The following is a 121,107-nucleotide window of genomic DNA, read 5'->3' as shown; positions in this document are numbered from 1 at the left end:
GTTTGTTCTGACTCATTGTCAATCTCATAATCCAGAGACGTGTGGATGGCTGAGCAGGACTCATGCTGAAAGGGAGTTTGCCATTAGGAGCCCATAACAACACAGAAAACAATACTGAACATGAAACACTCTGAATGATACTCCAAACCAACACAGCGTGTTTATTCATTCATTTCATCTTTTCATTCTTGAGAATGGGCCACAAACTGAGCAGTGGGGTTCGCAGACAGACACATACACAGTGTTTTGACCTTGGACTAGAAATTGTGTGAAAGCATGGAATGAAATGAAAACCCACTATGGCATAAAATGATATGTAGTCTCTGAGGTGAAATGATTGCAGAGATAACAGAATGTATTTCCAATGTTTCAAAATAATGTTTCATAAATCTTATGGATGAACGTTCATTTGTGTGTCAATATTTTGTCATATTGTTCCAACCACTATTTAAAGAATCAATCAGAGGTCTGTGTACAGTAGATGAACTATACACAGTGCAAAACTGTTATTTACAGACTTCCACTCTTCCACAAGATTAGTCTCTGCAATATCCAGGGAGGGAGTCTGAATCATTATGTAATCCTGTCACGTATTTATGAACGCAATGATGGTTTCGAGCAGCACTGGGAGTTTGTGTATGTGTGTGACTAGAATGTCATAGCTCAATGCCATAGCAACACACCATCCACCAGGAGAAATGTTTAACTGAGTCCAATAATGTGACTGAAATATTCTTTCTCCGAGGAAATATTTTCTCTCTAATTGTATCTCTTCTTATACGCTTGCGTGATCACTTCCATGCATGGACTGACCAACTCTTTGAAAGTGCAAATGTGTATAAAGCACAATGTTACATACAGTAGGCCCACCACACATCGCAATTTTGAAAGCGCTCATTAAAATATACCTCAAAGGTTTTTGATCCTATTTATGGGCCCTTTGCTGCAATCAGTTTTTCAGGAGACCATTTATTCTTTTGAGCAGCAAAACAGCATGATGAAGACTTTAATTAATGTGCTGTAGGCAGACTGGCCCCTGACAGCTCAGTTTATTACAACATCAATGTGATTACTGTTTAGCACTAGTAGTAGTGGTAAAAGTAGCTCAGTCTAAGCACACAAAAATTAATTCAAATAATCCTGCTTTTTTTCAACCCACATAATGTAGAGGTCTAAAAATAATTTGACCAAACCATTCATTGCAATGCAAAGTCAAAGTGCTGAATACAGTATGTGAACCAAAATCAAATGACAGTAGTTGCATGCCCAAAGCTCTTATCCATAGATAAATTGAGGGCACTTGGCAGTGAGCACCGCAGGAGATCTTCCTCTGGAGCATTCTGACGCTGAAACATCACAAACACATTTAAAAGCCTAAATAATAGAAAGAGTTGAGGAACAGGACTGGAGTGGCTCTTTCTCCATCTTCAGGCCTTCTTAATAAAGCCATTTGCAGAAATAAACAATCAGAGGTGTTTTACAAACACTTGAATCCAAACTTCATCAAATATGACATTCTGCTGTAAAGCAGCTCCACAGAAGATAATAGTGTCATTATTCAGCTCAATTCAGTTCAGTGTTGATTCAATTCAGTTCAATAACTGTATAAACTGTTTATTTCAGCTAAAAGCAACAGACAATAGTGTTGTTATTCAGCTCGAGTCAGTTCAATGTTGATTTAATTCATTTCAGTCAATTATAAAACAAAGTCGAATCAGCTACAGAGCAGCTCTGCAGAAAACAGGTTTTGTTGGTGTAATAAATTTAGGTTGATTCAGTGATATTAAATAATATTGTTGACTTGAATAAAATCAGTTAATTTAGATGTTGACAACTGAGCCAGATGTAATATTTTAATGTTATTTTTTCAGTGTTTTTTAAATTTTTTCTGAAAATTTGATTTGACACCATCACATTTTAAGTGGTTAATCAAATTGTTTTGTACAAGAGACATGAGGCTTAGTAAGGGATTCATAAATTAACATCTAGTATTTTTCTAATAAATTAAGCGAAGTTTAAACAATGATTTGAAAAAAGAATAAACCACATTGTTTCATTTGCCTCCTTATATGGTCATCCTGAGCTCAGTATGGAAGAATGTACTAAGCAGTGAAGAGGAATATCAGTATATCAGATGATGCTTACTTTACCACACATTTCCCCCCTAACAAATCAGCTACATGTAGGCACCATTTAGTGTTGCAACACATTTTAAACATAAACTAAACCCTTTGTAAACTAATTTCCCATTTTACAGTGTAACTGTGCCGCTGTCACTGTGCCATGGCATGTTTACACATCTAGAAGAGGGATTTATCACAGTTTCGTTTCACCATGTTACAACCCCACGTCATGTGTTTACAAAAAAGGCCCACGGCTGCCAGCCCGTGCTCTTAAAAGGTAACCATGATAAACAATCTTAGGTTTCCCACCGCGTTCGGGCCATGACCAGACCTTTTAAGACTGGAGCACTGGTGCTGTGTTTACTTGGAGGAGAAGGGCAAAGGGAACCACATGGAGAGTGACAACTACACATCCAAATAGCAACCTGAGATGCAAGGCTGCACATCAGGAGAGAAAAAAAACGTGATGGTCTGTGTCTATGTGTGGACACAGCTGTCTCTAGAAGCACAAATACGAGGAGTGTTTGTCCAGCAAACTGTGAGGTGCCATATGGTCATAAGGAGCACAACAGAGCAGAAAAATACCTTTGTTTATCAGGTTTTCTTTTTAGAAAGGAAATTATATATGCCGGTTGAATACTCATTATAAAAACTTGTAGTAGCTACATGAGAACAGAATATTTATTGATAAATGTTTGTGCACTTAAAAAAACTTCAATTTTGACTTTTGGCAGATTTTTACAAAAACAGATTTAAAGATTGTAAAACTTATATCTATTCTACAACACAGGCATACATCTGAACAAAAATGCCATGTTGAGTGAAAGACACAGGAGAAGAAAGTGAGACATCATACATCAATATCTGCCTATGTATTTATAAAGGCCCATTCACACCAAAAGCAATAACAATGACTATAACGATTAGCGTCCACACCAATGAACCTTAACAATCTGTTTAATATAATATGCAATTTTGTTGTGTGCTGCTTTAAAGGGGTGGTTCATTATGATTTCACTTTTTTAACTTTAGTTAGTGTGTAATGTTGCTTTTAGAGCACAAACAATATCTGCTAAGTTACGATGTTCAAATTTCAAAGCAAAGGGAGATATTTCCTTTTAAAGAATTCTCTGTTTAAGGACTACACCAAACGGCTGGTAGGGACTACAGCGAGCTTCTTCCGGGGTTGGTGACATCACTAACCCTAAAATTTGCATAAACCCTGCCCCCGAGAACATGCAACAAAGGAATGAGGTCATGTTATTGCAATACAGTATGTAGCGAATCTGTACAGGTATTTAATTAATTTATGGGTGAAATATATGAATATAATAAATCATAAAGCTTTATGATTGATTATAATACATATACCGACCCGAGAGGGAATTATACATATATTGTGAATTAATTACAACGAATTATAATCAATCACATATATGATTAGTTCTGGTTTGATAATAATTTAGAGAAACTATTAGTTTGTCCAGCAAACCGTTAGCTCCTCATAACCGATTATAAAAGGAAGGTTTTTCTCTGGCCACGAGAAAGACTTCCTATTCTAGCATCAATGCGTAAAGCAAGGATACTGGATCGAAACGTTAAAGTGACCTGGGTTTGTTGCATGAGCAAAAAAAACAATCGAGCATGAATATAATGTATTTAATATATGAAACTACGGATACAGAGACTATACTACTAAACATACACAAACAATACACATATATAGAAAGCGAAAGTAAAGTCAAGAAAACAGAGGTGATCAAAGGAATGGCAACTTACTAACAGTTAAAACCTTTGAGAGCCAGCAAGGAAACTCAGCTTACACATCGAGCTTAAAACGCTTTGGAAAGAATGGTTCTATACTTGCATAGGTTCAGGTGCTGTGGTCGTTTCGTGTTTCTGCAGGAGTTTCGGTGCGTGCGGCTGAAGCGATTGGTCCTTTTCCGAGAAGGTGTTCTTCGGCGGGATTTTCAAACAAGGGTTTAACTTAAGAGTAAGATAACCGGAAAATAAAGAAAAAGAGTCCGTCTCCTAGGCGATGAAGAGAGAAGACTTAGGGCGACGGATGAAGAGGGTTTGACAAAGAAACTTGTTGCCAAAAGATGGTCGTCCCGAAGAGAGGGGGCGCGTGATGGAAGCGCGGTCGCCGAGACGTCCGGGAGAGACGTGTGTTAAATGGCGAGAGACAATCGAGAGACAATTGAGAGATGCGTGTCGTTGTGTTTTAAGGACAACAGGCCAGAACGCCTCCTGGGATACATCAGCCAATGATGAGGGTGCGATTTTGGCGGGCAAACTCTTTCTTTGTCTCCATTTATGACCTAATTTGCATGGTTTATGAAGTGTCCGATCTGAGTACATTTTCTTCAAAGTACCATTAAAAATAGAAAAATGCATTTTACAGTCATGTGACATACATTTTCAATTAGAGCATAACGAAAGCTTTACAATGAGACCAAACTTGTCAGATGGCAAAGACATAAAAGGTGAGATACAGTTTATACTTGAGTTTTATCGTTTAGAAGAAAACTGATACAACTACAGTCATAGCTAAGCTTATATACTAGGGATAAATACATGCACCTTTAAATACAGCGACGGGTACATATTGGCACAGTCATATTTGGAGGATAAATGTACATTCACAATCTCCATGCGTGTTTGTGAGTGTCTGTATGTGTGTGTGTATTGGGGTTGTGGCCAGTGTCTGTGACCATATCACCTTTAGTCCCACCAGGGTGACTCTTTGAAGTCTCTGGAGCTGGTGAGAATATGTTCTGTTTTTCTTTACTGGGGTAACAAAGGTGCCAATGGGGCAATTGGTCCCGGACTTGCCGGAGCCGATTCGTGATTAACATGCACAGTTCAGGAGGCTAAAAGCATTCTGAAGATTCTAAAGTTGATTGACTCCGCCGGATCTATCCAGACGCTACAAGTACATAACACAAATGCAATAGCATGTCATAAAAGCAAGATGCCAAGATAAGTTATAAACTAGAGCTGCACGATTAATTGTAAAAAGATTGTGATCTCGATTCAAGCACCCAAGCGATCCTACTTTATTAATGACAACTATTCTTCCGCGTCTATTAAACCTTTGACAAAATCATACCGGAACGTTCAAATCTGTGTTTCTTGCTGCCAGAGCCAAAGAGAACCGTTTTGAATCACACATTACTTATTTCTGTGTTACAAATATTAACATTATCACAGAAGTACTGAGACATAAGTGTTAAGTTAGTATTTACCGATGTCTACGATAGCGCAATAGAGCAAACTACCTTTTAAAACGAAGTTGGCACGTCAAATAACGGTTGTATCAATCTAAATTCCACTAGGTGGCGACAAGTGACTGTTAAAAAATGTATTTGTCATTGAATCGTTCATTCAAAAGATTCGTTCAAAAACACTGATTCATCCAGCAATGAAACAAGTATTTATTAATGAGTCATTGAATTCATTCAAAACCATTTTTTAAATAATTCATTCAAACATTTTCCAGCAATTAAAGTCAGCAATTTATATTTTGTCAGAACCTAGTAAATTACATGATATTTTGTTTGGTTGTATATTCAGAATCGTGGGAGAATCGTGATCTCTATTTGAAACCAAAAAATCGTGATTCTCATTTTATCCCGAATCGTGCAGCTCTATAACCGTAATTAAACTAAACTATACCTGTTCTATCTTTATGCAGCATATATTCTCTGATTAGGCATCTTACAACAATCGCCCACATGAGCAATTTAGATTATCATGACAGAATATGCTAATCAAGGACTTTAAGATATCCCACATCAGCTACATAAATTAAGCAGCTAACCATTTAGAAACGTCCTGTTGCATTCTACATGTTGTCACTTCTTCTTGAGTCTCTTCATCATTGTCCGACTCCGGTTTGAACATAAAAGGCTAAACAGTTTCTGACATTTTCAGTGAGTCTTCATGAGGTAATCGGCGCTGCTAACACTATGTGCTAACCAAGCGACAACCTCCCCGTTTCTCGTGAAGCCAATACGGAAGTGACTTAAACTGCTATTCATCGACTGGCCGCTAGGGACAGGCTGCAAAAGAGAGCAGAATCTCACTGACCCACATGTTAGGCCAAGTTTACAGAAGAAAAAAAAAAAAAAACGTTTACAGCCTGGATCAAATTATGGTTTTGGTCTATACTGCTAATTTTGCCCTTCATGACAACTCTTAGGGGGGTGAATTTTTTTATAACTCATCCGTTTAAATTATATTAAGCCTTAAAGTTCTGCATAATTAAGGGCGTGGTCACTTGAATGACAGGTAGATTGCCGCTGCTGTCTGTGAGCCGTAACCTCAGCTAATTCCAGCCACTGAATTTGGCATCTCTGCCGTGTTTGTGCTTTTTTTCCGGGATTATTTTATACAATTATAAAATAATATGGCTTGCTGCGTTAATGGTCGAGACTCGAGACAGATGTGCGTCTGTGTAGATGTGCGCATGCGGAAGATAAACAGAACACACGTTGGATCGTAGCATTGGCTTAAAGTTTTGTTTGTGAGATTTACTACAATGACAATAGCGGGAGAATATTAAACTCCAACAGCAATGCTTGGATATTACAACTAAAACTGCTACACTATTTTGAAAAATTATAGTTTGCATAATTTCTTGAAGAACGATGATAGAGAGCAGATCATTCAGAAGAAATGTGATGCAAACAATGGATAATATATCAATATTTCATGGATTTAAAACTTTTGTGGACAAAAAGTACTGTTTTTTGTTTTTCAATGGACACTCATGGACATTTTTACCCAAGTGCCACTTGGATTCATCTCGCGATCGCTATTTCATTATAAAGGTATTAAGTCCCGTTTGTTTTTTCATGCTGTTATTTGCACACCCGACACAAATTCATTACTGATGCTGGAGCAGCTATATCGTAAAAAAGACACCGTATATTGAGAGTAATCCTTTATAACTTTCTAATGATATAACTTGTTATCTTTATTAATATTTTAGATAGTATCTAAGATAGATAGATAGCTCCTTTGCCTGCTAACATGATCATGTCGAGCTAGGCGGCGTAGCTTCAGCAACCAGGCAAGTTAGTTCCAACCACGTCCCGCCTCTTTGCCCATTTTCAGTTATCCGGGAGTGACGCGCTGCTAAGATGGCAGCGGCCTCATTATCGCTTCAAAAATGCTCTTCAAATGCTCTTATTGCTCTTCTTTTTTTTAGTCTATGGTGCTAACACAAGCTCTTGAAACTCCGCCCTCTGCTTAGGAGCAGCAGCTTATTTGCATTTAAAGGGACACACAAAAATGGAGCGTTTTTGCTCACCCTCAAAAAGTGACAAATTTAACATGCTATAAAAAAATTATCTGTGCGGTATTTTGAGCTAAAACTTCACATACACACTCTGGGGACATCAGAGACTTATTTTACATCTTGTAAAAATGGCATTGTATCAAGGTATTTGCCAGTTGGAGCAAACTTTTCTGGAAAGTTCGTTTTAGAAAGTTCGCTTTTGGAAATCCAGAAATGAACATTTGTTCGAAAATGATGTCACACCAGTTTATTCTTTGAATTAGCTTGAAGTATATTGGGGCCTTAACTCGGTCAAGTTCTGAGGACTAAGTTTTGCACAGTTCAAGTTTATAGGTTCATTCATCTATGATAGGTTCAACCAATGATAAAGCAACCAAGAGGAATCCTTTAGAACAGTGGTCTGGGGACTGACCACTTTGCACATTTTGTATGGCTCTCTTTATCTGATACACTCAGTTGAGTTCACAGAGCTCTCTCCTGATGAGCCAATGATCTGAATCAAGGGTGTTAAATAAAGGAGACAAACAAAAGTCTGACTGGAGTAGAGAACCACTGTTTTAGAAGCTGTGGACAAATTGCTCTGCATCTAGTAAGGACATTGATATTCTAGTCAGTGTCCTCCTATGTATCCTCAATCTGCCCAGGCTGGATTCTCTTTATCTCTTTTGGAATTACCATTTATAAATGGCAAGCCTGCTGGGAGCATGTTACCACTGATGAATTCAGTCAATTTAAAAGCAGCAGAAGTGCTGGTGTGTATGTTGTGTAGTGGCCTGCAGTCAAGTAAGGTCAAAATTTGGTTGGTATATCTCCACAGTAAAATTTAATTGCCGATTGTTGCAAAAAAAATTCTGTTGAATTTGCTAAAGTGGCAGAGCAATTCCTTTTACAGAAGCTTGAGTTGAAAAATGTGTCAAACTAATTGCTAATCGCTACAATAATAATCTGCTACAATGGTTATTTTGATGATTTAATACTTTCAGGCAAATGCACAAATACAAAAACATTTTAATTTAATTAACAACAATATATTCTTTTTATGTCATATTCAGCTAAATAAATGAGCTGATTTCTTTGTTCACAGTTGATGATCATTGATGGTTGATGGTTATTTTAAAGCTGACGATTACTTCATTTTATACCATACAGGTCTGTTGAATGCTTGATTATGAATGGTTAACACATTCTAAGGTGTGCAATTATTTTTCAGTAAACGCATGGCTATGAAGTATTTAGAGGTCTGTCAACCACATTACAGTTTCATATATCACTTCGCCAAATTATTTCAATTATTTTAAAGATCCTTATAGCCTAAAACAGCAAAAGAACTGAAAATTACAAAAGACACTGACCAAGCAAACAAATATGACAGTCACAATTTATATTAGGTGTCTTTAACTACTGTACTTATATCCAAAAATAAGTACAATGTACTTATTGTGTTGATGTATTAAAAAACACTTGTGCTGCTATTGAGGTGGGATACCGATAAGTTTAGGGACAGGTTTGGTGGTATGGGTAGGTTTAAGGGTGGGTTAAAAGGGAAGGTAAGGGTCAACAGTGTAGCTGTAATTACAGAAACTACTTACAGATGTAATTAGACACAGGTAATTATAAGTATATAAGTACAATGTAAAAACATATATGCACATATGTGCATTGTATTAAATGATTCATTTAAATGTACATAGTAGTTAAAGACACCAGTGCTTGAGGTGGAAGTGCCGGTACTCCCTATGCCCAGTTCCAAACTGATTCCTGAAGGGGGGGGGATGTAGTGGGCTTCCCTACATGCAACATGTTGAAAGTGCCGGTACGCAAGGAAAACTGGTGGTACGCTTAAGGTAAAAATAGAGAAGTGTACCGGCCCATTTCAAGCACTGAAAGACACCTAATATAAAGTGGGGCTAATATGTGTCAGGGTTATGTTTTGTTTGGCCTTTGTGTTTTTGGGATTTCTGTTTTTTGTATTAGTTTTCCTTTTACCCAGTTTTCCCGTTTGTCTCATTGGTTCATCTCATTCACCTGTCCCAATTAGCTTGTTAGCTCCTATGTTTGCACTATGTATTTAAGTTCTGAGTTTCAGTATGTCCCTTGTCCTGTATTGTTAATGTTTAGGTTACGAGGTTGTGTTTCTCCATTTTATTCTCCTGTTTCTTGTTGTAACAAGGTTAGTGTTCAGGGAAGAAGGAGGTGGGAACCGGTGAACGTTCAATGTAACATTAATAATACTCAAAATAAACAAACAAAAAATGAAAGTAAAAAACGGCAGCCCCTCACGGACGACTGCCGTACACACATAAACAAAACATAACGTAAAGTCCAGGCCTGGTCCTCTCTTGTGCTTCACTGTCTTCGCTCCTCCTTTTATACTTCCGAGCTCTTCCTTGATACGAGACCTTGATCAATCATGCCACCAGCCTTGCGCTGTTCTCACGGCCCTCAGTCTCGTCCTGCTTGCCACATACCCCCTCGCCCCTCACAGGCCAGGGGTACCCATGAGACTGTGCTCTACTCCCCCTCCCCCTCCAGGGGAACTCTTCACGGGCACCTGGGGGTAAGGACAGATGGGGTGAGAGAAAAGGAGATGGAAGCATCAAAGCGACAGAGACTAGAGAGGAGAGAGAGAAAAAAATTCTTGGTCTGGTTCCCAAAACGCACTGCCAATCAGGTCCTCCACCAGCTGGTTGAACTCCTCTGCGATGCCTGGCGGCAGCGCTGGACAGCCTTCGGTGGACGGCTCGACACTCCGAGTTTGTCCGTCCCCCCGGCAACTCACTCCAGCCCGCCACCTCGAGCATCCATGGCGGCAGACTCTGTTCAGCCATGCTCGATGTCACCGTGGATTCAGCGGCGAGGGCTCTGACAGAGCGTTCCTCCTCCTCCCGGGTTGTGGCACCAATGTAACACAGTTCGTTTATAAGGAAAGAAGGAGGTGGGAACCAGCGAACGTTCAACGTAACTTTAATATTCAAATTAAACAAACACAAAACAAAAGTAAAGGCGACAGCCCCTCACGGACGACTGCCGCACACAAACAAACGTAACTTAAATATTCCAGGCCTGGCCCTCTCTCGTCCTTCACTGTCGTCGCTCCTCCTTTTATACTTCCGAGCTCCTCCGTGAGATACAAGACCGGTGTGGCACGCAGGTGACACTCATTAGCACTCATGCCTCCGGCCTTGTCCCTCATCTCTTCCTGCCTGCCACACTTGTGTTAGAAGATATCATTAAAATCTATTTAGTTTATTCCTCATCGTGAGCTTCTCTACAACCACAAACCGTGACAATATGACTAACAATAAGATAAAAATTACTAACTATTTTTGTTTTCCCAACAAATGACCTTTTATCCATGAAAACCTCCTGCTTTCTCCTGCTGTCTCTCTGCATGCACACACAAAGTACAGATCTCAGAATTTACAGCTTCTATAAAATAGGACAAGCACACATTCAAAATATGCCAAATATGTTAAAGAGACTATAAATAAAATGCCGGAAAACCAGATTGCTTTAACTGTTGTGTTGCTGACATACACTGTATTCCATTTTATTACATCCTATCTCTCCATCTCTCGCACCAGTATTATTTATAGCTTTATATTTCATTGACAAAAACCATTCAGGCTTCGTTGGTGCTCCAAGGCATCTTTCAGCAACATGATTTTTTCCCATCATCCCCCTTTTCTGTTTGACACAAACCAGCAAGCAGTTTACAACTCACAACTCAAATAAACTGCAGCCATTTAAAAAGTCTCTTCCTCTTAATAAGAACATCTACATTTGTTGTAGCACACAGCTGGTCAATTTAAAACTTTCAAAGTTTCAACTGTGCAAACTACACTGACATAAGCAATTCTTTTGAACCTGACAGCTAGTACCTACCTCCTTTAGACATAAATCTACTGCTGAATTTAGAAAAAAGGGTTTGGCTTGATTATTTTTCAAGTGTTTCCCTGAAAGAACATGGAAGCTAGCCTTGACCCAGACCTAAGGTCAGTGGAGCTTTTGTAACAGGTTATTCTGTACACATTATTTTTTCCAGGCTCTCTTATTAGGTTATCAGATATGCTGTTTATAAAGGAGACCGAAAAGTCATATCTTCTACAGTAAAAAAAAAAAAAAACCTCATGGTACCACTAATAAACAGTACACATATGTAAAAGTTTTATTGTGACAGGGAGAGGCTGGTGTGAGGCTGTAGATTTAGGTATTGCGTAACCACAGTGATTTTTTTTCTTTATCTTGGTGTAGTCGATGGGCACAGCTGCCAGAGTAAGTAGATGGCGTAAGTGGGTTTCCTCCACAGTGCCTTAGGCCACTGATGCTCTTCTGTATATGCACTCTACTCTCCGCATGAAAATGATTACAGAGCAGCAATACAGTCATCCTCTATACACTTTAATATGAATGAGAGGCAAGATTGATGGAAGATTCTGGGTTCAATACAAAAGTTAAGCTCAATCAACAGCATTTGCAGCAAAATGTTGAGTATACCATGAAAAATCATTTTGAATCCTTGCAGTTTACGGTGAGGTACTTAATGCTTTTAAAAATGCTGTAGCTGTTCTCATCATTTTATAATTGTTTTGGAGTTTATGGTGTAAAATATATAACCTGTAACTTTTCAGGTCAGTATTAATATCTGCATGATCTAGTCTATAGTTGTCCTGGCCATATGAAATGTAAGAGTTGAAAGAATGTTCCAATGTTCCACTGAGAATGTTCCAAATTAGTAATGTTAATGGTGTATTAATATAAGTCATTATGAAGTATTACCAACACATACAGTTTATGGAAGTGATATAAACAGTTCCTGTCCAAACACAGCTGATGGGAGCGGTGTGATTAATATCTCAGACAATTCCTTGGCAAAAAACGCCAGAAGGATAAAAAAGGAAAAGAAAAAAGATTGTGATGGAGAAATAGATGCACTGGTGTCATACAAAGGTCAGAATCTTTATGTATATCCTTTTATAAGACATTTGTGGTGCTTGCAAGTTGTTGAAGATACAAAAGCAACATGGACCACTGGCTGGAAAGACTGAATCACATTACTTTTTTTGTGTGACAAATAAACATAGTATGCTTACTAAAACAAAAATGTTTACTAATATGACTGACATTAACAAACACACACACACACACACACACATTATATATATATATATATATATATATATATATATATATATTTATTTATTTATTTATTTATTTTTTCTCTCCAGGACAGGAACATTTTATGATGACTACCTCCCCCTGGTGGGTATATATGATATTATATTTTCAGAAATATATATTCGGCAATTGGTCCTGCAATGACAAAGGGGAAACCAGCCAGACTAAATAAATAAAAATGCTTTGGAAATATTTGTGTAAATATGGAATTTATACACTTTATACATGGACTATGCACCTATTACAAAAGATGCAAACAGGCTACTGATGCTCAAGAAGGCAACAGACAACATTAAGCACCAAGAGGATGTAAAGTTTTGAACAGGATGATGTGTAAAATGTTTTTATTTTCACCATATATATATAAATGCTGTATAAGAAATGTAGCTACATGTTCAAGACAATAACAATTCAATTTTAAATTCACTTTAACACAAATGTAGCCATATGAATTTTCAAATATTTCCAAAAATGAATATTTCAAAACACGGGAAGTTAGTTTATGCTGAAATTGTGTGTGCTGCCTGTTTTCCTAGCCATGGATTTTCACAGATATAAACTCTGTGTGATCCAAAGGTTTTAGATCAGGCACTGTCTTCAACTGAAGCTGGTCAGTTTTGATATGGAAGCACATTTCCGCCACATAAGAAAAATAAATCACACTTTGGTTAATTATGACATAAAAAGTCAAAATTATGACATAAAAATGGGAAATTTTGAGATAGGCCTACTAAGTAATAATTATAAGATAAAAGTCGAAATTATGACATAGGCCTACTCAGTCATAGGCCTAATTATGACATACTAATTCATAATTATGACAAAGTCATAATTATGGGATTTAAAAAAAAATATTATATATAAAGTCAAATTATAACATACTAAATCTAAGTTATAATTATAATTACGTAAGGTCTTTTTGATTATGTCATAATTTCAACTTTTTGTGTCATACTTTTTTTTTTTTTAGTCAGAATTTTTAATTTTTATGTTATGATGTTAGCATGATTTTTTTCTTCTTATGTGACTTAAATGGCCTTCCATAGGTTTTGCAATCCAAAAACCGCGACAGGTTCATTCAAATTGGATGAACTGGTAAAGCTTGGGGCATTCAATGTAAAAACGGTTTGCCATAGTTTTTTTTTTTTTTTTTTTTGCCATAGTATTTGCTACAGGAAGCAACGTCACCACACGCCCTCGTTTAAGGTAAGCCTTCGTCGTAGTAGGTTTCGTAAATTCTCATATGGTAGTTGCTTTGGTAACTCGCGTAAACAAATAGCGTCCATGATGAGCTGAACAACGCTTGCTACCTCTCATTTGTTTTGAAACTACGGAAGGTTTTAATTGTTTGAACGGTCGATTGTTAAATGCTATATCTAAAATGAGTATGTTTGTTTGTTTATTAACAAATGATTGCAATTAAACAGTCTGTTCGATAAGATGGATGACGAGCCTTTTTCTACAACGCTTGCTTACACGAAAAGCCCTAAAACATCCAGAAGAACAACTTTTCAGGTAACGTATAAGCGTCTAATCATTAGTGTACTTTTAAGTGAAATCTTTATTTAGATTGTCAGACACAACTACCTCTGTCTGAAAGCCTAGTGAGCTGCCTAGTTTCGAAACGAATTACGTTCGTAACCGCATAAACGCTCTCTAATGTAAGTATTGATGTCTATGACACGTGCATGTTGTTGAATTTCAGGATGAGCTAAAGAAAGCTGTGTCTACTAGAGCCAATAAGCATAGTTACTCTGATGACTTTGACGATTATGATGAAGAAGATGGTAAAATTGATTATGATGATGATGATGGTAGGTACAATGTCATGCTTATCTAAAACGTCTTAATAATTCAGTTTCAGTTTTAATGTTGTTCTTTGCCTTGAAATACTTGAATTGTTTCAGCAGACATGCTGAACAAACTCCTTACAAGACAAAAACAGAAAAAGGAGAGATTTAAAGCTGGGAAGACAAAAGGCAAAATCAATGATTTCAAGCTTTCAGATGATGAAGAAGAAAATGTCAAACCCAAAAAAGTATCTTTCATGAAAACCAAAAGAACCAGCTCACCTGTGCATTTTGAAGAGCTAAACTCCATGGGGAGTGCAGATGACCAGCATAGTTCTGTCCATTCCACCCAATCCAGGAATACTTCTCAAAGTCCAAGCAATTCTTACACTCCAGAGAAAAATCAACTGCCAGATTCCCCTTTTTCCTCTCTTTCTGACAAGTTTCAACCAGAATCTACTTTACCCCAGAAGGATGAACAGTTAAAATCAGTAATGAGGTTGAGGAACCAAACAGAATCTGTGGTGAGGAAGAGCCTTTCAGAAACACCACTGCCACTAAACTCTGAAAATAGCCAATGGGAATCTTCCGTCCCCCTTACATCAGAAGGCTCACAGTGGGACAGTCCAGTACCATTGCCTTCAGAAAAAGATGAGGACAACCAAAGGATTGGTGAAGATGGTGACGTACCCATTCCTCAACCCAGGGAGAGAAGTGTTAAACCAAAACTCTCTACAGGTCAGAGCTACAGTCTTTGCATGTGTGTTGTTTAAGATCTGTGGTATTTTGCAAGACCAATTATTACTACTGTTTATTATAATGCTGTTTTGGTGCTCAATTATAAATAATGGTTCTTATTACTTTTTGATGAATAGAAAGGATGAATAGAAAGTTCAATATAACAGCACTTATTGGAAATAGAAATCTTGGTAACACTTCATTATGGGGAACAATTATAACTTTTAACTAGTTGCATATTAGCCTGCATTTTGGCTGTTTATTAGTACTTATATAGCACATATTAATGTCTTATTCTACATTACCATATTCTACATCCCTTAATCCTACCCAATACTTGAACTTAACCACTACAACAACTACCTTACTAACTTTTAAATGCAGTAAATTAGGAGTTTATTGAGGAAATAGTCATAGTTAATAGTGAATATGTGTTCCCCATACTAAAGTGTTACAGAAATCTTTGTAACTTTATAAATGTCTTCTTTACTGTCACTTTTAAACAGTTTAATGTGTCCTTGCTGAATAAAAGTAATAAGAAATGTTTCATAAGCACCAAATCAGCATATTATAATTTCTTATGATAAGGATCATGTGACACTACAGACTGGAGTTAAGGCTGCTGAAAATCCAGCTTTGCTATCACAGGGATAGATTACATTTTAAAATATATTCTAATACAAAATATCTATTTTAAATTGTAATGATATTTCATAATATTAATGTTTTTACTGTATTTTCATCAAATAAATGGTTGTCTTTCTCAAGACATGTCCCCCAGACCCAAGCCCAGACAGAGGACAGCAAATATGTGTGACACTGGTCAGTTAGAAGAGGAACCGCAAGCAGAAACCCCTGCCTTCAGCAGAACAGCCACATCCTCCATGTCTATACCCTTTTCCAACAGATCCTCTTCTGAGAAGACAAATGAAAGTTTTCAGGTAAAAAGTTTAAATGATAGAAAGAAAAAAGTGAAATAGCAGAAACCAATTTAAACGCTGTAATTACTAAAATCCCTGCTTAGAGATGTTAAATTTTTGAATGAGTGGAGCCATATGTAGAGTCTGTTAACGGTAGTTAATATCTCACAACAGAAACAAGCTGATCAGGTTTAAATCCAGATTCAAGCAAATGTTTTTACAGATCCTTGTTTTATTTTTTAACCCCACTAATGCGTTAAAAAACGGTATACGCGTTTTGCATTCAAGGGTCTGTTTGGACCCGGTGGAACGTAAGCTTATAAAACAGTCAAAGTTTAATGTTTTTCAACTAAAACCTATTGTATCTAATCAGTAACTTCTCATTAATGAGTGAATACACAAAAGTATTAAAGTTTTGAATGTTACCATGTTTTTACCATGCTATTTCTTCATTTACCCCCTTTTTATTAATAAAAAAAAAATTGAGAAATTCTTTGAGATTTAAATTTAAGAACTATACAGCAAAAACCGGTGTGATGCAAGAAAAGATATTTTTATCAATATTTATGATACTTTTTATTTGAATATGTCATTAGATTAAATTTATAAGAACATATAATATGAGAATTACCATTGACTTCAATGGATTTAATGAAATTTATTTGAAACTTATAACTCATGACTGCTCAAAACAGTCTAAATTTATGAAACTTACATGTTGATATTGACATTGATATTACTCTGAAATGTTTCAATCAAAATATATTCATTTTACTTGAATAAACTATTACTTTCATATGAAAAAATGATAAACAGCCTGAATCTGCTTTTCATGCTGCAATGATTCATCAATGAAGAAAACACATGCAAATAGAAAAAACACCAGCAAATAAAGAAAACATCTTCATCAGTTTGACAACACATGCGCTGCAAAAGTCCACAACACATGCAACTAGAGAAACGCGTCCACAATACATGCAAATAGAGAAACGCGCTGCAAAAGTCCACAACACCAACAAAAGTTTACATTCTAATGCATTTAAGTGCAACTATATTGATAGTTATAGCGAACATTTTTTCTATTCTTATCGAATAAGACGTACCGTCGATAAATATCGATACCGTTTTATCGCCCAGGCCTATAATAGATGTAAAAAAAATAATATAAATAAATAATAATAATAAAAGAAACTCAGCATAATTTCATGTATAAAGCCACAGTTCAGTTTCGGATCAAAATGGACCAAAAAACAAATGCAAAAGGTGTAAAAAATGTAGTTTTAATGGTTATATTTCTTACAAAGAAAGAAAAAATAAATAAATGGTGTTAACACACTTACAAAATGTAATCGTCGTACTAAAAAAAAAAAAATTGTAAAAATAAATAAATAAATAAAATTATGTACCTCTTCCCAGTCCTGTCAAGATGGACCAGAATGCAATAGCAGGGTTAACCCTATTTTTACTGCAGGGTCCAGATGAACACCAGGCCATGTCAGAAAAGTCCAAAACACAGTCTTTTTCAACAGAAGAGCAAGTGTCTGAGGCTCCAGCTACTGCAGACAGTGGTATGTGTGGGAATGAATTTAGACTGTTTTAATGTTCAGACTTTCACTGTTGTAATGATAGTATATTTTGGTATTGTTAATCTGTGACCTAACATCTAATATTTTAAAGTAAATTATAGTGAAGTATTATTAATAATTTTAAATAAATATGTAATTTTCATTCTAGTTGCCTCAGAAGAGAGCAAAGAGAGAAACCACTCAACATCATTTGAAGAAAAGCATGTAAGTCCAATTAAGAGTGAAATAGATCTTGTTCTTATCGATTACTCTGAAAGGTTGCTTTCCGAAAATGGCATCTCTGTCAGCAGTGTAATAAGAAACAGCTTTTTTTATACGTTACTGAAGGATGCAGAGCCCAACATATTAAGGTCAATTAAATGCCTTGTCAAAATTTAAATGCTAATGTAATTCTTAATTAAATCTGTCTTCTCACTTTTCCAATCAGGAGATTTTCCAGGATGACCTTGACCACATGTCAACCACACAAAGCCGAATGTCTAGAAAATCCACAGAAAGGTTAGTGGATTTCTCTAATACTTGCAGTGATGGGCATGTGGTAGACTTCTGAAATAAGGAGGCAAAGTCTCTTCTTTTTTAAAAGTGTAAATTCATGTTCTATTTGATGTTAACACTGCATCTGGAGCACCATTTCACAGCACACTTAATAAGGATAGTTCACAAAAAAAAAAAAAAAAAGGAATATTCTGTCAGCCTTTACTCACCCTCATGTCATTCCAAACCCTTATGACCTTCATTCCAGAGATGGACACTCGAGTTAGTGACTCGGACTCGAGTCGCATTTTGACTCAGACTCGACTTGAAATGACTTCAGTCTTGACTCGACTCGACACAAAAGACTCGTGAATATTTTAAAAACAATTTAAGTCTTTTACCCTTAACTACTGATATAATAAATAAAGAATTTTTAATGTGTTTGAATGGTTTTATAATATCTGCGTCACATTTATTTCCCTATGTGTCGTGGTAGATCGGACTCTTGTCATAGAATTTGATTACGTATGTCCGTGTATTGCACGTAAACCGAGATCGTATTATTATAGGGAGATAAGAGGGTCCGCCAATGCGCACCGCCCGTACCGCCAGTTAGCATTAGCCGTTACGCTTTTTTGGCTAAAGGTTGCAGGCATGCCTTCCAGTGGCTTTGGCGTAAACTTCGAAATGTCATAAAAGTCCCATGAAACATGACGGGAGCCACCGTGCCATATGTTCTTTCGTTTGGGTTTATTAACATGTCAGATCGGCTAGATGCACAGAATGTGGGAAAACAATTAAAGACACCAGAACAACATCATTGAGACATCGCATCCACAAAGGTTAGTCACATTAACTCACACAGCTAGTTATTATACTGTGGTGTAGTTGCATGGCTCGTTTGGATTGCCAGCCTGTTAAAATATGAACAAAAAAAAATAAACTATCCTTTAAACCTAGCACTACATTTTATCAATATTTTCGTATTATATGCAGCTTTTACTTTTTTTAATGTGCATAAGAGAGAGATAGAAAGAGATGTTAATCCATTTATTACTTAAAGCTCATATTTTAATTTATCGCAATCAGCATGTGTACAGTTTTCTATTGACATTCTTAAACATTCCAAGGTTTATGTTTTCTGATAAAGACTGTCATCAATAACAACGAAGCTGTATAACAAACTGCTGTATAACAAGCCACGACTCACTGGCACTATCTTGCGTCCACTTAGCGGCTGTATTGAAAATGACTACTCGTGTTGCCAGGACGATTGTTTTGTACATTGTAATGGATTATAAAGTAACAAGCTGGATGTACATTATCCAGGCTTACATCATAGGACCCTAATTTAAAAAAAAAAAAACAGATGATAGAAAGATCATAATATATTGTCTATATAATACAACTAGGATAAAAATAGGATTTGAGTATGAGATTTTTTTTTTCTTTCTTTTTTTTTTCTTCGAGACTTGACTCGGACTCGTGACAAAAGACTCCAGACTTGACTCAGACTCCAGTGATAAAGACTTCAGACTCGACTCGGACTCCAGCTTAAAGACTTCAGACTTGACTCGGACTCCAGATAAAAGACTCGTGAACATCTCTGCTTCATTCATCTTTGAGATTTCTGAGATTTCTAAATGCATAGTGGAAAGTAATCCATATGAATAGAGAGAGAAATTTAACCTCTAAGGCAGTCAACAAGAAACCACTACTGTAATATTTATACACTGCTCAAAAAAATTAAAGGAACACTTTGAAAACACATCAGATCTCAATAGGGAAAAATATCATGCTGGATATCTATACTGATATGGACTGGGTAATGTGTTAGGAATGAAAGGATGCCTCATCGTTTGATGGAAATGAAAATTATCAACCTACAGAGGACTGAATTCAAAGACACCCCGAAAATCAAGGTGAAAAAATTATGCAGCAGGCTAGTCCATTTTGTTGAAATTTCATTGCAGCAACTCAAAACGGTACTCAGTACTTTGTATGGCCCCCACGTGCTTGTATGCATGCCTGACAACTTCGAGGCATGCTCCTAATAAGATAACGGATGGTGTCCTGGGGTATTTCCTCCCAGATCTGGACCGTGGCATCACTGAGCTCCTGGACACTCTGAGGTGCAACCTGGCGGCATCAGATGGACCGAAACATAATGTCCCAGAGGTGTTCTATTGGATTTAGGTCAGGAGAGTGTGGGGGCCATTAAATGGTATCAATTCTTTCATCCTCCAGGAACTGCCTGCATACTCTGCCACATGAGGCCGGCCATTGTCGTGCACCAGGAGGAACCCAGGACCCACTGCACCAGGGTAGGGTCTGACAATGGGTCCAAGGATTTCATCCCGATACCTAATGGCTGTCAGGGTACCATTGTCTAGCCTGTAGAGGTCTGTACGTGCCTCCATGGATTTGCCTCCACAGACCATCACTGACCCACCACCAAACCGGTCATGCTGAACGATGTTACAGGCAGCATAACGTTCTCCACGGCGTCTCCAGATCCTTTCACGTCTGTCACATGTGCTCAGGGTGAACCTGCTCTCATCTGAAAAGCATAGGGCGCCAGTGGCGGACCTGCCAATTCTGGTGTTCAATGGCAAATGCCAATCGAGCTCCATGGTCCCGGGCAGTGAGCACAGGTCCCACTAGAGGAAGTTGGGCCCTCAGGCCACCCTCATGAAGTCTGTTTCTGATTGTTTGGTCAGAGACATTCACACCGGTGGCCTGCTGGAGGTCATTTTGTAGGGCTCTGGCAGTGCTCATCCTGTTCCTCCTTGCACAAAGGAGCAGATACCAGTCCTGCTGATAGGTTAAGGACCTTCTACGGCCCTGTCCAGCTCTCCTAGAGTAACTGCCTGTCTCCTGGAATCTCCTCCATGTTCTTGAGACTGTGCTGGGAGACACAGCAAACCTTCTGGCAATGGCACGTATTGATGTGTCATCCTGGAGGAGTTGGACTGCCTGTGCAACCTCTGTAGGGTCCAGGTATCGCCTCATGCTACCAGTAGTGACACTGACCATAGCCAAATGCAAAACTAGTGAAAAACAGTCAGAAGAGATTAGTAGGGGGAAAAAAAATGTCAGTGGCCTCCACCTGTAAAACCATTCCTGTTTTGGGGGTCGTCTCATTGTTGCCCATCTAGTGCACCTGTTGTTAATTTGATTAACACCAAAGCAGCTGAAACTGATTAACAACCCCCTCTGCTACTTAACTGACCAGATCAATATCTCAGGAGTTTAACTGACTTGATGCTATTCTCTGATTAAAAAGTGTTCCTTTTATTATTATTTTTTGAGCAGTGTATTATCATTTACATTAACATACTTTAATGATAGTCTCACCAAGTTTTAAACACTTCTGCTAATTATTTTTTCATGGTAATTTTTTCCACCTTGCTTCCTTTTATTCATATCTGTCTCATATATATATATATATATATATATATATATATATATATATATATATATATATGAGGAATAAATTACACCTTAAGAGTGCTAAAGAGTGTTATTTAAATGCACCAAACATTGAAAACTCAAAGAAGAATATCTTTCGGACATTAGACCTTCAAGCTCCCAGTCATGCAGTTCCAGAAAGTCCAAAAGCTCATATATAGAGTCCAAATACCTTGGAACATTGAAGATTTTGGATCAGAGGACACAGGTTCCAGAGGCAGCAGATTCACTAAGAGCTGCTGTGTACCAGGTTAGACTAATCATTTACTAAAAACATAATAATTAAGTTACATCTAGAGACTGACATGATTTTTTTATTAAAAACTTTTTTAATGCATCTAAAATGTTTTTTTTTTTTTGTTTTTTTTTTTTTTTTTTTTATCTTAACAGGAATGGCTAAAAAAGAAAGAAGAAACTTTAAAAATAGCAAGAAAAGCAAAAAAGCAGGAAGAGAAATTGAAAGAGGAGAAAATGCAAGAGGTAATTAACATAAACCAACGCTGCATCCGAAATCGACTACTTCCCTACTATATATGTGAAAAACTGTACGCCAAAAAAGTAGTATGTCCAAATTCATAGTATTCAACAAAAAATTACCCGGATGACCTATTACTTCTGCCGAGATTCTGAAGTGTGCATTCGATAGACACTTTACTATCCCACAAGGCCACAGAAGAGGATTTATGAAAGTCAGTGAAGCGACGCAGCTGACGCTGGTAGGTCACGTGACCGTAACAACATGGCGGATTTTGTACGTCTGAATTTCATTCATACTACCCATATTCGTACTATATAGAGCGTACTTTTTTTAACCATTTCGAAGTAAGTTTAAATTCAAACGTAGTACCTAGTCAGACAGTATGCGACTTCGGATGCACCGCAAAGATTTAATACACATTTCTTCTGCAATAAATTAATTGAATTCTTTAGTCAACATAGTCCTGTTGTGATTTATTTATTGTCATTTCCCTTTGAGGAAAAGCTTGCTAAAATTGCAGATGCAAAGGCCTCTTATGATGCCTGGAAAGAGAAAAAAGCTGAAATCATCAGAAAGAAAGTCAAAGAAAATCAGGAGGCAATCAACCAACAACAAATGGAAATGGATAAAAAACAAGAAAAAAAGGAAACAGCAAAACAGGTCAGTATTTTTCATTAATAATTATAAAAAAAAATGGTTTATTAGAAATATTGTAAACCTTTTACTGTATTAAAAAGATATAAGAGATTTGAAAAGTACACTCCACATAAAGTCCAAGGTGGCACTGATCTGCCCCAACTGACGGTTGTTCAACCCAGTCAAAGTTGTTAGAATATACTAATGGTTTGAGAATTTTGTCACACGCAAAATAATCATAGCTCAAATATATGAAATGCACCATATTTCTCTTGTATAGTTTACTGTATGTGTGTGAATGTGGTTTGCTGTAGTGGCCAAACTGCACAGAAGCCTTGTGAACCCTTTGCTAAAAGTCTTGAGAAAGGGACCCCTGTGAAGGTATTCAGTTACTCAGTTTCATTTGGAGTGTCCCTTCAAGTAAAATTCCCTTGCCACCATGCCTGTCAAGGACATCATAACAGTGCCTTTGGCTTCAAGGCATTTTAGATCCAGCATTTTAGCCCCTTTCAGAACTGTCATGTCCTTGTCATGTCTGATTTATTTATTTATTTATTTTCTGATGTCTGGACTGTCTGCAGTAGTTTCGGATCTGCAGGCTTTACTCTTGAAAGTTGACATATCTTGCCGTGTGACGTAGTGTACTTATCTTAGACTAAATAAATTTTGCTAATTGTTTTATAAGTGCTTACAGCTTTTGTGACTTCATATTAATTGGGAGACTGTGGAATATTTGTACTTTTAAAAAGCCATTTGCCACAGTACATGACTAAAAATGATGGTGATTAAATAAAGGTGATTAAAAATTAAAAGAGAGAGAGAAATAATACCCAGCAGAACCTATAATATACTGATAGATACAATATATACTACGAAATGCAGTTTTAGAACAATCATTCACATAAAGATATCACAATCTAATTTACAAAAGCAGGTTTTTGAGAAGTGGAAAGAGGAGCATGACAGTATCCTTAAAGACAGGATAAAGGAAAAGAAGCAGACTGAGAGAAAAGAGAAACTACAGCAGGTCAGAGAAAAAGAGGAAAGAAAGAAGGACTGCACCTCTGCTTTCACTGAATGGTAAGAAAGACACAATATATTAATGGTAAGAAAGATACATATATTACCCTAATTTATTCCTTTTATTTTGTTAAATAGCTCACATTTGAAGTTACTCAAGCAATTATGTATTGATTAAGATGTAAATGTGCTCTTTGTGAAGCCTCCGGTTACAGATCGACATTAATGACTGTGCCGTTATGAAGAACATGACTTTCAGTTAATTACTAATTACATAGGAGTTACCGAAAGAAGGATGTCATTGAAGAGAAGGTAAGGGCAGAACGCAGGAAGGAGAAAATAAAGGAAGTGGAGGAGAAATATGAAAAGGAGGAAAAAGAAAAAATGGCCTTGGAGATGTACGACAAATGGCTGGTATGTTACAGTAAATTTATTTACAAACAATTTCCCAATCACACGTATCATTTTGCACTGTAAAAACAGTTTTGTAGAAAATACATTTCCATGGCATTGCTGTTTATTATTTGTTAAAAAGTTGCTCTTAAACTCTTCTTCATTGTCAGTTGCCATTCAATTTTTTTTCATTATGGTAAATGATATTTGTGTGAAAAGGGCAGATCAGTTATATTTCTACAAAGTGGGGTTTAGTGCATGGCGTCCTCATTTGTCACGCCATGCACTAAAGCTTCTTACGTATAAACACATTTAAACAGATGCTTTGAGACTGAGACATACATGTTTTAATCTGTATTGAAAATACATTCATTTTAATTAGCAAACCGTAAACACAAGCTTTTCACTGTTTTGATTGACGTAGAATTTATATGGTCCTGGTCCTTTTATTACAGAGAAGAAAAGAGTTTCAACAAAAAAGAGAGAGAAATGAAAAGAGGATACAGGCTATTCTTCAGGATGAGCCCCCTCCACCCTGGAGCCCACCTAATAAAACCATCCCATTTGGAAAATGAGCTTTATTTAATTTTGTTTTTAACCCCCTTTTTTTTCCTTTTTTTTTTTTTTGACATTTGATATAATTATTTCAGGAATAATTGAAACAAATACTACATTACATTTTCATCAAGATGTCTTTAAATTAGAAAATATACATTTGATCATAAACATGGCAAGATAAGAGCGATAAATATGAGATACATAGAGATAAATATGTGCTGTTTATATATAATGGCATTATAGGTTGATCAAAGCCTTATACTTATTTACAAGAAATGTGTTTTTTAAAATTATGTGTTCAATTTATGTTCTTTTATGGAATTTTTTTTACTTGTTGACAAAAACATTCACAGTTTGGATCTTTTCATTGTTTGTTCTGATGATAATCTTTATTGTATTATTTATCTTATAAAACATATCTTGAAATTCTACATCTGTGCCTTGTATTACTTCTCTTAAACTCCAGTTAATCAGCCTTCTGAGCCTAAGTTGCAGGCACTGTACAGTCAAACCAAAAATTATTTAGACATTTTTGATATATTTTTACTAGTGGGTGCAGGACGCTATAGTTCATTTATGTAAGTGAGGATAGCAAAATAAAGTAAACTGTGACATTTTATACCCAAAAATTCTTCATACAGTGGACTACCAGTAAAAGAGATAAAAAAATTTGGAACCAAAAATTACTCAGACACTTTGACCTGACCATGTTTTGCTTAAAGGATTAGTCCACTTTCAAATAAAATTTTCCTGATAATTTACTCACCACCATGTCATCCAAGATGTCCATGTCCTTCTTTCTTCAGTCAAAAAGAAATTAACTGTTGAAGGTCAAAATTACAGTTTCAGCGCAGCTTTAAAGGGCTTTAAACGATACCAGACGAGGAATAAGGGCCTTATCTAGCAAAATGATCTGTCATTTTCGAAAAAAATGTAAATGTATATGCTTTATATAAACAAATGATCGCCTTCCAAGTGGTTCCGCCAAAACCGCATTTCGTATTCTTCAAAAAGCTTATGCTGTATGTCCTACGCCTTCCCTATTCAACTTACGGAACGAACGCAGCGCCAGTTCCATTTTTACTGTAACTAGAATAGGGAAGGCGCACAGTGGAGTCCACTGAAGTCCACTATAAGGAGAATAATCCTGGAATGTTTTCATCAAAAACCTTAATTTCTTTTCGACTGAACAAAGAAGGACATGGACATCTTGGATGACGTGGGGGTGAGTAAATTATCAGGAAAATTTTATTTGAAAGTGAACTAATCCTTTAAGTGTTATCTGACTGATGCAATTAGGAGATCCAAGGTCAGATGATTAAATTGATTTTATTTCTTAATAAAATATAATCAGAAAATAAATGATAGACATATTGATTTTGAATGATAAAGATTAATAAATTTAATAAATGAAAATTACCATAACAGAATAATACAAACAATTATCAATCGACTTCCAATATCTCTGAAATATTGAAGTACAAAATACAAGTATTATCAAAGAAAAGTGTTAGTAATAATCTTAATCAGATTTTAGTAAAATCTTAAATCCAAATATAATGTTACTCAAAGTTTAAGTATAAATCTCTAAGTCTGAGTGAAATGATCTTGCCTAATGAAGAATAAAGTTTGACGAGATCTCGTTGATATGCAAAGAGCAGAAATTGAGTCACTATCGAGAAGATATCAGATGGTGAATGAATATACAGGGGAAAAGGGGTTCTCCTAAAAAAAAAAAAAAAAACAGACATAAACAAGTTCCTCTTTTGGTCTTCACAAACATCATTAAACCACAGGAACTATTAAAGCAATCAAAAATAATACAGTTGTCTCAGCATTTTGCAGGTTCAAATTACAGTCTGACAGGGGGATTAGAAGGACAAAACGAGGTATCAGATCCTCTTTTTGTGGAAATCAGATCTACATCCTTGAAGACAAAGACCTATTATAATGTCCCTTGGCTTTTGTTCAAACTACGCACATCTACTTTTGTAGACATGACCTTTTAAAAGATATTTGTACTTTAACACCCTAGCATATGCCAAAGGAAACTTTCAGAAAGTGTGTATGTGTGCAGCAGCTTTTAAGAAAACATACTAGTCAGCAATGTAACCTTAAAAGGCCTTTCATGAGAGAATACAGTGTACATTGGCCATAAAAATCATAAAAACATATAACAATAAATGATTACAATATTACTAATTAAATGATTAATTATGGGCAAGAAAGACATTTTCATTTTCAATCTTCACTCAAAAATATATTATTTCTATAAAAATATAATTAAAGGGTTAGTTCACCCAAAAATTCCAAAGATGAATGAAGGCCTTACAGGTGTGGAACGACATGAGGGTGAGTAATATTTTCATTTTTGGGTGAACTAACCCTTTAAGATGTTAAAACATAAACATTAATCTTCTCTTCGCCCACATCACTGACATAAGTAAGATTAATGTTTTCTGACACAGTTTAACTGTGAGATCTTGTCATATTTTATTACCATTTTTTTTAACTAGTGAATAAACTGTATTAATGATTGAAATGTTCAAGGTGTCTGAATAAATTTTGGTTTGACTGTATACTTTGCTGAAGTGATTTCTTCAAAGGTAGTCAAAGTCTGTGATCTTCATAAATGGTGCTTTAACGTTTCAATAAATCATGAGTTTACCTAGGAACAAACCATCTGCACCTTTTGCCCTACCAATCAATGTCCTGCGATAGTAGAAAGTATAGTATAATAACCTTTATTTACCCCGAGGGGAAATTGTGTTGCCTGTGGCATCAAAGACCTTAACACTAAAGCAATGGAAATTTGGCATCCACAGTTAAATAGGGAAGGTGAGTAGGACCTTAAAGCTTCTGTGCCTGGAATCTTTTGCGGTATAGTGTCTTTGATGTTAGTTTACTGTGGAATATGGGCAAATCAGCAAAGAATGACTAAGAGATGGCACTACTGGTAATGCACATGCCTAAGCTTTGAGGCTAAAAGCCATCTGCTTGAAATAAAATCCCTAATGCAATGATGTATGTAGATAAACAGTTTTGTGCAGAGACAGGGATTCAATTGTGAATTGTAGATATAATAGAAGTGGCTTTTGGGACATTCAAAGACGGGCAGGACAGTAATTGACAGGATCAATACTCAGACCCTCTTATTCTATTTTTATGTTGTTGCTCAGTGAGTATTGATTGGTCTGTTCCTGTCAGTTGATTGATCTTTCATGGGCCAGTGGCTATCAGAATTAGGAATACTGATCTTGATGGAGTACATTCCATTTGTCATTGCACATGATCCTTGTCCAATATGGAACATGAATCTCCATAAGAGACAAGCTGAGACAACATCCCACCAGCCAGACTTGTTCATGTTAAATTAACTTAAGACATAATTTTGAGAATATTTGTTTTTTAATGAGTATTCGGTTTTTAGAAGGGAACACTCTTAGAATCAAAATGGTGTAGTATTTCATTGATTGTGATCCTAGAGTCTTATTGTGAACAATGTGCAGTATTAGAGGCCATGTAACCTAATTACCTGCAAGACATGGGGTGTCTGAAACAGAAAGCAGCTGGCTTGCTGCCTCGCTGCCCAACGAATTTGTTGATTCACACACAGCATTTTTGTATAAACCTTTTATACTTTTGTTAAACTTGTTTTAGACCAGCTTTCAAGGCACCAATATATTAAATTCAAGTAAGTTGTAGAGACAACCAAGCAAATACTTTATGACTACGGTAATTATTTCTCTATAGAAATTATATCATATATTGAAGAAAAAAAAAAAAGAAAGAAAGAAAGAAACAAAAAAATTGACTTACCTACTGCACTGTGAGAAATTATTTTTATACTTTTGATGATCTGTCAAATCACATGCACAAGATTGTGAGTTATAGACAGGATCAAATGCAAATATTTGATTCCAACTTGCCCTGATGTCTTCCTACTGCTGCCTTTTTAATGCTTTGGGAGCCATTTTACGTAAAATCACGTTTATTTTCACAGGAAACAAACAGAAAAACTACAATATTCTTAACATGAGATCCCTGTGTCACTGACTTTTTACAGATCAAATGCTAATTCCAAATATAACCAAATACATAATACATTTTAACAACAAAATACAACATTCCAAACTAAGTGAGTGTTTAGTCACAAATTCACCACAATTGTCTCATATATAAAATATCAGGCAATTTGTAGAGTGTTCAGTCTTAGATTTACGTACAGTCCTTCTTTACAGTAGACTTTTTGATTATTTGTCCTTATTATGTTCACATTTTGTGTTTTGAAATCTCGAAAGCAAATGGACATCACAGCAGAGTGTTTTCTTCTTTAAAGACAACACTGATTGTGTTTTGCTTACTGCGTGTACATTTCTCACTTACTGCCTCACTGCTACAAACTCTTCTTATTCCGTTGTTTAACCTTCCACACTTGAACACGGCCACAAAAGATCTTCTATAGTTCCTGTTCATCCAGCCATAAAGGATGGGATTGGCAAAGGTGGAGCACATGGCCACAATATGGAAAGCTGTATAGAGCAATTTGAAGTCTTTCATTTCCAGTACACTGCTATCAATATCCACAGCCAGCTGGAAGGCGTGAAAGGGCAGCCAGCTAACGGTGAAGACTACCACTACAGCCACCAGCATTTTCGTCGTCTTCTGTCGCCGTTGATGACGGTCGCTACGGCCACCGCCGGGGCTGACGTGATTTCTTAGCTTGTGCCAGATTCGAGTGTACGCAAAAGAAATGATAGACAGTGGCAGCCCGTACTGCAGGAAAAACATGGCGATGCTGTAAATTGTCCCATCTGTGCTACTTCCAGGCCACTTCTCTGCGCAACCCTGAATTGTCTGCTCAGGCGATAGGTCAAAAGTCACATATTCACGGAAGATAGCTAGAGGGCTGGCAAGGATCGCGCTTGCCACCCATGTGATCACAATCACGACTATACACATGTCTTTGGACATCTTGGTTTCCATGTGGTAGACAATGCTACGGTACCTGTCCAGCGCTATAACGTTGAGCGTGATGGTCGAAACGTGGACTGCTAAGCCTTGTGCGTATGGCAGCAGGTAGCACATCACCTGTCCGAATTTCCATTCTCCATAGAGAGTGTACATCAAAGTAAAAGGTAGACACAATGTGTTGACCAACAAGTCTGCTACAGCCAAGTTGACAATGAAATAGTTAGTAACTGTGTGTAAATTTCGAAACTTGTACACGACATATATGACCAAAGAGTTCCCGGTCACGCCAAAGACGATGATGGTGCTGTATGCCAAAATCAAGATCACTTGAACACCTACCAGTTTTGTACTGTCTTTCAGTCCATCTAAGACACCCTCAACTTGGATAGTGGCTGGTGTACAACAGTTTGTGGACTGAATTAAGGAGTTCAGGGTTTCATCTTCAGATATGTTCATTTCGGTTCTTATATCCATGTTCACTTTAGTCACTTACTCTGAAAAAAAAAAGTAAAGTGAAAATGAAAATATGAAGAAAAAAAAATTCTGTATTCAAAACAGAAAAATTCAGACAAAAGATACTGGATGCCCTGTTATTACAGTATATCATTCAGTGATTACAATTTTTTAAGAATGATAAATTATGGAGGTACAAGGATTTTAAGTTATTTTAGGCTGCATTGTTACAGTGTAATTATACACAGTTATTAACTATATGTACTTACTATAGTGTTACGGTTTAGCTTAGTTGGTTACTTGTAATTATGCATAATTTCATGTTATTACTATAGTATGTACATGTAATGTGTAACTATGTCACTTTAGAATAAAGTGTTAAAGTGGATCTTATTTTAATGTATAAAAATGATATGTATTATCGATTTATAGCATAACGTTTTAATATTTGATTAATCTAAACATGTTAATTCATAGTTTATATGAATAAATAAATAAATAAATCAAAGGTTCGTAGCATTCATCTGTTTGTACGTATATTTATCATTTGTAAAACATTAGTAGGGTTTAAAATATATATATATATATATATATATATATATATATATATATATAATTTTAAATGCACGTTTTAACCTATTGGTAATTTACTGACACTAATAATACGCGGTCATTAAATTATATACAAAGACGTGCATAAACTTGAATAACCTTTCGAATAAAGTAATTTAAGACTTTAAAGTGTCTTACCTTCTTTAAGATGTGAAGTTTCATGCCACAGAAGCTCACGTACGTATATCTGTCAGAAGAAAAAAATAGACCAAATCCATGCCAACATTATCGTGCATAACCCTACGACAGACCTCAAGAAGTGTCAATAACACGAGTCCGAATGAATTTGATGCATTGAAAGGGTAAGGACCGCTTCCCTGAGAGTCTGCTGAGAATCTACAGGCTGCCTCTGCTTATTCTTTACGTGCGCAAATCCACCAGTACTCGCGAGATTGTTGATTGACATCTGACTTCATAATGAGCTACAGTTTGCTTTATAATTACAAATATAATAGATCAGAGGTTTATGAATAAATCATTATGTTAATTCATAATTCTTATTAAAATAAATGAATCTAAGGATCTTGACATTTAAATCTTTGAAAGTAGGCTACTTTAATTATCTGTTAAGTACCAGTCTAAGTAATTTATGCTAATCCTCTTTACTAATGTTAATGAAAGTTATTACGAAGTGTTAAGAAAATTTACTAACATGAAAAGAACTCAATTAGCCTATCAATTTTTTTTTTTCTGATAACTGCAGTAATATACAGTCAATTAACTCATGAATAATGTCATCATTGTGTCCTTAATTTTTTCAACATTGTTTTCATAGCTTTTTTTTTTCCATTGTCAGCTGAGCTTTGCAGATGGTACAAGTACAAAGAGGGTTTCAAATGGCAGGAAATGTAATCATTAAGACAAAAGGACAAACGTCTATCCTCCTGATCCACATCAGGTAGAAATGGACACATGACATCTACAATCAAGATAAGAGTCATCCCATTTTGTTGCCAGACCTTTTCAATTTAAACAGAATGAACTGAATAATACCCTTAGCAATATTTGCATTTTGTTGCTGTAGGCCATAAGATCTGATCTTGTCTGTTGTGTAGTGTTGATGGCGTCACCATGCCTTTCTTTTTAAAAATACATATTAACGTTGGTATTTTAGAATTATTCCCTTGTATTACACGGCTTCATCTGATGGAGTACAGCTTTGTTAGGATGATGTAGTATGTATTATCTTGTGATTATGATAATTAGTACTGAATGTAATAAGGACCTGATACAGTAAATGTTTTAATCAGTGATAGTTGTAACCTGCCAGCCACTTCACACATAAGAAACAGAGACATAAGAACCTCAAAAATTTATTCCATTAGGTTTTGTTTCTGAGTGAGACAGCAGTTATGATCTTTCACAGGGAAGCTTTTGGGAACCAGACTAATGCATGCAATAATTCAATCTAAAAATTCATAAACTTCCCCAGCATTAATATTCTCAACTATGCAGAGCTGCACTGAGACTATAAATGTTATTTATCCTTTTCTCACTCTCCAGTTAAATATCACAGCATTGAACATCTGAGTGATTTAGCATCTTCCAATTCTTGTCCACCATTGCTTCAGTTTCAAATTTGAATTTGATTGTGTCATAGATTTTTTTTTTCTTTTCCCATAAGGTTTTTCTGAAGCCATTTACTCTTTTGAGAAGAAGCTAGATTAGTTGTGCTGTGCTTCATAAAGGATATTGATTAAGGATAAAGTCAACATGGATTGCCGTCTGCAACCCAGAGGAAGAGCAAATTAATTTTGTGTTTAAGAATAATTTTGTTTTTTCCTCTCTTTGGAATAACACGCACCAATCAATTGTTCACAGTAAGACCAAGAACATTAAAGGGATAGTTCACCCAAGTTCACCCAAATTCATTATTTACTCACCCTCATGTCATGTTGCTCCAAACTCATAAGACTTTTGTTCATCTTTGGAGCACAAATGAATATTCTCTCAACATTTTTGTGACAAACAAGCACACACACAAATTAATGTCCTTTTACCATATCTGATATGATCTATTTATTTGTGTTGATCAATGTTTAATAAAAGTCTAAATTACATCTATCATATAAAGCAATCATGTATCTTCAGTTTGATTTATATGGATTACTTTTACAAAGTCTTTATGTACTTTGTAAAGCTTGATAGCCTAGTCCTAAAGATATAGAAATATATGAAATGAAATATATTTCATTTTGGGTGAATCCATTATATATATTTATATAAAAACATAACTTTGTATGTTTGATTGTGGATAATGAAATATTATGAATAATTTTCCTTAAAAGAAGTGTTTATTTATACAGAGTCTATATATTTTCTTTAATATTCTTGGCACAGCATTAACATCAAACCCCATAGCATTCAAATCCACAGCATGTTATTAGTAATTGGATGAACAACTGTCAAAAAAGCTTTCCTATGTCTGCCATCCCTGATCCATCTCATCCAGACGCTCATACCACAGGAAATCTGCCTTGTGATGTGTTTTCTTATGTTTTCTTCTCATATAGGCTACTATAGTTTGTTGAAGCAATAATTGCAGTTTGGTTGCTATGACATCTATGTACAGTAAGACCCCCCTAAATCTCAGTGCAATAGGTTTCTAATAGAGCTGAGATGGCAGCTTTAGTCATTGATTGACTGTGTAATTAATTGCTATAGATTTTTATTCATTTCCGCAGGGAGATTGAGGTAAATGTCCAGCCAGGCAAATTGCCATAAATAGCAGCAGTGCAACAACACTACAGAGAACACAAAGACAGAAATAACCAGCTCCCTAAAGCACTGCTTCTGTTGTTCTGTGTTGTTTTCTGATGTTAATCCAGTGATCCATAGTGCTGTTAGCTGTTTTACTTCAGGGTAAAAATATAATACCATTAAATATAAAGAAATATATGTCTCATATAGTCAAAGTGAGATTGCAAATCATAATCAACTTAAAAATTATTTGTTTCTTGCAAATAATGCATCCCCTTAATACAAATTTGAAATATTACCTGCCTGCACAATCTAAAAAATAACTTGAAGGATATCATTATTATAATTGCAAACAAACAAGCCTGATATTACCTGTTTAAGTGGATGCAGTAAGAATTTCCCCCTGCATTGAATTTAACAAAGTGGGACTGGATCCAGGCTCAGTGTATGTAAATGCTGTCTGCAGCATCTCTCCATTAACTGCCATTCATCATAATTATCCACATTACTGTTCTTTCTGACTACATCATGGCACTTCTCAGGACTGTCCAGATATTTCTTACTGTTCCTTTGTAATCCACAATTGCTGAATAGAATTATTGAATTATTACTACATTAAATTTGGACATGAATTATACTATTTTTTATATTGCTTTTGATTTTCTTCTTTTCTTTTTTCTGATGTTTTGTTTGTTTCCTTCAGTCATACCCAGTGACAGATTTCCTCTCTCGTTTACTTTTTCACTCATTCCATGCTGTGGGCAGTGGCAGATGTCTTGCGATCATGGTGCACATTAAACAGAGACAATAATGTGTTGTTTTCTCATAAGTTTTTATTTATTACAAAAATAGTGCTTAAATTGTTAAATGAAACTGATAATCATCCATCAATCCATCATCATCACTCCTTGTAACATTTATAGTGTGCATACCAGACACATATTGTCCCAGATACCAAGATATTTTGTAGCCTGAATGGCAGTTGTTGACAGAGTAAATGCCTTGATGCTTTTGCGGCTGTTTAAACATTAAAGGACAAATTCCACCCGGAGTGTCTTCAAGATGCCATCCAGATGGTAAAGGGGATGATGACAACGGGGAGGGTGGTGAGAGGTGTCATAGCACCTAGATATAAAATGATGAAGACCCCGATTATAGCTGACAGGAAGGCCATCTTCCCGCTGAAGAGAATTGTCCTTACAGTTTTGCAGAACTGAAAGAGAGGGGAGAGGAATTGTTTAGCGTGGAATAAGATGTTTATGTGTTCTGTATTAGGAACCTTTGCTGCAGGTTTCACAAACGGATGATTCTGTCACTGTGTAAGGTCATGCTTTATGACTGTCCACTAGATGGTGCTGCTACTGTTGTTTGATGCTATTGCAAAATGCAAAATAAAATGGCTTTTTCAATATCACCTTTTTATAATTTATTCAGATAACAGAGTATATTGGAGTATGCAATTTAGGTTTTTATTATTTTAAATGTAGTATGATGCTCATAACATTTTTAATAGAAAAAGAACCATGCTGATTTTATATTATTTTGTTAAATGCTGTTGTATAAAATATGTTTTTTGGTAACACTTTACAAAAAGATTTAATTCGTTAACATTGGTTGATGCATTAATTAATTCACTAACAATGAACAACAATGTTAATTTTAATTTTGTTATTTATAGAATTTAGTTCTAGTGTTAATTTATGAATATTCAGTTTTTATTAGTACTTCATGTTCATTCATAATACTTAATCTAATAATCATTTATACAACTTGAAGTGTGAAAAAAAAATTATTAATAGATGGGAAAATGAACATTAAACCGAAGATTGCTATACTGTACCATACTGTCATTGTTAGTCCATATGTTACCTATAATGCAGTAACTGATTGAATATAATTTTCATAAAAAAGCAGCAAGAAGTTCTATAGCTATTTGGATCCAAATACAAGACTCATAACTGTTGTTATAGCTCAGACTAGGCTTTTGTGCTCTGAAAGTTATCCTGTTTGTTTGTTGCATTCAGCAGCTTTTCATAGCACATGTGGTTAAGGTTACTACAAAAGGTTACTACACAAGATGCCTTTTCTCAGCTCTATTTATGGGGAATAAATCATGAGGGGAAGAGTTCACTGACATATTCAAATAGGAGATAATCTGTACTTGTGTAGGAGGAAATTGTGAAATCTTGCTTGGAATTTGAAAACAAAAATGGACAAGTAAATAAATGCAGCGGGAGGCTTAAAGTGACTGTCATGTCAACACATAAAACACAAGAAGCTTAAAAGTATTCAATCTTAATGTCACCACTTATGTAAAGATTAGCTATGCCATTAAACTTAAATGCTATTCTCAGGCTCATGGATTTCCTGCACAACACACACGTCCTATTACATACTGCCAGTTAACTGCATACTCTCACAACACATAATAGCTACTCCAAAAAGCTGTCTGAAACAGATCTATGTAATTTTTTCATATCTAAATAAGATTCATTCATTCATTCATTCATTCATGTAAAATATTCTGATGCAAAGAGGTCTTTATCAGGCATATTTTTTTAAGGAATAATTGACGACTGGCCATTTAATTATTAGAAAATAATGCACATGTGGTAATGCGGCCACGAACGCGAAGCAGAGTGCATTATTTTCTAACAATTCAACGACCCGGAGTCAATTATTCCGCTTATACTACGGTTACCACACCTCAAGACACTGTTCCGATGTTGTATTTCAAGTAGGGATGTAACAATATTCAAACCAAACCGAAAAACTGCAATACACCACCCACGGTACGTATCACAATACTATCATTGCGTACCGAACGCGTCCCGCCCCTGCTGCCCCGCCCAGCCCTGAATTTACACAACAAATACAGCGCTGCCTAACCACCATTAAACACAATAAGCTCCTTGTTTTGTTACTTTTGATAAAAAACAAAGTGTCATCTGTAGATCATTGTTGGAGGAGGGATTTGTCACTTTACACATAAACAAAACTCCAATTGAAGTGAAAGTTGACACTGGGGCAAAATGTAACGTAATGTCACAAATGACTTTTGAACAAATTCCCAACAACGAACGGCCAGTGAAGCAATCAAAGACACCTAACCTTGTAGCTTATGGTGGAAGTAAAATCGAGACAAAAGGCTTAGTCACATTGCAGTGTGGCCTAAATGGGCAAAATCATTCACTTCCATTCTTCTTGGTGAATCAAGATGTCCAACCGCTGCTAGGATTTCGTGCATGCCTCGACATGGGTATCGTTACAATCAGCCCAGATGTGCATCATGTCAGTATGGAGGGCAGCACTGAAGACATTCTCAGTGAGTACAAAGACTTGTTCACAGACGAGCTTGGAGAACTCCCGATAACATATTCTATGACAGTGGACCCCAGCATACCGCCTGTAGTTCGCCCTGCTCATCGCATTCCTCTGGCAATGCAAAGCCATGTCAAAGCAGAGCTGGACCGCATGGAGAGCCTTGGCGTCATAACGACGATTTCAGAGCCGACAGACTGGGTCTCGTCCATGGTGGTTACACATAAAAAGGACAGACAGGCTGTGTATCAACCCAAAAGATCTCAACACTGCCTTAAAAAGACCACATCACCCAATGCGCAGCGTAGAGGAAGTGGCGTCCCAGATGTCGGGAGCAACTGTATTTTCAGAACTCTTTCTGGCAGATTCGCTTAGACCGCAAGTCCTCCATGATGACCACATTCAGCACCCCATTTGGGCGCTATGGATTTCTTTGCATGCCTTTTGGCATAAACTCCGCAAGCGAAGTGTTCGAGCGCTCAATGGAGCAGTTATTTTCAGGGTATCCCTGTGCAATTATTGTTGACGACATCATTGTCGGAGGTCGCAACGCTGCTGAACACGACATTAATTTGAAAAGAGTGCTGAACAGAGCGCGTGAGGTCAAGCTCAAGCTAAACCCTGTTAAATGCAAATTCCGCCTGGATCAAGTCAGCTATGTGAGACACATCTTTACAAGTGAAGGCCTGAAAGCTGATCCTTCCAAGACAAAAGCAATCTCTGAGATGCCAGCCCCCAAGGATGTCCCTGCACTACAGCGCTTCCTTGGAATGGTAAATTATCTGGGGAAATTTATACCAAACTTCAGCGACATTGCCGCACCACTCAGAAAGCTGACACACAAAGAGACTGCATGGTGCTGGTACCAGCAACACCAAAACGCATTTCAAACCCTCAAGTCATATTTGTCCACCCCACCTGTCTTAGCATACTATGATGTAAAGAAGCCGGTTACACTAACCTGTGATGCCTCATGTTTCGGGCTTGGTGCTGCTTGCATGCAGGAGGGCAGACCAGTTGCGTATGCGTCTCGCATACTCACAGACACAGAGACGCGGTATGCTCAGATAGAAAAGGAGTTTTTGCCTGTACTAAGTTCAGAGACTATGTCTACGGAAAACCCACACTTGTTGAAACGGACCACCAGCCCCTGGTGACCATTCTAAAGAAACCAATCCACACAGCCCCTGCAAGACTACAAAGAATGTTGCTCAGGTTACAGTGCTACAACATCACTCTGGTGTACAAGAAGGGTAAGCACATGTATCTTGCAGACACCCTATCTCGAGCTCCAAACACAGAGGTCCCTCCAGACATTGAAAATGACACGTTTGAGGTCATGTCTGTCAATTACATCTCGACTGCCCGACTGGAGGAACTCAGAAAGCATACAGCAGAGGATGAGGTGCTACAGGATCTCAGCACTGTGATTCAACGAGGTTGGCCAACTAAAAAACATAGCTTGTGCCTGCTGTGCGTCCATACTTTCCTTACAGAGATGAGCTTGCTGTGGAAGATGGAATAGTGATGAAAGGCCACAAAACAGTCATTCCTCGCTCATTACAGAGAGAATACATCTGTATAGTCCATAGAGGTCATCCTGGTCTGGATGCTACCAAGCACAGAGCTAGAGGTATAATTTTCTGGCCAACGATGACGGCTGATATCACAGCAGAACTCCTAACATGCTCAGTCTGCAACAGCACAAAGCCGCATCAACCGAAAGAACCATTAAAGCCATACCCTGTTCCAGACTTGCCTTGTGGCAACAGATATGTTTGAGTGGCGTGGCCAAAACTACCTGGTGAGATTGACCTTCTCCGTGACATAACATCGTCAGCTGTAATAAAGAAATTGAAGAGACATTTCTCTGTGCATGGCACACCTCACACACTCATTTCTGATAATGCTAAACAGTACACAAGTCAGCGATTCAGAGACTTTGCCTAACAGTGGGACTTTATCCATGTCACCAGTAGTCCAGAGTTCCCACAGTCAAATGGCCTGGCAGAAAGAGCGGTCCGCAGTGCCAAACAGCTGATGGAGAAATCTCATAGAGATGGGACGGATGTATTTCTCAATCTCTTAAATCTGAGAAACATTCCCCGAGACCCAACGTTGGGTTCCCCTGCACAACGCCTGTTGTTACGACAGACACGGTCAGTCATTCCTGTAATGCACCTTACAGAACACGTTCAGGTCGCATCTGCAAGCCTAATCCAAGATGCGAACAGTGAGTTCTAGTAATGGTATATTTAGTGACACTTTGGTTATTATTTTGAGTGCCTGTTTAATTGTGTTTATTATGGCTATTTCTATACTGCCAGTGTCATTCTTTGTTGATGTGTTTTCTTCATGCACACAGAGAACATCTTGAGATTTGTATCTGTTATCGTTGATTTATTCACTGCAATGGATACAATGTCATATTGGAAGTCATTCATATTCTTGGTTGTTGATCAAGTGTGTGTCATGCCTGTACTGTTCAGTGTTAAATATGTTTTCTTCCCTTTGATAGGAGGTTTCAGCTAAAGGAAGGGGATGTAGATCATTGTGATAAATGATCTGTTCAGAAATACAATGTGATTTGTGTATTCTAATGTGCTGCACCTCCAACATGTGTTGGGTCCTTTAAGAACGTCCTCCCACCCCCTGGGGCGTATGTACTAAGAATGCGCGAGAGCTATGTTCAGGTGTGATGTGTCGTATGTGTGACACGAGCTCTGTTAATAAATATCATCACATTCACCCGTGGCTGTCACTGTATAATTTATCGGACAAACAACATCATCTTTAAAACTTTGTCCATTTTATCACGAAATTCAAACAGAAATGCCGTTTTGACGCTCTTTAATGTGGCATGACAGATCTCTGTATAGGTGCCTCAGTTTAGGCGGCAGTGCGGAGCGCGAGTGAACGCGTTCATTTCTTTCTCTTTAATACTAGTTAAAGAATAAACATGAATGAACATCTGAAGGTATGTTGAAAGATACAGTACAACTTACTGAAATGTATATTATCTCATGTAATCGCTTAATCAGTGTTTCAACAGCGGAAGGACTTCAGCAAAGATGCATTAAATTGAACAGTAAACAGTAAAGTGACAGGAAAGACATTTATAAAGTTACAAAAGATTTCTATTTTCAAAGAATCCTGAAAAAAAAAATGATCATGGTTTCCACAAAAATATTAAGCAGCAGAACTGTTTTCAAAATTGATAATATTAAGAAATGTTTTTTGACCACCAAATCAGCATATTAGAATGATTTCTGAAGGATCATGTGACACTGAAGACTGGAGTAATGATGCTGAAAATTCAGTTTTGCCATCACAGGAATAAATTACATGTAAAATATATTAAAATAGAAAACAGCTATTTTAAATTGTAATAATATTTCACAATATTTATTTTTAGTCTAATAAATTCAGCCTTGGTGAGCATAAGAGACTTAAAAAATCTTACCAACACCAACACCAAACTCTTGTATCTATATTCCACATTGTCTATACATCAGCCCTGTTTAGTTCTTACCTGGAAGGTTTGGAAGCTAAATGTAACACCATAGCGGCAATACATGACATAGTGTTCGCAGTTGTACCACAGTAAGCTGTAGGAGAAAGATCCAATCAGCTTCTCTGCCACTTTCTCGCCATTCAGTGGCTGTACACTGACCATACTATCTGTACTATTGACCTGAATCTGAGCACCATATGCAAAATCAGCCAAAGCTTGGCCAAAACTTCAAAAACTTTTGTTGGTCACCATCTTTGCAACAATGGATTTTTCTTTAGTGAACACTGGTAGGATGTCTAGGATAAAATGAGCTATGCGACCTTCACCTAAGTAGATTCCAAAATGTTTAAAAACCAAACAAATCTTTCCATAAGAAATGCTATGGATCTCACTTTCATGCTTATAGTATTTATGAGGTATATGAGGCATTATTATTTATCTATACTATCTTAACTATGCTATCATGCATTCAGCATATTTTGGTTTTGTAAGTGAGTTAGAGATCAGTCAGTGTATTCATTGGTAGTTGTGAAACTTTGCGTGTAACTTTGCTCTAACTAGTTTGGTCTCGATCTCAGTTTGTTGGTCCCATCCGGCCTGTTGGACTACCTCGACTCTTATGACTCATTTCCACTGAGGGGTACAGGACAGTACAGTACAGTTCAGTACAATTCAGTAAACTCTGATCCGGCTTGTGTTTCCACCGCTAACAGTACCCTTACTTGATAGATGTGGTGTATGCAGGACAGTAGCGATCAATGTCATTCTCGGGCTAAAAAGAAGAAAGCGACACAGTAAACAACAATGGAGGACATACAGCAGATCTTGTTCTTGCTTCTCAGCATGTGGCTGTTTGTCACAAGAAGAAACGGTATTGTGTTTCAACTTTATTTAAAAAATGGCACCTCTTGTGTTTGTTTGTTTGTTGTCATTCCCCTTGTAGCACGCGCAAGTGACGATTCTCTGTCAACTAATCAATGTTCTGCAGGGAGTCTAGCTCCACCCTTTAGTACCGGACTACTGTGCTAGGTACCCCAATGGAAGGGTCCCAAAAAGTGGTACGGTACGGTTTGGAATTAGAGTAGCATTCACAACTTCTGACAATGGAAACGCATACCATATTGAACTGTACTGTACCGTACCGCTCGGTGAAAATGATACATTAGGCTCGTCCTGGGCCCTCTGATCCCTCGGCTCCACCACAGCTCTCCAACCCCTCAGCTCTATTGTTGTTCCCCATCCTGCTGGCCCTACTGGGGTCCCTCGTCCTTCCCCTGGTTTCGCAGTAGACTTAAGGTCCTTCAGCTGCACCTTGGCCCTCCACCCCCTTCGGTGTCACCGTGGTCCTCCATCCCTTTGGCTCTGAAATTATACTCTGTCCCACTGGCTCCACCGCAGTCCTCCATTCTCCTGGATTCATCTCAGTTCCTCCAGCTCTGCCTTGGTCTCCACCTCCCCTGGAACCTCTGCCTCAGGCTTCCAAATCCCTGGCTTTGCCATGGTTAGTGGTTCCTCAGGCTCCACCATAGATCTTCTTCTCTCCGGTTCCACCATGTATTTCCATCCCTCCGGGGTTGCCATGGTCATCAACTCCACTGGTTCCACTGTGGGCCTATCTTCTGCCAACCCCTCCATTGGGTCTACAGCTCCTCATGGCCAGCCAAAAGAGGCTGCACTTAGAGCCATGCTTCATCTACTCTTTCCTTCCTGCAACATGACATGTATGGTCATATTTATCAAAATCCTAAATGGATGCTGCCTTAATGGGACCTACTTGTCCCAATCCTTAAAGCCCACCCTTACAAATACCCCTAACCATAGGTGTCCTCAAAAGTGCAAGAAGGGTTTTTAGCATGGTAACAAATTGAGCTTTAACAATTTGAAATGGGAATAGGGGGAAGAATGGGATCAGGAAAACTCTGGTTGATTGCATCAAAAGCTAAATTGAGAATTTTTACTCTTCCGGCTGCTCTGTCCACCAGGTGGATGTAGTTAGTGTAATTAGCCTTTGGTGGGCTATTTGCTGATATAAAAGTAATCTAAATAAACTTAAATGTAAAAAAGAAAAAGAAAAAGAAAACTATAAAACAACATGTTAAATGTATGACTTCTTGTCTTGTTGTTGAGTGGGCAAATATAATTTATATTTTGTACTTTTTAAATTTGTCCCATCAACAACTGATTTTTCAGAACATACAGTTCTTGAAATGTATGTAATTGCAAAAAAAAAAAAAAAAATCTACGGCCACTTCTTGTTTCTGGTAATAATATATTTGAAAACAAGAAGCTTATTCATCATTACAGCAGGAGTACCAGAGAAAATATGTAGGGGCACCTACCCTACATGAGGGGGCCTCTTAATATTGTCTTTACCAATGGGGGCAACCGAGAACCACTGCTTTAGACCCAAACACTACTACTTTCTAAATAAAATTCTAACACTTTTTGTGAATATTGACAATTACATTCTATTTTTTTACATTCTATCTTTTTTATTATTTATTTTATTTTTTATTCTTTTCATGAACACAGAACTTTAACCTGACCTAAAAACAAGTCAAACACGTTTTGAATTCAACCATTTTGGCTTTATTTTGATGAAAATATGGTAATAAATCCAATCAACTGTTTACAGCAGTAACCAGAAATAATAGTACTATTTACACATCTACTATTAACATTCATCAAATTCTGTCTAAATGTTCTTATTCTGGTTTTGTTTAGGAACTTATGGTATTAAATATATATTTTAAACTGTACAAATTCACAATCAAGCATTGTCAGAGCTTAAAAATAATAATAAAAAACTATACTGTATGTCTTAAATCACAGTCCATAGTACAAAAAAATTGACCAGTAAAATTTGTCACGTCTGTTTAACACTTTTGCGTAATGCATATATAAGGCACTTTCTGTGAGCAGTATATACATGCAATCTGTAACTTTAAGCTACAACAATATTGGCTTTACCAATTTTAAGTATATGTTTTAAAAGCAAGGTAGAGCTAATGGCATGTTTTCATGAATTGCTTAAATGATAAAGCTTACCATTTAACATATAGAGAGGCAAAATGCAAACAATGCTCAAACATTGCTTGACTACATAATCAGACTTTGCATGATACACATATTCCACTGTTGCACTGATGCATTGCATTGTTGTGTATTTGTCCCCTTTAACTGTATTGTTTTATGTGATGTATTGAAAGTGTCTCTCAGCCAGCCATCCATAGAATGAAGGGAATAAGGATTGTGGGTAATGTAGTTGAAGGTGCCATGCCAAAGCAAAGGATGTACATCACTCCCATCCCAACAGTTAAGGCCACACTTCTCTGGTCCCGAATAATGGTTTTCAGACAGTCACAGAACTGCAAAAAAATAAATAAAAAATAAATAAATTAAAGATATCATTAACAGACTTTGTCTAAATCTAATTGGTTGATTATTTTTCAAAATCCTAGGTTTTATAGGCACCAAAAAAATAATAAAATAATAATAATTGATTATTATTTTATCATTTGTGATCCAGTATTGGTATTTTGATAGCATGGTATTAATTCTATAATAGCCTACATAAGCTATTAATGTTAATTCTGTTATTTTAATTATTAAGTACAACAGAAGGTGTGTTCTAGGCTATATTTTCCATGTTTTGTAATACAGAGAACTCACCCTCTCTGTCTGCTGGCTCACAGGTGTCCCGTACCTGCAATACGTCACGAAATGTTCGCAGTTATTCCATAATAAACTGTACGGAATATCGCCGACCAGTTTCTCTGCTCTTCTCGCGACATCCTCGCTCGCCAGTGCTTGACACTTCATTTTCACATCCATACCATTCACCAATATCTGTGCTCCATACGCGAAATCTTCAACCGAATCGACGCGTATACTCGCGTTTCTGTAAATGCAGCCTAAAATTAGTCTTTTGTTGGTGACAACTGGTTTAATGAGCTGTTTGTCGTTAGTTAATATGGGCATGATGTCAGGCATCAGGTGCGCCACTCTGTTCTCGCCCAGATAGATGCCGTAATGAATGAAGAGAGTGCGCTGCACCTCCAATAGATCTCCTCTCCTGAGCATTGGACATCTCACTGCACACTCCTCCGTCTCCTGCCATAGACTTTTAAAAAGATTAAAGTTTGAGAAGAGAAAGAGTTTCTCAAATAGAAATGTCAGCGAGTCTAGCATTTTAGTGTTTTTATGACTGTGAAGACCTCACAGTCGATTGAGATTTTATATGGCATGTGCTTGAGGACTGAGGAGGTTCCCAGCATTCTGATTGGCTGGAAGTTACATTCCCACACTAAACCACTTTAATGCTTCAACACTTGATTACTTAATGTTGTGTAGTTTTTGGAAATAAACAGTAAGCTTATTGGTAACACTTTATAATACCTTTCATTGATAGAATTAATTTAATTAGCTATCAAATAGTTGGAAATCTTGATTAATATATTTATTAAACTATTTTGATATTTGACATTATTGATATATATATTAATAGAAATTGATTGACAATAAGTTTGCTTTGTATATTTGATTAAACTGCTTGCAAACAGCATTGTGATTAACTCTGCACTGTAATTAAATGTGCTTATTAATTCAACTGTGTGACTGTAAATTCACATGACCAACTGTAGGAAAAGCAAACAGAAAACAACAATCTCCACAATGAGACTTTGTTATCTAAAATTAATTTTTATGTAACACTGTATTAAACACCCATATATTGTGTGGCCATTATATAGTATACATTTTACTCTTTTTCACACATGTGTTTCAGACATGTGAAAAAGCTTATCCAAAACCATATTTTTCTCTCTGCTTGAACATGTTTTGAAGTCCACTTTGAGCTGATTTTGTCTGTAAAACGTGAGCCCCTTAATTAGAGGCAGGAGCTGATTATCCTATAACAATACCACTTGCTGTTCTCAGACACATTGGTCTAGCCTTTTAGCCTCCCAGCCTTTCTCCTATAAGCACCCAAAAGATTCCTGCGAATGTGAAAGGAAAAAGTGACCGTAATTAGCAGTGGCATGTAATAGAGATTCTTTGTCATAATCAGGTCATCTGATAAACTTGAATTTTATTCCCGGATCCTTCCAGATCCTCTTTCTTTTTAAATCATTAGACCCATTTGTCCAATCTACTGCATGAAACTAGAGCATGAAATCAGAATCACTACAATTCCTCTACAGAGTTTGATTCCAAGTGCTATTTAACCTATAAATCAGCAGCTAATCAGAAAAGACAGGAGATGATGCCGTCTGATATCTCAAAGAGAAACACTACAAGATTATTATTTTTTGTCCACAATGATCAAAACTGTATTTGTGTGTGTGTGTGTGTGTGTGTGTGTGTGTGAACACTTTTCATGAATTCTTCAAAAAGAAGAAGCATTAATCTCACAGAATTCTTTCTCCTTCTTCCTTTTAGCTTATAATACAAAAGCAAGCAATGCAATTGGTTCAGAATCATTATTAAACATTATTCAAATGTTCAAAAAAAGCTATAATTTAACACAAGAAGTCTGCCTACACAGTGGCTCTGTGTAAGATTGCTACCAGTTTAGTTGACAAACTGGGAGAAGTAATGAAAGGGTTAATTCACCCAAAAATAAAAATTCTGTCATTAATTATTCACCCTTGTGTCGTTCCACACCCGTAAGACCTTCGTTCATCTTCAGAACACAAATTATGATATTTTTGATGAAATCCGATGGCTCAGTGAGGCCTCCATTGCCAGCAAGATACTAAAGACATATTTAAAAGTTCATGTGACTACAGTGGTTCAACCTTAATGTTATGAAGTGACGAGAATACTTTTTGTGCGACAAAAAAACAAAATAACTTTATTTAACAATATTTAGTGATGGGCAATTTCAAAACACTGCTTCATGAAGCTTCAAAGCTTTACGAATCTTTTGTTTCGAATCAGTAGTTCGGAGCACGTATCAAACTGCCTAAGTCACGTGATTTCAGTAAACGAGGCTTTGTTATGTCATAAGTGTTTCGAAATTTCAATGGTTCACCACTGGGGGGTGTGACTTTAGCAGTTTGATACATGCTCCGAACCACTGATTCGAAACAAAAGATTTGTAAAGCTTCGAAGCTTCTTGAAGCAGTGTTTTATTAGATATTATTGGATAAAGTCGTTATTTAGTTTTTTTGGCGCACAAAAAGTATTCTCATCGCTTCATAACATTAAGGTTGAACCACTGTAGTCAAATGAACTGTTTTAAATACGTCTTTAGTAGCTTTCTGGGAATCTGAAAGTGTTAATTATCTTGCTGGCAATAGAGGCCTCACTGAGCCATCGGATTTTATAAATATCTTAATTTGTTTTCCGAAGATGAACGAAGGTCTTACGAGTGTGAAACGACATGAGGGTGAGTACTTAATGTGAGAATTTTCATTTTTGGGTGAACTAACCCTTGAAAGTACATCTGTAATAAAGTAATCATAAGGTCTAAACATGGTCTAACACCATATGTACAGACGGTAACAACCAATAAATCTCTCAAGGCATCTGTAATAGCTGATATAGACCAGTTTTGTTTTTCTTTGTTAAGATAAGAACTGATCATGTGTCATTGCACCTAGAACGGTTTTAAAGGTGCTGTATGTCCAATATTATTAGCACAGGCTTTTGGCTGTGATAACTATTGTGGGCAGATTTCATAAGCATATTTATTAAGTGCAATAGGTAAAACAGTGCAAGAAAAATCATCACAATTCGCTGATTTCAACAAAATAGAGATCTAAAATAAATACATGTTTGTGATCACGTTCACTGTCTTCTGTTTCATCATTTGTAAAAGGCTATCTCACAACACCCATCTTGTTTAGCATATAAACCTAATAGTAAATGCATTTCATTATTGTGGCCTTGAAAGCCGTTTATGTTGAATATTTGGCAGATGTGCTCACCAGGCAGTCTGAGGTCTTAAGGGCAGATGTGAAACTGCGGTCATTGCAGAACTACACTCAAAGTGACGGCCGCTGAACTTACACTGCCCTTGCTATGACCTCCTACTTACAAATTCACTGTGATCATATTTACGGGATGCCAGATAAGAGTACTCTTGTTGAGAAAACAAATGCACTATACTTAACTCTCACTACTGTTTTTGTGCAGTTATTGATTATTCTTTCATTGCTGGTTCCTTCCAATCCTGTTTACAAAATTCAAAGAGAAGCATGAGGGGGATTAAAGTGGAGGAAAGAAGATAGAGGACTTCAGTAAATCAAATGGACATGAGAGGTAAACCTGAGTAACTGCTTTGCGTGGACATAAACAATCCCTATGAGAAACATTAGAAGCAGTTTGCTATATTAAAAAAAATAATGAATATATTTAAAACTTGATTGCGTTACTGCAGTTTTTAACACACACGTCACCTCAAGTCATGATGGTTCAGCAAACATCACAATAACAATGTATGACCAACTGAAATTTTGCAGTTTGCATTCAAACCAACGTTTTTTTTTTTTTCGTTTTTTTTTTTTTAATTTTCAAAATTAATTTGCTGTCATTTACAGAGAGATTGAGAGAGAGGGGGGGAGAGAGAGAGAGATTTCAATATTATTAATAAAAGTAAAGCCTGACATGGAATATTTGTCAGAAAAAAATAAAAAAGTTAATTTTTGCTCGTAAAGCAAAAAAATAAAGTTTTACTTCCTAGAGTTGGGGTACTCGAACTCGCACTCGGGAGAATTTGTACTCGGACTTCACACGGACTTGGACATTTTGGACTCGGGAAATTTCCCGAGTACAGTCGAGTCCGGGCACTGAAGGACACAATATAGTATTACTCAAAAACGAAACGATACTACTTACATTGAATTGTTGCAGTGTTGAGCATTGTAGCCAATCGCAGACATTTACGTTGAGCGCGCGAACGCAATGGCCCATCATAGGCGTTCTGGAGTCGCCATGCGGAGAATTTGCTCAAAATGTAGCCTATGTGTTCAGAATCAGCACAAGCTTTATACTTTCGCAAACCCCCTCACAACCAGCAAAGTCTACTCTAGACGCGATGTAAATAGGAGATGACAAGTGTTTTCGTGAGAGTGCAGAAGTGCTTTAAATGACGGCTTAAAGTGAACGCTATTGACAATCAGAATAATAGTTTTGTTTTTCATGTTGCTAGAGGACCAGTGGTTACGTTCACACTGCGAAGTTTTAGGAGTGATAACTGCATTTAAATGTGGGAGTAAATCCGCAAATTTTTCAGTCATGAAAATGCGACGATTGACAGTAACCATAGCAACATATTGGCGTCTCAAGTCTGTTAACAAGAAACATGAAGGCAACAGTTTGGATGTGTAATCTACATAAATCATGACATGCATTAATGTAAATCCTATTAACCAACATTATTAATTGCAATGACATCAAGGGAAATAATCAACAGTTATTATTTAGCACTTTTTTTTTTTTTTTTTTGATAAGCTATTTCACATAATAGATGTTTATTATAGCCTAGTCCACAAAAATACAAACACAAAATACAAGACAAATAACATACGCTTGATTTATAATATTGTGTGTCACTACCTGGATGGTCCACGGCTGTTTTTTGTTTTGTTTTGTGATGGTTGTTCATGAGTCCCTTGTTTGCCATAAACAGTTAAACTGAGCTCTGTTCTTCAGAAAAATCCTTCAGCTCCAGCACTTTCTTTGGTTTTCCAGCATCTTCTGCATATTTGACCCCTTTCTAGCAGTGATTGTATGATTTTGAGATCCATCTTTTCACACTGAGGACAACTGAGGGACTCAAACACAACTATTACAAAAGCTGCAAACATTCAGTGATGCTCAAGAAGGAAACATCCATTAAGAGCCAGGGGGTGTAAACCTTTGAACGGAATGATCGGTGTAAATTGTTCTTATTTTGTTTAAAAATTAATTCATTCATTTAGTACTGCCCTTCAGAGGCTAAATAAGATTAACATGTTAAAAAAAAAAAAGAAAAAGAAAAAAAAGAAAGAAAAATGTACACATCACCATTATCTTGTTCAAAAGTTTACCCCTGGCTCTGAAAGGCGTAGTTCACCCAAACATGAAAATTCTGTTGTTAATTACTCACCTTCGTGTCATTCCAAACCCATAAGACCTTCGTTCATCTTCTGAACACAAATGAAGTTATTTTTAATGAAATCTGAGAGGTTTCGGTCCCTCCATAGAGATCCAGTGCAACTACCACTTCCAAGGTCCAGAAAGGTAGGAAAGACATCTTTAAAGTAATCCATGTGACTACAGAGGTTTAACCTCTGTTATTATTTTATGAAGTGACACGAGTGCTTTGTTTGTGCAAAAAAACAAAACAAAAAAACAAACACATAATTTACTACTTTATTTACGAAAATGCTGATCTGCAATGTGCATTCACAAGAACATCATGACACGTGTTTTGCGTTCACACACGAGCTGACATTGTTGCGTGAACACGCTTTGGATAATATTATTTTGTAAATAAAGTGGTAAATTGTTTTTTTGCGCAAACAAAGCACTCACATCACTTTATAAAATTGAGGTTAAATGGTCTTTACTACCATTCTGGGGCTTGAAAGTGGTAGCTGCATTGGATCTTGGATTTCATTAAAAATATCTTCATTTGTGTTCCGAAGATGAATGAAGGTCTTATGGGTTTGGAATGACATGAGGGTGAGTAATTAATGACAGAATTTCATTTCTGGGTTAACTAACGCTTTAAGACATTGTTTTGCCTTCTTGAGCATTACCTTGCACCTTGCAGGTGTACAGTAGGTAAACTTATGACTGCAACTGTACATCGCAATCCTTTTGGTTAAAATATTAATTTAAGAGCTCAGTGTTGAGTTTACAATTGACCTTTCACTGGAGTTTGATTGACAGGCGAACTGACCAATCATAATGCAGATATCCTATTTTGTCTGACAAACAAACCAAACCAGTTAATAGGTTAATGTTAGTGGACTTCAACTTGAAAAATATTGTGTATTGACATCTTTTTGTAGTTCTGATGTTCATTCATGTTAAATTCGTGCTGTAACTAGAAGAGATGATCAGTTTATGTGCTGCTTGAACTGAGGTGCTACACATTAAACTGCCACAAAACGGTATTTATTGTTTGAATTTCTTAAAAATGACAAAATTTGAAAGCTAAGACTTTATTTCATATCAAAAGTAACATACTCTGTCTTGTCTGTTGGTGTGTTGTCAGTTTCCTCTTTGCTTCGCAATGTATTTTTCACTGTGTGAGAACAAGATGTGTGGCGTTAGAGTGCCATGGCAACACTATTACTTCCTAAAAAAAGTATAAACTATCAATCAGATGACATAAAGCATGTAGTAGATTTAAAGCCTACTGTATCATATTTGATACACAAATTTCGAAGGCCTTTTTTTCAGCAAAGATTTGACTATTTAAGAAGCCTTTGAAATTTGTGTATCAAATATGATACTATAGGCTTTAAAGGGTTAAACACACATGGATGGCATTAACACCGCCTCATGTTTTACTTCTGTAAAAGGCCCCTTGTAAAATACATAAGAATATTATATTGGTCGGACCATATAATTCTTGGAACTGAGGATTTGCTTGTTTGGGTCTTGATGAGGCATAGCTGAGCTACTTATGTTTAGTTCTACACCACACTGTATTACGGCCTATTCACAACAAGGACGATAACAATAACGATAAAGATTTAATTTTAAAAATCAATCTAAATTTAATAGAATAGCAGAGCTATAACCACAAACATAAATATAATGACAAAGAGGAACAACATCATTGGATTCACTTTCAGTTTCAGGTCAATTTTTATCAGTTGATGAATGATAAAAACACTGACAGTCAATCAGAATCCATCTCGCTCAAGTCTTTAAAGTGATAGACAACTTAACTGCACTGCGGGGAGCACTTATAATAAACAGAACATTATCGTGCATTGGTGTTGAAGCTAATATATTTATCTTTATAGTTATTTTTGTAGTCTGTGTGAACATTTTTCCATTATCCTCACAATGACATTTGCATACAAGCCAAATAAACGACAAGCCTGACAGTTTTACAGATTTCATCGTGGTATGTATACTGGTGGAAGCTCAATTCAGGCATTATACTAAATAACCTCAAAATGACCTAAGACTTTGTGTGCATTTCAGTACAGTTTAGACGGCAATGACCTCCCATGATGGCTGCAATGGTGGTGACATTTCTTATCATTTGTTTGGGAGACTACAGAGTTGGCAGGCTGCTTCTTGGGACTTGTGAAATGGAAGCAGATCTCCATCTGGTTTTGAGAGAGGTTCAGGCAGAGTTCAGAGTAGTTTAAGTTCACAGACGCTCAAGTTGACTCTCAGGTCAGCCATGCCTTATATCTGTCGTCTACCACGTTCAATATTGTTTCGCACCATAAAATCAGGTCACAGCCTGGTCACTTTAATGATGTTCTTGTCAGAGCTTCATGATACACCTGAGTAGAAAATAAACAGAATAAAGAAAGACTGTTGTGAATCTTTATAGAAATATAAATGTAAAGAACATAACTCTCTTTAGACACACTGCTCTAGTAAACTGACCTGCTATAGGGTACAAAGCTGTAAATAAAGCTTTCAAATTTCACCAGGTACTACTTTGGACAACTCTGTGGATTTATTGTGGATTAGTTTCTCTCTTTGTATTTTATACTGGATCCTTTATGTCTTAAAGCTGATTGTATTAAATCGGGTTTGTTTTAATTAAGACCTTTAAATCACCTTTCAGACAGAGATCAGACTTCTTTCATACACCTATCACTGCTACCACAGTTAAAGAAGAAAAACAGAACTGACCTTTGCTTGACTCATTGAATCTTGTTTATCACTTGTTGTTTATAATACTTTAATCTTTTCCAATTGCAGCTGGACATTTGTCACAAAACTCCTCAAGCAGGGATGCTACAAAATTTGTTTTGTTATTCGAAAACATTCATTGCACCTCTCAACATGCATTTGCGATATAGACCTTACAAAACAAAAGATTACCAGCTATGCAGATTTTATAAACTTAGGCTTCAGACTTAATTAACTTGCATGTGTTATTTTCCTGAATAAATAATTGACAAGAAATCCAGTCTAGAGAGCAAGATGATGGTTAAAGCGATATTTCACACATGAAAACTGTCACCATTATTATTATCATTATTATTATTTTTTTGTGGAACACATTTTGATAGGTTTATAAACAACATGAGGGTGTCATGTTGTTTATAAACCTACCAAAATGTGTTCCACAAAAAAAAAAAAAAAAAAAAAAATTGAAATAAAAAGTATTAATTGTGCTACTGCATAAACCAAATTATGGTCCAAGACCCAGACCTTAGAGGGATTTGCCTAAAAAAAAAAAAAAAAAAAAAAAAAAAAAAAAAAAGGAAACCCTGACTTACATTAGAAGAACAACAACATTAGCCTAGACAAATGTTCAGTGTTCAAATTAAGCAATTAGCCACATGAAGCCATGATTTAGAGTAATTTTTAAAAGGGATGCTGTTCTAAAATCACTGCAAACCATGCCTTCAGAGGACTTATTGCTTTTATAAAATGGTAACTACCTAAACCTGGCAAGTTTCATACAATATACACACAGCAACAGTAATACTGATGTAATGAGATTACAGGTGTGTGTTTATAAAGTATTTTACAGAGTATTTTAGCTTTGAAGGTGGCTCAGCCAATCATAATCAAGGACCAGAACTATCCATTTTATTATGAGGGTTTTTTTTGTAATATTTTGAAAAACAGAACGGGCCTTAGTGTTCAGCTTGACTGTATGCTCTGTCAGCTTTCTTTAGCAGTCATAGGGCGCCTGATAACTGAACATGGCACTAAAACCCAGTTCTGTTTAATTTGGTACATTCCATATGTTGCTGGGGCCTGGGGGTGGCCCAACTGAATTTAAGTAAATAAATTTAAACAGAATCCCCCCTACCCAGTGGCAAGCAAAACGTGGAGACACAGGTATTAAACAAATCTTTTACTAAAGTAGCATAAAATCAATAAAATAGAAACATCAACTCTCAAAAAGACTTACACAATCATTAGTCACTCAAAATGTCATGGAGCTGCGGCCTAAATTACAGGGGGAGACTCTCCATTATTAAATGGCTCTTAATCTACATGTCACACTCACATACCAAAATAAAGACCCCAGTGCATGCCAAAGACCACAACACACAATGAAGAAACACCACCACCATCTAAAGAGAAAATCATCGACCCTGGTCAATAAAGGCCAGCAGCTCCTAGAGAAAAAAAAAGAAGAAAAAAAAAAAAAACACAGAAATTACTACAAATCGTTCTAGATCACAACTTACATAAATCTTAAACAATTCGCTTTAACTCAAATTATCAAATAACAACAAAAGAAACTAAAGATTACTAGAACAACAAGACAAAATTTCACAATATCAACAACCAAAAAAAAAAAAAAAAGGTAGATTTCAAAAGAAAACTTAAATTGGGACACAAAGAAAACAAACTAAATCAGGCAGATTAACAACAAAAGTAAATCCAACCAATTCAAAAAAATGAAAATAACCCAAACTCAAATACAAAAACTCACAATACAAAAAACACAAAACAAAACTACAACACAAAATAAAGACAACTTTCAGAAACAAAACAAACAACTAAGACAAAATCTGTTGGCATGGGTCCAACAACACGACCGTGACCCAACGCGCACACAGACTCAAGTTCGACCTAGAACGAGACAGCGGTGACGCCACTGCGAAGATATTATCCACCCTGCAATATGCGCAACAAAAGAAATACAATTTACTTACAATAATCTACGAAAGAATAAAAAATAAAAAAAACTGCCACTTACCAAACGATCACTGCGGGAACGGGATGAAGCCAGATGATTAAATACACAGCCTATATGCAACAGCCGACGCCCGTAAGCAGAGCCGGCCCTCCCTATCAACGAACTAAGCAACTGCTTAGGGCCCCGCCGCCACCCCGGCAAGAGCAAATTAAATGACAGCTTGATTTGTACAGCGCTTATCCTATTCGTTGCAGTTCTAGCGCCTCCGTCCCTCGACGTACATTTGCATCACGGTAACGCAGCGGTAGAGTTACACTCACGGGACTCACTTATTCGCAATCACAAAAGTTAATTATTTGCATGTGCTTCAGTTCAAAGCATGCAAACATGCGCTTTTTCTGAGCGCGTACACCCGAAGCGCGCGCGCGCACACACACACACACTAAAAGCCTGTCAAACAGCGCCCGAATAGTGCACTTTATCTTTCGCGTCTGATTGCACTAATACTGTCAAACACACACAAGGTTTACATAAACACAGTTGGTTATATCTAAAGTAAAAGTAATCAGTTGAGAGAAAATCGGATGCGTGTCTGTATTTTAGATGTGTGCAGGTCTTAAAGTAACAGCCGCCTAATAGTAAACATGCTGCCCTTGTCCTTAAAGGGTTAGTTCACCCAAAAATGAAAATTCTGTCATTATTTACTCACTCACATATTGTTCCAAACCTGTATTAATTTCCTTCTTCTGGTGAATACAAAATAAGATATTTTGAAGAATGTGGGTAACCAAAGAGTTGGTGACCATCAACCCACATTCTTCAAAATATATTCAAAATATTTTGTGTTCAGCAGAAGAAAGAAATTCATTCAGGTTTACAACATCTTGAGAGCAAGTAAATGATGAGAGAATTGTAATTTTTGGGTGAACTTTTCCTTTAATGCTATAATATATTTATTATTGTTATCTTCCTACAGGTCCATCTGAACTCTTAATTTTATGTCACTATTTAAGTATTTAATTTAATATTGTCCATTTTGCACATTTACATTTATTTTTTATATAAGAAGTTACTGTTCATCTTAAGTAATTTTAACCGAGGGGCCCCCAAAAAAATTCTGCTTAGGGCCCCATAAAAGCTTGGGCCGGCCCTGCCCGTACGCAAAACATTAACTGAAATAAAACACGAATTGCGATTCGCAGCACTTCCACGGCTGATAAGCGTATAATAAAAATCAACCGCATACCTGGAGGAGGACATGCAGTCATCAGCCGAACAGGGCATCCGCGGCAAAAAGCCAAACATGGAATCGACTGTACACACAGCCGCTCTCCTAACAAGAGCACAGACCAGATGCAAACGCAAATAAACTAAAACACACCAAAACCAGAATAAAGCAAGCAAATGCAATACATCAAAAGCTGCATTAACCCACCTTTACCGACCCACAGTCACGTTCAGCAGAAACAACAAAAGCCAAACCACATCCGGGAAATGACTCCTGCCCAGGTACATAAGCCAATGGCTTTTATAGATGGTACCAATCAATGACACAACAATAACGCAAAAATGCCAATTAAATTCTGGAAATCATGCCTCTCTTACCTGTAATGCCACACATAGATGGTACATAATGATTTTTATACTGTACAAACTGTATATTCTATCCCTTAACCCTAAACCTACACCTAAACCTATCACAGAAAACTTTCTGCATTTTTACATTTTCAAAAAACATCACTTAGTATGACACAGAGAGAGAGAGAGAGAGAGAGAGAAACAAAGAAAATACAAACACCTCAAGGCCACAAAATTATTTATGCTCACATAAAAAGTTCGCAGAGACACATTTATACAAGAAAATAACCTATATGATTTTTTTCCAGATACAAGATTTGTGTGTTTGCACCTTCTAATTATTACTCACGAGTTTACAAACTTAATTATACAAAGATTAGTGTTATTAGCATAAAAATAACAAAAATGTACCAAATTTAGCTTAGTGTAACAAATTCATTTTTACCCATTCAGTTGAGTATGCATCTATATCAGTATATCAAGTAGCTTAAACTATATTAGTTTTTAAAATCTGCAGATGTGTGTCTGGTTAAAAGGTTCATGTAATACTTTTGATTTGCAACATCCCCTAGTGGTTTAGTTGGTTAAGACATGTTCATCGTCTATTTCACCTTTGGTACTGATGTTTGTAGCCTTGAAAACATAGACAAGTATTGAGCAAGAATATTGATATTTAAAATGATTAAAATGTACTAGTATTCAGACATCAAATGCTCAAAAAGTTTATAACTGTCAAAAGTTTCAAATTATCAATCAGACTGTTAAAATGTGTTTGATAATCAGTTAAATACTGCTTAATTAAGTAGTAAAACTTTAGTTGATGTAAATTCTTGCTAATAAATATTATGCGACTATGGAAGATTAATTCATAGCACATCATTCAATCTTTTTCCTTTTTTAAAATTTATTATTCATTTGAATTCTTTGCTTTGGTTATTACCAGAAAAAGGAAGAAAGACATTATTTTCTGTACATGAGTGACTCAGGTGGTGGACCACCTTCACTGTACCAGTTTTGCTAAGTTGTTTTTTTCCCCCCTAAATAACATTATAATTATTTGCTTTCTACCGGTAAAATGAAGAAAGACATAATTTTGCCTCAGTGACTCAGATGGTGTAAGCATGTCAGGAAAAGTGTCTGTCTCTGTGTGGGGGTGTAAATGTTGTGTAGTGATTTGTGGGACATTTTGTCTCAAAACACTGGAAAAGAAAAAAAGTTACAAATCATTAACTTAAAATGTGGATACTGACCCATAAGCACTGTAGCAATGGGTCTGTGGTGTCACAGTAAATGATCTGTTTGTCTTTTTGGTTTGTTTATGCTTACACACAAACACATGCCCACAAAAAAAAAAAAAAAAAAAAGGTAAAAAGTCTGGCAGCAAAGTTTGCAGATGGATTCAGTTAAATTACAGCAAATAACCATTTCACAAAATTACATGCAAAAACTGAAAGAAAAAAAAAACAGAGTAGACTTCTCAATTAAAATACATTAATTTACAGTATATTACTGTAGGTAATTGTTTATTAAACCATGGAAAAACTGAATTAGAAAAGAACTAACTTTAAGGTTAATCTCAGTAAGGGTTTTCATGAGTTATTTATAAAAGTGAATCTGGCCCATACCCGAGAATGTTTGACCCGACCTGACCTAGCCTGACAGGTACTGATAAATTTGAAGTCTGAACCCGAGCTGAACCCAAAATCGCTTTCTTACAAAAATAACTTTTAACTTATAAGATAAACAATACGTAATTTACAGTACATGTACTGTATGTACAAATACTATTATTTAACCTTATACTATTATTTAACCTTAAAAAACAAAAAAACCAACAAAAAAAACACTTTAACCCCAATCTTCAATGGTAAGGAAAACACTTTGAAAGACTGCTGTAGTTATACATTCTTTTCTTTTCTTTTCTTTTCTTCTTCTTTTTCATTTTTTATTTACTATTTTTACAGAATAAATCTGCAAAATATTCAATAACATTACTCTTATTAAAATTACACATTACACTGTAAAAATACAGAAAATTTCCTGATAAAAAACATAAAATTGGTGTAATACCAAAATCTAAGAAATTACCTGTAAATTTAATATTGGAACTTTAAATTATAGCAAATATCTGTAAAACAACAGGTATTTCATTGTATAATGACAAAAAAAAAGATAAAATTATGTAAAATAAATAAATAAAAAAAAACAGACATTTATTTGTTTTTTAACAGTGTTTATTATGCTTATGTATAAGTAAAAAACATAATTTAAGGAAAGGAAATAATTTAAGAAACATAAAATAAGTTAACTTCAACCAAAGCTAAATAAGCTTCAGTTCAGCTGAATGTTTCATTATCCTTTCATTAAACTATTTTAAGTATTAATAGTAATCTACTACTATATGACTCTGTCACCAATAATGATTATTTAATGGCTTTGCAATGTCAACATCATGAAAAAGTGTATAAATACATTTACCCTATGCATATTGGGCAAGGCTTAAAAACCAGCATTCACTTTTTTACAATATACAACCACCAAAATGTTCTTGACCTGAACAAGATTGAAGACCCCTGATCGATATAACGTTCAGGTACCAGTAATGAAACCCTTAAAAATTGTCTCAATTGTATCTGCTCATTTATGTACATTAGCATGTATTCAGAATTAAGATGAACACGTTGACCAATATCTGCAACATTTACGATTAGTTCTGAGTCAGACGGTGAGTAAGAGAAGGATTGTGTTAGCTTTTATTTGTATAGTGGACTGTTATCTTCATCTCTGAGGAGGACCTTGATCGGATAAATATCCTGCAGCAGTCAACAGTCCCTCACAATCTCAAGGGTACACCACACAGATTGCAGGTCCAACATGGCCTCGTTCATGCATGTGGTTTCTTCCATCCTGCTGCTCTCCACATTAACATCAGCGGTGAGCGGCACTGAATTTTTTATTGTTATTGTTGTAATAGCAAATATGTTATAATGCTTTTTACTAATTGTCTTTTCTCCTTTTTTTCACCTTAAGCAAATGAGAGGGGACTATTCACCGTCGCAAGATATATGTAACCCAAACGATGGGTTTGTAAGTACAGATTGTCTGCTCTGGATTGTTTTAAGTAATAACCTTGCATCTAAAATGCTTTATTGTAACAGTCAATGGTTTAACAGTCACTCTCCGTCCTCACTTCCTCAGGGGATATACTGCCCTACCACATGTGGAGTTGCTGATTACCTACAGAGGTACCAGCCTGAAATGGACAGACAGCTGAATGAAATGGAACAGGATTTGCAGGAGATCGCCAACCTTACCAGAGGAGCACAGGACAAAGTGGTCTACCTGAGAGACTCAGAAACACAAGCACAAAAACAAGCACCAGGTAGCACAATTCTTCATTAAATATGGATTGAAAAAAATGCAAAAAAAAAAAAATGTGTACAGAGGTTACAGTTGTCTTGGGTGAGCTTTTTAGATTTTTAGATGTTGCTCCTGGATTAATGCATGTTTCTGTTATTTGAAATAATAGATAAGAACCCTGAATGTCATGAAAATTGTCATGTGGTGTAAGCGTCAAGTAATAACATATTTTTCTTACACCTTGAATACATGCGTTTGTATTTTATTATTTTTAAAAAGTAAATATAATGGGTTATTTATTTATTTATTTATAGACATATTTTTTAAAAATCTAATAAAAAATATGAACACAATCTTTAAGTTGGGCCACATGAATTGGTCACACAACAGGACTTTTTTTGTTAAATTAAAAAGTGAAACAATTTGTTAAAAGCATTAATCAGACAATTATAGAATAATTAAAAATTGTTCTCTGCAGTAATTTTGTTAATGGGGCTTTTATTTTTTCTTCATTATAATATCAGGACAGTTGGACCACCATGACATTTTTGACATTACTCCTGTCAAAATATATAAAAATTAATTTTAATACAGAAATTAAAACATTCTTATCATTGAATAATTAGTGTATGTATGAATTGCATTTTTTAAAGTACATTTTAAACTTGATTTTCATGAGGATAAACACAATCCTTTTGTCAGATACATACATCAAAAAATCTTCAAGCATGCTGGATGATATACTGCGATTTGAGAAGAGCATTCTCGCTCAGGAAGATCAAATATAGTGAGCAATTTTTCTTCTTTTTTATACCACTTTTCTTGATTATAGTCCTGATAGTTTATTAAATGTCATTACTTAAATCAATAGTCTTATTAAATGTATTTGTTTATTAATCTCCCCTCCCCAGTCAACTGCAGTCAATCCTACAGGCTAACGAGAAACGAATAACTGATTTAAAGCAGATGTCTCTCCAGCTGGACCAGTTGTGCAAAGAGCCCTGCAAAGACACTGTGGAGATTCAGACATTCACAGGCAAAGGTAAAATCAGCAGATATAAACATAGTAATGACAAAAGGGTAAATTTACTTTACATAAGATTAGAGAGCTGAATACATGCATACTTTTCCCCTAGATTGTCAGGACATTGCAAACAAAGGTGGTAAGGTCAGTGGGCTCTACTATGTAAAACCAGCCAGGGCTCCTGAGGCGTTCCTGGTCTACTGTGAGATAGACAGCTTTGGACGTGGATGGACTGTACTTCAGAGGGTATGTAACACAACAGACAATGCACAGTAACACAATTCCCTGTAGGGAAATTTATTAAAACTGTTACATTTTTAGCAAATCTCAAAATTAATTTTTCACATTATACATTATAATGTGATGCTTAAATTTACTTGTAGCATTTTAAATTATTGATTAATTTAGTTTTTAATCATTATTGTATAGGTAGGCCAGAATTTTGATATCGGTGCATTCCTAAGATAAAAGAAACCTTCTATGCTGGATGAATCCCACTACAGTTGCAAGTAGGACCAGTTACATTTGGTGCCGTGACCCAGATGAGAGTGAGGTTTAGGGGGGTGAGTGTAAGCTAGAGTCCAGCTAGTAAAAGTTGTTCAGATAAACTTCACTCCCCTGGCCTGAAGAGGTGCACAAAAGACTGACTTTAGATCCTGAGATCTTTAGCGTCCTTTTTACCACACCCACCTCCCATGACAATGGCTCAAATCCCACTCAATGTAGTGTGAGTAGGACCAGTTACAAATGCGTACAACTTTATTGATCAATCAAAATTAATTGTGTTTTTCAGAGACGGGATGGCAGCGTTGACTTCAACAAACAGTGGATTCAGTATAAGGAAGGCTTTGGGTACCTCTCACCAGATGACAGAACAGAGTTCTGGCTAGGAAATGAGAAGATACATCTGCTGTCGGTTCAGTCCAGCGTGCCTTATGTGCTAAGGATAGAGATGGTCGATTGGGACGGCAACAAAAAGTAATTAACCATAGGAAACCATTGGTTTTCTTACTCTTACTTAGGTTTGAATATCACAAGTGGAGCTCCACAATCACTTTATTTTTTCATTTATGCAGTTGGTAGATACTTTTTTCCAAATTGACTTACATTGCATTCAAGGTATACATTTTAGGAGTTCATGCATTCCCTGGGAATCAAACCCATGCTAGCACTAATAGCACTATGTTCTATGGTTTATGTTACAAGAATGCATTTGGTGTCAAACCTAAGCAAGACTTATCCATGAATTCAAAATGCAAGAGTTTTCCTTATCTGCAGTTGTCAAACAGGACTTTGCTCTGCTACCAAAATTGATTTTTGCAAAGTAAAATTTCATGACCTCTTCAGTTAGATCAAACATGCTGCTGAACATTAGGGTGCATAGCAATCAATAAGTTGAGTGTTTGTCACAAATTTGTCTTGTAAAACTTCTCAGGTATGCCGACTACGCCACTTTCAAACTTGGACCAGAAATTGATGCCTACCGCTTGACGTACGCTTATTTCTTTGGTGGAGATGCTGGTGATGCCTTTGATGGTTATGACTTTGGCGACGATCCCAGTGACAAATTCTACACATCTCACAATGGCATGCAGTTCAGTACACCTGACAAAGACAACGACAAGTTCGTGGAACACTGTGCCTTGCAGGAAGGGTCCGGCTGGTGGATGAACCGCTGCCATGCTGCTCATCTCAATGGAAAATACTATCAAGGTAACCCTTACTCCCTTCCCTCTTCATAGGAGATGGTCTGCCTTCAAAAATCCATCAATATTATACATGTAGGAATCTCTTTGCTTTGCTGATGTAAGGTTTCTGTGTTCACAGGTGGCAAGTACACAGAGAAGGACACACAGCATGGATATGACAACGGTATCATCTGGGCCACGTGGCACAGTCGCTGGTATTCTCTGAAGGAGACCACCATGAAGATCATTCCCATCAACAGAATCGCTACTGGAGGGCAGGAAAGCGGTGCCAAGCAATTTGGAGGCCTGGGAGACATTTAAAGACCTTACCAAAGCTCTCCCCATTGTTCTGAGCTTTCATTTTATTTTTGTGTAACAATTGTTGAAATACATGGAAATGACATTGGCCAGGCATTTTCAAGTTAGGGTAAACATGTCTATTGGTGTCTGATATTTTCTATTATTCAAAAATTAGGTCTGCAAAAGCTTCATACACAAGTCATGTTGGTCATGTTTTTAAATTTGAACAACTCATTTAAAATGTAATGGCCTAATGCATCGCATGTGTCAATGAATTAATAAAAAAATCTCGGTCTTTTGTAAATGAAATGTATTCTGTAGTCCTCTTTACTTAAATAATGTGATCACTGACAATGTAGGTACACAAATAGATACATAGAACCTTCATAACAACAACAAAAAAAAGGGTAACACTTTATTTTAAAGAGTCCTTGTTACACAGGTTACATGTAATTACTATTGCAATAACAATCAGTTATGCATAATTACAAGCAACTAACACTAAACCGAACCCTTAAACTAATTAATATTACTCAGAACTTATTTTTGTAAATACACTGTAATGAGTAGTCATCAAAAAGGGTAAAAAAGCCGAAAATGTATTATTTCTTCTGTTTACCATTTTCTTTGCCTGTTACAAACATCGGTGTCTGTTATATCAGGTTTTGTGTAGGTGTTGTGGACCACATGGTCAGTAAGTCAATATTGCCCCAGTACTGTGATAGAACACTGCCATGGGGTGAACAGGCTGTACTCCACGCTCCCTGATGTAAAAGGATTTCAACATCCCTGCTGTGGAGCATCAATCAATAAATACTGAGTCAGCTATTTCGACACAGGAAACAACTGCCTTCTTGTCTACATTGTACTTTCCCCCATGTATTTCGTTATTAATATAGAGTATTTAGATTATAAGTGGTTGTGAATTTTTCAGATCAGGCATACCTTATGTAACACTCAGTTTTGAAAAATGAAAATGTGTGGACAGTTTATTGCCATCAAGTTCATAGCAATGACTTGGTAACACTTTACAATAAGGTTCATTAGTTAAACATTAGTTAATGTATTAACTAACATGAACTAACCATGAGCAATACATTTGTTTGTATTTACTAATCTTCGCTAATGTTAGTTAATGAAAATACAGTTGTTCATTGTTTGTTAGTTCACAGTGCATTAACTAATGTTAACAAGATTTTAATAATGTATTAGTACATGTTGAAATTAACAAAGATTAATAAATGCTGTATAAGTGCAGTTCATTATTAGTTCATGTTAACTAATGAACCTTATTGTAAAGTGTTACCAATGACTTTTTGTACAGTATCTCACCTGTCTGTAAAGATGTACCTGTAGTTTGTGTCAGAAATATGACTGTATTGGGAACCTGTTCACATATAAACATTCGTCAACTCACACATCAGTTGTGGTAAACGGAAGCTCAAGCTTGTTTGCTTGACACGTGTGAGAACCAATGAGGTTTATTCTCTTGTGTTACACAGCACGTTTGAGCGGAAGAGGTTTGTTCTCACGTGAAGCAGGTTCGGTTGAGCTTTTGTTTGTTTGCTGATCAATGTTTATATGTGAATAAAAGCCTTTTCATCATCATTGCATTTCATCATCAATCTTTTCATCATATAAAGCAATCAAGTCTCTTCAGAAAATTTGGACTTAACCAATCAATTCATATGGATTAGTTTTACGATCTCTTTATAAACTTTTTGAAGCGTCAAAGTGGAAGTTGCATAGCTGTCTACAGAAAGCACTCAGACTTCATCCAAAAGATCTTCATTTGTGTTCCCAAGAGGAAGAAAACTCTCACGGGTTTGGAACGACATGAGGTTGAGTAATTAACAGAATTTTCATTTCTGTTAATGTTTTGCTTATAATAGGGGTAAACTGTCAGGACAAGGGGTAAGTTTAATCATTGAGTAATATGTGAATGATTTTGTTTATTTAAAATTTTACCTGGCACTTATGAAATTTCATTTGACATGCAAGAAAGTTTGTTAGCTTAAAAACTTACTTTATCATGTATATCCGTCAATTTCTTTTTTCTTTTTTTTTCTTTTTTTTTTTGACAAGAAAAAGGAAGGACAATGTAGATCTTGACCTTTCATCACTGTGAACAAACTGAAAGCAACTAACTGAACTCCAAAATCAAGATCAGGGGAAATATTTTTGAGCTAAGATTGACTCTTCCATCTAGCCATTTTGCAAATTGCTTGTCCTATACAGCATCTCAAATGCATCATCTCGGCAAGGAAACAACCTGAATGGATGGCCTAGAGCAGTGTTTCCTAACCCCATTCATGGAGGCGCACCAACACTACACGGGTGCTTCTCAATCGGAAGGGTGCGTCCTAGTAAGACTGCATATCGTAAAAGGATGTCTCAATTTAAAGGATCCTTTGAAAACAGCCTTCATTCGCATTTCACGTCCTTAATTCGGCCTGTTTTGAAGGATGCATCATTCTTCACGATTTTCAATCACTCACAATCCTTTGCACAAATTCCGCTTCACAAAAAAAGAACTAGCAAAAAATGAATCGGCACTGAGCTTGTCAAATTTCACTACGTAATGCAAGAAAAAAAAAAATGCTTTTGGAGATAAATTATTTTAATAGTATTTTCATGTTGTGACTGCAGGGGTGGAAACATTTATGATGTAGCCATGCGCACTTACTAGACCGTATCATTCTAGCATTTAATGCTGAGGTAGACTCTAGCCTACAAGCCTCCAAAGAACTGGACACAGCCTCACTAGGATGCAGCCTTCTATTTGACAATCACCCTACTTTTTCCAGCTCTTTCTAATCAAACAGACCTGATTAAACTCATCAGCTAGTTAGTAGAGACTCCAAAACCAGAAATATGTGGGTCAGAAAAGGGAGCCTCCAGGAACTGGGTTGGAAAACACTGGCTTAGTGATGGACTACACTTTTCCAGAAATAAAATTTTAAGAATGAAAAAGTGAAAAGTAAAAACTTTTCAATTAACATATTGCTTTTCACAGGAATAATTGCAGAAACTGCAAAAGCTGATATGCACAGTAGAAAAAACACAAAAATTATTCTACTTTCATGAATGAGGGCAGTAGAGGTTCAACTTTTTGTTCTTGAAATTATGCCTTTCATGAAATGATGATCAGTTCAATATGATGAAAACCATGGGTTTTAAACTTGACAGTTCTTTATTTTACAAAATGTTATGTCAGGAAATACAACAGGTTTTTCCAGACATGACAGATCCATGGTATAGACAGGTTTGTTTGTTTTTTTTTTCCTCGCTGTAAATTGACTAGAAATGTCAAATTATGAATGTCAAAAAATGTACAGCAAGTATATATGTAAATTACATTTGTATTGTTTGACTCTGGTTGAGATCAGCAACAGTGCTCAGATCCAAAATAGAACATTCACCCTTATAATTATTCTGCAGGATTTCTTGCAGTTCAGAATTAATAATTGGCAGGCCCTGTCACACAGACCTGCAAATGATGTTTGGAGTAGACAGGGGGGGAAAACAAATCCTCCCTCATGTATCCAACTGCAATGTTCATATTGTTATTTAAATAGGTAGAGCAAAGCATAATGTCTCATCTGATCTCAAGTCTCCGGACTTCCCTTAAATTGTGGATGTGCTGTTTGTTTATGCCTTAAGCAGACATTGTCATAGAAATCAGCCAGCTAAAATGTAACAAAATGAAAGGATTGAAATATAGAAAAATTAAATACAAAAAAAAAAAAAAAAAAACTAAAATCTTTTTCTCTTCAGAATCTCAGGTTTCCAATTAACTGGGTGGGATTCTTCAGTCTGAAAGAAGAAAAAAATAATATCCATCAATGAAAATTTATTTATGAATGAGGCTTAACTTGAAAAATTGCAAAATCACATTAAGGCAATTCTCTTCAATCTAGAATAAGTGTTTGGAGAACTCTCAGATTTTAAATTCACTTTAAACTTTTTCCATAATAAACATTTAACAGTCAATGCATCTATTTTATTATTTGTATTAATTATTAATAGTTTTTAACAAGTATTACTAGTGAACAGGAAACTTACAGCTGTGTCGTCCTCTTTGTAGACTTTAATGGTTTTATCAGCCTCTGCTGTTATAAGCCGACTCTCAGACTGATCAAACACACATGCAAAAATCCCTGACTCGCTGTCCAGAGAACCAGGCTGCACCGCTGCATGAATCCTCTGGAAGTTGTAGCCAGTCCTCCAGTCCCACATGTGAATAGTTCCATTATCAGCTAAAAAAAACAATAGAAAGGATAGTCAGGGCAAGATTCAACAATTGAGGGGATTCAAGGAAATACAGAAAGACTTCTTTTAAGTCCACTTTTTATGCCTTTCCCTTGCTAACGTCCGCCCTTTTCGTTCACTCGGATGTCCGTCAATGCTTACAGTGCACTAGTGCCCACTATTGGCAGAACCCTTGCAATGGGTTTAAATGAAAAACTCTAATCACTTGGAATCTGCTATAGTGGAGGCTGGGGTTTGACAACACTGGGTGTGACATCACAATAATGTTGCATTGTGGTCTATGGATCTGCCTGAAGTATACATATGAGTAGACTTGCTCCCTCAGTCAAAATCGAGGGGTCAAGGGTCAGTCCAAATCTTCCCTCTTCCACTTGATGAAGCTGAACACACTTCAAAATGGCAGTGGGGATTCCCCTGAGGGGAAGTGATTATGGAAATTTGCAAGTGAATGTCTAAAAGTGGAGTTAAATGCAGCCCAGGCAAGACAAAAGGGAAACATATATAGAAGATAAAATTCAATATTGTTTATATACAGCTTAATACATTTTTAGCATGACTAGCATAAAAACGTAAGTGTGAAGGAGTATATCACCTCCAGACACCAGAACACCATCTGAATTGACGGCCAGTGTGTTGATAATGGCGTTGTGTCCTGAAAGATTTTGGATGAAGTTCCCATCAGGAAATTTCCACTGCTTAATGTTATCTGGAGAGCCAGAGGCAAAGGTGTACCTGTTAAAGAGAGGATATGATTTAAAAATCTGTGATATGGAAATCACAAAGTGAATTTATAATAAAAAAAAAAAAATAAAAAAAAAAGTAAAGGTCAGAATATCACCAAAATAAAAGTTCTGTTTAACCGGATGCATTATAAATAGATAAATACAATTATATATAATTTTCTATTCGGTTGCATGAACAACTCTCAAGCTCGCTCCGTCCCTGGATCACAGATGAGTGACACGCAAACAAGCTGCTGTGGAGTTCAGTTGTGCAATCGCCACGTGAAATCAGAACACACAAACACATGAAAATGAGTGCTGTACCTGCCGGCGACGAGGAGATTGTGAATAAAAAAGGACATATCAGCTTGTCAGTGTGGCAGTTTCATGGTTTCCTTACGTCTTATAGTTGATCTACTTCAAAGTTCGTCTTGAGAGAGCAGTTGTCATGTCGATATTAACAGCTACACTGTGTTTTCAATCACACAGTATCTTTTTTCTGTGCTACAAATATTCAAATTATCACAGAAGTACTGAGATAAAAGTTTATAGTTCAGATAAAACACTAATGTCTATGTTATCGATCAAAATAGAGCAAATCAGCTTCTGAAAGAAACTTGAACGCGCTGAAAATGACGCATTTATCGATTACATTGTATCACCACCAGGTAGCGACAAGTGACTGTTAAAAAAAAATGTATTTGACGTTGAATCTTCATTCAACAGATTCTTTCAAATACACTGATTCATCTAGTAATGAAACAAGAGAATTTATGAGCAAATCATTGAATCACACATCCAAACAGATTTTTAAAAAATAATGAATTCAAATACATTTAAAAATTTAAAATAGACTGCAGCAATTAATAATTTGTCAGAACCTCTAGTAAATTACGTTATTTCGTTCAGAATTGTGATCTTGGTTTGAAACGAACAAAAAAGTTTCTCAATTTATCCAGAATTGTGCAGCTCTAAGGTTCTTTAACACTTATTTATTTAATCTTCATATAAAATATAAACAAGATTTGTTTACATTTTATTTTGCTTTATTTTAAAAATTATTTGTTTGCCTTAATTAAAAATGCATTGGTTAATTCAAACATTTTCTACTAAAATTATCGATACCGATTAATATGAAACATTATATTGTGATAATTTTTTTAGCTGTATCGCCCAGCCCTAACACATATATACACAAATATTATGTAGTAAAATGTACTGTTCATTCTAAATAAATAGATTTTTTTTTTTTTTTATATATATTTAATTACTGAAAGCTGTATTATATGTAGTGTTATACTAATGAGAACTTTTGCACTTAATGTCAGCACAGCTGTGATTTGGACTAAGCCACTGTTATTAAAACATTTTAGATGAAAAAACTAAAAATTAAAAATGTTGGCTTAAGTAACTGAGATAAGTTTTCAACCTAAAAAAAATAAAGCCATATATAAACAAAGAAAATAAAGACAAAATTTACATAAAACTACTAAAACTAAAATTACAGTTGAAAATTGATTTATACAGTGAAACTGCTGTAAAGCACTTTTGCAAAATTATGCTGTGAAGCTCTGAATTAAAGCCCTTGATCTGATAAATGGAATGTTGCATTGAACATACATACATATTATTTATTTAATTTATTTATTGATTGATTGATTGTTAAAAATGTATTTATGATGAATAAATTAAATCAAACTACAAAACAATCCAGCAAAAAACTGGAATGGAAATACAGAATGTGGGATAAACTAAAAATAATTTGAGAAAAATAAGGTGGATTTCATAAGGCCTTAATTTATGACTTCATTCTATTTACAGGTTTACTATATTCATATTAGTTTATCATGTTTCTTAAAGAATGAGTTTTTGTTCAACATACTGCCTGGGATGGAGCACCAAAGCTCTGACAGACTTCTTGTGGTTAGTCAGTGTGGCTCTTGTCTTGCCGGCGATCAGATCCCAGAGTCTAATGGTGGTGTCATGACTTCCTGAAGATGGAATATAAAGCTCATGAAACATGATAATACATAACCTAGAACAAAATGAACCTAGAACATAACCTAGAAAAATACATGGCATTTCCTTGAAAAATGAACCAGCAGCAGAAGTCTATTCAGAAGGCAGTGTCAAAACTACAATGTATGCATACCTGTAATCACCTGTGGCTCGGCACTTTGACATTTGACTGTAGCCACTGTGTTGGTGTGTCCAGAAAGGGTGTGGACATTTGCCTTGGTCCTGATGTCCCAAACCTACCACACACAGACAACATACATTACTACTTTTGCACAACAGTTTCATGATCAGTTATCAGTACACACACACAAAAAAAAGTGTCATACTCTTGCTGTGGCATCTCGACTGCAGGTCACCAGTACGTCAATTGTAGGATGGAGGTCAAGATCGTAGACTGCACTCAGATGACCGTGATAGTGCCTTATAACCTATGGACAACACAAAACTCAATGTATCTATATCTTAAGTAATGCTTACACTGAATGCACATTGTATTTGTATTAAAAGTTTGTACCTTGTTATACTCTAGATCCCAGCATTTAACCTGTTTGTCCTCCCCGCAGGAGAACAGGTAAGGGCTGCGCGTGCTGACGGCCACACCTCTCACTGTGCTGATGTGACCCGTCAGAGACAACTTCAGTCTACCGCTGGCAAGATCCCAGATCTGGAAATACAGAACAAAAGATTAACACCATTTAATGATACACAATTTTCTATACAAGTTAACTTTTCTCGCCAACATTTTTTTTTCTCCAGTCAGCGCCAGCATTTTTGATCATTTGCACAAAACTTTCATGGCCAATAGAATATTTTGTTGTATGAATATCTAGACATACTACAAAATATCAAAATAAAGAACAGAGCCTCTGCTTTTAAACAAACAAAAATGTACTCTAGCTTCATATCTTTTTTTAATCAACACTTGTATGTGGGTAAGTTTCATGAAAAAGCAACAATTTGAACAAAAAGCTGAGAAAACTGCATTTCTGTCAAAGACTTTGTTCGAGTTGGATTCAGAATGATGATCAAAACATAGATCAAGTTCATAAACACCCACAAAGCTTACACAGTCATACACCTCTTTGTGGGTTCGACATTTCATTCGGTGATGTCAGGCAGTTTTGATTTGTATGCTTTTGAATTTTTGATGATCACATTATGATGATCACAATCTTCTATCGCTTGTTTTGGACCCAGGGATGCTGTACTATTTCTGAAGATTCTTAATAGCACCCACCCATTGTATAACATTGAAATCATGGATTGCCGGAAAATCTCATCAATGGCAGGGAAAGAGTTAATTATCTGAAGTAGGGCTGCATGATGTGGGGAAAAAAAAAAAAAAAAAAAAAAAAAATCTAATAGTCACAAGGAAATGAGTCACAATAAGCAAATTAGTCTTATTTTCACATTATCTATTTTAAAAAAAACCTTCAAAATGATGTATGATTTGTTAGAATCAGACAAAAAAAAAAAAAAAAAAAAAAAAATGACTGAGCTACACCTGTTTGAAGTCAGCAAAGTCAAGTTTGAGAAAAATCTAGTTAAAGTTTACCAAACTTGTGCTGATGGGAAGCACCAGTCGTCGAGAAACCAGCAGCAAAAAAAAAAAAAAGGCAATTTTTCAGGCATTATTAAAACAGAAGAAAGATTTAGGAAGGCACACCTCTCTGAAAACGCACAAATAAAGATAAATTTAGATGTTTAATTATTATCTGGAGCATTGGAATCACTAGACAAGGACTTAATGAACTCATTAGCCTGTGCGCATTCTGACTTATTTTGCCAGTACAGGTAACACACACACACACACACTCTTATTTATTTATTTATAAAATCACATCTTTTGTGATGTGATAAATCACCATAACATTGGTTTTATTCAGATTAATCATGCAGCCCTAATCTGAAGTCACATAGATCACCTTTATGGTTCTGTCTGCTGATCCAGTCACAAACCACTGGTTTCCAGGCTCCACTGCTATAGATCTGACCCAGCCAAGATGGCCACTGATGACCTGAGAGACAACCAGAAGAGAATATCATTACCAATGAGATATTGTAAACTTCCCTTTTGGGCCTCTGCAATAAAAAGGAAGCCACAAACATAACATGAGGCACTAGGGTTGGGCGATTTTTTCGATTAATTCGAATTTAATGTTTTGCCTCGATTTTATTATTTTTTAAAATCGAGAAATCGCGATTTTGAATAAAAATGTTAGCAAGCGTTACAATTAGACTTGTTGACAATACAGCAATGATAACCGTATTAGAAGAAAATGATCCGACCACATGATGGCGCCGGCGCGTGATTAAGCGCTCTCGTGTGACGCTCAATGAATGTAGAACACCACTAGTCTTAAGCGGCTGTTCATTCAGTAATGCGTTATTAAAATGAGACGCAGGCAGTGGAATGAGAAAAAAGGCAAAGTTATTAAACGTGAGTTGAATTGTTTTTTTGTTTTTTTTTTTTTTTTTTTTAACTTGACCGCCGTGTTTTTAGCATGATTTTGTTTCATGGGTGAGACGCTGCAAAAGATGCGAGACACAAGTGCAACACCTAAACATGTCCGCCAAACATAAAAACAATAGGACAAATAGCGCAATGGAATGCAAAAACCTGTAAACCTGTTTGATATTTCATGTTTGCATGATGGTGACAGGCTGAAAGCTGCTGTTTTCTGTTTTTACAAAGCATTTGCTGTTAATAGCCTATTACTGGTGTTATTTATTGCTATTACTTTTTGGCTAAGAAATATTTAACATTTTCCTATTTTATATTATTTCTGAGCATATAGGATGTGTTTAAGATAAGTTTGTACAACATCTGTCTTCATATTTCAGGTGTATTTCTGCAAAGATATTTAACAAATTGTTTTACATTTACACCATGTTGATCACTTCATGTGTGGTGCGCTTGGAATGGAATTTTTTTAAACCAGATTGTTAATAAAGAGAATGTTACTTAAATCATATTGTAGTTAAGTTAAGTTGACTAGTTAAACAGTTCAAAATTTAGATTTTTTTTTTTTTTTTTTTTTTTTTTTTTTTTTTTTTTTAAAATCGGTCAATCTTTCTGAAAAGATCGAGATTTTATTTTTTTTGCCATATCGCCCAGCCCTATGAGGCACAATGACAAAGTTTCTATACAAGTACTCAGGAGTGATATGAACAAACATGCTGATTAACTTCTGGAGGAAGACAAAGCACTTACTCTGTACAGTTTCCATGGTGGATGCCACTGAGGTTTGGGCATGGTAGGAGCCTTTCTTGGCACCAGTGCAGAAGTCTTTGTGCCTCCTTCCATGAGAGACTGCAAGAGGAAAAAGGAAAAACTGATGCTTCATCTTTGAAACTATTTAATACAAATGAACGAAGTACATAAAATTACAAAAACTTTTAAATGAAAACTGAAAATATAAAAATAAAAGGTGGTGCTCACCAGTGCGTGTTGTGGGGGTTGTGATCTCTCTGCACCTCCTGCATGTCTGTGGATATCTGCCACACTGGCTGCAGTTCGACTGGCTTCCTGCCTACAATGCAAAGAATAAAATGTCCCAAAAACCTAATTTACACTTGAAATTGTCTTAAAATAATCCAATCACAAGTGAACAAAAATTAACCAAAACTCAGCAGAAATTACTTCCTACTTGTCATACAGACATGAAAAATATATCTATACAAACCTTGAAGTGCCTACTTTTAAGAGGAAATGAGATTTTAAGTATTGGTGTTTAGCTTAGTACCTAGCTTGAGAAGGAGGAAGAGCCAGAGCCATGGAGTGAACACCTGCTTCACTGGGCATCTTCAGCATCTGTGTGTCTGCAGTGAGGGCCACTCCTGAAAACATTGGGGGGGGTAAAAAAAAAAAAATTGATTAGGCCTCGGAAGCAAATAAGGATCTGTGCAAATGACTTAAATGTTCAGCATCTAGGTTCTCAGGCTTAAAGAAAAGGACTTGAAAAATCTCAGTCTTACCTGGAGCAGATGGGTATGGATGAGTTCCTGTCACCAAGTAATCTGGACTAGTATCTGCATAAAAGTAAAACAATTACAGTAAACTGAAGAATCAATGTTGCTGATTTCACTAACAAAGCTTTTGAAAGGTTTAATCAGTAAAAACATTAATATAACAAAATAGGCTCCAAGACTTCGGTGTGTAGAAAATCAAGGCCAAAAAGAAAGACGTACCAGGCAGTGGGTATCCCGGCTGGCCATATGGGTCAGAGCCGTGGAGTGGCCCTTTGTCTCTGCCCTCTTTCAGCACAGGCATGTGTAAGACAGGTCCGTACTCTGCCCTCATCTTCACTGCCATCTTCATCTTAAAGCTAAAAGACATTTAATGTACAAGTAGTATTAACTAGTACTGGTTTCCACCACATAATTAAAAAATAAAAATAATTAATAACAACATGTAATTGCGACTTTCAATATCACAATTTATTTTTACTAGTTTACATCTCATAATTCTTTTCTGAATTGCGAGTTTATAACTTTATAACTCAATTTACAACTCAATTGCGAGTGAATATTTTGAAATGTAACCTTTTTTTCAAATTTTTCTTTTTTTCCCAAGGAAAAGTCAGAATTGTGAGATAATGTCACAATTACCTTTATTCTTTTATTATGTGGCAGAAACAAGCTCCAATAATAAACAGCTTGTGAAATGTTAGTGTAAAACATCAGTCTTTCAGTTCCTAGGAAGTTATACTATAATACCTGGGCTTAAAAAAAAAAAAAAAAAGAGCCATTGAAAAATAGAGTTGCGACAATCCCATAGACTTCCACAGGAACTGTAAAATGCAGAGGCAACGCGTGTCATGGTGAAACCGATAGTTCCAACACTGAATAGTTACCCCCACTAGGTAATAGAACCCGACTGAGTTCAGTGTCTTCCAAGCACATCCCTATCAATAGTGGTATTTTTATGTAGCCAGCTTTAGTTGTTTATCGTTAGTTAACAGCTAGTTCGATTCTTATTGCAGTTATATAACGTGAGCAACACTTAACTAGCTACCATAACCAGATGTCAGTTGGCTTACATTAACATCAAATTATTTAATTAATTGTGAAACCAGGGGAATATTTTCCAAATAAGATTTATATATTTATTTTACACAGTATAAATTGTGTTTTGACTCTTTATACATAATTTATAGCTGCCTTTTAAATTTTATGATGGGGTCCCTCGCCTTAAAATTATCATATATGGGGGACGGGGTCCATGGTATAAGATTGAAAATCCCAATCCCTTTTCCCTCCAAAATGAAACAGAAAAAATGATTAATTCTGCCCCTCTAATACTCACAAGAAAATGCTACTATAAATGTAGTCAACGTAGTAATCAGTATATTTACAGAAAATTGCTACATATATTTATACTCGCTGCTGCTGTTATCTGTCCAGCTGGCTTAAACCAATTCAACGCGGATTTGTTTGGAACTATTGAGAGCAACATGAACCACGCTACAGCGAGATTAAAGGTTGCCCCGACTCTTTTTTCAACGGCTCTGGTTAGATCGTATCACCACCGTTCCAGATTCCCGTTCTTCGGTAATAAAACAGAGCAACAGGACTGTGTATTTACCTCTGTTCGTCCAGCGCTATTGGTTTGGCATGATCCGACACAAACATATCATGAGTCCTTTTCAAAGAGCGAAACACTAGCGTGTGGACCGAGTGTTTCTGCACCTCCTATAGGAATAAAAACAGAGAATATCCATATCAGATCATCGGATCAATCAGACAGAAATGCATTATTATAAGACTTGTATATCCAAATGACCACACATGTGCAGAAATACAGCACGCCGCTTTCATTCACAAATACGAAACTATGCTGCTAGACCATCAATCTGAAACACTCGCCCATAAAACAAATTCACTGCTTTACCTCAGTCATGTTTACGGGTTCCCTAAAACACGATGCTCAAACTTAAATAAAAAACTTCACCACACACCAAACAATCACAACCTGAACCGGACGTAAAAAACACTACTTCCGGCCGCGACAAACCATCTTCCGGTAGAGCGTTACGTCAAAATATCACAAAAGTCCCTTAATAATTTGGAGCTAAATAATCTGGATTTATAAGAAATGTACACATTTATACAGTAACATGGCCATAGTTAGTTTTTCTAATTTGATTTCGTACAAACTTTTATGTTTTATATTTTACATTTACAAATATAAATTATATAAAAAATTATATTCTAACATATTTTCATATTTCATAGTTTTAAATAATTTCAAACTTTAAAAGTACACTGCAACAATATCCGGTTTTCATGTATTTATTAATTTATGTATGAATGGCTATTTATTTATTTATACTGGCTAAACAAGTTTAGACAGACCATTTGAAGCATAATGTATAGGCTTAATCAGGGGTGTCCAAAACTCGGTCCTTGAGGGCTGCTGTCCTGCAGAGTTTAGCTCCAGCTTGCCTCAACACACCTGCCTGGAATTTTCTTTATGCTTAGTAAGACCTTGATTAGCTGGTTCATGTGTGTTTGAGCTAAACTCTGCAGGACATGGCCCTCTAGGAGCAGGATTGGACACCCATGGGTTAAGTCAACCGGCTGGAGGGGAGAAAAAAACACGAAAACTGCACTAGCTAGCATAACATCCGTATGTAGCCAATTTCAAAGTTTAACCTGTTAACTGTCAGAGTTCCAGACACTTGGCATCATTCAAAAGCTTAAACACTCAAAATTCAGTGCAAACCGTTTCAAAAATAGCTATCAACTTCAAATTTGGAACTTAGTTAGACATATTTATTTTTCTAAAAATTTTATTGTCCAAATTGTTTTGTAAAATATATATTTTGTAGGCTATACAATAAAAAATGTTTAGTTCAATACACATTTGCTTTACAGTGTAAACTTCTATAACTTCTTTATGCTTTTATTTTTTGAAGCTGCTTTTCTTTCTGCAATAAGCTGTTGAGTGTCTTCTTTGAAAAGAAACCAACCTTAGGTCTGTGTTTCAAAGCATGTATCACAACCATTTAAGTGCAGATCTATGTTCAAAATTGAAGGCGGGTGGGGGGTGGGGGGATATGGGTAACCATAAAGTTGATGGGGACTTTCATTACTATGAAAGTCAATGGGGTTACCCAAAGTCAACTGTTTGGTTACCCATATTCTTCAAAATATCTTCTTTTGTGTTCAGCAGAAGAAAGAAATTCATACAGGTTTGGAACAACTTGTGGGTGAGTAAATTATAACAGAATTTTCATTTTTTGGGTGAATCCCCTTAAATTAATTTAATCACTTAGCAGATATTGGCCGATATATTTTGGGGTGTGGTCCACAATGACTAATAGGCCTATTTCTTGTGAACATGCCCAAACTTGGTATAAATAAAAGAACACTCTGAAAAAACATACACAAATATATACATTTCTGATGCAAGGGGGGTTATAGCAAGTTCTAAATTATCAGCCATTTATATCAATATAAATGACAGATGAAAGGCTTTAATGCTAATGTTGTCAACAAAATATGAAATGCTATTTTCATAGGTCTCATTGTTTTATTGATCTTGTTTGGCATGGTACAATAGATTCACATAAATAAATGTTCACAACCATGACAGACTTACAGTATCTGTCCAGAGTTTAATATGGTTTGGAAAGAAATCTGTGATCTCCAACATGCTTATATCTCTAAATAGTACCTTTCTTTTATACATATATACTAAATACATTTTTGTTCAAAGTGAGCATCAGAATGGGGAAGAAAGTTGATTTAAGTGACTTTGATTTTGGCATTGTTGTTGGTGCCAGACAGGTTTGAGTATTAAAAAAAAAAAAAAAATGCTGATCTACTGGGATTTTTATGCACAACCATCTCTAGGGTTTACAGAGAATGGTCAGAAAAAGAGAAAATATCCAGTAAGGCGCAGTTCTGTGGATGGAAATGCTTTGCTGATGCCAGAGGTCAGAGGAGAACGGCCAGACTGGTTTGCGCTAATAGAAAGGCAACAGTAACTCAAATAACTATTCCTTACAACCGAGGTATACAGAAGAGCATCTCTGAATGCACAAAACTTCGAACCTTGAAGCAGATGGGCTACAGCAGCAGAAGACCACATCGGGTGCTACCGTCAGCTAACAACAGGAAACTGAGGCTACAATTTGAACGTGAAAGCATGGATCCATCCTGCCTTGTATCAACAGTTCAGGCTGATGGTGGTGGTGTAATGGTGTGGGGGATATTTTCTTGGCACACTTTGGGCTTCGTAGTACCAAATGAGCATTATTTAAATGCCACAGCCTGCCTGAGTATTGTTGCTGACCATGTCTATCCCTTTATGTCCACATCTGATATTCTGATGACTACGTTCAGCAGGATTACGCGCCATGTCACAAAACTCAAATCATCTTAAACTGGTTTCTTGAATATGACAATGAGTTCAATATACTTAAATGGCCTACAGAGTCACCAGATCTCAATCCAATAGAGCACCTTTGGGATGTAGTGGAACGGGAGATTCACATCATGGACGTGCAGAAACTGTGAGAGCAACTGTGTCGTATTTTTACTTTGGAATATGTAGCGCTCATGTGTGATTAAATCATAACCTTTTTAAGTTTAATAATCACGCTATGCCACATCGCAATTTCTGTTGTTCCATACCCAAATTTTAGTCCTCTTGAAATTATAATGAAGACTTTTCTTATACCATTTAAGATATTTAAGACATTTAAGATGTTTAATATTTAAGATATTTAAGATGTATTTATGACCATAAATTTGATAAAACTGAATTTAAGACTTTTTGAGGACCCGCGGGCCCTGTAGTAGGCCAACTTCATGTGTTTCCCTGGAGGTCCCCAGCACTGTTACATCTAATACAAAGGTGCGCAAGCCCCTCTCCCCAGGGCATCAGCTAGAGATACCAAGCTAAATCAACAATCACCTTAAAAAAAACTATGCAAAATCAGGGGGAGCTTGAAATATCTATCAGAATAAACAAACTTTAAAAAGGGTTTTCAAAACTTTTGAATTTGAAGATCAAGGTAAATATACTTAATTTGTCTTCCGGGAAACATGAAAGTATCTTCTGTTGCTTCCGAAGGGCAGTACTAAATGAAAAAAAAAAAAAAGATATTTAAACAGAATATGAAAAATTTGTACATCTTCATCCTGTTCAAAAGATTTCTTAAGCGATTTTTTTAAGCGATAGTTGTGTTTGAGTCCCTCAATTGTCCTTAATGTGAAAAGATGGATCACAAAATCATTCAGTCACTGCTGTAAAGGGTTCAAATAAGCAAAAGATGCTGGAAAACTGAAGAATCTGCAGGACTTGGAGGATTTTTCTGAAAAACATTGGGCAGTTTAACTGCTCAGGACAAACAAGGGACTCATAAACAGCAATCAAAAAAAAAAAAAAGTCGTGGATCATCCAGGTAACCACATATTAAAAATCAATGGTTCTTAAACCTTTGAACAGGGTCATTTTAATAAATTCAGCTATTTTTTTTTGTCTTGTGGATTATATGTAAACATATTTTATGTAAAATATCTTACTCAGGACAGTACTAAATAAAAAGTAACATGAATTTTGTATGATCTCTCTTATTTTGTTAAAATTATTCACATTTTCACGTTTTCTGCAAGTGGTTCACATACTTTTTCTTGCAACTGTATTTAATACACAGAGTAAAGCTGACAACACCCTTTATTTCACTAAAACAACTATTTTAATTTAGGTTCAAGTGCAACTGTTAAGTAACATACAAGAGATTCAGCAAAACTCAAAACAGTGAAAGTTCCTTTATGAGTCTAATTCTGTTATTTGAACAGTCAGTCATTGGAGATCTTACTATAGTTCTGTGATTTTTCCTATAACAACTAAATGAGAAATGTTTTGATTTATTTGCCTAAAATATATTAGATTATTAAATAATGCATATATACGGAAATTAGCCATGGTTTTAATAGTAAAAGTGTAACCATGTTTTTTTAATTTTATTTATTTTGGCGGATTGAGTACCATTTGTATAGCGACAGTTTACCATGGTTAAATGGTCAGTGTAGCAAAACCATGGTCAATTTGTGGTTACCATGGTTTAACTACAATAAACGTGTTTTTTTTGTTGTTGTTTTTTTGTAGGAAAAACCAGAGATAAGGGTTAATATAATATAATATAATATAATATAATATAATATAATATAATATAATATAATATAATATAATATAATCATCAGGGCATTTTAAAAAATCTAAATGGCAGGTCTTTTGCACCTGCTTCAAGATACCGCGCGTCACGTGACATGGAGAGTCATCAGGCGCGCGTGCCGCTCGACATACGACACTTCATGCTGATCTTCTCATCTGCCGCATTTACTTCACCGGCAGAAGATTATTCTGTATTGAACCTACACATACACACAGCGGAAGAGTGATGGCTGTAAAAGCTGTAAAGATACGGAGGAACATTCGCCACTGAAGAAGAGCGCTTTGGAGAGTGAACTTCAGCCCGAAGCCATAGTGCGAAGACGTTGTTTCCTCGTTATAATGAATGTAACAAACTTATACTAATGTTTTCTCATGAAGATGGAGTTTTACGTACGGATTGTACTCCAGTTTCTCTTATTTACATTACTGTGTGAGGACGGTTGCGCGCAGGTGTTCAATCTCAGTCTCTCTGTAGAAGAAGGTTTACCTGCAAAAACTATTGTGGGGGATTTAAGTGTTGGACTGCCGGCGCAAACCCAGAGTTCTGGATTCTTTATATCTGAGAGCAGAGATTCAGATGTGTTCAGAGACTTTGAAATCGATGGAGACACCGGGATCATTTCCACCGCCGTGGTGTTGGATCGAGAGCGCACAGATAAGTACGAGTTCGCGGCCGCCACTTTAACAGGAGAGGTTATTAAAGTAAGCATCGAGGTGAAGGACGTGAACGATCATTCCCCTGTATTCCCTGTAAAAACAATACATTTGAATGTGTCTGAATTAAGCCCTCCAGGAACCCGTTTTGAGTTGGAAGGAGCTCAGGACCAGGATAAGGGTGATTATGGCACCCAGGGCTACAGAATCACAGATGGAGACACGAGGAAACGTTTTAAAGTGGAGATCCGCAGTAGTGGAGGTGGTACGTTCAATTTAGACCTTATTCTGCTTGTAAGATTAGATAGAGAAACTACTGACTTCTACAGTTTCACAATTGAGGCATTCGATGGTGGTGTACCACCCAAAACAGGCCAGATGCAAGTGCATATTACTGTACTTGATGAAAATGACAACCAGCCTGTGTTCAATCAGTCAGAGTATCATGCTGTCTTATTGGAAAGCGCCCCATTGATGACACCGGTCTGCCAGGTATTTGCGACAGACCCAGATCTTGGCAGCAATGGTCGAGTCACCTATGAGATCAACCGCCGTCAAAGTGATCCAAATGAGTTTTTCATTATTGATAGCTCCTCAGGTATCATTAGAGTAAATAAGCTTTTAGACTACGAAAACCAGTCATTTTTTGAGCTTATTGTGACCGCATGGGATTCTGGGATTCAGCCTGAATCTTCTAGCACATTTGTAAGTATTAAAGTACTGGATGTCAATGACAACCACCCAAATATTAGCATCCTGTTCCTAAATGAGGCAGGAGCACCTAAAGTATCCGAAGGAGCAAAACCTGGAGACTATGTTGCCAGGATTGCAGTCTCAGATCCAGATTTAGGAGATAACAAGAAGATTGATGTGTTTCTCCAAGGTGAGGATGGAATGTTCTCCCTCAAATCCACTGATGATTTTCTTTACGTTCTCTTTGTGGTTGGCCCACTGGACCGAGAGATAAAGGACTTGTATGAACTCACTGTGACTGCCACAGATTTCGGCTCTCCTCCTCTGAGCAGTGAGATAACATTTCAGGTTCAGATCACGGATGTGAATGACAATCCACCCGTTTTTGATCAAAACAACTATGAGGAGAGCATTCCTGAGGATGTGCGTGAGGGAACAGCTCTCTTCCGAGTCAAGGCCATGGACCGAGATCTAGGAGGGGATTCTGGAATCATCTACTCTATTGTACAGACAGAGCAGGAGCATCTGTTCAACATAGATCCAACATCAGGTCTCATTATTACTGCGGCAGGCCTAGACCATGAGAGAGAGACGGAGCTGAGGTTCTTAGTGGTGGCTTCCGATGGTGGTTCTCCTTCTCTGTCCTCCACAGCCACTGTGACCATCCACGTGGTGGATGTCAATGACAATAAACCTATATTCCAACAACAGTTCTATAATGTAACCGTCAAAGAGCACACAGCTGTTGGGACATGCATCTTACAGGTAATTATTATTACGTTCCTTTTCATGAAATTGTACTGCAGCCAGTTTGATGATGAGAAAATATGCTACTATTATTTGTAAGAAAAAAGAATTTATGTCAATATTAAAGATCACCCAGAAATTAAAATTCTGTCATGATATGCTTACCCTCATGTTGTTCCAAACCTGTATGACTTACTTTCTTCTGTTGAACACAAAGGGAGATATTTTGTAGAATGTTGCAACCAAATAGTTTTGATAACTATTGACCATTAATTTTTTACAAAGCAAAAGCTGGAATGAATTAGACATAAACATAATAGTGGCATATTATTATGACCATCAAATTTGTTTTAATTTTTGGGTGAACTATCCCTTTAAGTTGTAAACAAACAAGCAAAAATGAAAAATGAAAACAAATCATGGATGAAGCCCGTGCACAACAAATAAATCATTGTAGGGATCACAAGGTCAGAAGAAACACTCAGTTACTATCACAACAACACACACACACTCACTTTCAAAACGGAGACAGTACTAAGACTTTTTGTTGAGACAAAGACAGCAGTGTTGCAAAATAGCCACAACACACTGCTCTCTGCTTTGTCTCCTTGTGTGTGAAACTGTTGCCTGGCACAAGTGTACTCGGCATGACAAATGAAACTGTGTTTGTAGTTTCAAAATTTTATTGGAAACACCTATACTCAAAAGTCTGGGGTACATAAGATGATTTTTAAAATACTTTTATTTAGCAATGATGTATTAAATTAAGTAAAAGTAAAGATATCTTACATTGTAAAGATACATAACATTTCTATTCATCAAAGAATAGAAACAAGTATCATCTGTTGCAGGACTCCATCTCCATACAAAATTCTCACTGGATTATTACAATATTTTTCAGAGGAATGTAGACAATGTGCTGACACACTGAAGCAGAATATATAAATAACTTTTATGTGTTAAATGTTTTTGTAAAATATCTAATACACAGTACTCTATATTGCGAGAATTTCAAGTTTGATAGGTATTTACTTTGGCCATAATTTCAGAGCATGTATTTTTAGATATCTCTCTTTTTGATCACAGCCGCAATCAGCTCTGCGTGCAAAGAGTGTTTCTGCAATTTATGATCTCAGACAGTTGCTTTTAGACTTTGACCATAAGTCCCAGTCCTTCCACCTACCACTGAGCTCATAAATGGTAGTATATAATATATCTTTTATGGCAGAAAGGCTGAGGTCATGAGGGGCTGCTAAAGATTGGAAAGAACTCATACCCCAATGATTCAGCAACAGACAACTTGTGAGTGAAAACCTAGTGATTTACACTAAGCAACATTTTCTGCTGTGTGTAATCATGATATAGCAAACATGAGTGAAAAGCTTAAAGGGTTAGTTCACCCAAAAATGAAATTTTTGTCATTAAGTACTCACCCTCATCTCGTTACACACCCGTAAGACCTTCATTCATCTTCGGAACACAAATTAATATATTTTTGATGAAATCCGAGGGTATCTGATGTGTATCTGAACTGTAGTCACGTTGACTATTTTTTTAACCATGTTTTCAACTACCTTTCTGGACGTCAAAAGGTGCAATGACGTTGCTGCCTATGTATGGATCAGATACCCTCAGATTTCATCAAAAATATCTTAATTTGTGTTCCGAAAATGAACGACGGTCTTACGGGTGTGGAACAACATGAGGGTGAGTACTTAATGAGAGAAATTTCATTTTGGGGTGAACTAACCCTTTAAAAACCCTTGAGAATAGCTTGACAAGAACACTTTCCTGTGTTGGTGTAATAAAATGCACTCGGCCTAAGAGGGCGGAGCTTCAAGAGCTCATTCTCCCGTGTCAGGAGTCAGTCAGGACACACTATAATGTCAGAAACTGCAAATATATGCTGCATGGAGATAGAACAGGTATAGTTTAGTTTAATTATGGTTATAAGTTATATTGTCGTCTTGTATTTATCCACTATATTAGTACAAGCCTGTTCACCGATGAGTTTTATAATGTTTATTGTACTTCACACAAAATATGAAGCGTCTGTTTTCACTCTAGAAAATCACTGTTAGAGCTTAATAAAACACAGTGCAAGTATGCATTAAAATATTATCCATAAACTCTCTCTCCCTTGCATTATCATCAACATACACAGCGAAGTACACAGAAACACTCGTTACAACTAACAGTAAACAAATATATAAAGACCTTATGCCTTTTCGGGTGGTGCTTAATAAACTGGTAAACTTTATATCCATAAATCAACTCCGATGAGCTGTAATAAAGTGCTCACACCTTCATTACTGCTGTATCCAGTATCACTCTGGAGGCTGTAAGATGGATCACGAACAGTTTGTACTGATCTATCCTTGAGTAACACATTTTTAGCACAACCTCTGTTTTGTATTGTCCCTTTGTATTGACATTCGGTCACAAAGCAGTCCGGTGTGAAATGATTTGCGCAGACATAAATGAATTTCGGTAGAGTTGAGGGAGCATTTTCTTCGAAAACAAAATTAATCCACCTCATCTTCAGCGGCTCAGATTTCGGGAGTAAATTGAGAGAGCTATGTGGATTAATCCATCCAGCTACATAACAGCTAAAACGCTTGGGAGACATTCTCGTCAGTGCAGCAATGGCGGACTGTGTACAACTCGCTGTGAACTCCCTCGGGGCGGTTCTATGTTAACACAGCAGTGTCTGTCAACATTCGTGGGTGGGGCCTGTGGCTACTGTGACGTCACATTGCCAGGAACCTGAAAACGGCTTGTTCTGAGACACTGCTTATGATTTATGGGGATTAAAAAAAAAGGAGTGGTTGGATTTTTATCATTATAGGGTGGTTGTGTACACACACTGCCAACACAGATTTATGTCCAAACACCATGCAAGTGAAATTTGCATAATAGGTCCCCTTTAATTATACATTTTTATCTGGTCCAGGTCACTGCCATAGATGCTGATGATGCTGAGTTTGGATCAGTGCGATACTCCATCTATGATGGCTTCAGCAGCAAGGATGACAACCCTTTCTTTCACATCAACTCTGTTACTGGGGAAATCTGTGTGTCTCAAGATATTGATCATGAAGCTGGCCATGTGACCTTTGACCTGTTGATTAAAGCTGAAGATCAAGTAAGTTCAAGTTTGTTAATCCTGGTATCGTGGAATTTCATATAAAAAGGTCGTAATTATGTTTTCTTTTGGAATAGGATGGGCTCGGTTCACAGACATTTGTTCACATCGATGTGGAGGATGTGAATGATAATGCTCCTGTTTTTAGTCCTGAAAAATATGTCACGAGTGTGAGCATCCATGCTCAACCTGGCACTGAGCTCTTCAGCATTTTTGCTTCTGACCGAGATTCTGGAAACAATGGAAAAATCACCTATGAGCTTCTGCCTGGAGATTCTGCCTCTTTATTCACTGTGGACAAGTCAACAGGTAACATGCCCCATGTTAATGTGTTTATCTGGTACTGAAATCTGTGTTGCTTCCCACATTGCAGATGACTTTTATTTATAGTGAGGATTTAATGCTTTGCACGAAACCACAATGTTCACCTAAGAGAGTCTTTTATTTTAAATAAAATATAAAGCCAAAAAAACAGATTAAAATTAAGAAAATTCTGTCACACAAGCCAGACTTGCATGATATTATAGCCCATAGGACAGCGAAGATAACTCATATAATCTGTTTAGACATCATAGTGTATGCTTGTCTTGGCAGTCAGACTGAGAATCTTCTGTAGAAGATATAGTAATTGCTTTTGTCACAGCCAAGTTGGAGGCCTGTGGATTTACACAGCATCCTTCTAAATCCTTTCTGGACATGGGTGCAAATTAAAAGCTGTGTGAAGTGTTGAAGTGGACTGTCATACAGCATTGAGTGCCTACAGAAATTTGTGATTAGGTTTTATATTATGATGACTGATGTACTTAGTTATAAAATGTTGCAAGTGTGGCTAAATAAAACACATACAGTGAACATTTCTAGTTATTGGGTGAAATCATGAGTTTTGCATTTTTAATCAGGCAACAATATAATACTAATATACTGTGATATTCTGAGTAATTCTGTAATTAATTATAGTACAGTGAGACTGATACAGATATATAAACATTTACTTTTTAAGTCATTTTAAGTTTAAAAATCTTTAGGGGAAGACATGTTAAATATAAAAATCACATTAATAGTCTAAATTGATTTGATAAATACAGATAATTCTTATTAAAGTCATTTGTATGGCATCTGTTACTATCACTGTCCTTGGTTTTTCACACACATAGAGCTACTGCTGAGCTGTGTTGTTTGGCGTAACGCATTACAGTAATCAGATTACACTGTAGTGCAGTACGAGGTCTGCTCTTTATTTTTCCATAATCCCATTACAATCACAGTTCTGTCATTAATGATGCTACATATATGATTTTCTCTCTTTCATTTGGTTTCCTTTAACAGACAGCAGTTGAGAGCATGTGAGCAGTCACACAGATGAAAAATTCTTTCTGTCCTAAGTGTGATTTCTCTTAAGTAGTGCTTGGAAGTCGAAGTAAATATCCCCCCTTTTAAATCGCCTACATTCTCTTACTCGCTTAGGGAAATCTCTGCTAAGCATCATTGGTTCAGAGCTTTTACCTTTTTGACATGAGGTGCATCCCAATTAGCATACTTATGCACTATTCTACAACATTTCTAAGTATAAAAAGTGCATGATGAGTAGTGTGTTCACTCTGAAAATTCCAAAAAGAAAAAAATGCACTTTAAATGTGGAATGTTGGACACTTCATGCACTCAACTGTCGTAGCTTTTATTACGTAGAGGAGGTGGAGGGGCTATCAGACTCCGATGCTGAATGACAAAATAACCTTTTGTGAGGTTTGTGGCATTAAATGTTTATTAGATACACAAAGACTTGTTTAGATGATGTAAAAGTGTATTTGCTGAATGCTGATTCAGTATGACAAAAAAAGTATTATAGTGTTTGCCTTTCGATTATTTAACAGAACTGTTGAATAGTAAACAAATGAAGACAGAGAATGAACACTCATGTGCATCTGCGCTTTGGTGCTAGATTCTCGGCACTGTCAAAATAAAGGTCCCACTTCTGACTCTTATTGACCAAACAGAAAAATGTAAAGCTTAATGTTGGTAATTAAAAAATTGCAAATATCGGCGTATTCGGTGAAATATTGGTGGAACATAATTACGAAATGATAATTACGAAATAATTTTTTCTTGTTTTTGTTTGGTTGTTGTTGTTGTTATTGTTGTTGTTTGTTTGTTTTTGGCATGCAGGCGCTAGGAACTTCAAAAAAAAAACAGCTAAATAAAATACACACAGATTAATCTCTCTTGCTCATGCTTGTGTGCCAGTGATTACCTTTCTGTGTGTCTTAGGTTACCCACCCCTGGTTTAAATCAACAGATGCTAAGGATTTTAAGTTAGATCAAGGTGACAGAATCTTGCAGGACCCCAACCATCTGTCAAAAGTGGAACTAGCCAAGAACATATCAACTATATCACCATTAGTGATGGATGTTAACTAATGTTTGTTTAAAGTTTGTTCAGTTTATTAAAAGAAGTAATTTTACTAAAGTAATTGTACTAGTGTACAATTAAAAAAAATCATCATGACCTTGTGTTCAATGAGTTTCTTAGTTAAATAAGAATAAACTTTTATCAGATTTTAATCTTAACATAGTATTTCATAGAGTTAATCACTAAGGTTTTTAATTTCAGTTCCCTTAAATTTAAAGGATTAGTTCACTTTCATATAAAATTTTCTTGATAATTTACTCACCCCCATGTCATCCAAGATGTTCATGTCCTTCTTTCTTCAGTCGAAAAGAAATTAATGTTTTTGATGAAAATATTCCAGGATTATTCTCCTTATAATGGACTTCAATGGCCTCCAAATGGTTGAAGGTCAAAATTATAGTTTCAGTGCAGCTTCAAAGGGCTTTAAACGATACCAGACGAGGAATAAGGGTCTTATCTAGCGAAACGATAGGTCATTTTCGAAAAAATGTAAATGTATATGCTTTATATAAACAAATGATCGCCTTCCAAGTGCTTCCACCAAAACCGTACTTTCGTATTCCTCAAAAAGCTTACGCTGTATGTCCTACGCCTTCCCTATTCAACTTACGGAACGAACGCAGCAGCAGTTACATTTTTTCCGTAAGTAGAATAGGGAAGGTGTAGGACATACAGCGTAAGCTTTTTGAAGAATACGAAAGTACGGTTTTGGCGGAAGCACTTGGAAGGCGATCATTTGTTTATATAAAGCATATACATTTACATTTTTTTTTTCGAAAATGACCGATCGTGAACATCTTGGATGACATGGGGGTGAGTAAATTATCAGGAAAATGTTATATGAAAGTGAACTAATCCTTTAAGTCTGTAATATACTTGTAGGCAAATGTAAACTTTTTTTTCACTGCAATAATAGCTAAGACGTTACAGTATGAATGTGTCCTCTGTGAATATGAATGTGTAGATTTTGTGCGTTCCACAGGTTCTGTCTACCTGAGATCTACACTTTCCTTGCTGCGCAGTAGCAGCGTGAAGCTGTCTGTCTCTGCTCAGGATGGAGGAGGCATGACTGCCGTTCATCCTGCTAACATCACCGTGAACATCTTGCAGAGTGACCAGCCCCCTGCCTTTTTCCAGAAAGCCCACTACACCTTCTCCATCTCTGAAGATGCACCTGTGGGCTCCACCGTTGGTTTGGTTCAGGCTGTTACCCCTGCCAGTGAGTTTTCCGTGCTTTTTCTCTGAAAAGTTGTGGCTGTCGCACTGTACCCTATTTTAAACTGTGATGCGATGTAGTTGAAGAAGAAACCTATTTGGTAACCCTTTACAACAAGGTTGTATTTGTTAACATTAGTTAACAGTTTAGTTAACACTAACTAACAACTGAACAACACATATACAGCATTATCTAAACTTTGTTAATGTTAACTTGTACATGTACTAATGTATCTCCTAAATTTGTTAGCATTAGTCAAAATGAACTAACTATGAACATCTGTATACAGATTTCAGTAAGGTTTCAGCAATACTCCTAATAAATGCTCTTTTCCTGTTAAATAACATGAGTAAAGAGCCCACAGACATTAGAAACAATTTAACTGATGTTAATGTGAAAAACTTAACAATGAGATTCACAAAAACTTAATTGCTTTTGGTAAAGTACTGTTCATTGTTAGTTCATAGTAACTAATGCTTTAAGTAATGTTTAGTTAATGCAGTTAATTTAAATAATGTTTAGTAAAGTTAATGCAGAGCGTGCACCCTGAATATTAGGAAATGCGTTTACAAATGTTAAAAAATGTAAGCTATTAATGTTAATGTTAAGAAATGCATTAATATATGTACAGGTTAACATTAACAAAGATTACATTAACATTAATTAATGCTGTAAACAGATCTTGTTTATTATTGGTTTGTGTTAACTAATGCATTAAATAATGTTAACAATTTAAGCTATTAATGTTAAGAAATGTATATGTACAAGTTAAAATTAAGAAAGATTAACTAATGCTGTATACAGGCCTTGTTAATTGTTAGATAATGTTAACAAATACAGTCTTATTGTAAAGTGTTAACTTTTTTATGTTCTGAACTGGTAGATTAGAGAAAATAGACAATATATTGAACCACGTGTCATTTATTTCAAGAAATGGATGTTGATCACTTATTTTTTCCAGTATCAATAATAAATATGAAGCTCTACAACACCAAGGTGTCAAAACCCATCCACCCTTTTTCACACCTTTCCTTTCCACTAGTAACCTAGTATTTCCAGACATTGTTACCCCAATGATTAATTCGTCTTGCGGGTCAGGGATTAGCTGATCAGAGCGTTAAATATCAGTCTAGTTAGCAGGGTTGTTAGGGTAGATAACAAGATTTACTGTGCTCTGTTTCTTTTGGCTCTCTTAGTCTACAGTCAGTTGTTTTTAGTGAACAGTATCTCATGCACCGTAGATGTAGTTCCAAACGTAGGTTCAGGAGGAGCCTAAACAATCAGTCCTGTCAATCATCATTACGAGCGTATATAAGCAGCAGTCACTGCGTCATCCCAGCGACAATTCTTCCAGCATCCCTCCTCCTCCCCATCTCCTCCTCTATTTGTCTTATTCTCCCTCTATGCAGTACTGTTAGGGGGGTTTAACTTGGAGCTCAAGCCGAGCCTCGGGTTCGAGCCTCCTTCGAGGACAGCAAGCCAAGTTTGTTTTAGCATTAACCATTCAGACTGGATGTACAGGCGAACTTGTGAATTGGTATTAGAGTTAATCACACATTCTTAACCTACTCAGTGATTCACAACTATACCTGCTTTGAGGTCATTTTAGTTTTTTATTTAATTATGGTATGTTGTTGGGATGGTGCATATATGTGCTTTTGCAGAAATGCCTAAAAGGTGACATTAGCAGTTGTTATTTGGTTTTGCAGTAAGAATGTACCAGATTGAATCATACAATGATGAGTATTTAATTACTCATTTAAAACACTCCATTCTTGATTTATTTAAGTAATTTATGATTAGTTTTTGGCTCACACACATGCACACACACAAATGTTTAGCCTTCCACTTTAATAGTTGAACAGTAGACAGTCAATTGAGGTTAAAGTTTAGATTAGCTGATTAGCCCTCTCTTTAGGTCAAATGAAGTTTCTGAGTTGGAGAGGGGGGCAGATCCCTTAATCTCTGGGGGCTTTGGTTTTCTCCAGCTGTATCAAGGTCTCAACTGTCAAACAACAGAATAACGGCAATACCTTTAATACATATGGCAGGTTGAGTATGTCAGTATGTTCTAAATTTATAAGCATACAGTTTGTGTAAGTTTGACAAAGATTTATGTGACAATAAAAAGGTGAAACAAAGGAAGAATTATTGAATAATCTAGTTCTTTTAAAACCATAAATAATCTATATGATGATATACATATATGTGTGTGTGTGTGTGTGTGTGTGTGTGTGTGTGTGTGTGTGTACTTAAGCATAACATTGTTACTACCTTGGAATACAAAATCTATTTATATTTACATGTACTGTATGCAGATACCTTTAATGCTTTTATCCAAAGCTATTTTGATCAGTTCATGCATTCCCTGGTGAATCAAACTCATGACCTTGCCAATGCTAGCGCCATGCTCTAATATTTTGAGCTACAGAAATATGATTTTTTTTTTCTTTTTTTTTTTTTAATAATCCTAGAATGTCTTTTTTGAGAGCAGTTAGATACAAAAAAAGTCCTACTGTGAAATTACTGTGAAAGTAATGCTTACTAATTAGTAATGCTTATTATTAATCTGGAATATATTTTAACAGTGTACTTTCATAGTGTTAGAGCTTATGGTCCTTTTCTGAAGATTCTTCAGAAAGTCTCATTTTGTGTTCCATGGAACAGAAATTAAGCAAATGGTTTTGGAATGGCATGTGAGAGAGTATATAATGGCAGAATTTTCATTTTTGGGTCAACTATGCCTTTCACTGCAAAAACAATTTGTCTTATTGATAATATTTTGCTGGTATTTGTCTTTCTAATTGCAGATTCAGTGGAGGTAGTCTCATACATCATATCCTCAGGTGATCTGCAGGGGCTTTTCTCAGTGGATGCCCAGACAGGCATCATCACCACTGCCCGGCCCCTGGACCACGAGTCTCTCTCTTATGTTATTTTGACCGTACAATTCCACACAGGAACCCATCCTATCTACAGCAGTGCTCAGGTCAATGTCTCTATCATTGATGTCAATGACAACCCTCCTGTGTTCCCAAAAACTGCAGAACACATCACCATATCCCATAACACCCCTCCAGGAACGGCACTTTTCATTGCACATGCCCATGACAGTGACAGCGGCCTTAATGGTAGAATTCACTATATGTTACGTCCTGAGAGCCACTTGTTTATAATTCACCCACATCTTGGGACTCTCATGCTGAACGGCAACCTCTCAAGAGATTCCAGCCAAAGGTACGAGCTCAGTGTTATAGCTGAGGATGAGGGTCATCCTTCACTAAACTCTACATTAGGACTTGTGATAGAGATAGATTCCTTAGGCTCTGTGGAAGACACACTAGCCTTTGAAACTTTGGTTTACCAGGTGGAAATTGGAGAAGGTGCTCCAAAAGACACCAGAATGATTCAGGTACGTGCTCATGGAACCAGGTCCCAGCATGAAGCGAGCCCTAGAACAGTGCCCACTGTCATCACTTACTCTCTTAAACCCCTCTCTGGAGTCCCACCTTTCAGGATCCACCCAGAGACTGGATGGATGTTTGTATCTCACAGTCTGGACTATGAAACTGAACCCATGTATAGATTTTGTGTGTGTGCAAAGGCACAAAATAGCAAAACAGAGGCCACAGCAACGGTAGTCATCATGGTTCAGGATGAGAATGACAACAAACCAGTGTTCAGTAGAGATATGTACTTCTTCAGCGTGCAGGAGGGACCGTCTCCTCGTGGCCTGATTGGAACGGTAAAAGCTACAGACAGAGATTCGCTAAACAATGGAGTGTTGTCCTACATCCTGCTCTCTGATGGAAAATACTTTCGCATCAACACCAGAACAGGTCAGAATTACTGTTGAATTAGTGTTGTATTTCATTCAAATGATCTTTCATAAACTGTTTTGTCAAAAAAGCATTACAGAAATTCATAAAGCAAAAGAAACATATTTTGAGGCATTGAGTTCTGCTGATATTTTGTGGACAGACTTAGTCAAAGCTTGAAAAGTGTTTTGGTATAAATAATCTTTTTTAAACTTGTTCCATTTATTTTTTACATTATTTTGTATTTTGAATAAAACTGAAACAGACTGAAATAAAATAAAACTAATTAATCATATAAAATAAAATAATTATTTATTTATTTATTTATTTATTTTTTAAATTCTGAGTAAAATTTGTTTCCAAGTAAAACTTAAACCTCTTTTTAAAAAAAAAAAAAAAAAAACTCACTCTCTGTCTTCTTTCTCTGGTTGTAGGAGAGATCATAAACCTGGTGGCTTTGGATCGTGAGGAGCAGGCACAGCATGTTTTAAGGGTGATGGTCACAGATCAGGGTCGACCTCGTCTCAACACCACCACTATTGTTCGCATCCTTGTCACAGACATCAACGATAACCCCCCACAGTTCACACACTTACCTGTGACTAAAGAGATAAACGTACAGGTCATAATACTTTTTTCTAGATTTTTTTTTTTTTTACATTTTATAATTTAAGTTAAATGAACCTTCTGGCTTATTGTACAGTTCATGTACATTGACCATTTATGACGGCAACCTTTTTGTCACGAGGTGCCATTTTTAGGTTTCCTGTTAATCACTGTGCCATTATCGCCCCCCTTCCTATGTATAAATGCACATAACCATATTTTAAAAGTTCATAACAGCTTAATTGAAAAATTAAGAAATTTCACAGTTGAAACCTGATGATCAAATTACCTGATCAATCACAAACTTGCTTTTTTGATTAGTAACAGAAATAGTGCAGAACCTGACAAGAAATCAGACCATTCCTCCATACAGAATCTCTCCAGACCCTTCAAATTCCCAGCTCCATGTTGGTGCCTCTCTTCTTCAGTTCACCCCACTCATTTTCTTTGGGGTTCAGGTCAGAGAACTGGGACGGCCATGGCAGAAGCTCAGTTTTGTGCTCAGTGACATTTTTGTGTTGATTTTGATGTTTGTTTTTGGAACATCATCCTGTTGGAAGATCCAACCAGATCTATTGATATTTGATTTTTTTTATCTGTTGATTTTTGAATCCATGACGCCTTGTATCTAAACAAGATGTCTAGGACCTCTGGCAGAAAAACAGGCCCACAACATTAAAGCTACAGCAGTATATTTAACTGTGGACATGGGGTACTTTTCTATACCTGTGTGCACCAAAACCATCTCTAAAAAGCTAAAATCTGTATGGTCTGTATGGTCTGACTATAGAACCCAGCCTCGTTTGAAGTTCCAGTAGTGTCTGACAGCTGAATATGCTGGAGTTTGTTTCTGGATGAGAGCAGAGGATTTTTCTTGAAACCCTCCTAAACAACTTGTGATGATGTAGGTGCAGTTTGATATTTTTTTTTAAGGCTTTCTGACCCCAAGACTCAACTGTTTTCTGTAGTTCTCCAGCTGTGATCCTAAGAGAGTCTTTGGCCACTCAAACTCTCCGCCTCACTGTGCATTAAAGGGTTAGTTCAATGAAATTAAAATTCTGTCATACCCGTAAGACCTTCATCTTCAGAACACAAATTAAGATATTTTTTGATAAAATCCGATGGCTCAGTGAGGCCTCCATTGCCAGCAAGATAATTAACACTTTCAGATGCCCAGAAAGCTACTAAAAACATATTTAAAACAGTTCATGTGACTACAGTGGTTCAACCTTAATGTTATGAAGCGATGAGAATACTTTTTGTGCACCAAAAAACAAAATAACGACTTTATTCAACAATATCTAGTGATGGGCGATTTCAAAACACTGCTTCATGAAGCTTCTAAGCTTTACGAATCTTTTGTTTCGAATCAGTGGTTCGGAGCGTGTATCAAACTGCCAAACAGTACCTTGGAACAGTAGTGTATAGTGGTGATCTGGAAGCACATTTTTTTTATTTAAGTCCCTACTTTTCCATCAAGCTGTTACTGTATCTCATAAAATTGTAGATTCATAAAGTATATTCATAATACTATATCTTCCATGTGTTTCATTTTTTGTTTGTTTATTTATTTCATTTTGAATAACTCCTCTATCTAATCTATTCCTGTAGATGGTAGAGCTACCAACATAGAGAATTCCCAGCTAGCATGCAAACTGATAAGAAAAACTTCAGTGTACTTAATTACTTAGGATAACAGCATCTACCAAATGCATATACAGTATGCAAATGTTTATATGGCTTCTTTTTTTTTTTTTTTCAGGTGTGGGCAGGCATTCCAGTGAATTCTGTTGTTATCAGTATGTTTGCTAAAGACCTGGATGCTGGAGAGAATGGAACTGTCAAGTTCTCCATGAAAGGTAAACTGATGAGGAGAGGAAAATTTATTTTTAATTCATGGCTCATTTGTGTTTATATCCCTCTGATTGAAGGGAAATTTTCTTTGTGATTTAATCTGAGATGTCCTGTTTTTTTCCACATACTTTTAGATAATCAGCTGGGCCACTTTAGTATTGATAGTCGTAATGGCGACGTCAAGATGACATCACGATTCTCCTCAAACCCGCAGATGCGCTACACCCTGAGAGTGGTTGCCACGGACAATGGGCTTTTTCCTCTGGAAGAGACTGCAGTTGTTCACATACAAGTTAGTGAAGCTGGTTCAGGCATATAACAACACTGTGTGTGTCTGTGTGTGTGAAGATTTTCTTACAGATTTTTCTATTCTGTGTTCAATCTAAAGAAAAGTTGCTTCTTAAAGTGCAGTCTCGTTTATCTGTAAAATTTTGTGGGCGAAATCCATTTATTTCAATGGAAAAAGGTGCAATAAGGAATTTAACCTGGTGGATTTCCGGTGCCAAAAATTTCCCTACATGAACTTCATGTCAAGTTCAAGTTTGTTGAACTTTGACACGCAAATTTGCAGCGATGCCAGATAACAAGCCTCTTGGTTTGGCAGAGACCTTTGTGTGGGCAGAGATTCGTAAATTAGCAACAAACTGAAAAACCACAATGAGCAAGATGCTTATTCTGGCAGTGTCTACTCAGCTAGTTTTGCACACTACACTTATAGAAACATACTTCCAATTCAAACTGTATGCTAATTGTCCTGAATAGTGGGAATATATGTGTGTGTGTGTGTGTGTATATATATATATATATATCACCATGTTTTTAGGAATAAAGTCAAGTCAAGTCAAGTCACCTTTATTTATATAGCGCTTTTTACAATGTAGATTGTGTCAAAGCAGCTTTACATTGATAACTGGTACATTGTTTGGCTGCACAGCAGCTCTTAAAGAATAGTGTCAATGCAGGCAGATCAAAAGCACTGTTGAATATCAAATGTCAAGTCAAGTGTCCCCAACTAAGCAAGCCAGAGGCGACAGCGGCAAGGAACCCAAACTCCATCAGGTGACATCAGGTGGCAGACAAGTGGCAAATTGGTGTTAAAATGGAGAAAAAAACCTTGGGAGAAACCAGGCTTAGTCGGGGTGCCAGTTCTCCTCTGGCCAACAGTGCTTTGTTACAATTCAGGTTGCTATCATAAGTCCAATAGGATCGCAACATTAAAAGTATTTATTTCAGTTCCATCCAATTGAGGATCGTATTCATCACGCCGGTATGGACGGTTGTTGAGGAACTGTGTCGTGGCTGTCGTGTCGATGAGGCCTTCACAGGGGATGATCTAGTTGACTCAATCTCTGCTGATACTTCAGGGCTGCGTTGTGGTCGTGTCAAGGTGCAGGTCCTTGGTCTCACCTGGATACGGCCCGGATCCGGTTGACTACGGTGAACCTCGGGATAAACAGAAAGACTAATATTAGCGTAGATGCCATTCTTCTTCTGATGTAACGAGTACATCAGGTGTTATAGGAAGTGTTCCCGGTTCCGGCTGACCTAATTTATGCAGCCTAATAATCCTTTAACGGATTTGGAAATATAAATTGGTAATGTGTTATGTGTATGCCAGGTTAAAGAGATGCGTTTTTAGTCTAGATTTAAACTGACAGAGTGTGTCTGCTTCCCGAACAATGCTAGGAAGATTGTTCCAGAGTTTAGGTGCCAAATAGGAGAAGGATCTACCACCTGCAGTTGATTTTGATATTCTAGGTATTATCAGCTGGCCTGAATTCTGAGATCGCAATAGACGTGAAGGACTATAATGAATTAGGAGCTCGCTCAGGTACTGGGGAGCTAAACCATTTAGTGCTTTGTAAGTAATTAGCAAGATTTTAAAGTAGTATATAAATCAGGCAAATTTTAAGATCAGTTACTGAAATTTTGTTTTATTACAGGTTTATGTCTTAGACCAACAAAATGGGAACTCCAAGGATTTACAGAGCATCAAACACTTTACTGTGCAGGAAGATGCCAAACTGGGAACTGTGATTGGAACACTTGGGATTTCCAATACACCAGATATGTATATACGATATTATATTGTTGAGGGTGATGGTAGTATGCAGTTTGACATCAAAAGTACAAGTGGCGAGCTCTATGTGGCACAACATCTGGACTACGAAGTCACACAGCGTTACTTCTTGGTTGTACGTGCAGATGCTACTCCCACTTTCAATGTCACTGTATTTGTGGTGATCAGTGTTGTTGATGTCAATGACCACACCCCCTGGTTCCCTGGCAATAACGACTTTGTTGTGTTCGGCGTTTATGAAGATGTTATCAATGGAACGGCAGTGTATGTCTTTAACGCACGTGATGGCGATGGAAGTCTGCGTAACAGTGAGATTTATTATTCTTTGACCTATGACCCTGACCCTGCCATAGAGGAACTGCCTTTACACATCGACCATTACACTGGAGTTGTCACAACAAATGGACAGTTGGACCGTGAGCGCACTGAGAACATTGTATTTAAAGTGACTTTCAGCGACAACTCGGAAGAGCCCAACAATAGGAAACATACGTCAGTCATAGCTCAGCTGGTTATTTTGGATATCAATGACAACAGCCCCACATTCGTCTCCATGGAAGAAGCTTGTGTCTCAGAGGATGCAGAGATGGGACTGCTGGTTCATCATATTATGGCCAAAGATGAAGACGAAGGAAGTAATGGACACGTTATATACAGTATAATTTCAGGCAATGAGAAGGGCTACTTTTACATGGAGCACACAGGTAAATAATTCATTATGGGATAATTTTGTGGATGCAAATGTAGGTCTAAGAAAAAAATCGATTATCATTACAAAACCAACAACAACAACAAAATGTAAAATTGAGCCTACCTTCTTAAAAATGTTCTTGGTCTTATTTTTCATGATTGATTAGTACACGTTATTTAAAATAAAGAAAATACACTACTGTTACACTTCAGTGTCACATGAGCCTTCAGAAATCAAATTCCCTAGGGAATGGTTTTAAATGGAATTTTATTTATTTATTTATTTGCAAGGCACGTTTATTTATATACAGTCAAGTGAAAAAGAAAGTACACCCTTTTTAAATTTTGGTTTTATGTATGAGGACATTATAAAAAAAATCATCTGGTCTTAAAATTAGGTAAATACAACAACATGACATATTACACCGTGTCATTACTTATTTAACAAAAATAAAGCCAAAATGGAGAAGCCATGTGTGACAAACTAAGTACACCCTATGATTTTAATTGTAGAACCACCTTTAGCAGCAACAACTTGAAATAATCATTTAATATATGACTTTATCAGTCTCTCACATCGTTGTGGAGGAATTAAACATTGTTTAAATTCATTGAGGTTTGCAGGCATTTGTTTATGCACAGCTCTCTTAAGGTCCCACCACAGCATTTCAACCGGGTTGAGGTCTGGACGTTGACTGGGCCGGTGCAACACCTTGATTCTTTTCTTCTATAGCCATTCTGTTGTAGATTTGCTGGTGTGCTTAGGATCATTGTCCTATTGCAACTAATGAACCTTATTGTAAAGTGTTACTGATGCAACTTTGTAAACCTAAGTCATGCTACCATATTCTTTTTAGAGAGAAGAGGCTTTCTCCTGGCAACCCTTTCAAACAAGCCATACTTGTTCAGTGTTTTTCTAATTGTACTGTCATGAACTTTAACATTTAACATGCTAACTGGGGCCTGTCGAGTCTGAGATGTAGCTGTTGGGTTTTTTGCAGTTTCTTTGAGCAATATACAGTCTGACCTTGGGGTGAATTTGCTGGGACGTCCACTCCTGGAAAGATTGGCAACTGTCTTGAATGTTTTCCACTTGAAGCAGAAACTTTCTCACTGTAGACTTAAATTGTTTGGAAACGGCCTTGTAACCCTTCCTAGATTGATAGGCAGCAACAATTGCTTCTCTAAGATCATTGCTTTTGTTTTTCCTTCTTGGCATTGTGTTAACACTCACCCGAATGCTCTAGACCAGCAAACTGCCAGAAACTTCTGCTTTTATAAAGTTGGTCAACGCCTTGCTGCTACTTACCCTCTTAATTCTTAATAAATTATGGAAGCAGTAAGGGTGTACTTAGTTTGTCACGCATGGCTTCTCCATTTTGGCCTAGTTTATTAAAAATAAACCATGACAGGGTGCATGTCATGTGGCGTCGTTCATCTGAGGTTGTATTTACCTAATTTTAAGACCTGCCAAGGACCAGATGATTTTTTATTATGTCCTGATAAGAAAAGATAGAATTCAAAAAGGTGTACTTTCTTTTTCACATTTCATACGCAATGGTAATTCAAAGTGCTTTACCAAAATAAATAAATAAATAAATAAATAAATAAATAAATAAATAAATAAAATAGGATTAATAAAATAATACTCGATTCCTACCTGCCTGATCACTAAGTTTTGGGGTGCCCCTATCTAGAATGGAAGAAATCAAGAGTCAGTCTTTACAACAAATCTTTACTGTCACTTTTGGTCAGTTTAATGCATCCTTTCTGAATAAAAGCTGAAAAAAATCTTACTATCCAAACTTTATATATATAATATTTTCTCTCTCTTACAGGGCATCTGTACCTGAATTCATCCCTGGATTATGAATCCCAGCATGTCTACATTCTCAATGTCCAGGCTAGAGACAGTGGCGTTCCCTCTCTGTCCTCCACTCAGACACTCACAGTGGAGGTTTTGGATGTTAATGACCATCCTCCTGTGTTCCAGCAGCACATTTACAATACCACTGTCATGGAGAACAGAGAACCAGGAGAGATCATTGTCACAGTTACTGCAATCGACCTGGATTCAGGTAGGCTACCACCTTAAAAAACTCATGATGAGACCTTGACAAAATTTCAGCTCAATTTAGTTTAACATTTAACACAGTCAAACATAATCAAACATGAAATACCAGTTGGTAGTCAAACTGTTGTGGAAATTACCACAAGATGGCAGTATGGTTACTCACAGTTTCCATCATGATGTTGTCATTACCAGCAAAAAGCATTTCAATCATAATTGCCTTAGTGTCTGCATTTTGTCTGAATTTTAATCTTGCGGTCTCACCTGCTTAAAGTTTGCCTTATATTTCTCTTAATTATATTTTAGCTTTTGTCAGTTGCAGGGTTGCCAACTTAGGTTGCCTGGCTGAAGTGAGATTTTGATGACATGGACTAAATTAATGACATACCCCCATTTAAGGTTTTAAAGATCCAAAAATTTATTTTTAACTTCATCTTAATAATGCAAATTACTAATACTGCATTAATAATTCTTCTGTTTGCTTCATCTGTTTGACACTCTGTAGTTTGGTTCGGCTATACATGGTTATTCAAAACTGTTGTGAAATGGAAATATGTGCATAATGTAGGCTGAAGCAGTGATTCACATTAAACTCTAGGAATATGTCCCTTCAGTGTTCAAGACAAATTGGTTTGTTAACCTTTAATCAATAGCTTCTGGCATTTTAATACATTAAATGCATCACTTCTGTAAGTGATGTTATGAAGTAATAGAAGTTCTGCATACCACAGCGCACATATTCAACTAGTCCACAAAGAAATTATCACTTGTCTGGCCTGTGTGATATTCCCTGGCCAAATTAAAATACATTTCCCCGGCACAAACACTCTTCATGTTCTTCATGTTTGTTCATGTTCTCTGTCACTTTAGTCACTTTACAAAGAATATCTGTGTTAGACCAAACAAGTCCTGTGCTGGTCAGAAAATCCTATCCTCCGATTTATTTTGTGTTGTTTTGTTATTTGACGTGACTCATGAGATGTAATTGGGTAGCGTGAGAGTGTGAGACTGAGCCTAAAAGCATGTATCTCACCTAGTTTTCTGATAGTATTGTATTGTTATTTACTATTCCATATTACACATTTCTGTAACAGTAGCCTGCAAAAATCTCCATGTAGCAAAACATGTTAGCATTAGTAACTTGAGGTAGTGAATTTCTTTTAGAATTTGTCCATCATGATTTCAGTCTGGAAGTCCAGATGTCCTTGGTCATCAGACTCTAAATTTATTTAGTTAGCAGACTGCTGTTAAAAACATACATCCACCTAAATTATGTTTCGTCAAACTTGATTGCTAACATAAATCAACGGGTCTTTGTGTTCTTTTTCGCATGCCGTGTGTTATTCTGTGCGTCCTGTGCCTAGTCCAAATATTCACAAATCTACCAGGCCCTTTTAAAATACCTCAGCCTCAATATCAGTGTCTGCCTGTCTCTGCGTTTCTGACATTATCCTAGAACAGCAGTCAGGCCTCCTGCAGGATATTTGAAATTGTGTGTGATGATTCACTAACTCAAGCCATCTGTGCTAATAAAGGCCCGTTATTTTTTCTCCCAGAATTCACTCCTTTCAGCAGTGTGGTCTATGGTTTGTTCTTTGATTTTAACTTACATTACGTTAAACCTCATGAAACCCCATGAAACCACTGTGCCAAATGGTCATCAGATGAAGATTGATACTGTTAGTAATTGATTCAACTATCTCTTACTTTTGCATTAATAGTTTGATTTTAGTACACTCATAAAGCTGATATATGATTTTTTGGGCTGCTGGTGAAGTTTCCAGCATATGAGTTGCTTTGTGTGTGTGTGTGTGTGTGTGTGTGTGTGTGTGTGTGTGTGTGTGTGTGTGTCAATGATTTTTTTTTTCTACTATTGATTCATTTATTTAAAAATACATTAACAGTAAAATTTTTTAATTTGAATTAAAATTCATGTTTATATTTTTGGCAGCACAAAGAAAAAATTGTCAGGGTTATACAACTGATATCACAAGAAAAATGCATCATTAAAAGAATGATATTCTTGAAAAGGGAAACCTCATTATGTACTAGTTTGCCACAAACTGTAACGTTACGATGATGAAGAGGCGGTGAGAGGCATAGCGGATGTAACTGCAGCTAAAACATTATTAGATCAAACAAAAGAACAAAAAGAAAAGGGAAAAAAAAAACAGTGTGAAGTAACTACAACCAACACAAGACAATGAACTGAGATAAATAAAGGCCTTAAATAGTGGAACTTAATACAAAACAGGTGTGCACTAATCAGTGAAACAATGAATTACCATGACATACAAAAAAAAAAAAAAAAGGATTTTTGAGTAATGCCATTAATTGTAGCAGGTGTTGTTTTTTTTAGCACTGTTTTCAATTCAGAGATCAGATAAGAAGCTCAGAAATAGCACTTTGCCTGAAAGGACAGTAAATAGACCTCATTCAGCTGTCAAATACTCGTCACAGCTCAACTCTCCTGTATTTTTTGGCACCTGCAACACAAAAGTGGAGGAAGGCACACATTAAAAAGGCAATTACTAGTACAAAAGTACTTCAACTCTTTCTCATGACATCATGAAATCATAATCAGAAAATGTTGGGGCAACTTCTTGTAGACAAAAAATCTTCTGCTCTGATGACCAAGAGTTGTATGAAGAGTATGTGTGTGTTTCCCACAGAGGCGAATAATGCTGTTAGCTACAGCTTGTTACCCGGTCCTGGATATGAGCTCTTCACGATAAACTCCCACACTGGTCAGATCAGCACATCCACTCAGCTAGACAGAGAGATCCAATCCAGATTTACTCTCAGAGGTGAGATCTTCCATCTGCTTGAATCCTCCCTCCCTCTCCTTCCTAAACCTTTTCTTTTTAATGTTTGAGTGTGCGAAATCTATAGAACACACTATTTAAGTTATATACTGTTTAGCAATTATTGAATATTTTGAACTCACACAGTCACACTGTCTATTCAAACTTGCTTCTGAAAATCAGACACTGAAGGCCATGATTTGTGTGTTTTTAGTGGTAGGATGAAATATAGACAAAGATACATTAACAGATCTTTTTTTTCTTTTTTTTTTTTTGCTGTATTAATATTATTTGTAGGATTGTATGGTTTGAAATAGGACTATTAGCATGGTAAATGGTTTCAGATGTTTTACAAGTCAGTGTTTGCTTACAGAGTGTAATGGGCAATTAGAGCTAATCATCAAATACACTAACATAAATCTGTAGGATAACATGAAGATGGTAAGGCGGTGTTGGAATGATTATTGTGAAACACAAATGCAAATATCAAGCCACAGTGTTATTTTAGAACAGTGGTTCCCAACCCTGGTCCTGGAGTACCCCTAACACTGCACATTTTTGATGTCTCTCTAAAGGCGGGTGCACACTGTGCGACTTTGGCCACGATTTGGTCGTCTGAGACAAATTTTGAGAATCCTAAAAGATTCCTCTGATCCTAGGCTAAAATCTGTAGTCTTTGATCACTAGTTTGACATGTTCACCGACAGCCAATCAATGACCATTGCGATCAAATTTTACCTCAGACGAAATTCTGGCAGTGTCAGAAGATTTGACGCACAGTCCAGCAGTGTGACTTCTCCTACGACGAACGTCAAATTGTCTTCGTTTTTCAAGACAAGACGTGATCAAAATGAACACTAGAGATTTCTTTGTTAGCCACCATTTCAGTCCCACGTGTAATGCAGCTCACAGTCACCGAACGTGTATGGGTTGATGATATAAAACTCTGGAAAAGTTTTCACGCGCACGTCCGTTTTTAACGCGTCTTGACAGTCGTACAGTCTGACATAAATGACAGCTGAGATCCCACAATGTGACATGAGGATAATGTTCGTACAGTCTGACAAGCAATAATCGTAAAGGACTATTATAAATCGCACAATGTGCACCCAGCTTTATTTGACACACCCTTCTAAGGTCTTGGAGTCTTTACTAATGAGCTGATCAGTTGAATGGTGTGTTTGATTAGGTAGACATTTAAAACGTGCAGTGCTTGGGGTACTCCAGGACCAGACTTGGGAACCACTAGCTGTTTTAGAATCATTGATATAGTTTTTATTAATAATTTTCCATTTTTGTTTTAATTTCAGTAAATTTGTTGTCTATGTTTGTCTATTGTCTATATAGCTTTTATTTATTTTCAGCTTCACCTTTAGTTTTAGTTATTTTCAGGATATTTGCAATGTTTTAAAAATTTGTAATTGCATGTTCAGTACAAAATCCTTAAACCACTGGAATTGTAAGTGCTGTTGCAACCTTCACTGGTCAATAGTTTCCTGATTATTATAACCTTCTTGTGTGTTTTTGGCTGCTTTACAGTTCAGGCAGAGGACAGCGGGACTCCGTCTCTCTCCGGCACTGCAACAGTGCTGTTCTTTATCCTGGATGATAATGACAACACTCCAGAATTCTCTCAGCCTGATTTTCACATAGTTATCCCAGAGAACTTGCCTCCTGGAGTCATCCACATCATCCAGGCCTCAGATGTTGATAATGGACTAAATGGAACTATTCAGTACTCTATAGAAGGTAAGTAAATCCATCTCTCCTTCACATTATTGACATTTACTGATTTTACATCTAACTGCTTTTATGATATTTTATGCATTGATATGTTTAGAAAATGATTAGAAAACAAAATGTTTTAGTAGAAACAATACTTTTACATTCCCATTCTGGCATTCCATTGCTTACTTTTCAAATAGTATATAATTAATGGCAGTTATTATATATTAGTTTACAGCTAGTAGTTCTGTAACATAGCTGTTGAAGTGTCCTATTGAAGTGATGCTCCTGTGTACAATAAAAGGATTTGACTAAATATTAATGTTATTAACTGGTTAGCATATAAAAATAATTATTTTATATATTTCAATATAATATAATAAAATATTGCAAAATAAAAATACAAACCCGATTCCAAAAAAGTTGAGACACTGTACAAATTGTGAATAAAAAAGGAATGCAATAATTTACAAATCTCATAAACTTATATTTTATTCACAATAGAATATAGATAACATATCAAATGTTGAAAGTGAGACATTTTGAAATGTCATGCCAAATATTGGCTCACTTTGGATTTCATGAGAGCTACACATTCCAAAAAAGTTGGGACAGGTAGCAATAAGAGGCCGGAAAAGTTAAATGTACATATAAGGAACAGCCAGAGGACCAATTTGCAACTTATTAGGTCAATTGGCAACATGATTGGGTATAAAAAGAGCCTCTCAGAGTGGCAGTGTCTCTCAGAAGTCAAGATGGGCAGAGGATAACCAATTCCCCCAATGCTGCGGCGAAAAATAGTGGAGCAATATCAGAAAGGAGTTTCTCAGAGAAAAATTGCAAAGAGTTTGAAGTTATCATCATCTACAGTGCATAATATCATCCAAAGATTCAGAGAATCTGGAACAATCTCTGTGTGCAGAAATTGCAATCCTCTTGGCAAAGGATGCAATAGAGCCTGTCCATCCAGCCGAGAAGAAGGGATTTTACAGCCCTCACTTCATCGTACTACTGAAAGGCGATGGGTTACGACCAATCTTAGACCTGCGAGTTTTGAACAGGGCCCTGCATAGACTCCTATTCAAGATGTTGACACAAAGGCACATTTTGCCAACAGGATTGGTTCATGGCGATAGACCTGAAGGACGCGTATTTCCATGTCTCGATTTTACCTCGACACAGACCATTTCTTCGGTTTGCTTTCAGGGGTTAGCTGATCTGGAGTCAATTCGACAAAGCACAGGTAGACCTGTTCGCTTGCCAAGAATGCTCCCTCTGCCCGCTGTGGTATTCCCTGAACAATGCCCCCCTCGGCACGGACGTGCTAGCACACAGCTGGCCCCAGGGCCTACGCAAATATACATTTCCCCCAATGAGCCTGAGCTCATGCTCCTTGTAACAGCCCCTCCCTGGCAAATCCTCAGGGACATGGCACAATCTGGCACCTGCGCCCAGACCTCTGGAACCTCCATGTTTGGCCCCTGGATGGGATGTGGAAGACTTGAGTGGGCTATCACCAGCTGTGATGGACACTATCATTCAGGCTAGAGTCCCCTCTACAAGGCGGGCCCATGCCTTGAAGTGGAGTCTGTTCACTAACTGGTGTTCTTCCCAAAGGGAAGACCCACGGAGATGCCCAGTTGCGTCAGTGCTTTCTTTCCTGCAGGAGAAGTTGGAAGGACCGTTGTCCCCCTCCACCTTGAAAGTGTATGTGGCCGCCATAGCAGCACATCACAATGCAGTGGACAGTAGATATTTAGGAAGGCACAACCTTATAATCAGAAGCACCAGGAGGTTAAATCCTCCTGGACTGTGCCTTTTTCCCTTGTGGGAAAAAGAGAGGCTGTAGTCTTGCTGGGCCTACAGAGAGCTCTTTTTGAGACACTGGAGCCAGTTGAGCTAAATGCCCTCTCCTTGAAGATGGTGCTCCTGACCGCACACACTTCCATCAAGACGGTGAAGGACCTGCAGGCTTTCTCTTTCAAATGAGCCTTGAGTTCGATCTGGCACACTCTTATGTGATCCTGAGACCCCAGCCAAGCTATGTGCCCAGAGTTCCCAAATTAGGGATCAAGTGCTGCCTCGAGACACGGCAGACCCAGCCTTATCGTTTCTGTGTCCAATATGCACTCTGCATGTTTACTTGGACTGCACAGAGAGATTTAGAAGCTCTGAGCAGCTCTTTGTTTGTTTTGGGGGCCAGCAGAAGGAGAAAGCTATTTCCAAACAGAGATTTGCCCACTGGATAGTGGATGCCATTGCCTTGCTGTACTGTGCCCTTTTGAAGCACACTCCATGAAAAGTGTTGTATCCTCCTTGGCTTTAACCATTGGCACCTCTCTAACAGATATCTGCAGATTGGAGGGCTGGGCGACACCTAATACTTTTGCAAGATTTTACGATCTCCTGGTTGAGCCATTTTTGTCCTGAGTGTTGTCAGGTACGAGCAGGTAAACTGCGGGCAACTGGCCGGGTGTACCACTTGCACACATCACCTTTCCCCTCCCTGAGGAGATAACGTGTGCTCTTTTGTCCACATGAGTTCCCAGGGCCAGCGAATCCTGGATGTACTTTACGCTTCAGCACCCTGCGGCAATCAAATTCAATGGAGGAATTCAAAGCCAGGCCCAGTACTTGTGTAGAATGCCCATTTCAGGTCAGCCCATATACAGTACTTGGGTAGCATGCCCTTTTCAGGTCAGCTCATATACTTGGGCTAAGTGCTCCATATGTAGTAATTCCCTGATGGTAATACCATATGATGTATTTTCCACTGTATGGTTTCCCTGTCGGTAAACTTGTGTCTTCCCCTAGGCAGAGCTCCATCGCTATCGCCACTCACTGTGTTTGTAGTAGTTCCTCCGTTTTCAGGTAGGACCTACTGCAGAAACTTCTTTCCACGTGTGGTACTTCCCGATTGGTAAGTCCATGTGATGTATTCTCCACATGTTAACATCCCAGGCAGGAGGCGGTCTTCATAGTGTTTTTTTCCCACTTGGGAAGAAGAACGCTAACATCTGGTTCACACAGCTGTGATTCTTTATTCAAAAAAAAAAAAAAAAGAGAGAAAAGGTCAAAAGACCAGCTGAAGTGACCTATTCCCATTGTAAGTACTGTCCTTTCTGTCCCCACATGGTACAAAGGACTACATGACTTACGTGGGGCATTGGGAAGATTACAATGTTGTGAGTGCACTTGTTACCCGACACGCAGTAGAGACCTGCACTCCCGCGGGATCCACGGGACCCAATGCAACAGAGTGCAGCGCCGGACAAGATTTGATGGGCGCATGCGGGCACAGGCGGTGAGACACTCCTGGTGTGCGGAATGCGGGAGAATCAAATGATTCGTGGGACTCCTGCAAAATAGAAATTTCTAAACATAAAATATCTAAAAACGAATAAATTGTTATTCGTATATTGCAAAAAAGCAACAAACCAAGATTCTATTAAAGATTCTATTTATAACTTGTGTTTGCAGTGTTGATCATAGCCAATCACATATCTGTTGATTTCTGAGACGCAATGGCCAATCTGTTAGAATCCTCTCACCGCTCAAAAGAGTTTTCATGCAGTGCTAAAATTTGCGCACTCACGAATCCTATTATTATAACACACGAAGTGTAGACATTATGAAAGATTCATTGTTCATATATTCATTGTGTTATAACAGAGCTTTGTGAGATCGCGATAAACTGAGATGATTTTAGTCATTGTAAATGGAGCACTCTGTGCACGCATTCTGCCATACCAAACATGCACGCAGCAGCTTGCTTTTCTGTTAAAACTGTGGTTTGTGAATGTTGATGCTTTAACAACAAATATTTTATAGGGAGCGTTTATGCTGGGATGTTGTGGTGACACATAACTTGATATTTCATGGATGTATGGACAAAAATCTGTATAGACTACTTTTATGCGGGATTTATAACATATTTTTTGGCGGGAGTGAGACAGAATGGGACGTCCCACGCAGGTCTCTAACATGCAGTAGCTTGCCGACATCTGCACCTCCAAAACCTCATAACATGGTTCAGCTTCTTGTTGCATTTTCCATAGGGACGCCTAGTTTCACTATATCGACACTACGTTGAAGTGAGTGACAGATGGAGAACATCTTGGTTACCATTGTAACCTCTGTTCCCTGATGGTGTCCCTCTTGTCACAACATTGAACCACCTTTTGAAATGGCTGGGACATGCTCTCGGCTCCTCAGCATAAACCTGAATGAGTGGATGCACGCCAGCTCCTTTTATACCCGTATGTCCAGGGGAGTGGCACATGCAAATTCCTCTCACCAATTCTCATTGGCCTTTTCTCAAAGTATCAGAGGTGTTGGGGCTCCCAAGTGCGACCCCTAGTGTCACTACATCAACACTATGTCTCGTTCCCTCTAGCAGGGAATGGAGGTTACAATAGTAACAGGGATGTTTTCATTCATTCCATTTCATTCTAATCCCTGATATATTGGAATTTTATTGTCCAAATATGTATTTGCTACATTATGGTCAAACAACTTGTACATAATATGAATATAAACTGCTATTCAAAAGTTTAAGGTCAGTAAGGTTTTTAATGTTTTTGAGTTCAAAAATACAGTAAAAACTGTAATATTTTGAAATATTATTACAATGTAAAATAACATCTTATGGTTATGTATGTAACCCCGGTTTCCTGAGAAAGGAACAAGATGCTGCATCAGATGCTGATGCTATGAGGACCCAGTGTCTGAAGCATGTGTGAAATCACAGCAGTATTATTGGCTGACGGCAGTCCTGCATTACGCATCATCAACTTTGAATTGTCAGAAGGAAGACCCACAGGCATATGAAGCATATGTACAATTACATATGCACCCCTAAGATGTTCCTTTTCAAGGGAACTTGATGCTGTGTCAGATGCTGATGCTACAGGGACGTTAATACCCACTATGGCATGTTGACCAATGCCTGCCCCTAAGCTGTGAATTCACAAAGCACAATCTTGTTAGGCAAAGCACTGAAAAAAAATCTTGGCCTCGACCCAGAATTAGACATCAGCGTCAACACCCAATTAGGACACATCCTGTGACACCATTGCCTTGCTCCCTAGAAAATCTAGTACGTACTGTAGAGGCATTAGGAAAATGCTCAAATACCAACCAAGGGACTTCTGCCTTAAACCTGTTCGAGCCACTGGCTGCAGGACAGGCAAAGCCTAGAGCCAGAATAGCAGAGCTATCAAGGGGAGACTACAGACATAGCCTCAGCTAAATCCACAGTACCATGCCCAGCCTAATAATCTGAACCAGGCAACTGATGAGAAATGCAGTCGCTTCACAGTAACTCTATATATCATCACATCAACCATCACATCAACCAAGCAGCTTACCGAAGGGAGTGTGTGAAGCAAATTCCTCAGCTTTTTATATAGCCAGCTTTTTTATGTGCTGGAGAGGGTGATAGATAAGCGAATGGATTGCTAACATGATACAGTCTACCTGTACTCTGCTAAAAGGCACTGCCGCTATGGCCTTCAACTATTCTGGGAATGGGCACTAACCCATTTACAAGGGAGCATAACCCTGCTTCATCCCCAGACAGATGAGAGAGTGGGCCACTACTTTTGGCTTGGTCCATCTCATCTTCCAAGCTATACCTTGAAAAAAAAGAGTTTACTGGAACCAACCTAATCCGAAAGGAACACATAGCCCTACTTTAAAACCCAATCTGTTGAATTGGGGAGGTTGACAGATGAGAGAGTGGGCAACTTCTTGCAAAGTTCTTAGTCCACAGTTCTCAGCTGCCAAGTTCTACACCCATAGATGGGCTTTTTTTTTTTTTCAGTGCGAGAAGGCGTGCTAAAGTCACACATCACCTTCCAGCTTAAAAGCTGAAGGGGTTACAAATAACAAAGAGGGATGCTTACAGCAATAGATCCATCTTTGTTATTATAACCCACGCAGACTTTCAGGGAGAATGCTAACATAGCTCAGACTATGTTTGCACCATCACTTTGCCGGAGGGGGCAACTGATGGGAAGTGAATGCCTAAGTGATAAGTACCACTTCCCTAAAACCTCACAGAGGCTGTGTTAGCATTGTCTAGCAAATGTCACCTTCAGCTGTACTGGAGGGAGGGTAATCAACACAAAAACAAGTCTCATCATTTGACCACAACAAGCCGTTTCTCTGTTGAAAAAAAAAAGAAAAAATAAGCATTACCTCTCATAAGGTAAGAGTGTAGACCACCTCATTTCACTGCAGCCATCGCTGTCTCACCCCTCTGAACTTCTCCACCACCATCTCAACGGTAGTTCCATTAAGTTCAGAGGGCCAGACTGGGGCATCAAGGAGAAAAGTTTTATCTTTCTCCTTAATGCCCGATAAGTACAGCCACAGATGCATCTCTGTTGCTATAATAGCAGCCATAGAGCTGCCAATGGCATGGGTCGTCGTCTTAGTGGCACGGAGGGCTAGATCCATGGCTGAATGCAGTTCAGGAGACAATCCCTCACCCTGATCCAGGTCTTTTGTATAGTATGTGATCCTCATTGGTCATACCCAGACATCTGGGTTGCACCTTGCAGTCTGTATTAATGAGTTTATGAGTTTAATCAGGTGTGTTAGATGAAGGAGACATATAAAATGTGAAGTGGTGGGGGGTCCCCAGAACAGGTTAGAGAAGCACTGTTTTAATAGGTCTGCTTAGAAGGCCAGCAACACCACCATAGTATGCAGGGCCCCACCAGCCTGACCTGCCACCGCATACGCCTTGCTCACCAGCCGCAATGTTGTTTGACATGGCTTTGAGGGCAAGACGGGAGCCTTCAATGAGGAAGCCAACCCAAAGAAGAGATAGCTGGCGAGCGTCTCTTCTGTCTCCTCTCCCTCCACAATCGAATAGTTTAAGTGGGAGAGGTGGGATCACAGTGATCACTCCTTTCCGAGAGCCTACTCTGCTCTGATTGGTCAGGTGGTCCAGTCTGTTATGATTGGTCTAATTGTTTACAGCATGTGTCAGAAATGAAACAGCGTATTCTCAACATGTCAACAACACAAACCAAACTCTTCCAAGCCTCAGCTAGCACTATAGTGTTTGAGGGTCAAAGTAGACATTTTTTGCAGGCAGCAAATGAAGACATTATGCAAATTTGTTACAAACCTATGTTAGTTCATGCAGGAAGTAATACTAGAATGACGGACAACTTCTTTCAGGCAGTTCAGAATCAGTTCTTTCTTTTGGGAGACAATAACTCTCTTATCGGGCACTTTGATCTTTGAAACTTTGCAGAAGACCTTTTACATTCACAAACAGCTATATAACACTACATGACAGGTAATAGCTGAAAAAAGCATAATAGGGGCACTTTAATACATTTTAAAATGTAATTTATTCCTGTAAAGGCAAAGCTTAATTTTCATTACTCCAGTCTTGCAGTAATGAAAAATGTATACTTGAAGAAAAACTTTCAGGTTGAGAATCAGTGCTCGTGTCTCTTTTTCATCCACTATTATAAGCTGAAGAGTGTTTCAGCATAGATGCTGTGACTGGAGCGATCAGCACCATTAGATTCCTGGACAGAGAGGAGCGATCCAACTACACCCTCCTCATCACTGCTACTGACCATGGGCGTCCACCTCTGAGCTCCACTGCACTGCTGCACGTCACCCTCTCAGATGAAAACGATAACAGCCCCTCATTCACTCGGAAAAGCTATCATGCCAGCATTAGCGAGGGGCTCCGTGTGGGTTCAGAGATCCTACATCTGATAGCATGGGATCCTGACGAGGGGCCCAATGGTGTAGTGACCTTCTCCTTGGAGGAGGAAAATTCTGGAAACTTTTATGTTGATGGCTCAACTGGTGTGATAAGGCTCACAAAGCCATTGGACCGTGAAACTCGTTCCCAGCATGTCTTCCGCGCTGTAGCTACTGACGGCTGCAGCCAAGGTCCACGCAGTTCAATTGCTACAGTTACAATACAAGTAGAAGATATTAATGACAATCCACCCGCATGTGTTAAGGAACCCATGCGGGTGTCAGTCTCTTCCATGACCACACATCCTAATCGATCCATTATAACAGTTACAGCCCAAGATCCGGACCAAGGAGACAATGGGACAGTAGTGTTTAGCCTAGCAGAAGAAGATGAGCTGTTTCAGGTTGATTGGTCTGGATCTGTCAAGTTAAAAGTCCCCCTGAGTAATGAGGTGTTTGGGACAAAGCTGCTCCGTATACAGGCTGTGGATCTAGGTAAACCTTCCCTCACCTCTAGCTGCCTTCTGCTCGTTCAGCTTAACGGTGAAGAGCCGCCGCTGCAGTTTACTGAGGAGCTCTATGAAGTCACAATGCCAGAAAATAGCAAAACAGGTATACTTTGAGCAACTTTTTTTAAGCTTACAGATTTGAGATGTTTTTCACTTTTAAGATGTTTCTCTTGACATTTCAGCACTGATTTACTTAAATGTAATTTACTTAAATGTCATTTTTGAAAAGCTTGTATTTCTGAGAAGGTCAGTATTTGTGGATACTGAACTGACTGTTTTTGTGTGCATCACTTATCATTTCTAAGGCTCTTGGGTTGCAAATGTTGTAGCTCATGACCAGACAGCAGATGAAGGAATGATCAAGTATAGTATTTTCAGCGGCAATGAAAATGAAGCCTTCACTATTAACCCAATTACAGGTGAGAACTGTATAGTCATCATTATAATTTAAAAGTGTTAATTAAATGTACTAATTTCTTTTCATTATTATTATTACTTATTATTATTATTATTATTATTATTATTATTATCAGTGGTGGTACTGGTAATGATGATACTGCAATGCATTACAATTAATGAATTGTATGTATAATAATAATAATAAAAAACATTTGTTTTCAAATAATTCTTTAATTCTTTTGGCAGTTTTGTTGACAACAGAATAAAAATCTAACTTCAACACCTTTTAGTTAGGCACTTCTAAAATTCTAAATATTTTTAGTATTGAGAAAGTAAATGTAACAAAGTTGTTGTAGAAGAATAAACAGTATCATGCTTTGTAGTGTAAAGTGCTTTGCAGTATAAAGTATGTGGTCCAGAGGCATTGTCAAGCTTTTAATTTTCTGAAATTTCTCCATTGACAGGTGATATCACAGTTAAGGAGCAGAGACTTATAGACTTTGAGGTACAGTTTAAAATTTACCTAGTGGTTCTGGCGGAAAATGGACACCAAACCGCCTATGCCAGGGTGGCCATCACTCTGCAGGATATCAATGATAACACACCAGTTTTCAAGCAAAGCTACTACAGAACAGCTGTATGGGAGGGACAAATTCATAACACCTTTGTCATGCAGGTACATCTTGGGATTTGTTTGACCATGCCATGATTATTATGGCACTTATTACAAAATTATCTTGTAACTCTGATTCACACAATAACACAAAATAACACAAAAAATCTTTATAACTTCAGAATTATTTTTTAACCAAGTGGCTGTTGTGAATAAATATTGAATCATGTGTATGATCATCAGTTTAACCAAAAAAGATTTTTAACTTACATTCCAGATCCTAATTTTAACATTATATAACTTTAATTCTGTAGGTGTTAGCGACAGATTCTGACAGTGGTATAAATGGGCAGATCAGTTACTTCATTTTGGATGGAAACCACAATAATGCATTTGTGATCGACTCTGTTCGTGGGATTCTTGCCACCAATGCTGTCTTGGACAGAGAAATATTCTCATCCTACAAGTATGACAAACCTTCTTCTACTCACAATGAAGTTTACATGGAAATGGTCTATTGGAAATTGTTTGACTAATCATGGAAGACATCATATCATCACTATTTGTTTTCCTGTTGGCCTTAAAGGTTATGAATTTCTATTTTTAATAAAATATATATATATATATATTTTTTTTCAAATACAGATTAATTCTTCAGGCCAAGGACATGGGAAGTCCTCCCCTTACAGGCACCTGCACTGTCCGTGTCCAGGTTGTAGATGTAAATGACAATAGTCCTACAATTCCATTCATGGAACCAGTGACCATTGCAGAAAGTATGAAACTTATTTATGTTTACTGATACAATCCCAGCATTTTCACACCTTTCTTATTTGATTTAAAGCGTCTCAATATGTGTTCAAAATGTTAAAGAACAACACACTGAAAATATTTCCTTGCCATCTCCACAGATCTTCCTGTTGGCCACATTGTCACCCAAGTGATTGCAAATGATGTAGACCTTAGTCCTTCAGCAACATACAGATTCAAAGATCGGACAAGTGGAAGTTTTGCAATTGACCAGTACTCAGGGGTAATTACTACAACTAAGAGCCTGGACTATGAAGATCAAGCAGTCTATACATTGAGAGTAGAAGCATCAGACTCTGTCCATCAAACTGAGGCCGAACTCTATATCCAGGTGTTGGATGTCAACGATAACCCTCCAGTCTTCTCTCAGGAATTTTACCAGGTAAAAATAATATATTAAACTATTTTAAGAGGTCTTGATCACTTTTTTTAGTATTGTAGGATACAATCATGCACTATTCATGCTCTTCTTATAGTACTGACCATCTTTTGCTGCACACATCCAGGTTTTGTTGCCAGAGCATACATCAGCAGACACATATGTTGTGTCTGTATCAGCAACTGATAAAGACTCTGGCCAAAATGGAAGAATTTCATATAGGCTTCTTTCCTCCCCACTGAGAGGGTTCTACATTGATCCTGACAATGGTAATTTTTCACAAATTCTTTGCTCACAAATCTCTAACTAAAGTAATACAATAAAGCAAGCTTGCTTTTATACAACAGTTCAATGGCACAAGTGTGTAAATAAATAAGAAACAACAACAGAGTGTTTTTTAAAAACCCTTCTTCCTCCATGGATTCAAATCTCGATTTGACAGTTCAACATATGACCCCTAGACTTTAATAATTCTAATGAGTTAATAATTCTAAAACTAGCAAGAACTAGCAATGAAGGAATGCAGAGTTGCTTCATTGAAGTTTATTGTATTATGTAAAATAGAATATGATGAGAGAGAGATCATTACATGAATCTGATATAATATTTATTCTTCAGGTCAATCTTATAATCTTATATTCATAAAAAAATGAATATCTGCTGAAGAAAGCAATACATTTGTATTAGTATCCTTTTAACAGTTTCCCATGACAGCGCTAGTGAATGCATTTGTCGGTTGCATCTTATAAGGTGTTGTTTAAAGTAAAAAATAATGTCCTTGTTTATAACCTTGTTTCAGTCCCTTTCAATATAGGCTACAAGACTTTGCTACTGACTCACTCATAAAGACTGTCTTTGCCGCCATGTAATGGCGTAATAATGTATCTTTCACTGAAGTCTAAATCATAATCACTAACAGACCCTTTCTCAATACCAAATAAGATAAATCTGTTCTCGGCATACCTGTCAAGCCCACCATCCACCGCCCTCCCATTTTGTTAAACTCCCATAATTTGTATGGCCCAAACCTCGTTATATGATGTGATCAATAGGTTGTGGAGTTGCCAGACACATCATACAAATTTCAACCCTTTTGTGACCTGCAACCTACTACAACCCAGTTGCGCTGTTGATATCTGCGCACGTAGTAGACGTGGGAAGACGCAGGAATCAAGCAGTCACTGGTAGAAATGGGAGGAGAAGACTCAGGTTGTGAAAAACAAAATATACATGTAAATTTAACAACAGCTGGATGGAAGAATTTAATTTAATATCTCGAAGCCATATTGACAATGCCCACGCCTTTTGCAAAGTGTGTCACACTGATTTTAATATCAAACACGGTGGTGGAAATGATGTTAAATCACATTAAATATCACATAAATGACTCATTAAATCACAGCGACACAGAAGGGCACACCGGCCATTTCGACCTTCAATGTAATGTTAATGTACAATGTTAAATACACGAAATACATATGTTTTTGTTATATGTTCCACAGTTTTTAACTGCTGTGCAGTGTTTCTGTTTATGTAATAAAATTTGTAATAATAATAATAAAAATAAATATAAACAAACATGAATAAGTCACATTATTATCATAATTACACCCCCACCCCCTGCCCCCCGCTCAGAGATCTATTTTTCAAAATGGCACTGTTTATATATAAATCTCTCATTTGAGGTCTGAACAATTACATTATCACCTAAAAAAACTCTTACAACTACATTCTGTGGCACATTAACAGTAGTATTTGTAAAATTATAGCGGGTTTGCTCCTCTGCTATTGATGCTCTCTGTGAAAAATGCTGCCAGTATAGATCCGGCAGAAACAAGTGGCATGATACAAATTGTGAAACGGTTTATGTGTGATATTAGTAGAATATCGCATGCCTGGAAAAGGCGCTAGGCCGATCAGCCAATTCGAGAACCATAACTAACTGTTGTATAAATGCTAATAAACACAGAAAAGGGGAGCATACAGTATAATACAAGTATCTTAGATATACACAAAATTAATTCTTTTTTTTTTATTTGTGGTTTTTATTCAGTTATGTAAATTAAAGAAGTTTTAGTTTTACCGTAGTTCTATTTAGTGAATCTTGCTATAATAATAAAACAATCCTGTGTGTAAAATTGCATTTCAAGTGAGTTTTCTTCTGCCTACAGGTTCAGTGTTTACCAACAAGCCTCTGAACTATGTTGCAAATGGAAACATGTTACGGCTGCTGGTGGAGGCACGTGACAGTGGTGACCCCAGTCTATTTAGTGTCACTTCTGTGGACATAGAGGTGGTGGACTTCAACGACAATGCCCCCTTCTTCACACAGAACTCATACCAGGTGAATGTTCCCGAGGATGTATCTGTTGGAAGCACTCTACTCACTCTATTAGCAGAGGACAGTGACTACTCAAATAAAAACACCCGTTTGGAGTATGCAATCATAGGTGGAAATGACGAAAGGCGGTTCTGCCTTGAAGTTGTTAGCATTCCAGCTGAACCCCACAGCCAAACTGTTGGCCAAGTAGTGCTCTGTGACACACTGGATCGAGAGACCACAGACACTTATTCATTGATTGTGACTGTAACAGACAGGGGATCCCCACCCCTGAACAGCTCAACTGTAGTGTCAGTCAAAGTCCTTGATATTAATGACAATGCACCTGTTTTCAGTAATCCAGAGTACCATGCACAGGTCACTGAGAACAGCCCCATAGGTACAGCCCTTATCCATATCTCTGCCTCTGATCCTGATCAAGGTGCAAATGGGACTGTAGCGTACAACATCATCTCAGGTAACAGCAGAGGCTTGATCAGAGTGGACTCTGCAACAGGTGTCCTTGAAGTTAATGGAACACTGGACTATGAAGAGAATAAAAAAATGACCTTAACAGTCCAAGCATCAGATTGTGGTGCTCCAAGAGGCAAAAAAGTATCTTTTGCTGTTGTTTACATATTGGTACTTGATGAGAATGACAATTCCCCATTCTTCATGTTCCCTACCTACAACTGCTCGGTGTCTGAAAACCTGCCGGCTTTTACTCCTGTGTGCACAGTACATGCTATTGATGAAGATGCAGGAATCTTTGGGCTACTTACTTATTCCATTTTAACCCCCTGTTTTGTGGACTATGACAGTAGCAACCCAGACAAGAAAGAAGCCTTTGGTATTGATCCTCTTACTGGAGACATCCATACCAAGCAGATGTTTGACTATGAACGAGAGAGTGAATTCTGCTTTGTGGTAGAGGCACGTGACAAAGGAGATCAAGTGGCAACCTTGAGAGTACAAATCGAAATCGAAGGCATTGATGAGTTCAGCCCCATCTTCACCCAGAATGTGTACCATTTCTCTCTGCCGACCAATGCCAAGGTTGGCCAAAGTATAGGCCACCTGATGGCTATGGATCATGATGGTGGTCTGGATGGCTTAGTGGAGTACTCTTTAGTCAACCCATCCCCATTTTTCAATGTCAACAAAACAACTGGCTGTCTATATATCTCAAACTCTGTGTATCAGAGAAGAAGATCGATCTCAAATGAGACAATAGAGGACCTGATAGTTCTAGCAAGCAGCCCCAAACTGGACTCCAGGTCGTCAACCTGTCATGTAGTTGTGAACATATCCAGTTCAGCAAAGTCTGTGGCAAGTGTTGATCTCAGTGTCCACACTGCCAGTCTCAGTGTGTCATTAATAGTGTTCCTCCTACTTTTAATGAGCTTCATTGCCCTTGTTCTAAGGTACAGGTCCAAAGAGAATGTCGTAAAGAAGGCAACCTCCTTATCTGCTAACCTCAACCCTGAGACTGACTCTTTAGGAACAACAGATGGCAACCTTAACAGCAGTATCCGAGGTATTAACCTCCACGATTTACAAGAACCATTAGACAGTTGGGGAAGAATGTATATCCCAAACCCTTCAAGAAACTCAAACTCAAAAGCCTCAAGTGGAAGAGGATCTACCGAGGAAGAGACTGCTGAGGATCAAGAGATCAAGATGATCAACAAGTTTCCATGTTACAAACAGCTTGGCTCTGTCACAACACAACAGGCATCAAGAGTCTCAGACTCAGGGATTCCTGGGGACTCAGACCAACTCTCTTTTCACTCAGCAGATGAAGACCCGCTTTCTGGTGCCAATATAGGTATAGTTAGAATAGTGAATATGCCCAGTTCTGAGAGTCTCCATAATTTCAGGGATGAAGGAGGAGGTGAGGGAATGCTTCCTCTGGTAGTCAACATGAAGGAAGTGGAGGAGGTCATAAGAAGGTGCATGTCTATGCCTGATGACCAGGGTTCAGTTGAGGGCTCACTCACCAATCTGATTTCCTGTGAGGAACAGCTTCATGGAAGCTATGGTCGGGACTACTTTCTCAATTGGCAGCCACGCTTCCAATCTTTGGCCTCTGTTTTTACAGACATTGGGATGCTTCCAGATGAAGGGATGAGGGCCAGAGATGTGGAGCCAGAGTCACAGAGCCTTCTGCACCCACCTCCTCTCATCACAGCAGTTGCCCAACCAGGAATACGTGCTGTCCCTCCCAGAATGCCCCATAGAAGATTGCCCCTGGTCAGATTGCCCACATACACCAAGACTTGCACTAGAAACACAGAGTTGACCCATTCAGCAATGACTCCTAGTTTCTCCCCCTCTCTGTCGTTACTTACCGTTAGAACACCCAGTACCTCACCAGTGGTTTCAGAAACAGGTTTGGGATGCTATAGAAAAATGGCAACACTGCCAAGAGACATCTTGGACGATGCAGAGATTCAAGTGTAATCTTGTATTTCGAATATATGTATATATATGTTAGCTTTTTTATAATTTTTAATCATTTTAATGCTGATTCTCTTAAATTAGTTTTTGTTCTCATCTCATTTTTATTTTGCCAAATATTTGCTTTGGAATTTCTGAATTGTGGTGGCTAGGAAACAAAAAGCTATGCAAGGATCTCTCCAAGTACACTGAGTATATATAACTGAACAAGCACTTTATTGTACATTTATGGAGTACCTATAGGTACTAATAAGATTAAGATTAAATTAAGATAAGTTATTAGCGATGTGTTGACGAATCATCATAATTATCTGCACTGACAAAGTTTTAATTCACACTTCATACATATCATACATAGTTCATCTTAAAATGAAAATTATGAATTTTTACTTACCTACTTGTATGACTCTTTTGTGAAATAATTGTGAAGTAATTTAATATAAATGTCCTGAGCCACACTTTACCATTATATTAAAGATGAATGAGGACTAGGGCTGTCAAGTTTTTAAAAAATAGTTTCTGGTGAGAAGACATTGGTGCAATGTGGCTGCCAATGTGGATTTGCTTTTCACAGTGACTCTGCTGCCTCCCAGTCAGCCTGGACTCCTATTTGATATATGGATTATATCCATTGACAATATGTGGCCTTGCTGCTTTAAATTTATTATTTACATTATGGTTTTATGTGGAGTTTACGGCAATAATTATTTTGAACACCTGGATTTCATTATGTTAAAATATTCTCCTATCCACCTTATTCCTACGCCCCATGACGCTTGAGTGAATTATGGGTGTACCTTCCGTTAAGCTGTAAGCAATCAGTGAAAGGCTCAGGCCCGGCGTCAAGGGCTTAGAGGTGTAACCAACTTCCACACCTGGAAGTTACACCCAACTTCCAGGTGTGGAAGTTGGGTGTAACCAAAGTTGCTTTTTTTTTTTTCTTTTCATTTTCGCAATATGTATTAGACCTTTTCTCTCTAGGCCTAATGCAGAAAGGCTTATTCATGCCTTTATTACATTGAGACTTGATTTCTATAATTCACTTTTTGCAGGTCTACCGACAAATTCTATTAAGAGGTGGCAATATATAGCCTCCTGACACCCAGCTTTGTAGTTTTGTCCTCTGTAGAGGAGATTATATTTTAGCGAATTTCTCTGAGACCTTACATGTCACCGTTTTAATTCTGGATGTCCTGTATAGAGCACGTTTCAGGGGCTTTTTAGAGATACCAAATGTTTGGAAGTTTCACCATGACCACTCTCTCTCCTTGGTCTTTAAAAATGGCTGACATTAATTTAGTGATCAAATTTATCACCCATATGGAAATATGATAATATTTTGTTATTATCATTTACATCTGACTAATTTTCAAATTGTTTGTCATAAATCAACATCTCAGGAAAATGTTATGGGGTTTCAAATCAAAATACGACTTTGTTACGAAACAGGACATTGATTTCATACATGTCCTCTGTAGAGGACACCATGGGCCTCATTTATAAAGCGTGCGTACGAACAGATTTGATCTTAGAGTGTGCGTACGCTTAAATCCACGCTAACGCTCATATTTATAAAAACAGTCTTTGATGTGGAAAAGTGCTTAGCACCACGTCAAGGTCTGAGCAGACGTATGCACTTTTCCTGGTCAGATTACAGATTTCATGGGTTGGCTCCAGTTTACATTTGTGATTTGGTTACACCATCCATACCTCTTCACTCTGCTGGTTCTCTCTCTCTTTATCAGCCTCTAAAACCTCCTAAACCTAAAACCATGCGAGGGAGGGCTTTTTCTTGCATTGCTCCAAAGTTATGGAATTCATTACCTGTTTCTATTAGGAATGGTCTTCCTTTTGATTGTTTTAAGAATTTTCTCAAAACACATCTTTTTGGTTAAGTTTTTAATTTGTAATTATTATTTTGATTATTGCCATTATATACAGTACTTATTTGTTCTTTTGCATTTTGTAACATGTTGTAGCACTTATGAGAAAGGTGCATTACAAATAAAATGTATTATTATTATTATTATTATTTAAATGATCTGAGCTTTTCAGTGATCCAGTTGGAAAAATAGGTCTTTGTTTTGTTTGTTTGTTTGTTTTGTGGTTTATCCAGTTAACAAAAACGTATGAATATGACTATGAGTCACTGACTCAATCCAGTTGCAGGTTACTG

The 121,107-nt window shown here is 37.0% G+C and overlaps 7 protein-coding genes across 16 annotated transcripts; 3 read left to right on the top strand and 4 right to left on the bottom strand.

The window, feature by feature from the left end:
- Window positions 1–13,555: 13,555 nt before the first annotated feature.
- map9 (microtubule-associated protein 9) lies at window positions 13,556–25,101 on the top strand. Of its 9 annotated transcripts, none has more exons than XR_007932141.1 (13): window positions 13,557–14,121; window positions 14,312–14,420; window positions 14,514–15,134; window positions 15,903–16,075; window positions 17,526–17,622; window positions 17,789–17,844; window positions 18,068–18,138; window positions 21,694–21,835; window positions 21,976–22,065; window positions 22,562–22,723; window positions 23,631–23,779; window positions 23,922–24,133; window positions 24,568–24,636. XR_007932141.1 is itself a non-coding variant. In XM_051908707.1 (13 exons), the coding sequence occupies exons 1-13, from the start codon at window positions 14,047–14,049 to the stop codon at window positions 24,685–24,687; spliced, it is 1,995 nt and encodes a 664-aa protein (XP_051764667.1). In that variant the 5' UTR covers window positions 13,565–14,046; the 3' UTR covers window positions 24,688–25,101. The 9 variants fall into 9 exon arrangements, 4 of the variants coding, with proteins under 4 accessions (XP_051764667.1, XP_051764647.1, XP_051764637.1 ...); XM_051908707.1 differs by having other exon boundaries at window positions 13,565–14,121; window positions 22,568–22,723; window positions 23,998–24,133; window positions 24,568–25,101; XM_051908687.1 differs by having other exon boundaries at window positions 13,567–14,121; window positions 23,634–23,779; window positions 23,998–24,133; window positions 24,568–25,101.
- Window positions 25,102–27,184: 2,083 nt separating this feature from the next.
- Window positions 27,185–30,975, bottom strand: npy2r (neuropeptide Y receptor Y2). The gene is made up of 2 exons (XM_051897437.1): window positions 30,848–30,975; window positions 27,185–30,138 (listed from the first exon to the last, which is right to left on the bottom strand). The coding sequence occupies exon 2, from the start codon at window positions 30,116–30,118 to the stop codon at window positions 28,982–28,984; it is 1,137 nt and encodes a 378-aa protein (XP_051753397.1). The 5' UTR covers window positions 30,119–30,138; window positions 30,848–30,975; the 3' UTR covers window positions 27,185–28,981.
- Window positions 30,976–34,020: 3,045 nt separating this feature from the next.
- si:dkey-30k22.5 (lecithin retinol acyltransferase family protein) lies at window positions 34,021–40,673 on the bottom strand. The gene is given in 2 exon segments (XM_051892489.1): window positions 34,021–34,622; window positions 40,263–40,673. Coding segments are annotated over 2 exon segments (567 nt in total). The 3' UTR covers window positions 34,021–34,466.
- A 2,137-nt stretch (window positions 40,674–42,810) lies between these two features.
- On the bottom strand, window positions 42,811–44,465 carry lrata (lecithin retinol acyltransferase a). The gene is made up of 2 exons (XM_051890606.1): window positions 43,917–44,465; window positions 42,811–43,612 (listed from the first exon to the last, which is right to left on the bottom strand). Exons 1-2 carry the CDS (start codon window positions 44,433–44,435, stop codon window positions 43,460–43,462), a joined length of 672 nt encoding a protein of 223 aa, XP_051746566.1. The 5' UTR covers window positions 44,436–44,465; the 3' UTR covers window positions 42,811–43,459.
- A 13,892-nt stretch (window positions 44,466–58,357) lies between these two features.
- Window positions 58,358–62,301, top strand: fgg (fibrinogen gamma chain). The gene is made up of 9 exons (XM_051890593.1): window positions 58,358–58,554; window positions 58,651–58,707; window positions 58,819–59,002; window positions 59,683–59,767; window positions 59,892–60,022; window positions 60,117–60,250; window positions 60,798–60,982; window positions 61,440–61,717; window positions 61,832–62,301. The coding sequence occupies exons 1-9, from the start codon at window positions 58,495–58,497 to the stop codon at window positions 62,011–62,013; spliced, it is 1,296 nt and encodes a 431-aa protein (XP_051746553.1). The 5' UTR covers window positions 58,358–58,494; the 3' UTR covers window positions 62,014–62,301.
- A 2,865-nt stretch (window positions 62,302–65,166) lies between these two features.
- plrg1 (pleiotropic regulator 1) lies at window positions 65,167–75,054 on the bottom strand. Its single transcript, XM_051890580.1, has 15 exons — window positions 74,899–75,054; window positions 74,593–74,699; window positions 73,197–73,333; window positions 72,984–73,037; window positions 72,752–72,845; window positions 72,448–72,538; window positions 72,220–72,318; window positions 70,931–71,023; window positions 69,520–69,669; window positions 69,332–69,433; window positions 69,139–69,241; window positions 68,869–68,977; window positions 66,857–66,996; window positions 66,058–66,251; window positions 65,167–65,808 (listed from the first exon to the last, which is right to left on the bottom strand). Exons 1-15 carry the CDS (start codon window positions 74,905–74,907, stop codon window positions 65,749–65,751), a joined length of 1,542 nt encoding a protein of 513 aa, XP_051746540.1. The 5' UTR covers window positions 74,908–75,054; the 3' UTR covers window positions 65,167–65,748.
- Window positions 75,055–79,279: 4,225 nt separating this feature from the next.
- On the top strand, window positions 79,280–119,213 carry dchs2 (dachsous cadherin-related 2). 2 transcript variants are annotated; one of them, XM_051899747.1, is made up of 20 exons: window positions 79,280–81,306; window positions 84,242–84,433; window positions 84,511–84,742; window positions 87,823–88,059; window positions 90,867–91,895; window positions 92,309–92,496; window positions 94,243–94,339; window positions 94,469–94,626; window positions 96,278–97,118; window positions 98,943–99,182; window positions 101,848–101,982; window positions 103,519–103,728; window positions 111,202–112,053; window positions 112,256–112,369; window positions 112,814–113,025; window positions 113,277–113,428; window positions 113,608–113,738; window positions 113,874–114,154; window positions 114,279–114,420; window positions 116,323–119,213. In XM_051899747.1, exons 1-20 carry the CDS (start codon window positions 79,567–79,569, stop codon window positions 118,932–118,934), a joined length of 9,795 nt encoding a protein of 3,264 aa, XP_051755707.1. In that variant the 5' UTR covers window positions 79,280–79,566; the 3' UTR covers window positions 118,935–119,213. The 2 variants fall into 2 exon arrangements, with proteins under 2 accessions (XP_051755707.1, XP_051755718.1); XM_051899758.1 differs by lacking the exons at window positions 94,243–94,339; window positions 94,469–94,626; window positions 96,278–97,118; ... (9 more) ...; window positions 114,279–114,420; window positions 116,323–119,213 and having other exon boundaries at window positions 92,309–93,201.
- Window positions 119,214–121,107: the final 1,894 nt, after the last annotated feature.

Source organism: Ctenopharyngodon idella, chromosome 1 (genome assembly GCF_019924925.1).
Source record: "Ctenopharyngodon idella isolate HZGC_01 chromosome 1, HZGC01, whole genome shotgun sequence".
Taxonomy (NCBI): Eukaryota; Metazoa; Chordata; class Actinopteri; order Cypriniformes; family Xenocyprididae; genus Ctenopharyngodon; species Ctenopharyngodon idella.
The sequence above is the reverse complement of the archived record's forward strand: the minus strand, read 5'-3'. Positions and strand labels throughout refer to the sequence as shown.

Bases quoted from the DNA above. Each gene is read 5' to 3' on its own strand.
- map9 (XM_051908677.1), top strand. From the start codon at position 14,047: ATGGATGACGAGCCTTTTTCTACAACGCTTGCTTACACGAAAAGCCCT. The intron at 16,076-17,525 runs GTAAAAAGTTTA...TTTTTACTGCAG, and splicing joins AGACAAATGAAAGTTTTCAG to GGTCCAGATGAACACCAGGC. The intron at 21,836-21,975 runs GTTAGACTAATC...TTATCTTAACAG, and splicing joins TAAGAGCTGCTGTGTACCAG to GAATGGCTAAAAAAGAAAGA.
- npy2r (XM_051897437.1), bottom strand. From the start codon at position 30,118: ATGGATATAAGAACCGAAATGAACATATCTGAAGATGAAACCCTGAAC.
- lrata (XM_051890606.1), bottom strand. From the start codon at position 44,435: ATGCTAGACTCGCTGACATTTCTATTTGAGAAACTCTTTCTCTTCTCA. The intron at 43,613-43,916 runs GTGAGTTCTCTG...ATTTTTTTGCAG, and splicing joins TGAGCCAGCAGACAGAGAGG to TTCTGTGACTGTCTGAAAAC.
- fgg (XM_051890593.1), top strand. From the start codon at position 58,495: ATGGCCTCGTTCATGCATGTGGTTTCTTCCATCCTGCTGCTCTCCACA. The intron at 59,003-59,682 runs GTAGCACAATTC...TCCTTTTGTCAG, and splicing joins AGCACAAAAACAAGCACCAG to ATACATACATCAAAAAATCT. The intron at 59,768-59,891 runs GTGAGCAATTTT...TCCCCTCCCCAG, and splicing joins GCTCAGGAAGATCAAATATA to TCAACTGCAGTCAATCCTAC.
- plrg1 (XM_051890580.1), bottom strand. The intron at 73,038-73,196 runs GTACGTCTTTCT...ACTTTTATGCAG, and splicing joins GCCGGGATACCCACTGCCTG to ATACTAGTCCAGATTACTTG. The intron at 66,252-66,856 runs GTGATATACTCC...TGTTTTTTTTAG, and splicing joins TGGTGTTCTGGTGTCTGGAG to CTGATAATGGAACTATTCAC.
- dchs2 (XM_051899747.1), top strand. From the start codon at position 79,567: ATGAAGATGGAGTTTTACGTACGGATTGTACTCCAGTTTCTCTTATTT. The intron at 81,307-84,241 runs GTAATTATTATT...TATCTGGTCCAG, and splicing joins TTGGGACATGCATCTTACAG to GTCACTGCCATAGATGCTGA. The intron at 94,627-96,277 runs GTTAGTGAAGCT...GTTTTATTACAG, and splicing joins CTGCAGTTGTTCACATACAA to GTTTATGTCTTAGACCAACA.